Raw genomic sequence first — 144179 nt, 5'->3', positions numbered from 1 at the left:
GTTAGAGCCATGGAGGTCTACATGGTACCCACTAATTAAGCTGTGGAGTTCCTGATCTGAAACTTTTGTTTAAGCAATTTTGCTCAGGATGTCTTCCAGTGCCTAAAAGTACACTGATCTGAAGGCACAGGCTGATATGTACCAGTGGGGGGCAGGCAGAGCTCCAACGGAAGAGCAGTGAGTCAGAGGATCAACTGTCACACTGCACCTGCACTGACAGTTACTAATTTCCCCCAAGCACAATTTCATATGCAGTGCTCTCCAATATTGGTCTGCTGCAGATGTACTTCAAGGTCCATTCTTCAACCTGGGCAACATCGGGTATCCCAGCTACTGTAGTTTACATTCATACATAGCACATAATACTGATGCTCAAGTAAAAAGATTGGGTCCTGCGCTTTAGGCTTCAATGCATATAAGGAATACTAAATAACTTAATAACAAAGGTACCAAATTTACTATTTATTCAGACAATTATATATACACATTTGCATGCACCTTGCAGCAGTATTATTGTGCAATTGTGTTTTTTTTAGTGAATGTATTTTACATCTACAATGCAATGGCTTCTTATATTTACAGAGACTAAAAACATAAAAAATCAAAAGCAAAAGTAGGGTAACAATAAAATTATAAATGATGTTAAATTTGCTAATAGCACCTTAATTCTTGGTCCAAAGCTGCTAGGTGCTCCATCAAGCACATCTTATTTATATGATTGATCTTGGAAGGCTAGAAAACTCCTTCAGCTAATAATTTGTAGACACACTGGAATTTAACGAATACCATCCTCAACCATAGAGATACATTGAATTGATATGCACTGTAGGGATCAAACAAATCCAATCAGGACCCTACAGTTTCACGCATGGCCTAGTAGACATAATTATTTTGTTTTGTTCATAGATATGCCTTGGTCTAGAAAAGAATCTGGTGATCTAGGATAATTTGACAAAGAGTACTATTTCAAGTTGTAAATCTCTGATCTCAGATCATTGTCAAGCTGCTTGACATCAATGTTTAATAATTAATATAATTGGTATTATATAAATAGGCCTACTTCCCCTCAACAAAGCACATCATCAAATTAATAGTATTCACATCTGATAGATATTAATTTAAAATGGAGTCTACGTATTAATTGTCACTTTCAAAAATACAGTATGTTCATCGGTGCCCCAGTGCTTCTTTAAGGTCAAGGTCATCTATTTTGAGTAGTTGGCCAGACACTATGGGTCTTGAGGCTGCTTTACACAGACGCTACTTTATGCTAATGGTGCAGCCAATGGTCTTCTTGATGAGACACCCACCATCTGCAGCGCTAATCCGCCGCCATATTAAAATGCACCATCGGACCTTGCACCAGACCTATGGAGGTGCAGAATCTCCAAGGATTCACAGTTGTGTGTGTGTGTATATACAGTCAGGTCCATAAATATTGGGACATTGACAGAATTTTCATATTTTGGCCTCTATTCACCACCACAATGGCTTTGAAATGAAACAAACAATATGTGCTTTAACTGCAGACTTTCAGATTTAATTTGAGGGTAATTACATCCAAATCAGGTGAACGGTGTAGAAATTACAACAGTTTCTATATGTGCCTCCCACTTTTTAAGGGGCCAAAAGTAATGGGACAAACTAAACAATCCTAAATCTAACTTTCACTTTTTAATACTTTGTTGCAAAACCTTTGCAGGCAATTACAGCCTGAAGTCTGGAACGAATAGACATCACCAGACGCTGGGTTTCATCCCTGGAGATGCTCTGCCAGGCCTCTACTGCAAATGTCTTCAGTTCCTGCTTGTTCTTGGGGCATTTTCCCATCAGTTTTGTCTTCATCAAGTGAAATGCATGCTCAATCAGATTCAGGTCAGGGGATTGACTTGGCCATTGCATAACATTCCACTTTTTAGCCTTAAAAAACTCTTTGGTTGCTTTTGCAGTATGCTTCGGGTCATAGTCCATCTGCACTGTGAAGCGCCGTCCAATGAGTTCTGAAGCATTTGACTGAATATGAGCATATAATATTGCCTGAAACTCTTCAGAATTCATTCTGCTGCTTTTGTCAGTAGTCACATCATCAATAAATACAAGGGAACCAGTTCCATTGGCAGCCATACATGCCCAAGCCATGACACTACCACCACCATGCTTCACTGATGAGGTGGTATGTTTTGGATCATGAGCAGTTCCTTTCCTTCTCCATACTCTTCTCTTCCCATCACTCTGGTACAAGTTGATCTTTGTCTCATCTGTCCATAGGATGTTGTTCCAAAACTGTAATGGCTTTTTTAGGTGTTGTTTGGCAAACTCTAATCTGGTCTTCCTGTTTTTGTGGCTCACCAATGGTTTACATCTTGTGGTGAACCCTCTATATTCACTCTTGTGAAGTCTTCTCTTGATTGTTGACTTTGACACATATACACCTACCTCCTGGAGAGTGTTCTTGATTTGGCCAACTGTTGTGAAGGGGTTTTTCTTCACCAGGGAAATTATTTTTATGTCATCCACCACAGTTGTTTTCCGTGGTCTTCCGGGTCTTTTGGTGTTGCTGAACTCTCTGGTGCATTCTTTCTTTTAAGAATGTTCCAAACAGTTGATTTGGCCACACCTAATGTTTTTGCTATCTCTCTGATGGGTTTGTTTTGATTTTTCAACCTCATGATGGCTTGCTTCACTGATAGTGGCAGCTCTTTGGATCTCAAATTGAGAGTCGACAGCAACTGATTCCAAATGCAAATGTCACACCTAGAATCAACCCCAGACCTTTTACCTGCTTAATTGATTTAATTGATAATGAAATAATGAGGGAATAGCCCACACCTGTCCATGAAATAGATTTTGAGTTGATAGTCCCATTACTTTTGGCCCCTTAAAAAGTGGGAGGCACATATAGAAACCGTTGTAATTCCTACACCGTTCACCTGATTTGGATGTAATTACCCTCAAATTAAATCTGAAAGTCTGCAGTTAAAGCACATCTTGTTTGTTTCATTTCAAAGCCATTATGGTGGTGAATAGAGGCCAAAATATGAAAATTCTGTCAATGTCCCAATATTTATGGACCTGACTGTATATATATATATATATATATATATATATATATAAAACACCCTGCTAAGGGTGTACTGTTCTAAGTGTGGTGTTGGAGTAACGACTTCTTACCAAGGTTACCAGCTTTCTTACCCCTTCAACTGCTCTGGATTAAATGCAGTAAGATTCAGACACTTAGGTTACCGACTCACAGTTGAATAATAGTGTGAATTTATTCACAAATTCATGAAAGAGCAATTTTGCACAACAAGTAACATATTAACAAGATACATTACAGCAAGCTGCATACATTGGAATATGAGAAATACACTCTGTCCCTTGCAAGCTTTTATTAATCTGCAATGCTTCTTTCTTTAGGCTGAAAAGAAGACCATTAGGACAGACAAGCAACAATTCAAATAGTACTCACAAAGCATCAGTTGTACATGAAACCCCCAATGTCAACATTAACCTAGTCAATTACCTTCATACTAGTAATTTCCTTAGGGACTTTCAATTCCCTCAAAGTCTGGCCAGTACCCCCTTTACGTTGTGCACATTAGAAGTAAAGTCGATTCTCCTCTCTTATTTTGAAACAGTGAGGAGCTGTCTGACTTTGTCTAGGTTTATACTGTAATCCTATGCAACTTATTAAAGTTGTGCTGGCACTTGGACGGTGCAAGCCCGGGCCAGGAAATTCTCTTCCTTTTCTTATTTCTGAAACTGCTCCTCAATGCGTTTTTTAGTTAGTTTAACATCGGTTAGTTTTCTAATGTCACTTTACATCTACCACAGGTTAAGAAGAGTTTCACAGACCTACTGTATATTGAGTTCCAATGCAGTTTATTGGATGCGATCCCTCAATAGCGTTATAATGTCTCTCAAATTAGCTAAAATAAACTGGCTCTTTTCTGTAGCTGCAGGGTATGTGACTATACTAGCTGGATTTCCCCTCGGTGCAGTTCCTTACTCACAGCAATTATTTACTTTCTTTTAACTTCTGTCTCTCCTGAGGGAGTAGTTTCTAGTGTGAGTAGTGGTCCTTTCAGCTGTACACTAAGCTGATGGATTTATTGAATAAAACTGTCTGAACAATAGCTGAATAGCTATTTGCCTGTTCTTCTATTGGGAGAGCTAGCTATTCACTCCCACAAGTTCTGATTAAGGGTACAATCTGCCGTGCCCGTAATGTGTTGTGCTGGGTGTAACGTCTATAAGGCTGACAGACCTGATCTCTGTAGTCCGGCGTAGCAATATCAGTACCTCAGGGTGTATGGACAGCGATCTCTTCTGCAGGCGGTCACCAGCTGTCAGTCACCAGACAGGGGTGGAATCTGGGTGTTCCCGATGATGCTGCTTCCTTCTCTCTGCCCCCGGCAGCTTCCTGTCAGGGTAGAGCTCGTTTCCCCTTCTTGCAAGGGACCTGGAAGTGATGTGAGTGAGGGCGGAAGTGCAGTTCCTGCCCACGACAGCCAGCTAAACAAATACTTTGTCCCCACTTAAACAAGTTTGTGCTGCGCTTGCCACGCTTCAGGCACGGTGGCTCGCTGTGCTCGCCACAAGGTTATATTCCCCCTCTATGCCCACTTGGATGGTAGGGAATGACACTGGACACTGGCTGATAACATCAGGGTCCTCTCCATGAAGGGGATTTAGACATTACCTTCCTGTCAGCTCTGGTTCCTGCACTCCCCTCAGGCAGCTCCTCTCAGTTCCTGATCCTCTCACACAGCCTTCGGTAAGTGCGGAGCTCCTCACCCAGTCCTCTGGCCAGAACAGCTCTCCTGTCCCCCTCAGGCAGCTCTCTCCCTCCCAGCAGCCTCTTACCAGCAGGGGTGTGCCACAACTCCACCACGCTCACAGCCTCTGGTCACCGCCGGGACCACCCAGCAGCTCCACTGAACAGCGCTATCCATCCCCTGCACTGACTCCGGTCAGTGCAGTCCTGGCCTGCTCCCGTGACTGCTACCTCAGGAAGGTCGGCGGCAGCTCTTTACAGTGCCCCACTCTCCCTTCACCTCAGGGACCGTGCCTGCTCCTGGCAGCCTCTGCGAACATCTCTTGAAAGCGGCGGTAACGTGTGGTCCTTCCCGCTCACAGCTTGCACTGCTCTCCCCAGCGCTCCCCTTATCCTCTATGGGGACAGTTTTCCCCTATACAGCGGCCGTACTCAAACGTCCCTGCCACGTGCCCGTTATTAGTTATAGTCCAGTAGCGGTAGTCCATTCCAAGTTCCCCTTGATAAAAGGTCAAAACAGACCTATATAATGTGGGCAGCTCTCTGCCCTACCAAATGTGTAAATACATAAATTAGCATTTTGCTTTACCATAAGAACAGTGTAAATATATTAACTAGAAGTACATATATGAACTATTATTTTCTGTAACTGTATATATTAATTGAACTGTACCCTCTAGGGGTATCACCAATATATATATATATATATATATATATATATATACATATATATACACATACATACATATAGATAGTCCGGCACTCTCAATTTATAATGTTCAAAATACTGGGGTGTTTTTAGGGAAATTCATATAGAGGTTCCCATAGATAATAGTCTTGCCTCTTCAAGAAAGAAGAAAAAACACTCTCCAGATTTTCAGCAAGATTATTCAGTATTTAATGATTGAACCAACATAATTTGCCAACGTTTCAGTCCAATATGGACCTTTGTCAAGGCACAATAGCTTCTAAACATCAATGGTTCACTAAAAGGGAGCACATATAAACAACATAAGCATTCATAGTCTGACAGGTCCTTTAAAACACATAAGTTCAAAAATGTTATAATCCATGATCAATATGTATGTGATATAGGGAGGGGTGTGCCTCATATAACAGTAACATGATATCCAATAGAAGCCCACACTGCAAGAGACTATTCACAGCGGTAGAAAAAAACTAAATCTTTATGCAGCAACTAGTATTGAGAATACAGGGGTCGAATGTGCGCCCCAATGTAGATTATAATAATAGCAACCAGGTGGAGGGACAATTTCAGAAACTCCTAGAAATGACAGCTCGACTGAAAGAAAGAGGATACTCACATTCTCTACTTAAGAGCTGTTTAAATAAGGCCAGAAATAAATATGCGAACCCTCGACCTAAATCTACTGAAGGTGACCGTGTCATTTATGTCAGCCAATACAGCAACAGATCCAGACTAACAGAAAGATCAATCCGACAACATTGGTCGATCATCCAATCTGACCCCATTCTACCATTTACCAACACCAAAGCACCTATGATGTCATATAAAAGAGGGCCTAACCTGAAACAACTGCTACTTAGGCCATCAATGAACCCGGAAATGACTAACTCTATCATCAAAGTCATGCAGAACCGACCCGGTAGCTATCGATGTGGAGGCTGCGTGACCTGCAGTTCTATGGTTCCAGGCAACACTCTTGCTCACCCCCACACGGGTGTACCCATAAAGATTAGATGGAAGCTCCATTGTAAAATGGACCATATCATTTACATATATACATATATATATACACACACACACAGTCAGGTGCATAAATGTTGGGACATTGACAGAATTTTCATATTTTGGCCTCTATTCACCACCACAATGGCTTTGAAATGAAATAATCAGGTGAACAGTGTAGGAATTACAACAGTTTCAATATGTGCCTCCCACTTTTTAAGGGGCCAAAAGTAATGGGACTATCAACTCAAAAGCTTTTTCATGGACAGGTGTGGGCTATTCCCTCATTATTTCATTATCAATTAAGCAGGTAAAAGGTCTGGAGTTGATTCTAGGTGTGACATTTGCATTTGGAATCAGTTGCTGCCGACTCTCCAAAGAGCTGTCACTATCAGTGATGCAAGCCATCATTAGGCTGAAAAATCAAAACAAACCCATCAGAGAGATAGCAAAAACATTAGGTGTGGACAGATCAACTGTTTGGAACATTCTTAAAAAGAAAAGAAAGCACCGGAGAGCTCAACAACACCAAAAGACCCGGAAGACCACGGAAAACAACTGTGGTGGATGACAGAAGAATTATTTCCCTGGTGAAGAAAAACCCCTTCACAACAGTTGGCCAAATCAAGAACACTCTCCAGGAGGTAGATGTATATGTGTCAAAGTCAACAATCAAGAGAAGACTTCACAAGAGTGAATATAGAGTGTTCACCACAAGATGTAAACCATTGGTGAGCCTCAAAAACAGGAAGAACAGATTAGAGTTTGCCAAACAACATCTAAAAAAGCCATTACAGTTCTGGAACAACATCCTATGGACAGATGAGACAAAGATCAACTTGCACCAGAGTGATGGGAAGAGAAGAGTATGGAGAAGGAAAAGAACTGCTCATGATCCAAAACATACCACCTCATCAGTGAAGCATGGTGGCGGTAGTGTCATGGCGTGGGCATGTATGGCTGCCACTGGAACTGGTTCCCTTGTATTTATTGATGATGTGATTGCTGACAAAAGCAGCAGAATGAATTCTGAAGTGTTTCGGGCAATATTATATGCTCATATTCAGTCAAATGCTTCAGAACTCATTGGACGGCGCTTCACAGTGCAGGTGGACAATGACCCGAAGCATACTGCAAAAGCAACCAAAGAGTTTTTTAAGGCTAAAAAGTGGAATGTTATGCAATGGCCAAGTCAATCCCCTGACCTGAATCCGATTGAGCATTGAGCATTTCACTTGAAGAAGACAAAACTGAAGGGAAAATGCCCCAAGAACAAGCAAGAACTGAAGACATTTGCAGTAGAGGCCTGGCAGAGCATCACCATTGATGAAACCCAGCGTCTGGTGATGTCTATGCGTTCCAGACTTCAGGCTGTAATTGCCTGCAAAGGATTTGCAACAAAGTATTAAAAAGTGAAAGTTAGATTTAGGATTGTTTAGTTTGTCCCATTACTTTTGGCCCCTTAAAAAGTGGGAGGCACATATAGAAACCATTGTAATTCCTACACTGTTCACCTGATATGGATGTAATTATCCTCAAATTAAATCTGAAAGTCTGCAGTTAAAGCACATCTTGTTTGTTTCATTTCAAAGCCATTGTGGTGGTGAATAGAGGCCAAAATATGAAAATTCTGTCAATGTCCCAATATTTATGCACCTGACATTGATTGATATATATATATATATATATATATATCAGACACACACACACAATTATACATTACAGCACGCACTTATTTTCTTTTATTGTGGTGGCTTCTGTGTGTGCGCACCCCATACTTAAGCCCCACCTAATATTGCCATCTGAGTTAAGCCTTGCCTTCGGACCTAAGCCCCGCCTCCCGATTGACATCTGCCGTCAGTCTCCAGAGTGCAGGACTGCAGGTAGAGGGCTGGATAGGTGAAGAGGCAGTGACACCCGAACCGCCCTCCCTACTCCCCTGTACGAGAGCATGGTGTTACTGCTGCTCGGTGAACAGACATTTGTTGTTGCTGGTTCTCTGAGATGCATGAGGCTCTCTCAGAGCCAGCCCTAGGCATAGACAAACTAAGCAAATGCCTAGGGGCACCCAAGCACATCTAGGGCCAGCAGAGGATTAAGGCAGGCACAGCTGGGGCACCTGCTGCTGGCTGGGCAGAGACTATGGGAGCTGGTACTGTCACTGTGCAGCGTCCATGATTGGAGCTCAGCTGACAGCTCCGATCGAGCATGGCAGCAGCAAACAGTGAGTGGGCATCAGCAGTTTGCGTGGATGGGGCATCTGGATGATGGCTAGTGGTTAGCACTGGTGCTGTGCTGGGAGGAGGAAGGGTGCTGTGCTGGGAGAGAGGTGCTGTGCTGGGACAGGGGTGCTGGGTGAGGGGTACTGTGCTGTGATCTGTGCTGGGTGAGGGGTGCAGCACAATGGTGAAAGGGGCCACATACATTGAGGCCACACACTTTTTCAGGATCCCATGGGGGGGGGGGGGGCACCACCCAAAACCTTGCCTAGGGCTCTAATTTGGCTAGGGCCAGCTCTGGATTCTCTCTTACCTCGAGCCCTGAGCATGTTGTGCTGTGTGGATGTTTGCAGGACACTCTGCTGTTGGGGTGTAATCTGGATTCCACCTTACCCTCGGGTCCCCTAGTGCTGTCCAGGGTCGTAGTGATATTCTCCGGGATGACCCATGCAGATTAGGAACAGGGGTGCCAGGTCAGGCTTTATCACTCTGAAAAAATGTGGTTTTATTTATTGTCTGGCTTAAATGGCAGAATCCTGTAAACTTGAACGTGAGATCTAAAATGCTGACAAAGTTGCATGTGCAACACATAGGGCTCATGCAGAGACAATTACTGTACCACTGACTTATTGTGTTCTGCATGTCTGGCTGATTTCATCCTCCGCTGCTCCTCCTCCTTACATTGTTTTTTTTTTTTTTAATGCAATTTTTTTTAATTTAGCATACTTGTAGATACAGGGGCGTTTTAAGAGAGAAGGGAGCCGGTGTGCAACCTCCGGTTGGGCCCCCTCCTCTCTGACAGCGCACTGATTGCGGTAGATTCTGGCTTAATGCCAGAATCTACTGCACATGCACGGGTCTCTGGGACATTGGCGCCAGCGCCTTATTCCTAGATATCTCTTGTCTGCGCATGCGCGAGTCACAAGGAAAATGGCCACCGCCATTTTCCCTGTGATTTCTGCTGCTCTGCAATGCCGGTACGGCGCTGCAGAGCAGCATTCTGAAGACAGCAGAAAGTTAAGTATAAACAAATATGGGTGCAGGGTGTGCGGTGTGGGCCCCCCCCAAACCCAGGGGCCCGTGTGCACCGCCCACTCTGCTTCCATTATAAAGACACCCCTGTGTAGATATTTGATTCTAAATTAATTACAAAAACATAGGTTTACTGTCCAAGTTAGAACAATATTTAAACATCTATCTAGAATTCTTCTTTCTTGTGTTTTATATATCAGGATATACATAATATCATTATTATAGATCAGTACATTATCATATCGTTCATAGGTTACATACGCCGCATCGCCGGAAGGTGTGCCTTGGCAATTTTAATATCTTATGTAGTGTGCCTAGAGTTGGAAAGGTTGAAAATCACTGCTCTATATGGTTAAAGTGTATCTTTGCTAATGAATTTCAACCTGTAAACCTATCAAGGTAAGTCTACCATAACTCTAAATTTTCTTCTTCAGGGTCCATAGGGATCCACAGGGATACCATGGGGATGTCCTAAAGCAGTTCCCCTAGGGTGGGGGTGCTCCTGAGCAGAAAGGAGAACTCATCACCCAAAGGAAGCATCCTGAAAGGCAAAAGTATGAAAGGCATTAAACCTAAGAAAAGTGTGCACTGAAGACCACGTGGCTGCCTTGCACAATTGTTCAGTAGAGGCACCATGACTATATGCCCATGATGGCCCTACAGACTGAGTAGAATGTGCTGTCACGTGCTTGGGATAGGGAGATCAGCCTGTGTGTACACCTGAGAGATAGTCATCGGTAGCCATCTTGCCAGAGTCTGCTTATTAGCTGGCCAACCTCGTTTGTGAAAAACATATAATACAAAAAGTGTATCTGATTTCCTAACAGGGTTTGTGCGCTCCACATAGATACAGAGTGTATGAACTAAATCCAGGGAGGCTTCACCTACAGAAAGATCTGGAGCCTAAAAAGCTGGAAATACAATTTCTTCATTTATATGAAAATGTGACACTACCTTAGGAAGGTAACACTCCATTGTACGAAGAAAAGCTTTATCCTAGTGAAAAATTAAAATGGAGAGCAACAAAGCGCTACCCTGTCAGAGACTCTGCGATCAGAAGAGATAGCGAGAAGAAAAAGTGTCAACCACTTCAAATCTACAGAGGCTAGAGGTTCAATTGGAGGAGTATGTAGCCCCTTAAAAACAAAGACAAGTCCCACGGTGCTACCGGTGGAACAAAAGGAGGTTGAACTCGCAGAACTCCCTGGAAAAAAAATTCTAACATCTGCTAAAGAGGCAATCTTCCTCTGGATCAGACTGACAGTGCAGAAACCTGCACTCTCAAAGTAGCCAGGTGGAGACCACGGTCTAAACCTGCCTGGAGAAAAGCCAGTATCCTGGAAATTCTAAACACCTTAGGATCATACTTTATGTGGGAACACCATTTACCAAAGGAATACCAAGCTCTGTAATATATGCTGGCAGAGGCAGGCTTCCGTTCCCTAAACATCGTTTGAATTACAGAATTGCAAAAACCTTTTGCTCTTAGGATGGAAGATTCAAGAGCCATGCCATCAAAGCCATACGAGGTAAGTCTGGATGCCCGCAGGGAGTCTGCGTTAGCAGATCCTGCCATAGAGGAAGAGGATACGGACTGTCTATTGACAGATTCTGTGCGTTGGTGAACCAGTGACGTCTGGGCCAAGCAGGAGCCGCCATTATTACTGTTCACCCTTCCTGCTTGAATTTCCCGGGCACTCTTGGGAAGAGGGAGATCGGAGGAATAAGATATGCCAGCTTGAAGTCCCATCTTACTGCCAGTGCATCCATGAAGGTTGCTGATGGGTCTCTGGACCTGGTCCCGTACCTGGGGACCTTGTGGTTGTGACGTGATGCCATGACATTTATCTCTGGTAGACACCATTTGTTTACCAAGAGCTGAAGCACTTCTGGATGGAGAGACCACTCTCCGGCGTGTATGTCCTGGTGACTTAGGAAGTCTGCTTCCCAATTGAGTACTCCTGTTATGAATATTGTCGAGATGGCCGGAATATGACAATCTGCCTAAATCAGAACCCTTGCCATTTCTTTTATGGCTGCGTAACTTCTTGTGCCTCCCTGATGATTGAGGTAGGCCACTTTTGTCGCAATGTCAGACAATCTGGACTGGCTTGCCCTGGGGCAGGTCCTGTGCCATGATAAGTGCTTTGCTTACTGCTCGCATTTCCAGAATGTTTATTGGCAGATGACTTACCTGGTTTGTCCATCTTTGCTGCAAGGTGTGACGACCTGTCACTGTTCCCCATCCGCGAAGACTGGCGTCTGAACAAAGGGCACCCATTCTGCATTCCAAATTGGGTGTGAGCAGCACCCAATTTGGAATGCAGAATGGGTGCCCTTTGTTCAGATTATCCTTTCTCAGCCACCACAGGAGGAAGTGGTGAACCTCTGGAGTAAGAAGGATTCTCTAGGACTTTATTCAATGATACTGTCCATTCCATCTGGAGAGAATCAATATTTGCAGAGGCCTGGAATGGAACTGAGCATACCCCACCATGTCAAAGGTGGATACCATTGATCCCAGGACCTGCATTGCTAACAGAATGGATACCCTTCACTTTTGAAGCAGCTTGCGTATTCGCAATGATATGGTCACAATCTTGTCCTCTGGCAGAAACGCAGTCTGTGCCCGAGAATCCTGAAGAGCTCCCTGATGTACCATCTGCTGTGTTGGAAAGTGATGATTTCTTCCAATTGATGATCCAGCTGTGCTTTTGTAAGCAGGCTATGGTCAGATGAAGATGGTTTTGTAAAACAACCAGAGTCTGTGCCATTATCAGGAAGTCATCCAGATATGGTAGAATTCTGACTCCCTGGTGCCTGAGATAGGATGTCATGACTGCCATTATTTTGGTAAATACCCCGGGAGCAATAGATAGGCCAAAGGGTAGAGCCTGAAATTGGTAATGTTGCTGAAGGACAGCAAACAGTAAAAATTGCTGGTGGGATGGTGTAATGGGAACATGCAGATATGCATCCTGAATGTCCAGGGAAACCATGTAATCCCCCAGCTCCATTGCCAAAATAATTGATCAGAGAGTTTCCATATGAAACTTGGGTACATGGATAAACCTGTTGAGGGTTTTTAGATTCAGTATAGGACGATAAGCCCCATTCGGTTTCTGAACCAGAAATAGATTGGAATAACCCCTTCCCTGTTGAGACACAGGAACCAGGACTATTACTGCCTGCTCAAGGAGTGAATGGCTTCATGAAGGGCCAAAACATTTACTGTATCTGCTGGGGGATCTGTGCAAAAAAACTTCTGGGGAGGATGCCTCCTGAAAAAGAGGGCTTACCCCTGAGAGACCACTTTTCGGACCCAGGCATCTGTTGTTTGACGCCAACAATCCGCAAACTCAGAGAAGTCGGCCTTCCACCCTGGGATCCCCAGGAGGAGGCCCGTCACCATCAGGCAGAGGGTTTGTTGTCCAGTTTAGAAGCTGGAGTTTTTGCCAGGCCATATCTCTTAGTTTGTCGCCTTGATACCTAGATGTCTTAGAGGAAGGCTGTTGCCTTGCTCATCCCTGAGAACGGAAGGCCGAAAATAAACTTGCCTAGACTTTATAGTCGCCGTAGATGGCAGACCTGCTGACTTTGAAGCTGCCAGAGTAGCTATTATTTTATCCAACTCTGCTCCAAAGAGTACTTTTCCATAGAAAGGTAAAACATCCAGTACCTTCTTTGATCCTGTATCAGCTTTCCAGATCTTAACCAAAGGGCCCTGTTTGCCACTATTGAAGCTGCTGATGCTTTAGAAGCTAAAATTCCAGCATTTACAGCCGCTCCTTCCACATAGGAAGCCGCTTCCCGTATATGGCAGGTATACATCATCTGCTCTCTGGTAGCATTTGGTAGAGAATTTTCCAATGCTCCCATCCATTCGAGTAATAGCTCCAGATGATGAAAAAAATCATTTTAAGACATGCTTCAATCATTTTATCAATGGAATCCTTCAGGGAAGATGCAGCTGTCCATCATGCTGTGTGTACGGGCGGTCAGCCAACCAACCGTACACTTGCAGCAGAGGCAGCGGAGAAGGGAGTGCGACGCAACCCCCGAGCAATGAGAGCCATGCCCAGATGATGGTTGTTCAGTGTGTATGAACAACCATCATCTGCAGACCATGCAATCTGCAGATATATCTTTTAGCTGTGTACCCAGCTTTAGGCTATGGCACTTGACATGCCTTGATCCCACCCTGCAGCCTGAAACGATTCAATGTATTAAAGAGGAGCTCTCCAAGGATATACCACTGAGTGTGTGGTGGTAATGCTGGGACACTATGACCTGATCTAAAGGATTATACTCCGATTGGAATATCTGTAGGTTCCTGCACCCAGGGATCAGAACTAATGCGGGCCATACATCTGGCATGCAATTCCCCGATGCTGATCCGATCAGCGATCTGATTTGCCAATTGGTGAAATACTCAGCTTGAAAAAGTCCACAGCAGTGGCCGAAATGCGTTGCTGCCTTTGACGTTCACTGAATCTAGACCATAACTATTAAATATATGGTTTTAAACCAGCCACCTACTTCATACCTGCAAAAAAGCATTGCACTGCAAAGACACTAATGCGCCCCGTGCCTGACCACAGCATCCGGTCACAGTATCTGACAGTTAACCAGCGCTAGAGTTATTGGCTCTAAAACATAGCACCCCAGAGAGTGTATCCTGACTGCCCAGATGGACAAGCCACAATACACAGTGACCCTGGTAAGAGTGACCACATACCTCTCCATACGACTGTGAAGGTCGCAACAATGATAGCAGCAGCCACTGGCCAGTGGTAATCAGCTGGAGCTGACATCTATTAAGATCTCCAGCAACTACTTGGTACAACTTTTTGGCTACACCACACTGTACAATGTGATTGGCTGTAAACAAGGATACTGGTCAGTACTGACAATATAGTTATAACTGCACGGGATTATTAATATACGTTACCGTATACTACCCATTACAAACTGGAATCAATGGTAGACATCTAATAGATATAACCTTCATGTATTGAGTATTCTTCCATGAGAACATTTTAATATAAGATATAAACAGGGGCGTATCTACCCCTTGGCCAGGATAGCACTTGCCAGGGGCACCGGCCAAGGAAGAGGCGCCACTCGGCAGTGCCACCCGCGTCAAAGGGATAGAATCACATTGTAGTTCAAACAGAACTACTTTCAGATTTCGTATCTCCTATCAACGTACTGGGGCATCATGGGAGCTGTAGTCTGAACCAGGCGCTCAGCTTGGTACTGGAGGCCACAGCCTGCTCATCAAAGAACTACATTTCCCAGAGGCCTTTGTGCATTGCAGCTCGCTGCTATCTGATGCCCGGCTCACAGGGTGCTGGCTAAGAGGGTCTCCGGCTCCACTCATCGTACAGGCAGACTGGAGGCTGCAGGATACAGCTGGGGCCGCTGAGAAAGAAGTCATCTTCCAGGTACGGGCCCTGGGCCATGATGTGATATCGGGGCTGGGATTGGGGGCAGTCCCCCATGTCTGCGGCAGTGCATCTATCTCATTGCCAGGCTGTATTGCTCCCTCTATATGTATTATACCCCTCTCACTAACTGCTACTTTATCCCCACCCCCCAACAGACCACTGCACCCCTTTCCTCCCCATGAAGGTACTATATACTCTATCTCCCCCCTTCTCATTGACTACTGCTTCCTCCGGGGTGGGGTGGGGGGGGGGGGGGGGGGGAGTTCATCCCTATGTATGTGCTATACCCCCTCCCCTCCTCCATCGACTGCTGCTCCCTCCTGAGGGGCTTTATATCTCACAATGTAGTTATACACCCTCACCTCCTACCTCCTCACTGATTGCTGTTTCTGCCTGGAGGCTTTTTTCCTCCCCAGGTATATATTATACCCCTGATCAATGAGTACAGTTTACTCCTGGGTGGATTTATTCCCCTTTCTAGGTGGTATGTACTACTCTGTGATGCCATATAAACTGCCTATTATCGGGTACATACACTGTGTGTAGAGTAACGTGTATAAGGGGTACTACTGTGTGTTGTAATGTGAATAAGAGACATTACTATGTGGTGTAATATGAATAAGGGACACTAGTAAGGTAAGTAAGAGACACTAAAGTGTAGTGTAATTTGAACTTGGGAAACTATTGAATGGCAACGTCCCTTCCCCACAAGACCACACCCATTTTTCAGACCGCGCTGTCCATATTTACAATATGAAGGGAAGCCAGTTCCTTCCTTTGCCAGGGGCGCTCGGATCCCTAGATACACCCCTGGATATAAATGCTGACAAATTAACTAATTCAGCACACAAGCCTATATTGCAACATTGTATCATTAATGTAATTCTTTTATTTACAGATGTACTCTTTGAAATCACTTTATATGGATTTTTTTTTTAATTATACAACACTGACTGATTTTTTTTTTTGTAGGTTGTACCAGCGCAGTTACATGTATGGTTTTATATGAATCTGGAAAATACAAAATGTTCAAAATCCTCAAGTCCAATAATTTTCGGGTCAGAATCTGCAAATCGAAATTGTCCAACATTTTGGATTTTCACAATCCCTGACCCAGTTATCTGCAAAATGGGGAATTGCCCCAGTTATTTGCAGATGTATGGGCCCCATCTACCATGGGGTGTGGAGCTTTACCCTGCCACCTCCCGGACTGAATACCTGGTACCTTCAAATTGTGTTTGTTTGATACCTTACGCCTGTGCACTCATCTTGTACCCATTGTACTGAAATAAAGGCATAAATGTAATAGGGTGAGAGTATAAAGTTGCATCATCTCGCAGAGAGTATGAGAGTTTGTACTACAACTCGCACCATGTAATAGAGTGCGAGTTGAGTGTATAATAAATGCAAGTGAGTTTTTCTGGGTGAAAACTCAACTTGTAATGCAAGTTTTATTATAAAGGTGCAAGTTTTGCAGAAACCTTCACAGATCAGCTTTACAAGCACCTGTGGTATATCATTAAGCTGATTGAGCAACTACCATATTTTTTGCTTGCAGTTTGGAGGCATAAAGGGAGTCAGCATTAGGAGGAGGTGCTGATCCTTATAGTGCCATGTGGGGTTTTTTGTCCCTACCTGTAGTATATCATTAAGCTGATTGAGCAACTACCATATTTTTTGCTCTTTTTAATATCTTTCAAAGGAAATTTGGAGAAAAAATTACTTCACCGAAAGGGCAATGGAAAATGTAATAGCCTCCTATCAGAGGTGGTAGAGGCTAAGGCTGTAGAGCAATTTAAGCATGCATGGGATAGGCACAAGAATACGGTTACCAAAAGGTTAAAAAAAAAAAAGGGAAGACTAGATTAGCCAAGTGGTTCTTATCTGCCATCAAATTCTATGTTTCTATGTAACAGTAAATATTATTGAACTCACATCTGTTTCATTTTATGTTACATAGGAACGACCAAAACCATTATATATCAAATACTTTATTATAAATCAATGATAAATGTTTAACAAACAAATGTAGTTTAGTTGCACAATAAAATATACAAATAATAATACATATATTTGAAATCAACCTTCAATCTTAATTATGCCTTAACACTGGACACAGAACACAGGTCCCATCTAGAAGACATACTCATTAAACGTGACCCTTTTAGACAGAATTACATACATAATAAACAAAACATAGTAGTGAAATGATGAACTGAACTACATGTGTTGTATAAATGCCATCACTGTTTATTCTGTTGTAAGTAACCAGAACATGAGATTGGGTGACATTTCCAGAACTGTGTGGTTAGGGTAATTAGATCCATGAACAGACCGGACACCCAGTAAGTGTCTATTTAAAATTGCTCAGCTATGTAAAATGTAGAAAGCTTGCATTAAAGTCTGCCCAGTAACATTTTCACATGGCTTAAATGCACACTGATAAAATCCCTATTTGATCTTACAGTCCGTATACTCATCAGAAATGCATTTAAAAATAATGTTGTCATGTAATTTACTTAGATTTGTAAGTATCCAACTTATGCAAGGTAACCAATAGAGGGGTCGCATGCAGTACCTACCAGATTTAGTGAGATTGTTAAATAAAATCTCCACCTGACCAAACTAATCCGTATTACATAATACTGCAGTATTACCCTGCACTCTATGATGAAGGTAACAGTTTACAGTGTGATATACTGTACAAAACCCAGCTTGATTTCGTAGTTGTAATAGCAAAAGCAACCATTTAACAATAATTGTTATATCAGTATACTCAGAAGAGCCAGTAATATAGTGATGCTGACAGCTATAATTACAGATATAAACTTCTTTACAATGTAAAGGAAACGTATTAGTAATATAAATATAATACACTTGATGTATTAAACTGGATTTTCTGCTTCAACTACAAATTTAAATTTCAATGTATTTCTCTAGGTAAGGACGGAGTGGCAGGACCTCTCCACCCATTATGGGTCTATTGATTCTTATATGAATTGGAGCTTTATATTAAGTAATTGTGCTCAAAACAACCGAGGATAATCGGTTATATGCCTTTCCTGCCAGGGAGTTTTGAAAAACCACCAGAGTAAAAGCATAATGGCATTGTACAGCTAACACACATACCATTATTGAGAAAATTCAGATGGAAAACTTCTTCCTGCTAAACGGCCTTAGGCATTATTTAGATTAGCATTAGCTGTTGCAGGAGAATTACTGTGCTGTGAAGAGTCTCGGCACTAACCTGTAATCATACAGATAAAAGCAGGAGCTTGTGGGAAAAGTTGGTATACTCTGTCAAAAGATGTAGTTTTTTTAAAAATATATTTTTTACATGCTTAGTTATGCATTGTCTGTTAAATGTATTTTGAGTGTAGGTTACAGATACTGTATAAATTGCTAATATTAAAAAGGCATTTAATATAAAATTGAATTTGGCAAAGTGATTATTTTTTTTATTGTTACAACATGAAAATATCAAACTCTAAAAAAAAAAAAAAATACAACACATTTTTATAAATAGGACCATTTTTTGATTTAAGTGTGTGCATACACAAAGGTTCCCAATCTCTCTTCTATCATGACAAATCTAATTTCATTTTCAGTACAGTGTTAAGCATTGCAGTAAATAAAACGGAAATTAAGACCACAATGTGAGAAACCAAGCCAAATCTTACATATTCCTTTTAATATTTCATTACAATATATTTCACATATAAATCATCTATTTGCATATTTTGAAAACTGTATTAGTTCAATACTTTTCTTGTGAGACACAAATTTGTGCCAATCCATTTATTGGAAAATACAGGCATACAACATGTTCACAACAGTTATTAAAGATGATAGGATTCAAATTGGAGGCAAAAACATTATACCATAGCTTGGTCTTCTGCTCCAACAGATTCATTCTCCACATGAATAAAGTTGATTCCACTGTAATCAAGAATTTAGTAGAATGTGGGGTCCTTCACATGGCATACTTAGATTTGCTGTATTTAGCAGGTCCCTGGAATTTCCATACATCTTAAGTACAGGGCCATAGAGAACCTGACCGGGCATGGATACTGACAAGGGGGGTGGCCCAATGTACGGAGATCTGTTCACGTCTCCCTTACAAAAAAATATAAAAAAACAGTATGTGCTCCACAGGGAGTGCCGCTGTGCCTCTCAGCCAGGGGCAGATCCAGGAGAGGTGGGCGTGATCAGGGCGATCGATCCTACCTACCACTACCCTACAACACAGCCAGGAGGAGAGACTGCTGCTTATCATGGCAGCAGCCTCCCTGCACCCACCACAGCCCAGCACACAGATTTGGGGAGAGACTGCCACTGACAGGCAAGGGGGAGGGGGCAGACATTGAGGGGCCTGGGCCCCTGGTGAGCCCCTCTATCAATCCTGGGCAATTAGTACCCTCCTCTTCCCTCCCTCTCGGCGCCACTGCTCAAGTATGTAGTAAGGGAAAATCTAAGTTGTTCCTTATGCTGGGCATACACACTACAATTATCGGGGAAATCCGCCAGATATCCGTGGATCGCCCTGATTATTGCAGTGTGTGTGTGTGTGTGTGTGTGTGTGTGTGTGTGTGGCCGACCGAGGGTTAAATATCGATCGGTTGGTCATGCCAAATCGTCCAACTTGCCCATCCAATGCGATATCTGCAAGGTAAAGTGTCGGCCCGCATCAGCCACGACTGACAAACATTTTCACTGTTCCTTCCCATGGCAGGAACGGGCAAATGTATCCTCCCCCGAAGGGTGAAGCGCAGATATCGGGGCCAATACACTGTGACACATCTCAGTGTATGCCCGCGATATCTGCAGGCTGACAGATAAAATGTCTGTCGGTCTGACAGGCATTAAATCTGGCAATGTGTGTCCAGCATTAGTCCTGAAAATGGTTGGCAGAGGTCCTGACAATATGTGATGACCCCCTCTATATGTGGTGAGGCTACCAGGGGTGGAGCCCTAACTATGTACTTTCACTAGGGAGGGAGGATATAATAGTAGTAAACTCCATTAAGATAAAATAATAATGGATAAAGTCCATCATGAAAGAAATGTCCACTCTAAGATATGTTGTTGTTACTTATCTACATACATAGGTACTGATTCAGACTTGGGAGCAAAAAAAAAAAAAAATGGAGTAACTTTGCACCTGGGTAAAGCAAGCTGCAGTGCAAATTTTTACACTGTAATAAAGAGTCAACTCTCTCTTCACATTTTAAATATACTCCACCTACAGTACAACATGGTTTTTCCAAACTGCAAATTTGCTTGTTTTATTTGTTTTTCTCCCAGCCCTGAATCTGCCCAGTAACAACATTTAGACTAAGGGTAATGATTTTTATGACCTTCTGTCTCTCAAGTTCATTTGTGAAAAAACATATTGGTGTAAAGATGAATGTGGGCACATGGCTTTACATGAAAAGAAAAAAACTGTTGGGGAAAAAATATGAGGAATCGAATATAAAGTACTTGTATATAACAGTTAGAATAAATAGCGAAAGGAAGGCAGCAATATCACACATTAACTAAAGTGCTGTTTGACCAGGAATAAGTGTAATTTCTTAAGCAACGGGCTGTGTAATAGTCCTTCGTTTTCCTTTCATTTATCTGTAGGAACAATAAATAAGTTGACATCTGTCATTTAATTATGTTTTTGCAACATAAGCTGCAATCTGTATCATCACAGAGGAACTGATACCAACAATATACAGATGTGTCCTCATACACCTAGCATCATTACGCCATGTGGCACAAGTGAACCGCACCAAGCAGAGTAGCGTACCAACCTTTTCATTACATTTGCATTTTATTTGCCCCACAGACACAACAAACCTCCCCTCAATCTGTACCAGACACACAGGGCTGTGACTTTAACCGCACAGGAATTCGTTTTAAATATGTACAAAGTTGCAGATGAACGGAACATGACATGAAAAAAGCCGCTGCATTATAGCACTTTGTATATAGATTCAGACTCATTCGTACACAGGTGTACAAGTGTTGCATATCAAATTAATCAGTACAGTATAGTTAAGCGGTTTTGGTGCACATATAGCGACTACAGCACATATTCAAGAAAAAAAAATGCAAAAAAGACGCTCAGAGCAAGCAGAGTCATATGGGTCCTTGTGCGCTGAGAAGGACTGTTTGGCGTGATTGCGGCAATAGTGTATGAGGACACATATGTACACTATACTACCATAACACTCTATTTGACTCTGGGGTAAAACAAAATGGTTGCCATTTGAATATAAGCCTATATCAGAGGATGCAACCAGGGGTTAAAGGGCCCCATTTATCAAAGTTAATTTGAGGTAAATTCCCCAAAAACACCTGTTTTCGGGGGTTTACCTCAAATATTAAGTATCCCCCGGATGTATGAAAGAGGGACCGCAGCAGGTATCTCCGATACCTGCTGCGATCCCTCCATTGCCGCCCCGCAGCCACCTCCCCCATAGGTTTCTATGGGGGATGCGATGCTGCCAAATGTATCAATACATTTGGCAGCATCGCATATGAAGATAGCGTTAGCCGCTGTAGTCTATGGGGACTTACCGCATTTCAGCCGGCGGAGGGATCTCCCAGATCCCTCCGCCGGCAATGGGCGCCGCTCAAATGCAGTCCGCGGGACTGCGCATGCGCAGCAGCCTCGCATGCACTCCGGCCACATCGCAGGGACGGGCTCCTTTCGGAGCCCGTCTCCCTGCATGTGCCGGATAGTACATTCAGCTGGTATGATCGCATTTTGCAATGTGATCATGGGCGGTACTGGATGCCCTGATCGCATTGCAAAATGTGATCATTAATAAATGGGCCCCAAAGTGGGGCGGAACTGCATTCCGTCACTTCTATTTGGAGACGGAACCAGTTCCGCCTCCTCCGACCCACCACAGCCTGACGCCGCAGGGAGGCTCCATCTGCCGGGCACCCGCTGAGATTTTGTTACCAGCGAGCGCCCGGCACCCTCCCCGCTGGGCTTGCCAGAGGCTGGAGCTCACACCTGAGCTCCGGCTTCCGCAGCGTGCAGTGCACTATGGGAGAGGTGTCATGACTTCTCTCCCACAGTTCAGAGAGGAGCAGCCAGACGGACCAGACGGCCGTGGATGCGGGGCTTAAGGCAAGTATTAGTTTGTTTTTGTTTCTGTGTAAGTGGCCTCACTGTAGGGGGCATTCATTCTGGGGAAACTACTACTGGGGGCATTACTCAAGGGGGCACTACTACTGGGGGCATTACTCAGGAGGCACTACTATAAGGGGCATTACTCAGGAGGCACTACTACAAGGGGCATTACTCAGGAGGCACTACTACAAGGGGCATTACTCAGGAGGCACTACTCAGGCGGCACTGTTGGGGGCACTATTACAGGGATATTACTAATGGGGACATTGCATAGGGAGCACTGCAAAAGGGTCACCATTCCTGGGGGCTCTGCATAAGTGGCTCCACTACTATGGGTATTGCAAAAGGGGCACCACTACAGTGGGCATTGCATAAGGGGCACTACCACTACTGAGGGCACTGCATAAAGGCACCACTACAGCGGGCATTGCATAAGGGGCACCACTACAGTGGGCACTATGTGTAAGGGGCACTACTGCTGTGGGCATTGTATAAGTGACACTACTACTGTGGCCACCACTTCTCTAGGACCACTTTAAGCACTGGATGCAACTATACAGAAATAATGAACAATCATCATTAAGAGGAAAGTATTCCAGTTCAAGTAGTAGATACAGTAGGTCATTTTAGTGCAAATATAATAGCTATTCAGCATTACAAATAAACAGCAACAAAAGAATGTCAATATTCACATAACAGCCTCATTATCCTATGATGGGTTTCTGTAAAGAACGGTAAATCCAATCCAGCTAAAATGACATGCTTGCAATTCACCTTAAAGGTGAAATGTGCTAATATACTTGGTCAATAAAAAATACTTAACTATTCATTATTATGTATAATTAGTCGTATCAACTGTTTAGAGGTCTTATTAATGAGATTATCCAAAATAAAGGTCATTATTGAATGCAGTAGAATGTACCCCACAATCTATGTATGAATACTGCAGAATCTGAGCTAATGATTGGGCATTCCTAGCTGCTAGCAGTCAGATTGTGATCACAGGCAAAGGTGACATTTATGAATGCTAATATAATGAAATGAGAGTCAAAAAATTGGATAAGGCTGATTTATTGTGCAAAACAACTTTAAAAAAAATAAATAAATGATATGGGCTCAGCAGGTGCCAGTAATTGGGATTTGTATTATATGTTTAATGGTATAGTGGCTTTACCAACTAGACACATTTAATGCGAGTAAGCACATTTATATATGTATAAGTACCAATAAAATATAAATATTTAAACACACGACACACAATAAAGAGCAGTATTTTAGGTGACAAATTAAAGAGCTCAATATAATTAAGAGGTTATGCTGAAGTAACATTTATATTCTGTCTTTAGCTGCATACACACACAACGATTGAGTTAATGAACGATTTTAGTAAACGATTTTCTACCTTGAAAAAATGAACTAAAATCGTTTACTAAAGTTGTACATTTACTATGTTCATTTAAATGTAATGAACGATTTTTATGAACTACAAACGATTTTTGCATATTATAACTTAATGAAAATCGTTGAGTTGACAAGTCTGACTGAACTACAAACTACAAACGTGAACGCGCATGAACAATAATTGTTCATCGTTTGACTCAGAAAGTGAACTATAATCGTTCAAAAAATCGTTGTGTGTGTATGCACCTTAATGTGTCAATTTTTAGCTGGATCTGCAAAAAGCTCATTGGCTCAAATAGGAATGCATTAGAGGTGCACTTTTTTTGCACATTAGAAACTTACTTTTATTTTTGTATTGTGTATAAGTTTTGAATTGCTATAATTTATATATAGTATATTTTTCTAAATAGAAAGTATTTTCAAACAATATGCTCATAAACTGCAGATAACACTTTTGTAACTGTATTATCACTGAGCTTTCACATTAATTGCTCTTACAAAGTAAACAAACAAAATCTATACATGTAGCAAAAGAGCAAAATATCACAGAAATAGTGATACTCTTGCTTTGCTCTAAAGATTTACAAAAACAAAGATACAATGATGCAAAATTGTCAACACACAGTGGAAGCGGTTGTAACGTCAGATTCATTTTCACTTTATTATTATTATTATTATTATCCTTTATTTATATGGCGCCACAAGTGTCCCGCAGCGCCTTACATAGTACATAGAACTAATAAGTGAACAAGAAACAAGTAACTTACAGTACATTACAGTGCAGGACAAGGACACAACTTATATACATTGCTGAAATAGTGATTAAAGCACTCACAATAAGCTGCCGGGAGTTGGCGGTCCCGTGTTAGGTGCCCTAATGGGGAGTAGAGAGTAGAAGAAAATGTAAAGAGAAGCACATGAGGGAAGAGGTCCCTGCTCATGAGAGCTTACATTCTAAGGGGAGGGGCAGACAGACAGGCGTGACACAGAAGGGGAAGATAGGAAGGAAATGTGAATATATTTATAGCAAGTGCTCCTTTTCTCACAATGGCCCAGATTTATTAACGAGTGATATTTCTTGTTATCACTCGTTACTAATCTTAAATAGTGCTCTAAACAAGCAGCTTCTAAATGTCATTTTTCAAACACATGACAGTTAGGAACTGATTGGTCAGAGGACCATTTAAGCTTAGTAACAAGTGATAACCAGAATATCACTCGTTGATATAACTTGGCCAATGTTCCTTTACAGGAGTCATGCCTCTGATCAATCCCTCCCCCATTTTATTTTCCTAAACCTACATTTCCCCCCTCATCCCCTGCATGCCCATATGGTTACTTGTCCACACCTTTGGTTCACTGTCTGAGTCAACAAGTGTATTTATAGACAACATTTTACATTAGAAATATATAACTATACAATAGCAAGGAGGATGAATTGAGCAATATTAGTGTTGGGGGGGGGGGGGAAGCTGCATACTTTGATGCGAATGTATGGTGTGGTCCGAAGGCTGCAATAGGTTGGACTTTGAAGCCGCGCCCACTATACACTTTTCCTGCTGAACCTGCAATCCCACAGAAGTGGCACTTCCATAGAGAAGGCAGATACATTTGTGCAAAATTAAAATGTGTAAATGGTGCATTTTAAAGGTTTATTAAAGAGCCCCACAATGTTTATGAAATTTATTATATCTTTTATAAGTTAGGTCTTTAGAATTGAGATTTATAAAAGAGTACATGTAAAAAAAAATGTGTTTTTTTTAATTCAACTTGTTAAATAGCTATGAAAGTTTATATAGATGGGATGTAGTTATGAGACCGGCGGTCTCAATCCCGACACTGTAATCCCGGCAAGGGATTAACATAGGCGTCGAAATACCGACGCCTATGTTAGTCCAGACGCCGGACCGATCGTCCTATGCCGGGGGTGAGTATACACCTAGTCGGGGATGGGAGGGTTAATGACCCCCGGGGGATTTAGGCACCCCTCCCCTCCCGGGAAAGGTTAGGGTTAGGTTAAGGCACTAGGGGGCGATGTTAGGGATAGGTACTAAGGGGGGAGGTTAGGGTGGGGGAAAGGGGTAGGGATTGTATACTTACCTGAGCCCATAGGGCTGCCAGCGGTGGGATGTGAAACGCCGGGCTGACGTCCGATGGTCATTCATACTGATTCCATATAGTTAATACATTTACATTTCTGCTGTATAAAAGTCTACTGAAAAGAATTATTAAATGTAGCATAAAAAAGAAGGTACAATTAAATATTATAATCATAGCAAAAGGAGCTTTGATTGTGATAGCTATTTAAAATAACTACAGGTTAGATATGTTTAAAACTGCTTATGGACTATATTATAAAAAAAAGGATATCAAAAAGTGAACAGATCATTCATGCAAAATACCAGAGTTTCATTAACACAAGCAAATAATTGCAACAACTGTTTTCACTGGGTTCAATGTCACCAAGACTTTGTGCACATAATTCTCCTCTTAAATATATAATGCATTTTTGTTTTGCTTATTTATAGAGGTCAAACCTGAAAACTTCTTGTAATTAATGAACAGAATCCTAACACAGAACTTATGTTTACATGAAAGACCTGCTAATAAAAGAATATTAAATAGATCAAGACATTTTTCAGAAATAGGTTGGAACTAAATATAGTTTATATAAATTTGTATTTATGGAGACTTTTATGCACCACAGACTTCCAGACTTGTAAATCTACTGATAGATGCCGGACGTAGACACACAGGGCCTAAAATTGCTTTATGTTTAGGAATACTAAAATATGATTTTCTCATTTTAAATTTGTTCTCATTTTAGTTGGAGACAGCTTCTAAATAATTGTAAATATAATACACAAAGCTACAATATAAATGAAAGAATTGAAATGTTAAATGGCCAAAGAGTCAGTTTTTGTATTTCTTGGTACACATGAAGACTGAGTAAGTGTAATCAAAATCAACATGTGCGCATGGTAAGATCAGCTCAAGCCAGGTCATCAGAACAAGTATCGTTCATGTACCATCAAGCTGGATGATTATCAATGCGTACTAACACTATTATCAATGGTCTCTATCTGCATAGGTGTTGCAGCCGCGGTGAACGTATGAGCCCTTAGACTACAATTTCAAGATACCATTAGAACCATGTATTTTTCAAATCAGATTTGTTCGTTAAGGGAATCTTGAAGATAAACAATTCATTGATCACGTGTAAATATGCTTAAAACACAACTTACCACAGTGTTAATGTTCATAATTGCATTCACATCTGTCATATTTGGCACAGCTAAGAAATGTGTAAACTAGTTGAAGAGGTACAGAGTCATGCCACAGATCCAGCTGGGACATTGAATAAGTGGCACAGAAAATTGGAGCATTTCTTGATAAAGGCTTGTAAGGTAATATTCTTAGCTACAAAGTACTTTTCCTTTTCAAATTATAATTATCTTCCCTTTTCATTGCAAATAGTCCACTGCTTAAGGCACCATGGTCATTCAGGTATCCTTATTATGTTACACAAATATAAATTCATAGCTCAGAGCAGTCGAGATCAAAATTTTTTTGTGACGTGCACTATTATGCCTATATCAGACGGATGTCGCTTACAGGTAGTGGCAGTGTTCAGTGAGGTTTTTGGGAGCACACAAGTGGCCTGGAAAGTCCCAAATGCTCTGGTGGCCACTAGGGAACCATTCCTGAACCTCAATATAGTGGCATTTCCATACAAACATCAGAATATGAAATATTAGCCTTCTGTACATACAGAAAGAGGCAACAGAAATGATCACATACTATGGTACACTGGCTATTGTTATAGCACCTGTAAAATAATGCAATACAAGTATAAAATATATAAGTTTTTTTTTGCATGTGTGAAAACAAATTTTTAAATGAAAAAATACATTGTAAAGAAAGATTTTGAGAAGTATATAGTGCATAGGCATGTTCCTCTCAGATAACATTCTAGCACTTGTATTGTGTAAGGTCTTAAACAAATGATTGTAATCTGTAATGTACTTGGCTTGACCCATAAAGGTCTAGTCGGATTTGTTTACAATCAGGTTATCCACGCCTTTCAGGATTCGATCAGCCAAGTTTCCCATTTGTTTTTTGGCAAGTTTCAGATGACTCTCATGTAAAAGCTTCTGAATGAGGTACTTCTCTCTCTTGATTTTGTCTTTGGTTTCATAAGAAACATCTGGGATCAGGTATGATATAATGAACTTGACAAAGTAGACAATATGCTGTGGAAGGCATGTGAGACAAGCAGATGAAAATGTAAATGATACAGAAACTGCAGAAAACATTTACATTTTAACTACAATTGTACCTAGTGGAATCATAAGCTAATACTCCCAAGCTTGGAACTTGATTTGCCTCAAGTTATCTTTCTGCACACAAAAAACAAACGCACGCATACTAAATACAAGCCTAAGGTATTATTGTTATTCATGTTGTAGTCATATTAGGATAATGCAACTAGAGTTATTTAAGCTTTAAATATTTTAATACTTTTTAAAAACAAAACAAAAAAGAGCAATGTATAGAGATATCTACAAGCCAGGAGAAATATCTAAATCATTAGGAAAAACTAATACCCCTTTTACACTAATGTCCCAGCTATGACCCAGGATTTGGAACTGTTCCAAATCAGGTCAGACCGGGGACATACTGATTTTACACCGCGGCGCCGATCCGGGTTATTCCCGGATTGTAGCCGTTCACACTGCACTTGGGCGCAGTGCCGATGCTGGAGATATCATCTCCTTGTGCCAGAATGCGGCTCTCCCCTTATTGAAAATGGGTCACAGGTCAGATGACCCGGCTTACCCGTTTATACGTAGCCTTACTGGGGTCCTTCCCGGAAAAAACCCTGCTCGCCAGGAGCGTTGGCTTCCCGGCTGACTATACACAGGTGGAGCCATTTCCACTGATGAAAATTCCAGGTTGATCCACATTCACGTGCAATAGCCCAGGATTTTCAGGTCAGAGAAAAAGGGGTATCAGAAAGTGAGAGTGTTTCTGTATGTGTGAAAAAAAGCTTGCTTGAAAGCTTATAATGAACATACACATGTACAGATTTGTCACTTAATCAGTGTTTTTAGTTTCATGTAATCACATTTATCAGGTTATTGAAACAGATTCTGAAACAAGCCTGCTCATTTACTAAACTTCTCCCAAGCTCAGAGAGAATGCTTATACAGGCTGTGTAAGAAGGATTTGTGTAAACATATTGTATATTCCAATCCTGACTAAGGCCCGAATTAAACATGTTTCGCAACCGCGATACTTTTTCGCCTGCCCGACTTTTCGCCTTCATTGTGTTTTGCAGGCGAAAAAGTATTGCACGCATCCCCCCTTATCCCAGTATTCAATTTGAAAGGACGCGAAAACGGGACCCGGCAAAACTTAAACAGGCGAAAAGTGCTGTCAGATTTGGGAAAATCAGCCTAACACCCCCCAAAAGATGCACTGACATGGGGGGGGGGGGAATCACTTTGGGTACCCCAGAATAGGCTTGCTGAAGGTATTTGGGGAACTTAAATGTTCTGCAAAGATGCTAATTAGCACCAATTGAGAAGTGGTGAAGAATAGCATTTAGTAGTGTTTTTTGTAGAAAATAACTAGTCCCTGAAAATGGGGGGGTAGCATATTTAGAAGTTGCTAAAGTTAAAAAAAAAAAAAATCGGGAAAAATCCACCTGCCACAAGCACCTGCAATCCAAAATACACTTGGGGCATACTTGGGGACCCCCATGGAGTCTATTTTGTTATCTTTGTCCCCCAACTTTGGATTTTTTCGCCCTCAAATGGAAAGTAATTTTTTGGGGTATCCGTAAGTATTTATGTAAACATTTTTGACGCAGTTTACCTTTGGGGGACTGTCTTAAGGCTGCACGGCGGTTCCCGCAATGTTGCACCCCAAAACCTCAATTCTGCACTTTTTTCTGCCTGCTATTCATAGGCGAAACTTTTTCGCCTATTACACTGCACTGACTTTCCACCTAGGCGGAAAGTCTTTCAAATTGAATATGGTGACACATTTCCGCCTGGCAAAATGACGGCATCGGCGATACTATTTCGCCGTTCTCTGCTTTTCGCTCCAAACTGAATACGGGCCTAAGTCTAACTTGATAGAATGGACACTATTTTGTTGTAAAATGCATATTAACGACTGGTATGTTAACTGGTAATTGTATTCTAACCACCAAAGAAATAAATGTGTAAATTATATTATACTGTAGCACTTACCTCCATAACAATAAGAAAAGAGAGCTTGGCAGCAATAACATGCCAGTAAAATATACTGTGCTCATACTGGTGATCATGGCTAGGGGGATATCGGAAATCACGGTATCTGGAAAATATTTCATTAAAGAAAATTGAGTATCTTATGTAATATCACATAATCACCACAAGATGGAGCAAATAGAGAACTGACAACACTTACACTGTCATTGCATCTGGAATAATTTAAAGCATTGATAAAAGGACAGTAACATGTGCAAGTCATTTTGTATAGGCCTTAAGCGAACTATTACAGCATTTGCTTTGTAAAGCTTGGCACACATAATGCCAATTTTTCTTTAATATCTTTGCAGCAAATATAGGTATGTTTATTTGTTCATAGCAGGATCTAATAGAACAGTGCCTATCATGGTAATTCATAAAGAGTTAAAATGTTAAGAAACATTGTATCAGAATGTTCAAAATATTAGTAATAAATAGAAAACTTAAAAAAATGGTGATTCTTTTAGCAATAAGCTATAAAGTTATGATTATTGTAATTATTATTGTTGTTGATTAGCAAGACTCCACATCGCTGCTCAGTAGCAGACAATGAGGAAAACTCTGTATACATAAAATACAACATAGAAAAAATAAATGCAGATGTGAAAACAAAGGGCAGGCAGGGCCATGCTCATGAGAGATTCTACCTTCTAATGAATCATACTGTTCAATATGCCTTTTCAGACTTTTATTTAAAGTTTTGTGGCTAGCAATAAAATGTTCATCAAAAGATTCAGATGTGTCCTCACTCGTCTTTGCTGCAGACAGCAAGGACGAGTGCCTCTTGACGCGCCTCTCACGGGACCAGCTCCTCTTGGCGCGCCTGGTACCGTGAGAGACTCTGCTAGCGCCGGGTGTATTTTTTGCATCTTTGTTGCTGACAATGCATCTAAGTTGCAATGCTAGAACGCACCAGGAGACTGTGATGATTAATTTCATATGCAACACTTATATATCTGTGTGCGACTTAGTTTCTGTATCAGCATACGAAGTGCTATAACGCAATGGCCTTCGCTCTTTTCCACGCCAAGTTCTGTTTACAGTCTGATATACAAGTAACACACATCAAATGAATCAGCACAGTCTCCTGATGCATCTGTAGTATTACAATACACCAGTAATAAATAGCTCTGTACTCAAATAGGTTCAATTATGGCTGACTTGTGACACTGGTTCAACAATATTCTGCAGATTTGTATTTTACTCCATTTTGTTTGTAATTGAATTAGTGAATATAAGTGTTATATAAAATGACCAAAGTGACCAGTGAAATATAGTGTATTATAGGGATTACCTTGACATTTTCTTTTATTCATTGTATTTTTATCTTGTAAACAATTAAGACATAAAATAACAACAAAAAACACACAGAAGAATCGTGCTACTTGTTACATGGCCCCTGTTTTCAACTACATTACTGACTGTTCATACCATGTCAAAAACGATGAGGAATAGAGCATAATAAAGTACACATAAACCCCTATATAAACAAGTCCAAAAAGCCGTAACTAACATCACACTCAACAGTAAATAAGGTAGGAAAGTAGAACGCAAGTTAAAGTGGGAATGGTTAGCAGCAGGGCCACCCAAGCCCTTATCTGGAATTACACCATGACAACCACTTTTTAGGAAATATAATAAGTGCTCCTCAGCTATTATAGACAAAGAGCTCATAAATAATAGTTTCATTTACTAATCGCTTCCATTTAATTAACACTGGAGGTTCTGCTGCCATCCGTCCTCTGGCTATTATGACCTTGGCTAGGGACAACAGGATGAACTGATATTTATAGATTAAAGTTGAGATGATTTCCTCCATAGCCACCCCAAATAAGAAAACCTTAGGATCCCAAACAGGTAACGTAGGTACAGTATCTTTAATGTAGTCCCACACCTAGTCCCAAAAATTTGCTACCATAGCACTATCTCATAACAGGTGCTAAGAAGTGCAATCCTCAGCCTCACACATCTAGGAGATTAATGGCCGGATTCAATTAGTAGCGAAATCGTCCGTTTTCGCCCCAAAAAAGTGAAAACTGACGTTTTTCCCACAAAAAAGGTGAAAACGGGAGGCGAAAGTCAAGAAATTGCATCTGCATATGGCTGATGTACATCGGAAAATAATTTAGAAGTGTATTATTGGCTGTAATAAAAGTATTTACGGTAATTAAATGGCAGTAATTTGCGTATTACGAAAAAACGTAATTAAAAAAATTATAGAAAGCTAGGTTTTTTTTCCAGGAAATTACTGTTCCACGTAAATTGGGGGTACGCTAAAATGGGTGCAAGTATATTTTCGTGTCGTAAAAGCACAAGTTTAAAAACCGTTAATAAACTGCCTGCTGCGGCCATGTGCGATGTTTAACACTTGACTCACCCATACCGACCCCTGAAAAACCAGACCCAATAAATTTTCAACAATTTATTCATTTTTTCTCCAAAATTTTGACCACTTTTTTTTCGCCAAGTTCCGCAACTATAAAAATTTGTGTGTGTACTTTATCATTAGGGTGGGGGGGAGATGTCTAAAGGGTGCTGAAAGAATCCACACTTTTAGTCAAAAATAGGGATTTTGCATTCTTTTTCTCCTGGTCTTAGGTGGAGAAGACTGTTTGCCTGTTTTTTGGCAAAAATCGGCCCTAAGAGTTATTTCGAACATCCATTTTCCACAGACCCAAAGGAGTACAATAAACTCTATGAAGTATATACAAATGAATTAGCCAAAATGTAGCCATTCCTCATCTAAGAAAAACCCCAAATGTTCCTCCCATTTATGTCTGGCTTTCTATTTACAGCATAATTACCAACCTTCTTTCATTTCCAGGGACAGCGTTTAAGTCCCTGGTTTAGCATACTGACATTTGCACAGTACAAAACCTGTTACTGTGTATGCAGAACACAATTCTCACCATCCATTCTTACACTGTTACTGTGTATGCAGAACACAATTCTCACTATCCATTCTTACACTGTTACTGTGTATGCAGAACACAATTCTCACTATCCATTCTTACACTGTTACTGTGTATGCAGAACACAATTCTCACTATCCATTCTTACACTAACAGTGTAAGAATGGATAGTGAGAATTGTGTTCTGCATACACAGTAACAGTGTAAGAATGGATGGTGAGAATTGTGTTCTGCATACACAGTAACAGTGTAAGAATGGATAGTGAGAATTGTTCTGCATACACAGTAACAGTGTAAGAATGGATAGTGAGAATTGTGTTCTGCATACACAGTAACAGTGTAAGAATGGATGGTGAGAATTGTGTTCTGCATACACAGTAACAGTGTAAGAATGGATAGTGAGAATTGTGTTCTGCATACACAGTAACAGTGTAAGAATGGATAGTGAGAATTGTGTTCTGCATACACAGTAACAGTGTAAGAATGGATAGTGAGAATTGTGTTCTGCATACACAGTAACAGTGTAAGAATGGATAGTGAGAATTGTGTTCTGCATACACAGTAACAGTGTAAGAATGGATGGTGAGAATTGTGTTCTGCATACACAGTAACAGTGTAAGAATGGATGGTGAGAATTGTGTTCTGCATACACAGTAACAGTGTAAGAATGGATGGTGAGAATTGTGTTCTGCATACACAGTAACAGTGTAAGAATGGATAGTGAGAATTGTTCTGCATACACAGTAACAGTGTAAGAATGGATAGTGAGAATTGTGTTCTGCATACACAGTAACAGTGTAAGAATGGATGGTGAGAATTGTGTTCTGCATACACAGTAACAGTGTAAGAATGGATAGTGAGAATTGTGTTCTGCATACACAGTAACAGTGTAAGAATGGATAGTGAGAATTGTGTTCTGCATACACAGTAACAGTGTAAGAATGGATAGTGAGAATTGTGTTCTGCATACACAGTAACAGTGTAAGAATGGATAGTGAGAATTGTGTTCTGCATACACAGTAACAGTGTAAGAATGGATGGTGAGAATTGTGTTCTGCATACACAGTAACAGTGTAAGAATGGATGGTGAGAATTGTGTTCTGCATACACAGTAACAGTGTAAGAATGGATGGTGAGAATTGTGTTCTGCATACACAGTAACAGTGTAAGAATGGATAGTGAGAATTGTGTTCTGCATACACAGTAACAGTGTAAGAATGGATAGTGAGAATTGTGTTCTGCATACACAGTAACAGTGTAAGAATGGATAGTGAGAATTGTGTTCTGCATACACAGTAACAGTGTAAGAATGGATAGTGAGAATTGTGTTCTGCATACACAGTAACAGTGTAAGAATGGATAGTGAGAACACAATTCTCACCATCCATTCTTACACTCTGTATGCTTGGTTTGCTACTAGTCATCTTCATCAGTGGGCATGTGCACCTATCCTATACTAGATGCACAAAATGTACCTGGAAACAGGCTTATTTACACTTAGGTCCAGGTCTGCATATTCTGCATTCTGTCAGCACTGTCTCACTAAAGTCATCCTACATGAAAATGCCCCGTTACACCTCTCTAGTTGTAAGTCTAGATGTGACCCAAATGCGTCTGACTTTTGGCACATGCGATATGTGAAAACACTAAAGATCTATTCACCTCTATATCAGCCCCTTAATCTGAAAGATCTTAGTTTGCCTTAATATTTACAATGTAGCATTTTTATTGCTTTGTAAAGCTACATATTGGTATATGTATTGTATGTTAAACAGAGCAACATTTATTTCTTACTTCTAATATATAAAGCAGATTTCTAGGTCACATACAGCAGCAGTGACTGGATAGAGCTACAAGCAAGGATCTGACTGACCATAGAATACTAATGTACTACAACAGATTAGATAGATCATACTCTAACAAATATGAGCATTTTTCCTCCTTTCTATGTCTACTCTTTCAAAAGGTCAATGATAGTCTTGTGTATAATGCTAAACACTTTATGCATTACTAGAGAACATAGCAATGTGCTGGTATGGCCAGAAATTGTAATCTCTATGGAATATTGAGAGACTTGTATGCATTACTTTATTAAAAATAAAACCGCAAAAACTACATTTCTATATAATGTTTAACTACCAATAAATCTTGCAATCTGCTTCTGCTACAGCTGTTTTCTTATTTATGACAAGCTGCACAAAAATGCAGTCTCAGTGAAGCATTCAATTGCAATGTTAGCTTAGGATAGTGCAGTCAGTACTTGCCTGCATGTAGTCTGAGTGCCAAACCAAGGTGGTGGAACCGGTCTGCTTTCAGTTTTGAAATCTGATATGTTGAAGACTGAAAGTGTATTATTAATGTATCCATCCATGGTATATGAAGTATGTGTGCCATAGGGTGGTCCAGAAAAAGACCAGTAATAAACCAACCGCGGTATCATATCAGATGTGAAGGCAATAATCATAGCCTACAATATAAGAAGACAGAAGAGAAAAAAATGTGTTCAAATTAGGGTGCAGCGTCATGAATAAAACACATGTATACATAAGCATATGTTTTGAGTTGCATTAAAACCTTCCATTCAATTGGGATTAGTTATGTTTTTGTGTAAGGAAAGGGGAAAAATTCAATAAATATGGAGGGCTCTAGAACCAGTCTGAATATTTCTGAATGAGGAGACTGGTCATTACACGGTGAATCCTGTTGAGTGTCATGGAATTAGTGTGACACTGATACATTTCAGACTCATATCATGCATTTACACTGCAAGATGAACAATCTGTACTAAATGCATGTTTAAGTTACTATATAAGTAAAAGACAGGACTGTCAGTGATTCATAGTGATTTTGTATCCCTTGTATCGCAGCATGGTTTGTCCAAGTGGAAACGGACTTGCTTTTTATATTTGAAATGATAAAACACATAATTGAACCAGAAATGTTATTCCTATGTTGTTGAGCCCAGAGACATGTCTTCTCTGTTCTGGTGGAGTCTGGCCATGATAAAAGCATAGGGGTACAATTTGGCAGTCTGGTACTGCTTATTTTTGAGTTGCCATTGCTACTATACTGAATACTATGTATATACTATATTATATACACATTTTACAAAAGCTGCACACTGCAATTACAGAAAGAGAAAATCTGGTAGACCAAACAAATGTCCAATTTGCTGAAAAAGTAAATAAAATGAAATAAGTAATAATGACAAGAATAAATCACATTAATACTTCCTCCATCTAAGTTCATCTCCCAGCAACAGGAGACACTGGAACAGCTTCCCATTGAATGAATGAACTGAATCAGCCAGGCCTAAGCCTGACAAAACCTAATCAATTTAGGTCTCTGTGCATAAATTTCATTCTCTTTATTATTTAATAAAGCAAAACTTAACTAATACTAACTTACATTTGTCACCACAGCAAGTATTGCTACTCCTTGCATGATCGGCTGCCAGGCTCCAATGTGTTGCGCCTTTTCGGGTACCGTACGGCGGAACTGAGTTGTGAGTTTCCAGGCATCCACACGAATTTCCAATAAATTATTCACAAGGGCCAAAAGAGGGGCGAGAGGAAATGATGCCACAAACAGGGTAACAAATCCAAACTGAATAACTGTCAGATGCGGGGGATAAATACAGATGACTAAGCAAGAGCACTCTATAGTAGTACATTGTACAAGTATAAACGGTCAGTTATCATCCCCAATGTAAATTCAATTCTAGCTTTCATACAGTAATGGCTGAACTGTCTTAGCTTCTTACAGTGTCACACCAACTGTCTTTACTACTGATTTACAGCTAATGTTTTCAGAGCAAGCTATAAACCATTATGAAGTGACTTATTTTGCCCTCAGTCTATACAGCATAGTATAGAGATGTGCGTTCTATAATCTCAGCCTATAAATATGTGCTTTGTAGCACCTAAGATAGTATAGGGGGAATTCAATTTGCCACAAGGTACCAGTGTTCTGTCCATTCCTCCAGCACCTAAAAAGCACAATCACAGACTACCACCTGAGATCACATTATCCATCCTTGCACCAATTATTGAGATTTTGTGGCATCTTCTTGTACCAGTAGGATGACACGTCTACCATTGATTTTTTAAAAATGTTTTACTGAAGGGTGAAAATACATATTATTGTTACGGTACTCCAGTAAACAGCTGGACATTGGCAGCAACGGTACAGACTACCTAACAGTCTACTAACAAATAAACTGGAGCCAATCGATACATTTCCAAATGCCCCACAAACTTCTGATCTCCTCCTTTATGATTCAAACTACACCGGAGATGAATATAAGAAATATATCCTGTATTGTAGATTATAAGGATATTAGCGGTCAGCAGAGATTTGTGTGACATGGAAATATGCATAATATCACAGGATGGGGATGGGACTTGCAACACCTTTATACGGAATAGCATATCTTAATTCACTTCTGAACAGAAACCTAAATAAACCGCAGCAATTGGCAGAATCAATGCCACAGAGTTTCTTACAAGAGCATAATGGCGACAATATACGTATAATATTATCTACAAGTATTATTTAATAATTTTAGTAGTATGCCCAGCCATTGCTCAAATAGACAACTGTCTGTAAATGGTAAATGACACAGTATATACGAGTACAGATTTAGCTTGTACTAACCCAGAATTCTTAATGCATAACACTAGCACAAGCTGACAAAAAACATAAATGAACAAAAAAAACCTGGAAAAAAAAAATGTGTAAAGAAGTATATACAAACATACCCATCTCAAGATATTCATAGAATAATCCCAATCTTCCAAAGGGTTGCAGAAGGTAATCCTGTTCCCACCTTGGCTTAATTGTTTCTATTCCTGAAGAACGACATCGTCCAATAATGTTTTTTATCCATCTATTAAGCCACAAAAAAAACCTTTATTACTTTAAAGTATGGACAGTGAACAAAATTAAAATTCCACTTTTATACTTTTCTTGAATAAACTAGTAATTGAAAGCTTGTCTTCATTTGATTTGGAAAAGAGACTGAGAACCACCTGATACTTGTTGCATGATTCTGCTGGTGAGGAGCAGGTTTGATATGAATATAAAACCATGTGGAGTCTGTAAATCTGTTTAAAGCATGCTTTTCAGTATACAATATACAGTCAGGTGCATAAATATTGGGACATTGACAGAATTTTCATATTTTGGCCTCTATTCACCACCACAATGGCTTTGAAATGAAACAAACAAGATGTGCTTTAACTGCAGACTTTCAGATTTAATTTGAGGGTAATTGCATCCAAATCAGGTGAACGGTGCAGGAATTACAACAGTTTCTATATGTGCCTCCCACTTTTTACGGGGCCAAAAGTAATGGGACTATCAACTCAAAAGCTATTTCTTGGACAGGTGTGGGCTATTCCCTCGTTATTTCATTATCAATTAAGCAGGTAAAAGGTCTGGAGTTGATTCTAGGTGTGACATTTGTATTTGGAATCCTTTGCTGTCGACTCTCAAGATGAGATCCAAAGAGCTGTCACTATCAGTGAAGCAAGCCATCATTACACTGAAAAATCAAAACAAACCCATCAGAGAGATAGCAAAAACATTAGGTGTGGCCAAATCAACTGTTTGGAACATTCTTAAAAAGACAGAACGCACCGGAGAGCTCAGCAACACCAAAAGACCCGGAAGACCACGGAAAACAACTGTGGTGGATGACAGAAGAATTATTTCCCTGGTGAAGAAAAACCCCTTCACAACCCCTTCATCAGTGAAGCATGGTGGAGGTAGTGTCATGGCGTGGGCATGTAGGGCTGCCAATGGAACTGGTTCCCTTGTATTTATTGATGATGTGACTGCTGATAAAAGCAGCAGAATGAATTCTGAAGTGTTTCGGGCAATATTATATGCTCATATTCAGTCAAATGCTTTAGAACTCATTGGACGGCGCTTCACAGTGCAGATGGACAATGACCGGACGCATACTGCAAAAGCAACCAAAGAGTTTTTTAAGGCTAAAAAGTGGAATGTTATGCAATGGCCAAGTCAATCCCCTGACCTGAATCTGATTGAGCATGCATTTCACATGATGAAGACAAAACTGAAGGGAAAATGCCCCAAGAACAAGCAGGAACTGAAGACATTTGCAGTAGAGGCCTGGCAGACCATCACCAGGGATATTAAACCCAGCGTCTGGTGATGTCTATGCGTTCCAGACTTTAGGCTGTAATTGCCTGCAAAGGATTTGCAACAAAGTATTAAAAAGTGAAAGTTAGATTTAGGATTGTTTAGTTTGTCCCATTACTTTTGGCCCCTTAAAAAGTGGGAGGCACATATAGAAACTGTTGTAATTCCTACACCATTCACCTGATTTGGATGTAATTACCCTCAAATTAAATCTGAAAGTCTGCAGTTAAAGCACATCTTGTTTGTTTAATTTCAAAGCCATTGTGGTGGTGAATAGAGGCCAAAATATGAAAATTCTGTCAATGTCCCAATATTTATGCACCTGACTGTATGTTTGCCCTACCTGTTACCACAAATGAGAACCTAATTAAAATTCATCAGTCTCTTGGAAAACATCAACATTTCCCAAACTCTTGGTTCTAAAATCACAACTACTAGTATGGCCAAATGAACGCAATCGTAAATATCAAATTCAAAATGTACTCCCCTTTATGGCTCATAAGCCAGCAGAGGCCATAGTGCCTGATACAGAGATGTACACAATGCCGATATTTTCGCAGTTGAATGATTGGTGAATTGCTCATGCGTCTATGTGGTACTGCACACGCATCAAGGTACATTACCGTAGTCACTTGCAGCAACTTTTTACTCACAGTGTGATTGACAGTCAGGGAGCATTTGTGGGAGATAACTGGGATGTGTCACGACCCTTTTTGGGGCATGTCATGCCCTCTACTTGTGATTCAGTACACGGTGAAAATCATTTAGTTGTCTCAGTTCCGGCAGCCATTCTTAGTAGCCATAGGATTAATCAGAACTGAGATAATCAAATGATCTGTGATAGATGCTGCATCACTGTAAGCAGATTCTTGTATTTGCAAAGCCACTGGTGGGCATCTCAACACAAATCCCAGCAGCTGCAACATTTGCAGATTTTCGCAGGTCAGCTACGTATACAGATGTGGTTGCTTTAGCGTACAGCTCTGAGTCAGGCTCAGTAACTGGAAGACATGGGTTTGCCAACAGTAGAATGTAGACACCACTCTGGAATGTAGAGCTCTAACCCCAGCTCCTCACCATGTGGTGCAAGTGGTTCTTCAAAGGGTTTTCAGACAGTTAGAAACTCCAGAGTGATCCTGCAATTGTATTATACTTGTTAAAGCTTGTTCATTGTACTTGTTGAAAAGTATGACCATCTCCTAGTGTTATTTTGCTATTAAGTTCTAATATATGATTATGTGCCTTTTCTGGCTTTGGTACATGAAGCCCATCTTATTATGCATCTTCTGAGGAAGTCTAAACATTTCAGTACCTCACTCTGGTGTGGGCTAAGGGACACCTAGCATTCTTTACAATGTGAGATGGTGCATTAAGTGATAAATAAAACAGAAGCAGCATGATTAATGTAGTTAAATGGTGGGACACTATTATTAGTTAGCAATGCATGATGATCACCGCCCTCTGCTAGCTATGGAGATCATGAAAATGCATAGAATGTCCATGCTCCATCTGTATATAAAAGCCACGGGCTGGCCACAACTGTAAGCCTGAGTACTGTCTTGGCCAAGACCAGAATAAACAGACTGAAGAATTAGGAGTTAGGTAGAGGATTTAGGAAGGTATTTTAATGTACTGTGCAATTGGTAATATCCATAATACTCCATTTGTACAAATATAACATACAGTCAAAAGGTAAATTTACATTAAGGTGTATAATTTTTACATATTTAAATAATATGAGATATGGTAAGAACTTACCCTTGTTATCTCTATTTCTACGAAGTCCATAGGGTTCCACAGGATACCTTGGGTATAGGTGTGACGTCAGTCGCAGGGCACCAAAGAGTTAAGCTTTCAGCCTCCCAGGATGCACTAGGTCCCCCTCCTATACCCCGCCCCCGAGCCAAGGCACCTCAGTTAGTTACCAAGCCATAGGCCGGAGGAGGAGAAGGAAGAGAGAGAACAAAGATCTGGACACATACAAGAATCACATTCTCACCAGAGGGAGACGGAAAACCGGTGACCAGAGCAAAGCCCATCTGCAGCACAGGTGCGACAGGGCGGGAGTCCTGTGGAACCCTATGGACTTCGTAGAAATAGAGATAACAAGGGTAAGTTCTTACCATATCTCATATTTTCTACTTCAGGGTCCATAGGGTATCCACAGGATACCTTGGGGATGTCCCAAAGCAGTATCCTTTAAGGGTGGGGACGCTCCTGTGCAGAAAGGAGAATCCGCCGCCCGAAGGAAGCATCCTGAGAGGCGAAGGTGTCAAACCTGTAATACCTCACGAAGGTATGGACAGAAGACCACGTAGCAGCCTTGCAGATCTGAACTGCCGAGGCACCACGTCGAGCTGCCCACGAAGGACCCACAGACCTAGTGGAATGAGCCTTCAGAGAAGGAGGGACCGGTAGGCCTTCATGAAGATAAGCTTCAGAAATAGCCATACGGATCCAGGCTGCCAAAGTTTGCTTTGAAGCAGGCCAACCCTTTTTACGGAAGCCAAAGAGGACAAACAAAGCGTCCGACTTCCTAAACGAAGAAGTGCGGTCAACATAAGTCCTTAAGGCCCGCACAACATCCAAAGAGGCCTCACCCACGGAAAGACCCGGTGAGTTAAAGGCCGGAACAACTATTTCCTCGTTAATATGAAACTGGGAAACAACTTTGGGAAGAAACTCGGGCCGAGTGCGGAGCACTGCCCTGTTCCCATAAAAAACCAAGAAAGGGGGTCTACAAGAAAGAGCCCCTAACTCAGAAACACGTCTGGCCGAAGCAATGGCCAGAAGGAAAACAGTCTTAGCTGTTAGCCATTTAAGATCCACTGAGCCCAGTGGTTCAAACGGCGGTCCTTGGAGAGCCCTCAGGACCACAGCCAAATCCCAAGGCGCCACAGGTGGAACAAAGGGCGGCTGAATGCGGAGAACACCCTGCATAAAGGTGCGCACATCCGGGATTGTAGCAATCCTACGGTGAAACCAGACAGATAGGGCCGAAACCTGTACCTTCAAAGAAGCAAGGCGAAGCCCATGATCTAGTCCCGCTTGCAGGAAGGCGAGAATCCGAGACAGACGAAACTCCAGCGGTGCATAACCTCTCGGTCGACACCACTGGAAGAACGTATGCCACACGCGATGGTATATCCTCGCGGAAGACGGTTTCCGAGCTCGTAACATGGTCCGCACCACCGAGCTGGAAAACCCCCGGGACCTCAGCATGGCCGTCTCAACAGCCACGCCGTCAAAGACAGCCGAGTCAGGTCCGGGTGAAGGCAAGGACCCTGAGACAGAAGGTCCGGTCGTAGCGGCAACCGCAGAGGAATGTCCACGGACAGACCCTGAAGGTCTGAGAACCAGTGCCGTCTGGGCCACGCGGGAGCTATCAACAGGAGCGTCCCTCCTTCCTGTTTGAATTTCCGGATTACCCGTGGAAGAAGGGAGACCGGAGGGAACAGGTATGCGAACCGGAACGTCCACCGGACGGACAGAGCATCCACCAGAGACGCCCCTTCGTCTCTTGTGCGAGACCCGTACACCGGCAACTTGTTGTTGTGCCGGGACGCCATGAGGTCGATTTCTGGAAGACCCCACCTGTCCACCAGTAGTTGAAAAACGTCCGGGTGCAGGGACCATTCCCCCGGATGAACGTCCTGGCGACTTAGAAAGTCCGCCTCCCAATTGAGCACTCCCGGGATGAAGACCGCTGATATGGCCGGAAGATTGCGCTCCGCCCAAACCAGGATCCGAAAGACCTCTACGAGAGCCGCCCGACTGCGAGTTCCTCCTTGCCTGTTTATGTAGGCCACGGTGGTAGCGTTGTCCGACTGGACCTGCACCGGGCGACCCTGGAGAAACCGCTGTGCCTGCTGGAGAGCATTGAAGACCGCACGGAGTTCCAAGACATTTATTGGAAGCTCCGCTTCTGTCGGCGTCCACCTGCCCTGGAACAAGTGTGGACCCGAAACTGCTCCCCAGCCCCGAAGACTGGTGTCCGTTGTCAACAGGACCCAATTTGGAACCCAGAACGGACGTCCCTTGTTGAGGTGGGTCGTCTGTAACCACCACGTAAGGGACAGGCGAACCTCCTGGGTGAGCACAATCGTCTGGAACTTCAGAGACTGAGTCAGCCCGTTCCACTTGGACAGGATCAGGTGCTGCAGAGGTCTGGAGTGAAACTGGGCGTATTCCACCATGTCGAACACCGACACCATGGAGCCCAGTAACCTCATCGCCAAGTGTAAGGACACCCGGCGGCTGTGCAGACAACTGCGCACCCTTGACTGTAAAGCAGAGATCTTGTCCTCCGTCACGAAGATCCTTTGCTGTCCCGAGTCCAATAAGGCTCCAAGATGCAGAATCCTCCGAGACGGGATTAGAGTGGACTTCTGCCAGTTGATTAGCCAGCCGTGCCGTTGCAGCAGTGCAATGGTCAGGTCCAAGTGGCGTAACAGGAGCTCTGGAGATCCTGCCACCAATAACAGGTCGTCCAAATACGGCAACATGCGGACTCCCTGCAGCCGCAGAGAAGCCGCCATGACCGCCATCACCTTGGTGAAAACACGTGGTGCTGTTGCCAGGCCAAAAGGTAACGCCCGAAACTGGAAGTGGTCGCTGCTGATTGCAAACCTGAGGAACTGTTGATGGCGCCAAAGAATAGGGACATGTAGGTAAGCGTCCTGTATGTCCAATGACACCAAGTAGTCCCCAGGTTCCAGCGCCAGAATGATGGACCGTAGGGTCTCCATCCGAAACTTCGGGACCCGCAAAGACTTGTTGAGTGCTTTGAGGTTGAGAATCGGACGATATGACCCATTGGGTTTCTGTACCAAAAATAGATTTGAATAGAAATCCTGGCCCCTCTGGGAGAATGGAACCGCCACTATAACTCCAGCCTGGAGCATAGTGTGCAATACCTTCCGCAGCTCCGTAGCCTTGTTCCGGTCTGATGGGAGACCCGTGGTGAAGAAGCGAGCCGGGGGTCTGTGCCGGAAGGAGAGGGCGTATCCGTGGGAAACCACCTCCAGAACCCAAGTGTCTGTCGTAGTGGTCGACCAACACTGGGCGAACTGTAGCAGGCGGCCTCCCACCCTGGGATCCCCCAAAGGGAGGCCCGGACCGTCAGGCCGCAGGCTTGTCATCTGGCTTGGGGGCCGGACGTCTGGTACTCCATGCCTGCTTCCGGGGCTTGACCGATTTCTTAGGGCCAGCCTGTCGAGGAAACGACTGTGGTTTGGGCCTGCCCTGGGCCCTAGATGACCGAAAGGACGATGGTCCCGAACCAGAAGGAGCAGCGGCCGACGGGAGACAGGCAGATTTGGCTGCCGCCAGCGTGGCCACAATCTTATCCAGATCCGGACCGAAGAGAACTTCTCCGGTAAACGGCAACGCTTCCAGACCTTTCTTGGAATCTGCGTCCGCCTTCCAGGATCGCAGCCACAAGGTGCGACGAGCAGCTACCGCTGCTGAAGAAATTCTAGACACCAGAGTACTAATGTCTAGAGCCGCCTCGTTGATGTAGGTGGCCGAATCACGGAGATTGCCAATCAACTCCGCCTGATCGGCCGGACAGTCGGATTCAAAAGAAGCCTCTAATGAATCCGCCCAGCGCTCCATCGCTCTGGCAACCCAGCAAATGGCCATAGCCGGCCGTGCAAGGGAATAAGCGGACTTCAGGCAGATTTCTACCTTGCGGTCCGTAGCATCCTTAAGGGAGGACATGGATGGCATCGGCAATGTGGCACTACGGACAAGACGGGTCACGTGAGAATCCACCTGTGGAGGGGATTCCCACTTCGCAAAATAATTATCCGCGAACGGATAAGCCACCGCCAGGCGTCTCTGCGGCTGGTATCTTTTGCCAGGTTGTTTCCACGCCTCCTCTAAATGGTCCACCAACTGACCCGAAAGAGGAAAGACTGTGGCATCGCCCTTCACATCTTTGAAAAAGGCATACTTAGATTTAGCCGCTGGGGGAACTTCGTCCTCAATCACCAAGGCTGTGCGGACCGCCCGAATAAGTCCAGGAATATATACTTTGGACTTAGCATCAGCGTCCTTAGTATGGAGAGGTTCCTGATCGTAAGGATCTAGAATCTCCCCATCATCAGACGTCCCTTCGTCATCCTCATAAGGAGCGGACAGAGACGCCACCGGCCTTTTATGAGACCGCATCACAGACTCCCCTTGCAACACATCCGACAAGTGCTGTACAGAACTCGTCAGGGAGTTAACCCACGCTGGCTCCTGAGAACCCGGGAGCGGGGAAATAGGGAGACTGTGGGGTACCACCAATTGTCGTGGGAACCCCTGCATGGGTGACGACACCACAGACTGCTGGGACAAACCCATCGGAGTAAACGCGGGCTGCGGAGCTAACTGGCCCACTAAAGCTGTTAACGCCTGAGCGAAACAAGCCCAGGGCGGCTCCTGTACCGGTGCTGTAACCGTAATAGGCCGCGCCATGGACAAACACTGCTGGCAAAGGCCCTCCGCGCTACCCTCCCCCTCCGCTAACGGTACTTTGCACGTGGTACACTGTAGCCGGAGGGGAAAATCACTTTCAGACATGATGGCACCACGTATGTGACCTCTCTCACCAATTAAGTATTAAATAGGCGAGAGACCACCCTGCAGCACCGCACCGCAAGGGCTTTAGCAGAAAGAACAGGGACAGTAATAAAGCTGACAGTTTAGAGAAGAAAAGATTACAGGCAGCAGCGCTAGCACAGTCACATACAATGCAGAAAAATAACAATTCCTGCACTAACAGCGCTGATCACTCAACTACACAGACACAGGGCCTGGTAGGACACAGCGCTGCATACACAGACCTGACCACAGCGGAGGAGAGGTATGCGGGGGGACCCAGACCACGATGCTTCCTTCCAGCGCTTCCAGCAGCGTTCACCATGCGTTCTGGAGAAGATGGCCGCCGAGGAGCAGAGAGGAGGCTGGCCTGGGGGAGGAGCGCTGCCACAGGACCAGTCGGCAGCATGCAGAGAGGGCTGTGTGCAGCGGGGGAGGCGCCGGCTGTGAGACAGGGAAGGCGCGCTCCCCTGGCATGCATTTAACCCCTGGGACGCCGCAGCGCTACCGCTCTGCTGCGGTCCGCTGTCCCAGGGGGTAGTGGAAGCGCAGGTTGGTCGCCTGGCTCCACGCTGCAGCCAGTCCCCAGGGAGCCCCCTGCCTGGGGACTTAGGACCATGTGATCAGCGGGGACCCACCGCGGGACCCCGCTGCTTACCTCTGTCCCCCTTGAATCCGGCCATGGTCCGGAGCATCTGGGGTCACCGCTAGCTGTGACCCCAGATGCCCACCAGCATCCCCGGATCAGTACCGGCGTTCTGGTACTGGCGGGGTGTAGGGAAGACAGCATGGACGTCAGGACTGACTGTCCATGCTGTTCATCCAGTTGTGCAGCCACAGCTGCATGAAGAATAAGCTTCAGGGGCTCTTCTAGCCCCCACTCCAACAGGTGCACCCGACTCCGGCCGGGCACCAAACTAAACTGAGGTGCCTTGGCTCGGGGGCGGGGTATAGGAGGGGGACCTAGTGCATCCTGGGAGGCTGAAAGCTTAACTCTTTGGTGCCCTGCGACTGACGTCACAACTATACCCAAGGTATCCTGTGGATACCCTATGGACCCTGAAGTAGAAAAAGTAATCTAATACTTACATAAAGTACTGTTTATCTTTTGCATAGAGTACAAAAATAATGTTCATTTTGTAACAGAAAGAACTTACGGTACAAGAATTTCCTGGATATTGTTCCATATAGCTTTGCCTCCCATTATAATTGTCAGTTGTGTTGTAAGTTCAAGAAGACACCCACCAGGATCACACTGGAAAATTTTAAAAAGTCACTTTAATGTTTAAAAAGATTACAATGTAATATAGGTTTTGTGATTGTTACCAAGATCATGCAACAAACCGAAATGGAAAAATGATCTTCACCTAATCACCACCACCATCATCATAATTTTATTTTTATATTGAACTGTTCTCCAAGGCACTTATCAATTTGCATACTTCCTTCTATGTACAACACCACCAATGGCTTCATACTCAGTACAGAATAAAGTACATATACAAAGCTATACTCTTAATGACCACCACCCTTTCAGGTATTGTCAGGTGATAATATCACTCATGTTCATGTGTAAGTTGCAAACTAGCAATCAATTGACTGATATTTATTGAGATTTCCCCTTTATCATCTATGGATTATGTTATGAATAACAGATTTTGGCTGGCAGAATGAACTTAAATGTGCATACACACGTAAAGATTTTCTGTCCAACTAGTTGATTGGTTGGAATGAAAATCTGGTAAGGTATGAAAGCAAATGACAATCAGCAATTTGCTCCCAAATGCCGGAAGATGGCCAAAAACTGTTTAAATAAATTGTTTAGATCAAACATTTAACAAACTTGTCTGACGACCATTTTCATCTGTTTTCTGGCGTTTAGGAGCAAATTGCTGATCATCAGTTACTCTCATACGTTACCAGATTTTCATTCCAACCAATCATCTAGTTGGATGGTTGGACAGAAAATCTTTACGCGTGTACCCAGCTTGAGCCAGTAGCTTCAGATTTGTATGAATCAGGGAAAATGGAAAAGTGCGGGCGCCTCAGTGTATGAAATATCAGTGTAAGGGCTTCTTTCATTCAGGTTTGTACATATCCATGCTCATACTGGCACCTTTTGCTTAGGATTTAACAGAACCTACTTTGAAAAAAAGACTTCTAGACTAGAGCTAGACAAGAAATTCCCTTTCTGGGGCACTCTTTGCATATGTATGATATGAAATGATAAATTTGTTTAAAACATAACCTTTATTGCTATATTATTCTAAAAAAAGAGGGATAATGATAGACACTGAAATAATTCACAATTGTGAGTCTACCCTAATAATATATAATTATATGATTAATAGGACTCCATGATCGATAAACAATTATCTATCTAGTCAGAAAATGGCGAAAAATATTACTTAGCACTCAACATGGGATATAAATAACAGAAAATGGTCATTTGTATTTTTGCTACGCTATTATATTTTATGTCAGTGAGAGCCTTTAACATACATATAAAACAGCATTGTGCAACTTCTGGATCTGCTTTTCCATCATGTTGAACTGTGACTTAAAAGAGAACATCATGGTGTACTGTAGGATTTAGAATTTCTTTTCAAGTGGTATAAACAATTCATACTGCCTTTGTAATGCCAATGGGAAATTAGGATAGAATAAAAATCTTAGCATTTTCAAATAACACTTCCCCCTACTTCCTGGCAGCAAGTAGAATTGGGTCTTGATCTCTGAAGTTCTCTCACCCGGATAGGTTGAGCCATTGAACCAGGCAACAGAGGGGGAGTAGAAACCCCATGGGCTCTTTCTTGTGCTACTAATATTCCTTTGTTTCAGGCAGCCCAACAAGACACGGTTTCTTTTGCTCTGGCATCACTAAACACGATTGGGAAAGAGACCACCGGCTTCAGTGGCTGTAACAAATGGCCCAATTTGGATATCGCTGTCTGCCTCTGAGATTCTGACCTCTGACAATTTCTGGTGTATTTAAGTAATTTGGTCCTTCCATATCAGACCTTGGTGGCCTCCGTATCTATCAAGGAGCATTCCATTGGAATTGGTTGCCAGGATCCCTGTATATGTAAGTTCTGTAGCACTTTCTGACATGGAGGTCCCCTTGTCTGCTATGTCTAATCCCTGAGTCTATATTATTATTATTATCCTTTATTTATATGGCGCCACAAGGGTTCCGCATCGCCTTACAAAGTACAGTAACAAATGAGCACAGAAGACAACAGTTATTAACAGTACAGACAATGCAGGACAAGTACATGATTTATAAACAATGCTGCATAACACCTAAATAAGCAGCTGGGTGTCAGTAAGCAGTTTTAGGTGCCATTGTAAATGAAAGTAAAAGTAAGGCAAGAAGAAGCACGTGAGGAAAGAGGGCCCTGCTCGCGAGAGCTTACATTCTGAGGGGAGGGTCAGACAAACAGGGGTGACACAGATTGGCTAGATAGTGAGGAAGGAGCATAGAGTAGTGGGTTAGGATGAGCGCTGGAAAGCATTGAGGAAGAAATGGGTCTTGAGGGCTATATACTAAACTCACACAGTACACACTGTTTTATAGGCCTCAACCCCTGTAAATTCTAGGCCAAATTTAGGCAACCTGTAGCTTATGTTCAACAGCATGTCCCAGCATGGTAGGGCCTGCTGGGCCTTGCAGTCTAAAGTTAAGCAACTTCTCTCCATGTTTATGGATCAGAAGCAGAGATAACTAATCAGTGACGTTACAGCTGGCAGGGAATAATAAATCCCAGCACTGTAGGGCCTGCTGAGACAAGCAGTTCCACAATGCTTATTATGCAATCCTTGGTCCTGATGCGGAGTTGAATGCACACCTGTTTGCGGTTTCTATTTTGCGTGTACCCCTGAGACAAGTATACGCATTTCAAACACATTGCCACTTGTGACTGAAGGGGAATTGGTGTAACAGTGTTTTCTCACGTAGACAAATTACAGAAAAGGCTGCTGACTCATTTGTGAGCTATGCAGAGCTGGACGGAAGCATAAATACACCTGTGTCCTTTGCACCAAGTACAGGCTGGTGCAAGAGCAACCAGAGTATTGAGCAAATAACCAGGAGTCCAAGCTTTGGCTACCATTCATCTATGCCCTTGCTGTTGCAGAAGGTGCCTGAGACTGGTAAATAGCAATTTTTATAGATTTCAAAATATTTTAATCAGCAGCCTGTATGTATTCAATAATGGAGTTCAATGACGAGTATTCCAAGGGCTCCATCATCTAACCACATGTGACTGCTATCTAACATTCTTCACTTCAAGGCCATTATACTAACTTGCTTTATTTTAACCAAACCTACATTTTACACTGAATTTTATAAAATCATTAACCTTAAATAACTTACTTCCTCATTGCGATATCTTCCAAACCAATACACTGGATCTCCAGGGTACCCTACAAATTTCCCCTTGAAGAAGGCGATGTAGAAACAAGAAGAGTAGTAATTGACAAACTGGAAAAGAAACATCTTTGTGGTAAGACTGTTTTCATACTCTGTCTTTGTTCTTGGTAGCTCTGTAATAAGATAGTAAGTAAATTCATAATATAACTTTATTTGCCATTAACATGAATAAAAATTGAAATAAATCACCACAAGAACAAAGCATAAAAACATTTACTTAAAACAAATAAATAAGGAATAAGAGTTATGGTATAACATACCTCAGTTAACTCTTTCTTTGAGGTCCATAGGGTCCACAGGATCTACCTTGGGGGTATGTAGTTGGAGAGATCCATTGCACCAAACAGCTTCAGCTTTAAAGCTCCCAGCATGCACTGGTCCTTCACCCTATATACCCCACCCCCAGCCACAGGCATTGTTTGTAAACAAGCTTAATAGCAAGAGACAGAAAGTGGAGAAGGAAGTACAATGTACACAAGAAACACTCTCAAAATACGAAGAGGGAATCAGTGATACAAAAAAGCAAAGAACCGATCCCAACTGAGGCCAGGTGTATCAGGGTGGGTGCCCTGTGGAGTGGACCCTATGGACCTCGAAGAAAGAGTTAACTGAGGTAGGTTATACCATAACTCTTATTTTCTTCTTCAGGGTCCATAGGGTCCACAGGATCTACCTTGGGGACGTCTTAAAGCAATTCCCTTAAGGGTGGAGACGCTCCTGCTCAGAGAGGAGAATCTGCCACCCAAAGGATGCATCCTGGGGAGGCAAAAGTATCAAATGCATAGAATTTGACAAAAGGTATGGACGGAAGACCAAGTGGCTGCCTTGCACAGCTGTTCAGCTGAGACGCCTTGTCTAACCGCCCACGATGGCCCCACAGACCGAGTAGAATGTGCTGTCACATTGTTTGGGACAGGGAGATCAGCCAGTGTGAAAGACGTCCGGATGAAGAGCCCATTCTCCGGCATGTATGTCCTGACAACTCAAAGGTCACTTCCCAGTTGATGACTCCTGGGATGAATATTGCAGAGCTTGCTGAAAGATGGCATTCTGCCTACAGCAGAATCTTTGCCACTTCCCTCATGGCTGCCGGACTTCGTGTGCCTCCCTGATGATTGATGTAGGCCACTGCGGTCGAGTTGTCGGACTTATCCTGGACTGGCCTGCCCTGAAGGAGGCCCTGCGACAAAATGAGCGCTCTGTACACTGCACAAAGCTCCAAAATATTTATCGGTAGGTGACATTCCTGAACAGACTACCTTCCCTGAAAGGTGTGATGACCTGTCACCTCTCCCCATCCTTGCATCTGTGGTGATAAGTACCCAATCCGGGATCCATAATGGATGACCCTTGTCCAAATTAATCGTCTCCAGCCACCACGCAAGGGAGAGCCGAACCTCTGGCGAGATGCGGATCATGCGAGACTTTATCCGATGATACTAACCATCCCAATTAGACAGAATCCATTGCTGCAAGGACCTGGAGTGGAACTGGGCATAAGCCACCATGTCGAATGTGGATACTATGGAACCCAGCACCTGCATTGCCAGGTGAACTGACACTCTTTGCTTGCAGAGTAGACTGTGCACACAAGACTGTAGTGCCGCAATCTTGTCCTCTGGTAGAAGAATCCTCTGGCCCAGAAAGTCCAGCAGCCCCCCAAGTGCACCATCCGCAGAGTTGGAGAGAGAAGACTTTTTCTAATTGATTATCCAGCCATGCTTTTGTAAGCAGACAATGGTCATCTGAAGATTACATTGTAATATCTCCTGAGAATGTGCTAATATCAGGTCGTCGTCCAAATATGGCAGTATCCTGACTCTGTCATCTGAGTTATGCATCATGACTGCATTATCTTGGTAAATACCCGAGGGGCTGTGGACAGACCGAAGGGTAGAGCCTGAAATTGATAATGTTGCTGAAATCCTTGGTGGGATCGTGCAATCGGAACATGCAGATATGCATCCTGTATGTCCAGGGAGACCATAAGATCTACAGGCTCCATCGCCAGCATAATTGGGTGCAGGGTTCCATACGGAATTTGGGCACATGGATGAATCTGTTTAGACCCTTCAGATTCAGGATAGGGCGATGCGACCCATTTCATTTCTAAATCAAAAATACAATTGAATAACCCCTTTCCAGTCACCTCACAGGAACGGGGATTATGACTCCTGACTTTAGGAGGGCCCCAATAGACTCCCGGAAGGCCAAGACCTGACTAGGTCTGAAGCCAGACAGTAGGCCTACCGTCTGGCTTGGAAGCAGGACGTTTGGTTGACCAAGATTTCTTGGGGTTTCTTGTGGGAATTAATCTGTCTAGAGGAGGACTGCCCTTTTGCCCTAGTGTGTTGGCGAAAGGACCGAGATGACAACTGCCTGTAGTCGTGGATGGCAATCCAGGAGACTTTGCTTCTCTAGCAACTTTTGTTGCAAGAGAAGTCAATATGTCATCCAGCTCTGGAGCCTTCTTGGATCCTGCATCCGCCTTCCAGGTCTTTAGCCAAAGGGTTCTTCGAGCTGCAAGCGAAGTGTCTGACAGCCTAGAAGCCAAGATACCTGCATCAATGACTGCTTCCCCCTATATACACAGCTGCTTCTCGCATCTGACAGAGATGAGGCAGCTGTTCTCTGGTAGCATCAGGCATACTACCTTCCAGAGCCATCATCCAGTCTTCCATAGCTTTGGCTACCCAGGCTACAGCCATAACCGGTCTGGTAATAGCTCCAGATAATGAAAACACTGATTTCAAATAGTTATCTATCTGTAACCTCTTTTAACAAGGAAGCTGCAGGAATAGGTAATGTAGCACTCCTAATCAATCTTGTAACATGAGCATCTACTGTTGGAGGAACTTCTCATTTGTTACATGCACCAAGTGCAAATGGGTATCGAGAGGTTAAATTCCTTGTAGCATGAAAGTGTTTACTTGGTGTACACCATGCTTCAGACATAAGATTCGTCAGTTGCTCAGACTGAGGGAAATAATCCTTAGCCACCTTCTGACGCCTAAAGACCGGAGTCTTAGACTTCGGCGGCATCTCCTCTTCCTCTATACTGAGGACTGATCTAACTGCTCATCAGAGAAGGAACATCCACAGAAGACTGATGGTCTTCTTCCACTGAGTAAGACCCAGAACTCTGAGTATCACAGTGTGATGAGAAGGCTAAGTCAGAATCCTGATGCGACGTCTGAAGGGAAAATCTCTTATGCCCTGCTTCACCACCACCGGTTTACTTACCTGTATAACCTGCTGAGGGTCAATAGACGGCAGCATACTCTGACTAGAGTGACCAGAAAAATGAAACCCACAGGGATTCATGGAGGGCATACACATAGAAGAATGCAAATGCTGTGAGCACCCCATAGCATGAGGTAGTACTGTAACAGGAGCTCGCAATGCTGCGGCCCTGTCCACTATGTGCGACATAACCTGAGACCAAGAGGTCACCTAGGATGGTTCTTGTGTAGCTACAGGTGTATAAGATAGAAACGGTGGCTGTTTAAAACAGACCCTACACAATCCATCCTGCATAAAATCTTGCTCAGATAGGCCTGCCAAACAGAACCTACATGATCTTAACTCCGGAGGCCTATCCTTCTCTCCTCTACCTTCAGACATGGCAAATGTGTAGAAGGTATAAAGAGTACAGTATAAATGCAATGTGACCCTTTCAAATGAAAAACCACACACCCTTTTTCAGAGAGATGAGGGGAAACACAGTGATAGATATAACTGACAATGTGAAAAACAAAAGGCAGTAAATATACAGTGAGAGGTATACAGGGAGACAGACCAAACCTCTGAGACCAACAGCTTACAGCAGAACATGCCAACTGTGAGCGTCTCACACACGAGGTGGTCAGAAATAGCAAACTAGAGGAGAGTCCATAACCGGAAGTTGCGTCTGGGATGCGGATGGAGCGGCCGGGGGAGCGCCTATCTCCCCTAAACTGCAATTTTGACAGCCGGGTACGCTGTCCTCACAGTAGTAGACGCTTACTAGTACGCTCTAATGCATCTCTACTACGCATCCCCAGCGTCAGACGATATGGCGCAGCCGCCTTAGTTAGGACATGTACACGAGGCCTTCACCCGCAGCTGCCTCCGATGCATCTCCTACACCGGAGGCCAGGACTGCATTGCGCAATATTCCCCTCACGAGGAATCGTTTACGTGCCATCTCCATCAATCCGATCACAGTCCGGGCCCCAGCGATGCCGCTAGCCAAGCCTCGCTGAGACCCGCCGAAATCCCCAGGGCATATAGCGGTACTGGCATTTCGGCACCGGTGAAGGTAGGAGTCGCAGTACATGCGTCCAATTCGGCGTCTAGTACCGCTAAACTCTGAAGTTCAAAAACTAAGTTAAATCATAAAAGAAAAAAGCCTGGGACTGCCTAGGCAGTCACGCTGTTAAAACAGGTCCATCTGGAAACTTGCCGCGCACCAAACAAAAAAACTGAATGCCTGTGGCTGGGGGCGGGGTATATAGGGAGGAGGGCCAGTGCATGCTGGGAGCTTTAAAGCTGAAGCTGTTTGGTGCAGTAGATCTCTCCAACTACATACCCTGAAGAAGAAATTATAATATACTGTATAGTTATAATGAATATGTGCGTTTCATTGAAACAATGTGGATGAGATTTAACAAAACATAATGGTAACTTATTACACATTTTATGCAGAGTAATAGGATAAATCTGTTGCATGTTTGGTTTTACTGATTCACAGTCAGTCATTCTAGTGTATGCATTTGCTTCTGATTAGCATTTTAAATTAATCTAAGGCTCACATTGAAGTTTGTAAATGCAATAAACAGCAGCAATTAAGTCAGTAAGTGTTGAGGTTGGCAAATATGCATAACTATTATTTTGATGGCTTGTACTTGTTTACAAAACACAAATGTGTGTTTAATGCACAATGTTGGCTTTTATGTAACGAACAACAAGACTTGAACAAAAGACTAAAGACATGCATGCGCCCTTGTAAGAACTAGATTTTAACTCATCACATAAATGAACTGAACAGGGGGGCTGGTACATTATGGATCGCTATTGTGATCGCAGCTGTCATTACACACGCAGTTCTGCTGTGAAAATATGCTAATGTTTGCAACCGCTCAACCAGCACAGAGATGCCCACTTTCTCACATCTGTAATACCTCGCAGTCCTGCGAAATACCTCGGTAACATCGAGTAACATTGGCCCCTCACGCAGAATTACAACAAGTCTGACCTGTTTCAGAAATTGCAAGTGTCGTCGCAAACAGTAAGTACACAAGCTGCATATGCCGTCACAGTGGCTAAGTTATGCCCGCCCAAGAAACGGCACTCAAACTGACAGGCACGCCTGTGTTTCTCTGACCACTCCCCCATCACCACCCCCAAATGCTGACCTCCCATCACTCTATCTGCGTGTGTGATAGCAGTGATATATCCTGACCTGCGCACACATGTGCATCGGCCAATCTGCACACACTGTTGAAATTGTGATCCGTAATGAAACAAGCCCAGATAGTATCTGAACTCCCAACAATTGGAGGGAAGGGCTAACCTGAAAGTCACCCGCCTAATAGTTTCTTTACTGGTTACTGTGCTAAGAACAGGGATGTCCCAGAATTTGGATTTCTACCAGTTTTTCTTTTCTGACAGTCATACTGTATGACACTTTTGTTCATTTTTCTGATTTTAAAGGAAGTTTAATTTTTCTTTCATCATCATGATTTAGAATCTGTTCAGTATTAGCAATACAATTAAGAGAGATGGATAAATGTAGACCACCAAGGGGACATACGATTTCTCTGACACGGAAGACTGATCATATGCTTGGGGCAAATGCTGTATACATGGACATGCGGTAGTCTAAGCTATTTTATGTAGAGGCGGTGATTAGTTAAGTATCCAGGTAAGATTGGCAAACAAATTTTGTGATCACAATAATATACCAGTGTAACATTATATACATTATGAAAGTACAATATGCAAAGTTAAGAGTATGTATATATTACTGCAACTAATACTTGTACAAACAGTGAGAGGTCATCATTTCAGCGTACATTAGATGTATTATGAAGCAGTAATACATCCACTACAGTAACATTAACGTACATATCAGACATCACCTCAGGCATTCATAACTAATATAAAAGCACTCAGCTTTGTGTTTTTATGTGGTCACAGAACAATTAAGTGAATTCAAATAAATTTATTATTACAGTAGGGGATAAAGTATCATACAAGAAGGTGAAATAGAACAATGGCATCAGGGGGTGTGGTATAGAAGATCAACAGTGTTTAGACAGACAACCAACCGATTTACAAACGATGGTAGATAGACAATGGGTGGACCTGTACAAATGGTGAACACATATGGTCAACAGTGCAAATGGGCGACAGGTACAAAAGGTCAACAGGGACAAATTGTCGACACATATATGGTCAACACACATATGGTTACCCCCCTTTTTTTTTTTAAGCCTAATCTTCACCCTAACCATCCCAAGTGTCGAGACTTAACCTTTTGTCTAACCCTCATTTTAAAAATATTTCAATAAAAAATGTGTCAACCATTTGTCAGTTTACCTTTCGTCCCTGTCAACCATCTGGTGTTGATCTATTGAGTGTCTATGTAGACACTGTTTATCTTTAAACCGGATGCTGGCATCAGGTACTGTATATATTGTTAAAGGCTCCTCCCCTTCATCATTATTTAGCAGCTCGGCTACAATGTACTATTTCCGAATAGCACATTGTGACCAACAACATCGCTAGTTTTTCCTTATACCCCATAGAAGTGTGCAGGAAGATTAGCGTTGTTGAGCCTACCATAATAGCCAGATATGTGCGCAAGTGAACATCACAGGATGTTTGGCTGCACACTGCCGCTAACTGAATCAGCCCCTAAGTGTCTCAATTTATCTGTAGGAGGATTAGAAACCAAAATAGAGAAAGAGGCCTTTATTCTTACCAAAGTCTGTGATCATTATGGCTACTCTTTCATACAGCATATTCAGTAGCATGATAATGATGAAGCTTATTATTGATGCAGTGACTGTGGTGGCGGTCTGCGGAGTCAGGTACTTCTGAATTGCTTGTGTTCCATTAATATGCCTTGGTAAGGTCGCAGAAAATACCAGGAAAACAGAAAGTCGATATACAATGATCCCAACTACTGATGCAACTATTAACATTATCTGTGAAAATATAGAGACAAAATGTTACACTAAACCATACAGTGTACATGAAAATAGCATTAAAGTGGAAACAATGATTAGGTTTATAAGTCTAGAAAAATAGTGATGTTATGAGGACACAATCTTTACAAAAAGTACAAGGCATGGGGACCGTAAATGAGGAGGCAGGGCAATAATTATTCTAATATTTTTCTTACATGTAACACATGGTATATATATATATATATATATATATATATATATATATATATATATATCTCCAATGTTCTTAAAATACTCATTTATCTATTAAGAATAGTTCTTCAATTATGCACTCATTCCTTTTACAAAGCCATATCTTTCCAATTACCAGTCTCTTTATAGAAGCCTTTTTAACTCTAAATATATTTTAACTATTGCCATTAGCAAGCAAGTAAATAGAATGATTTTCTTTTGGCTCACTTTTCTGATAAGAAGCACCTTTTGCTCTTAGTTTTTGCTGTTGTCCTCTGAACTTGTTATACTGACCCCAATGTTGTGGCATCATTTGTCAGGACTGAGGGCCTGATTCAGCACACAAGCAGCTTTGCAATTGCGATCCTTGCAGATATGGTAACGCAGCAGGAGGTATCACGCCTCCTGTGCATTACTTATCCCAGCTACGTTGTCTAACGGAGCATCGGATAATCTGCTTAACATCGGACGGCTAAGGTGACCCATGGGGTCACGCAGCCGGCCACCGCAGTTATGAGGAAGAGGACAGGAAGTCTCCGCCAGCCGACGGAGATCCTGGCCTCTCTCCCACCCCCCCCCCCCCCAACTGCGGCAATACGCCTCTGTTTCAGGAAATGGAGGCCATCCCCGCCCGCAAACGGTAGCAGACTGTCAATCACTGTGCAGAACGGACCACGTGCCTGCGCGGATCACCGCTGAATCAGGACCTGAGTGCATAACAGCTAGAGTGGGCCCAATATACAAATTTCAGGAAAGTGGAATTAATACATACTGAATAATATTGTAATTCCACTATCATTTTTAACACAAAAACCATTATTGTGAAAATTAGCTATACCGTCCCAGCATCATAGGTGCTGTAGCATTACAATTGCATATTTATGAAGGAGTACTGAAAATATAAATGTTGTAGTTCACTTAACATATAAGCAAAAAAACTATTTTAGAAGAATAGTAAAAATAGATTAAATGGTAATACCCAGAAGAGCACTGCACTTGTACAGAAAGCCATCCTCAGGCACTTTCCCCAGGCGGTGTAAGGCACATGTTCTTCTTGCTGCAAACAGAAGTAGGAAAAAATGAGGCACATTGACAGAGCACATTTATTTAGCATGCAGATCATAACACGTTGTCTAATATACCTGAGTAATGGGATTCACAACTACATGGGTACATTTTGCTTCATATTCTGGAAGAGGCTGTTCTTCTTGCTCTAAAAACTCAACCGTGTCCCATTCGTATTCAAGTTCAGCTTGTCTGCGCTTCCAGAACTCAAGGAACAAAGTAACTGTCAACACACGAAACATACTGGTGTTAGAAAAGGCGCTTAGCGGGGGCTCCCATAGATCCTAGTAAGTCCTATTTTTCCTAGGTTCTTTCTTAGTAAATTAAATATAAATGTACACTTTTTATCATCTCATTTTGCTTTTCAGCACACACTAACTGAATGAATGAGTATTCACACACAAGAACAAATGGGAAAATGGGGAAGGATGTTTAGAAAGAGAGGGCTATGAAAGGCACAGTTTGGGGTTATAAAACCTGCCTGTCCTCCCAGCATCATTAGTGCCATGGTGCGTGTGATAATGTTTATTCCCAAAATTTATAAGGGCAATGCTTTTACAAGCATGTTTTGGAACCCGGTCGGAACACAAATCGGAAGCACTGGGTTTTAGAACCCGATGCTTAGTAAATTAACCCCGTGGACACACTGTGATCAGGTTATCACACCTGGAAATCTGTCTCCGTCTGTTTATGGAGTGAGATACAATATTGACAAAATAATTTGTCCTACACAAATTAATATGAAAGTCTTTTCTGTAGAACCCGCTAACCAAATATGTATAGCCTCTAATAGTAGAATCATTGATTTATTAACTAGTTGGGGCGTTGCCTGGATTGAAGACTGGACCCTAAAGTACACCTGCCGCCTTCAATTTTTTTTTACATTGTCCTCGCCTATAACCTGGATAAATATGTAAATTAGGAGTAAATGACAGTGCAGGCAGGCATATTCTCATACCGTTTGGAATGGGGTATATCAGGAGCAGATGGATTTACAGAACAGAAATCAGTATAGCTTCCAACATCACTTGAGTGTCAGAAATCACTGCAGAACAGAGGGGATGATTCAGCTGTGCCATCACTGCTGCGATACCTGTAATATGGTAATGCCACAGGAGGAGTCACGCCTCCCGCATACATTACTGATCCAAGTTACGTCCAAGGAAGCAGTATAGGATTGTCTGCAATCACCTCAGCCGGCTGAGTGACCATTACATCACGCAAACCGGCTGCCACAGTTGAGTGAAAGGGAACTCTTCGTCAGCCGACGGACATCCTGGCCTCTTCACTCCCCCCTCCAACGGCGACGACACACATCCATTTTGGGAAATGGAGGCTGCCGCCGCCCACTCCCTGCCCAGAAATGGCAGCAAACTGTCAATCACTTACAGTCAGCGGCCCTGCATGCGGGAAACGCAGACCTGTACTGCGCAGTGCAAGTAAGGCGTATGCGCAGATTCCCAATAATCTGGAATCTGCGTGATCCCTGTCACTGCGTCCGCAGCTGAATCACCCCCTGAAATCACTCTGCAGACCAACATTTGACACTATGTCTAACAGGGCTGCCATCAGGGAGTGGGCCTGTCTGCAGTGGCATTGTGTGGCTGCGATCAACCTCCCCTGCGGTTTGTAATCTCAATATGCTAAACTTTGCCCGGATCAAATATTGTGGATTGATTTTGCTGTCTGCCACAGTCTGAATGTATTGAGTGCTGAGCTGCTCATGAGCCTGCCAGAGTGTGACAGTGTGTGTATGAAGCCAGCCCCTCAGCCACAGAACCTATGTAATTAAGAGTATCTCAGTTTTACGGGATTGTATGACAGTGTGTGGCCCTGACAAAGTTCAAACCTAGGCAAAAACCTAATCCTGGTTAAACTACACCACCATGCCAATATTGGTGGAGCTAGATCCAAAACTCTGCCCGTACATAAAAAGACAGACAGACAAGCTTTCTTGGTTATTATATAGAATAACGATTTTCTATTTTAAATTATTTTTAGTGAAAAGGCATTAGCCCCTTTTACCACACCAGTGTTGAGGTTATTTGTCTACGTTTGCACTCGTCACATTTCAACATCAATAGCACTCTCTAGTGCAGGACCTACACAAATTTTCGGCATCTCTAAAGATGTGTAGAAATAATTTGGTAGCCCAACAAGGCCTATAATTTTGTAAACTAGAAAACCTACTGCATCAAGTGTGGGGACCCATTTATTTATATGACACAAGCTGAGGGAAATGTATGTATTAGATCTCTCCCTCTTTCAAACAACTGTGCCATTATGCACATATGTCTTTATGGGGGAACAGCGGGCACATTTGGATTTGGTACCAGACAATGGCTACTATGAGCCAATCATTTGAAAGAAGGGATGTAGTATACTGATTTTTACCTGGTGATCACACCGATCACCAGGCAATTCGTTTTATTGGGGTACCTGGTTTCAAAAAGGGAACATCCCCTTTTTCAAGCAAGGCTCTTCCCAAATACTTTGCATTTATTTTATTTTTATCTACTTTGCAAAACTGACGCTCCAATGTCTGCCTCCCACTCCCCCCTGGGGATCACTACTACGAAGGAGGTGGTTATTTTTTTTTATTTTATTTTATTTTACTTTAACAGAGCCCTTCACTGCCAACAATCTCCACTTGTCTGCAGTGAAGTGTGAATTACTGTTTTAGCGGATAGGTATGATAATTGAAAAAAAAAACTAAAAAACACAACATTAATGCAGTTTTTACATTAAAATTACTGATGCAACTGTTCTACTGCATATGTATCATTGTGTGAAGTGTTTGGGAATGATGTATCATTATGTCAGCAATTAAATTCTGGCCTTTGGTCACATATTGTAAACACCTGGAGGAAGCCGCCAAAATATTGTTTTGCTTTTGTGCATACATCAACACACATTCCCCTTGTGGGAATGAATCACTAACGAATATCAGTGGGCACCCTTTGAAGAAAAGTCATGCAAGATGTTTGAAAATGATAGCCCAGACTGTTGAGAGGAGTGCACCACGTTTTTACAGGGTAGGTAGCACATCTTTATTATGACAAGCAGTATATTTCACTAAATATGTGAGCTTCTGCAACCTATGCTAGACTGCAAGCTGTCACCAGCAGGGCCCTCCACCCCTTGGTTCTCACACTGCCCTATCCTTGTCACCAGTGTGGCTCCACTCACAGTCAGCAGCTCTGATCCTTTCTGACTACACTTCCAAGGACACTGCGTGAGTCATAGAGATCTACTGTAAATAACTTTTACTTAGTTATTTAAATATCTCACAGACTGATTTATCCCCTTACACTCTATGTTTTATTGTAATTATCCCTGCACGGACACGATGTGGTACCATATACATAAAAGATTAATTAAATTATTAAATAACCTTACCCCATATCCCCATGAAGGCCGCAAATACAAGTGTTCCAAAGCTGTCAAAAATACAAAGTTTCTGTAAAGAAAAAATTATTATTATGAAAACAATGTAATCATGATCAAATAGTTAAAACAAATCACTTAACTGGAAGAAATATTTTTATGTAGTAAATTTCATATTAAGAAACAAGTTGTTAATTCCTTATAAAAAGTGCCATTTCCACCTGCTCTTATTTCTCTTTTGTATATATAATGGTGTTGCCCTTCTATTATTGAGAATGAAGGAAGGAAGCTGTTTTAGTAAAAATTATTTAATAATAACGAATTATATTACTATTAATAGTTTAAAAACAAAGATGGCATTTGTATCTCTGATCAAAATAAACATAAGCATCAATAGAGCTTTCTGTTTTGAAACAAACAAAAAATCATGTTTTAAAAATGTGATTTTATATGGGGTAAAACATTACAACACAAAATACTGTATAGACCTAAAAGCTGCCATAAACAGTGTCATTTTTATAAGCTTGAATGTACCCACATCCCCGAGAATTACAGTGGCCCATCATTTAAATTTCTGTAGATCTCTGTGGGGTGGGAGGGTAAATTGGAGAGGTTAGTGCATATACGGAGCTGGCGGTCTGACCGTTCTTAGAGTGTTCCATCTGTAGTTTGCGGACATCACTGAGTTGAATTTTTCTATTAAGCTGCGTACATACTTCTCCAATCTGCGGTCAATCCGACCCCAGACCGACCAGTTGGTCTGACACTAGACAAGTGTGTACCCTCAACCGACCAATGCGTTCCAGCCAATCCTGGTCACCTGCTCAGGTCAAATGATTTGTACACCTCAGATGACCAGACCGTCAATATGCAATTTGTATGCTTCGGAGAACAGGCCTAGTGACCAATCTAAGGAGCAAACTGACCCGCCGGCCAATTAATACCAGGTTCTGGGCATTGCGGTGGGCCAGGATAAGGGCCGTGGACATGGATCCTGGAGAATCCAGTCCCCATCAGTCATTACTACTAAGTTCGGCAGCGGCTGTGCATTCAGCGATGATAGGGGTTCTGTCGCTGCCCCACATAAACAGCAGCAGCGTGTCCAATTTCCAAAATAGCACATTGAGTCGTGATTGGCTTGTTCGTGGTGGCATTTTTGAAATGGACCACAAATTCAAGATGGCAGTGGTGTGCCCTGATTGTCTCATCCCCTGGAGCTGGCTGATATTAGCCTATGTGAGGAAGCGGCAATCAGTCCATCGGTGGTGAAGGAGCAGAGAAGAATAGCTCCTGAAGAAAGAAGACACCAGAGGTCCTGGGGGGCCGCAGCCATGCAAAAGAGCTTAAACAGGCGGTCACCCACCAGGTGAAAATGTGTTCAATAAAATATTAAAACATTCGGTGTCCTTTCTTTATTTTAATATTTTTCGTTACAGGTGAACTACAGGTGCCAGTGGGCATGCTAGCACTTTTGGTTCCACATTTGCCATCATGCTGCACAAACTTGCTGGTACCATTAGTCTGCCTGTAAAGAATAATATTAACGCTTTCAAAACCATTAACCCCGCATCCACCGCCACCAGGGGTGGTGCCGTGAATAGCCCAGGGCTGGTTGTTACACGGTAGCAAGGACCGCATTTCATTTTTTGGTGTCTCTACTTTATCAGGAATTCCAGCCCTGGGCTGACCAGGTTGGGACTGGTTAATGTGATGGCAGCGGGACCCCATGCTGTGAGTCCCACTGCTATGGCATCGCCACCCTGGCTGGTTCAGCCTAGTGTTTTGTTTTTGTAAAATAGGGGAAACCCCACAATTTTTTTTTTCTCCCCCAATTTCCAATACCAGACCAGGGTCAGGGATCCGGGGCTGCTTAATGATTAGAGTGAGGGGGAGGCAGTGGCAGATCCAGGGGGGGGGGGGGGGGGGCGATTACCACCCCTAGCACACTGCTGCCTCCAGTGCAAATGTGATGGGACGCACATACGCGGACTGCCCCGGCAGTCTGACTCCTGCTCCATACTCACTACAGGGGCCTGCTGACATGGCTGTATGGAGGCCAGGCTTGTTATAGCCCCTCTGTGCGCCCCCGGCAGACTGTCAGCAGCAGCTCATGATTGATTGGACAGCTGCTGCCGGGTGCCGCTCTGTCCCACTGACTCACCTCTCCTCTCCACTACTGATGCGTACGACCTGTTACGTCACACGCTCATACAGAGAGAGAGGAGCCAAAAAAAAGCTCAGCTGAGGTGCCGCGCTGCCGTCCGAGGGTACAATAAAAAAATCGGTGTCAACGATGTTGTTTGGTGGATCATCGCACTGTAGTTAAGCTGCAGCACATTCACCAGCTCTATAGTTGGCGGGGGAGGGGGGCAGGTGTCAGCCGCGGGGGGTGCCGGTGAGTGGTGGATGGCAGTATGGTTCATTTGTACTCACCAGCTCTAGTATACGAGGGTGTCGGCCCCTATCACACTGGGCCAGGCCATGTTATACATTATATTAAATATGCTCAATATTATTTATTATATTATATAATTCTCCAGACCATTGATAAAAATATAGAATGCAACAAACAGAACCTTATTTGATAAATGAGTGCCCTTCTAATAAAGTAAAGTTTGTAACACATAAGGCTATACTGTAATTGTTATGCTCAGTTATATAATGCTGGACACAATGCAGAAGTCTCAGGGGGTCAATCCAATTAGGTTGCGAAGGGTGCGATGTGCCATTGCTAAAGCCCAGCACATCGCACCTTTGCATCCAGACTCAACCCGGAATTCACCAGATTTTGCTTGCTGAATTCAGGCGGCAGTCAAGCACAGCCGCTGTCGCGATGACTCGCACACGCATCTAATAGTATTTTACATAAGTGCCTTTTATATAGAAGTCTATTTATCAACAAATATTCGGGGATACTAGCAAATATTAAGTACCACCCAGACGTATGTGGGAGTACCACAGCAAATATTGGATATGGCCGTCTACTTTGTAAAGATAGTGGTATGCAGTCGCTTCCCTCATTATTATGCCCATTAGTGATGGTCATGCCTGTGCGGCCACTTCAATCTTCTTAGCGAAAAAACATGCTTTCTATCAAGGCGTCTTAATTGAGTCAGGACTGGACAGAGGTGGTGTCGGGGCTAAATAGTAAACCGCCCCCCTAAAAGAAAAAAGTCTAGATCCGCCACTGGGGGGAGGGGGAGGGGCGGACATACTTTAATTTTTAAACAATTAACCAATTAATCTGCATAAAAAAACCATCACAATGCAGGGGACATAACTACCATGGGTGCAGGGGCTGTCCAGTGACAATTCATTCAGCAAATTGTTTCAGCAGATGCACATTGGTGGTCTACTGAAAAACTGGACAATAGTGTACACATAGATTGGTGTAGAATCTGTGAACTGTAGGATTGTATAAACAGTCTGATCTGCAGTTGGATCTCCTGAGGAATGGACAAGTGTGTATCCAGCACAAAAGTCTGACAAAATAGCAACCCTATATACATGTAATAAAGATGAAACTCCCAAATAAATCAGATTAATAAGTAAATAAAATGCATCCCCAGTACATTTCGGAAACATTACCTTTGATGATTCACAGGTGATATTGAGGTACCAATATGTGCACTCCTTGTCACACTGTGGACACATAATGATGTTTCCTCCAATACTAGAGTCACAAACTTCTTTGCTGAAACAAAAATATATTATAGTTGTTATCTATATTTATGCATTTATTTATTAGCAATTGGTTTGGGCTATATGTTCTCAAGAAGCAATGATGGTATATGTGCTACTGGATATACTACAGTTTGCAGTGTTCGTATACATGAAACAAAAAGGATCTACCCGTATTGCCTTACTGTGAGCAGTGTGCTATGTCACAAGAGCTCCCGAATATGGAACAAGTCCATGAATAAATGAAGGTTATACACAGGGCTATTTTTCTGGCAAAATAGGTTCAAGAACTGTGGGTGGAGCTATATAAAAACCAATTATATATACACACACACACACACACACATATATATATACACACACACACACACACACACACACACACATTTACAGAAGAAGGTACTCAAAGGGGACTTTAGAACAAAACTTATCTAACGGAAAATACATTTTGGCCTAGGACATTACATCATAATTAATGAAAGGATCAGAAACTGAGGGCCTGATTCAGCTTTGGGAATATAGTACAAATTTGCAAGTAATACCCCTTTTACACCTAAATTCCGGGTCTGACCCGGAGTTGGAACAGGGTTCCAATCCGGATCAGACCTGGAATTTAGCCGGCGCCGACCCAGGATATTCCCGAGCCGGCGCCGTTCACACCGGAATCAGGTCTGCATAGACCCAGCTTTTCCGGTGTTGAAGTGGACGCTTGGAGATGACGTCATCTCCAAGCGCCACTGAAGCCGGACCAATCGGCCTTCATGCGGCGCGCTCCAGGTCATCGTGACCCGGAGCGCGACATTCACACTGCAGGGTTTCACGGGTTACTCCAGTGTTAAACCCTGCTAGTTAACATGGGTTGGATTGCCGGGTCACTCGACACGGCTATCCAACCCTCTCCCCTTTTACTCCAAAGAGCTACCCGGGTTAACCCTGCAATAACCCGGGTTTTAGCTCCGGTGTAAAAGGGATATAACTGCACCTTGGTAAAAGATTTAAAATGTGCAGAGAGATTTAGATTTGGGAGGGGTCAAAACTGACATCTAAATTGCAGTGTAATGATAAAGCTGTCCAGCATTTCTGGGTTACATGCAGAAGCAGCCAGTATTTACCCTGCATGCAAATAAATGTATGTATTTGCGCCCCTTGCATTGCAACATAGTTTGTTCAGGTTCACAGTTACTTGCAATATCTTACTCTATTCCCAAAGCTGAATCAGACCCTGAGTTCCTACTGAAAAATAGCACTGGTTATACATAAAGTTATATCGGCAAAGTCCAATAGTAATTGCAGCTAAGTGGCATAATAATAATAAAAAAAAAAAAATCCATAAATAGACATGACAGTTATTTCAGGTGATGTCTCCAAAAACATACTGGTAGATTAATTGGAAGATCCAAATGTGGATGAGAAAATATGCTCTTGTACAGCAATGCGTAAAAACATTTTGCTCTGATGATTGATAATGAAGATCATATTGGTCACTGAATAAAGCATTCTGTAATTATGGTTTATTTTTTTATTTTCTGCAATGCATATAGATTGTTGAATATGCCTCATCACTCTCTTTCACACTGATGACAGTTCTCCTTTAAGAAGATATTAAAGTTCTGTTTGCCTTTCATTGGAAAATATTAAAATATAATCAGAGATTATGATCATTTATTTATAAGGCAGCACAAAGGGTCCGCATCTCTGTGCCAAGGGATATCTTGTTAATGTTTGAAATTGGCTTTGGTCCTTGGAGTTGTACTCTTTGAGAAAGCTAATGAGCAAGAATGTGTTTGTTATGATATAGATGGGGGGGGAATCAAACAATATGAGCCAAATGGATCTCCTTCTGCAGAGAATATCACATTTCCAGCTTTGTTTTATCCACATGGATATAATGTGCTTACCTCCAGGTGCAGGATTCCTGAGATTTATAGCCGTACAAGAAACATCCAAGTCCCACCACAGCTGCCAGCAGCAACATGCGAGTGTAGAAGCCAAGCCAAGCAAAATAGATTCCAATTTTCTCACCATAGTATTTTCTGTGGAGGAAATACAATAAGCACATTGTCGCTTCAACTGCTCAGTTCAGATTCCTTATATTGCAATTCAAAGATTTACAAGACATGTCCCCATACACCTAGCCTCAAATATGCCATGCGGAGCGAGCCATATCCCGTGAGATGCGGCTTGAGCTGATAGTCTTTTTTGTGCCCGTTTCACCGAAAATGTGCCTCTCGTAGCACTTTGTATACAGATTCAGACTCAGTCACACAAAGATATACAAGTGTCACATATCATACTAATCAGCACAGTCTCGTCAGGCGGATTGTCACATCTGTTTGCGACTAAGATGCATTTTCGGACAAAAGAAGCTGAAACTGAAAATGATTGGGAAAAGAAGCAATGCTAAGGATAGTAGAGATTTCACTGCATTGGAAGACAGGAAAATTACTGGTTGCTGGTTTCCAAATAGACACAGGTTGCCATCAGTTTTCAGCCTCAAACTGCAGGATAGTAAATCAAACCACTGGCAATGTGTAGCAAAGTGTGGTGGTATGAAAACCCCTAAATCACATCACATGCGGTATAAATCAATTATTTAAGAAACAAAAGGAAAACCTCCATTCATTTCTGTAGCAGTTGGTACAAACATTTGGCGACACACAAAAAAAAAAAAAATTTGTATCCACATCTACAAATGCCCAGCCAATGGCTACATAGCACTGGGCCCTTCCTGGCATTCCCGGCGGTGGGTACAAAGGTTAAAATGTTCGATAATAGTACCTGCTCTTGTAGCACTACAAGTTTCACTGACTGTCCATGACTGTTATTGCATGCTGGTGCTTTTAGTGCCACAAATGTGCACTACGAGGGGTAAATTTACTAAAGTGAGAGTTTTTAGAAGTGAGTTTTAGAAGTGATGTTGCCCATAGCAACCAATCAGATTCTAGCTATGATCTTCTAGAAGGTGCTAGTTAAATGTTAAGTAGAATCTGATTGGTTGCTATGGGCAACATCACTTATAAAACTCACTTCTAAAAACTCTCACTTTAGTAAATTTACCCACTAGTGTTAACGGTCTTTGTAGAATAATAAAATTAGTTAACTAAATGAGTTAATATACTAAGGAACACAGATATTTATTTCTAATACATTAAAGGAGGCACAATTATTTTGTTATTATACAAAGCGGTCACTTCGTATAATAATGAAAACAATAATGCATACTATGGAGACACATTTACTTTATATTCATACCGGCAAGAGGCCCAACACCTATCGTGCACAATTGTAGAACTACAAGTGACAGAATGCAGTGCTACCCATGTGCATAAGTGGCACCTATAGATCTGTAAGTGCCAGCATGTAATAACAGTCATGGACTGTCAGAGCATACTGGCACTTAGTGGGCACTATTTTTGATAATTTTAATCCTGTTATCCAATGACCAGAAGTACCTTGAGAGGCCTGGTGACCTGGCTTGTGCATCTCGAAGTGTGGGGACAGAATTTCCAGGATGCACACACACACTTTTTAAGCTCCACAGTATAATTCTTTTTTGGAGGGTTTGAGGATTCAGTGAAAAGATTCATATATTCACTAGTGAAGTTTTACACCACTAATAAGGGAAATTGAAGGAAGCCCCTATTCTCAATGAGGGGATGGACTACCCAATCCTACATGTAAGTAGGAGTAAGAAATTTGATTATATATAAAAAAAATCACTTTTCCAATTACATATTCTTTTCCTTTATTTGAGGAAGTTTTGGAACAAGCACATAAAAAAAAAATCCCTGTCTAAGACTGACTTTAAACTATATCCATATATACATATCCCAAAAAAAAGAGCGCTTGGTATACTGTAATTTCTATTGTTGTATGTCATGTGGTGGGGATCACATTAAATATCAGGCAGCACTTTTGATGTTGTGAGCGCAGGATTCATATATATATATATATATATATATATATTCGATTCACAGAATTGTTTGTTGGAGCCTCCAGTGAGAGCCAATAGGCCTGTGTGCGCAGTGCGCACGGGCCCTCAAGTCAGCCAGCCAGCCTTCACCCACCATTTGCGTAAAGTGACTGCAACTATCAATACAGTTATCTCCTCCTATGCTGAGATTTGATCAACAGACAGCAGGTGAAGGATTTAAACGTCTTGTCAGGCTCTGGTGAGCACCCGCCCTCGCTGTCAGTGTGTGTGATGGGGTGCTAGTGGGCATTACACATGGACATGCTCATTTTTTGAAAATGCCCATGAGAGTAAGGGATGCTTTTTATTTTTATATTTCTTTATTGATTTATTATTTAATAAAGTAAGTGGACTCAAACAGCATGAGGCTTGAGCAACCTTGTCCTTTAGACCAAGGTGTGAAAAACCTGCCATTTTTCTGGTAGTTGTGGTTTTGCAAACTGGACATTCATAAATCACATGGTTTGTACAGTCAGGTGCATAAATATTGGGACATTGACAGAATTTTCATATTTTGGCCTCTATTCACCACCACAATGGCTTTGAAATGAAACAAACAAGATGTGCTTTAACTGCAGACTTTCAGATTTAATTTGAGGGTAATTACATCCAAATCAGGTGAACGGTGTAGGAATTACAACGGTTTCTATGTGTCTCCCACTTTTTAAGGGGCCAAAAGTAATGGGGCAAACTAAACAATCCTAAATCTAACTTTCACTTTAATACTTTGTTGCAAATCCTTTGCAGGCAATTACAGCCTGAAGTCTGGAAGGCATAGACATCACCAGACGCTGGGTTTCATATCCCTGGTGATGCTCTGCCAGGCCTCTACTGCAAATGACTTCAGTTCCTGCTTGTTCTTGGGGCATTTTCCCTTCAGTTTTGTCTTCATCAAGTGAAATGCATGCTCAATCGGATTCAGGTCAGGGGATTGACTTGGCCATTGCATAACATTCCACTTTTTAGCCTTAAAAAAACTCTTTGGTTGCTTTTGCAGTATGCTTCGGGTTATTGTCCATCTGCACCGTGAAGCGCCGTCCAATGAGATCTGAAGCATTTGACTGAATATGAGCATATAATATTGTCCAAAAGACTTCAGAATTTATTCTGCTGCTTTTGTCAGCAGTCACATCATCAATAAATACAAGGGAACCAGTTCCATTGGCAGCCATACATGCCCACGCCATGACACTACCACCACCCTGCTTCACTGATTAGGTGGTATGTTTTGGATCATGAGCAGTTCCTTTCCTTCTCCATACTCTTCCCATCACTCTCGTACAAGTTGATCTTTGTCTCATCTGTCCATAGGATGTTGTTCCAGAACTGTAATGGCTTTTTTAGATGTTGTTTGGCAAACTCTAATCTGGTCTTCCTGTTTTTGTGGCTCACAAATGGTTTACATCTTGTGGTGAACACTCTATATTCACTCTTGTGAAGTCTTCTCTTGATTGTTGACACACATATACACCTACTTCCTGGAGAGTGTTCTTGATTTGGCCAACTGTTGTGAAGGGGTTTTTCTTCACCAGGGAAATAATTCTTCTGTCATCCACCACAGTTGTTTTCCGTGGTCTTCCGGGTCTTTTGGTGTTGCTGAGCTCTCCGATGCGTTCTTTCTTTTTAAGAATGTTCCAAACAGTTGATTTGGCCACACCTAATGTTTATGCTATCTCTCTGATGAGTTTGTTTTGATTTTTCAGCCTAATGATGGCTTGCTTCACTGATAGTGACAGCTCTTTGGATCTCATATTGAGAGTCGACAGCAACTGATTCCAAATGCAAATGTCACACCTAGAATCAACTCCAGACCTTTTACCTGCTTAATTGATAATGAAATAACGAGGGAATAGCCCACACCTGTCCATGAAATAGCTTTTGAGTTGATAGTCCCATTACTATTGGCCCCTTAAAAAGTGGGAGGCACATATAGAAACCGTTGTAATTCCTACACCGTTCACCTGATTTGGATGTAATTACCCTCAAATAAAATCTGAAAGTCTGCAGTTAAATCACATCTTGTTTGTTTCATTTCAAAGCCATTGTGGTGGTGAATAGAGGCCAAAATATGAAAATTCTGTCAATGTCCCAATATTTATGCACCTGACTGTATGTCTGCCAATCAAAAGAAAAATAAATCTGGATGTAGGTAATCTGTGATAATTTAAAAATATTGCTGCAAACTGCACTTTAAAATATATTCTCCCAGCATTCTTTTTGTCCCTTGAGAGCAGCAACAAACATTTGCAATTACCAGACCAAAGGGGCTTTTCTGTATTATCCTTTATTTATATGGCGCCACAATGGTTCTGGAGCGCCTCGCAAAGTACATAAACAAATGAGCAAACAAGACAGCGACTTACAGTACAGACCAAAATAGGACAAGGACATACTTTATAAACATTGCTGCAATTGCGATCATACCACTCAAAAGCAGCAGGGCGTCAGCAACCATGTGTTAGGTGCTACTGTGTGGAGTTTTGAGTAGATGATCTTATGAGTAAGAGAAGGAGAAGCAAATGAAGGAAGAGGGCCCTGCTCATGAGATCTTACATTCTAAAGTATGATACTGAACTAACACTAAAAGGGCATATTTAACAAAACGGGTAGATTCAATTACTTTTGCCCAGCTTTACGTGATGTGCATAACAGCAATTACGGTAGCTCATTTCTGCTTGTACCTCTGTGGGCTGCAAACAGAACACAGACACAGACACATAATGTGAAGCCATTCCAATGTCTGTTTGCGTGGAATTCGACAGTGTAGCTATGACAAATATGCTGTAACCTATATCAAACAGACAATGCAATTATTTTTAGAACATTCACTAGCCTGATCAAAGCAAATGTAGTACAGCACACTTAAGCTGGGTACACACCTTTACGATGTTTAAATCAATTTCATTCCCAATCGGTAGTCCAGACTACAGTGCCGGTACACACATATACACTTATACAATCATACGTGCCGACCTTCAATCTCCAACTGCCAAAATATTGTAAGAAAATGATTGTACCACCCACATAGGCAACGCTGCTGCTGGCGTACAATCGCAAGAACGGTGGAAGGCGTGTGCACACTGCACTTTTGGCCCAATCTCACCCAGTCAAGTTGGATGATATTAAACTGCACATTAGATGTGATCCTTCTATTCAACCAGTTTTCATCTAATAAGACATGATTGAAGGTGTGTACACACTCTTTCGATAGAACAGCCTTACGATTGTACAGGTGTGTACCCAGCTTTAATGAATCATAAAAAGATATGTGAGATAGGGACGTGAGGGGGCCAATTGCCATGCCACGGTCGCAGTTTCTATGCCATTCATCCCCTCTGCACCTAATTGTATTGACCCCATAGAATTATATATTACTACTTGCAATGAAATGAATGTGTTAGGTGTACAATGGCAGACATAACCCAAAGTGAGGGACTAATCGACAGTTACCTCGACAGTGACAAAATATTTTGGTTTTAACTGCAATGATAACAAAATGTTCCAATATACATGTCAACATGGTGAATAAATGATTGAAATTACTCGTGTATACTTTCAAATTTTCCTACCTTACAAGGTCCAAAGGCTGCAATTTGTAAAAACTACAAGGGTGGACCCACTCTCTGTACAACAGATTCCTCTCATTGGGACATCTGGGGTCCTCCGATGGAACATTAAACCTACACTACAAAACAAAATCAATCAGACATTGAGGAAAAATATGCATATATTACAATACAATAACTTATCTAAACACCCAAAAAAGTCCCAAGAAGTCTGGATAAATAATACTATACTGCATTTCTGTACTATTGTGCATGATATTCAGAGACATGCTAAATTATTAACTTCCTTACATCATGAAGAGGAAATGCTGCCTTGTAGATGCCAGAGTCCAGGAGTTTGTTAATGCCAAATTTTTTCACATTATCTTTTACTGCATACTCAACCCGGGACAGGATGAACTGCACCTGCAAAGTCAGAGATCTAGAATGGTGAATATATCCAGAATAGGCAGCCTTACACAGCAAAGTGTCGGAATTCACATTTTTCATTTTCATCAGATAAAAACACAACAATTTATTATGTCACTAATCAACACAAAATGCCACAGGCCTTAACTTGCGTATCCACTATCCGATAAAATGAACAATTTAGTTATCGTTCATTATATCGGCCAGTGGATATGCCGTCAACGAAAAGCGATGCGCGACCCGGCTGGTCGTTTAAGACGTCGCTCATCGCCCGAACCTGCTGTCCAACCTGACAATATCGTCAGGTTGTGCATTTTCGGGGATGAGGGAGGGTGCTGGCACTGAACGACATATGGGCTCAATGTCCACTGCACAATATATTGAACGATTAACAAGAACGTTATCATTCATTTTATCGCCTAGTGAATATGCGGCTTTAGAGACAAATTGTACTATCATATCAGAAAATAACATTTCCCTGTGACTAGTCCACTTTAGTAAGTTTAGTGGTCTTTAGGAATACTCTTTTTGGCATAAATGATAAATCTAATCCTTCACCATATGTCAGGGAAGAAATGTCAGAGGTTGGAAGGAAGTTTAAAGCTTCTGGTTACTTACAATGCGGCTTCTTGTTGCCGGGGTGAAAAAGGTTTCTCTGTCCTGGATATAAAAGTCTACCATCCGATCCTTTTCAAATGGTGCGGTGAAGAATTCTTGTTCCGGTTTTATTACATCTTCACTTACACTAAAGATTTTTCTGAACCAATTAAAAGCAGATTGCTGCTGCCTCAGATCATTAGGTTGTATGGGCAGCTTAATGTGCATTACTTCTGCATATGTACACAGCACTTCCCATGGAGCATGCACCTTCACAAACACCAGTCCTTCATCAGCCACCTACAGCAGGATATATAGGGTCAGTAAGGAACAATGCAACGTCCTTAATAAGATTAATAATGCAAATGATAAAAGATAGATACACAAATAACACATTAAAACTTTGTTTTAAAAGGCTAGAAAAACCCTATAATTCAACTTGTATACATATATGGAGCCAGTATATAAAATATTAAACACATATCCTCATAATGATATTCTCTGAAGACAATTCTATTTATGTGTAAAAGCATGTACAGTGCTTTAGGAAGGTGAAGAAATATTGTGGAGACTTACAGATCGTGTTGCCTCTAGCTGTAATCCATTCCTCATAAGATTGGACTCATAGGCTTGTCGCTTCTTCTGCAAAGTGACACCAGAAAGGGAATATTTCAGTACATGTGGACTATAGCCTTTTATACTAGGCTCTCTTTTATACTCTGTTATGGAACTGTAAAGCGGTGGTAAAATAAATCCTAATTTCTATAAAAAAACTAAAATTAAAAAGAACAACAAGCTTACAAATACATAATATATCTACAAGTCTCCAAAGTGGTTACAGTAGAAATAGTGTTAGGCATTCTATTTATTGTGTGCAGTATAAACATTTTTTTTTGTTCATGCCTAATGTTGGGTACACTATGCAATTTGTCACTCGTACAGCCGACGTACGACATATGACAGAGTGCATCAGTAGGGGTGTACAGACGATATGTCTGAGTGACGTCGTTCACATCTGCAAGTGTATACAGGCGACCTGCCGACATGGATTTCACAAATGGCCAGGCAAATTTAAATGCACGCCTAGTTGTGATGTCTAGCCAGACATATCGAGCGGCCGATTGGCAAGTGTGTATAGCTTACCAAATCAGCCACTATTTTTTTATACAATATTTAATACTAAGCTTCTTACTAATACTGGGCCTGATTCAGCAAGGATCACAACTGCAAATGCAATAGCGATTACAAACGCAATCTTACTGCTATAGTATGCTAATCCATTGCGATTGCTATGCCGTCGCAGCACAACATAAAGACGCCCACTTTACATTACACACATCCGTAATCCTTAGCGTGACTGCAAAACCATCAGTACCATCGAGTACAATCTCAGCCTCACACTTGCATAAGCTTTGACCTTACTCAGAAATTGCTAACTTCATTACACGCTATGAGTACTCAGGCTGCGCAAGACATCGCAGTAGCAAATTTATGCACACCCATGCAGCGGCGTTCAAACACACTTGCGCGCCTGCGTTTCGCCGACCACCCCGTCACCACCCACAAACGACATTTCCTGTCAATCACTCCGCGATGGGTCTGCGTAGTCACTGTAGAACGCAACAATCGGGCCAATTGCGTGCATATTAGCAGTTGCAATCCAATTGCTGAAGCAGGCCAACTATTAGTTATTTCACATCAAATAAATACTCCAAAGTGCTCCAAGTTTTGTTTGATTTTTAACCTTTCATATATGATCTAACAAAAGAGACACCAGCTGACAACTTTTTCTAAACTTTTGGTATTTAGCTCAACAACAACCAAAACTACATATTTTACATATGACATACAAGGCGACTCAAATTAAAAATTCAAAAATGCTTACTTTTAATAAAACAGTTTTCTTTTACGGACCACCTGCTAATGCCATCCTGAAATGAAAAGTATTGTGGAGGTGTATCGGTGGCTTCTTACATATAGAGAAAACCTAACTCCCTTTTTCACAGGATTTATGGTTTTTCTCCTAATAAGTAGACCCCAAGGAGCCATCTCAAAAGGAGGTCTAACTTTAGTGTGTATTTATAACATATGTTAGGGCTGTGGGTTGCTGCCTTTGCACACACATACATATATACAGGGCTATTTTTGTCAGAAGGAACAGTCCAGAAAACAGTTCATGAAGCTCTTCTGAAAAATGGTCTCATCAGGAACGGCGTTCCAGAACCCGCCTGTCAGCAGCACTGGCAGTGGTGTGCTGTGAAGGATTGGCGCCTGGTTGCAGTCGTGGACCAGCAGCCTAGTAATAGTGAGGAGACAGCCCAGCCGCTGTAGGCACAGCATTTAGAATATGGCGCCATCCGCGAACCAATCATAGCTCGCGGACCGGCAGCCAATCAGGAGAGCTGCCTATTGGCTCACAGACGGCGCCATAATTGAAATGCCGCAGCCACTCTTGTGGCAGTGCATCAAGGCGATGGTGTCGTTGCCAGGCCCTGTACAGCTGGCATGTGACAAAGTGCAGATACAGTATATACGCTTGTGCGGACTAAGCGAGTCGGCAACTGCAGAGAGGCAATGCAAGGGGGGCTCTAAGCTGGCACATAAGGGGGTGGGGGTTGGACTGGCACATAAGGGTTGGGTAAGATGCCGCTGGTCAGAATACTGACAGTGGCATCCCGACAGTCAGAATCTCGGCATCCATAAGGGAACTAAGTTAAGACTAAGCCTTACCCCATACCCTCCCTGGTGCCTAAACCTGACCCCCTCTCCCCGCACCCTAAACCTAATACTCCCTCCCCAGTGCTGAAACCTAACCTACCCCCCTAGTGCCTAAACCTAACCTAACCCTCCCTGCACCCTAAATCTAACCCTCCCCCCTAGTGCCTAACCATAACCCTCCCCCTAACGCCCGATATTTACCTTCAGGACGCCAGAGGTTGAGATTCTGCTGTAGGGATTTCGGCACCGGTATTCCCCGCACAGCGGGATGCTGACTACATCCCATTTGGGATGGCACATATGGAGGGAGGACTCTGGGCTCACATGTAAGGGGGTGATTCTGGACTGGCATATAAAAACCCTTACCTAATTGCTGGGAGGCAAACTATGTGAAAGAAAACTGTGGCCCTCTGTTTAAAGTAATTTTCTTAATAGGGCACGCCACACTCCAAGAAAAAAATTTGGACGCCCCTGCTTAAGTGTGATATAGTGCAGATATTATACTGTATGATGTGTAGTGTACATGGAGTTTGACATAATACATGTATTATACTGTATGATAATGGTAGTTTAAATGTATTTATGGCTCCTGGGTGGGAGGGAAATTAATGGGTACTGTCACCCACCACACCTTATATGATAGATTGACATGTTATAATAACACCCACCCCCACAGCTCAAACTTTGACAATTTTCTTAAAGAATTGGTTACACACCAATTGATGCTCCACTGTAACTTCTCCTACATTGCCCACAGCTCTGCCCACCTGCCCCCACAAAGGATTCCTGAAACTATTCATCTGCAAAAATAAAAAATAGCACTGCACATATATATATATATATATATATATATATATATATATATATATATATATATATACACACACATACACACACACACACACACAGTATACATGAAGGACAGCTGCTCTTAGTGTACTACAGGACCTCCTGTTGTGTCAATATATTAACATTTTCATCTGTACAGCGTCCACTACAGAGGACAATGGGGTGAAGTTTATAGCTTCTATAGTGAGTGCCAGATATCTCCACTGTACATTTTCTCTGTAACCCCTCCTTCCTTTCCATGTCTGTTCCCCTTGGCTCTCCCATTTTTCTCTCTCTACCCATTCTCCCCCATGTATCTCTCCCATAGTATCTCTTTCCCATCTCCCCACTCCACAACCCTCTGCAGCTGTTTTCTCTCTTCCCTGTGGTTTTCTGGTGTAGTCCAATGTATCAAACCTAACCAATACAATGGCAAATTATTACAGATATATCGGAAAGCAACTGTGCAACGGGGAAGCGGGCGTTCTATCAGGAGTAAAATTGAAATGCCTATACAAAGATCTTTATAAAGCTGTTCAGCCAGTAGGGCGGGCGGCAATGTGTCTGGCAATCTGCCAGCCAGTGAGAGTGTGGGAGGGATCTTTCCTGTTATCTGCCCGCAACTATTCCTGAGTAGGTCACATGAGCAGTGTCAGGGGGTGAGGCCAGTGACAGTTGGAAGTGACTGGCAGTTGGTCATGGCAGAGTCTCTGAGTTTACGAGAGGGAGCTGCTGCTGCTGATGGCTCCTGTGAGGAGGAGATAATTCCTCAATCACATTACAGAGAGAGTTTTTTTTTTTTTACCTCAGAGACAGTTCCAATAAGGAGCCAGTCGTTTGCTCCTATAACCCATCTCTGTAATGAATTTCCTTGATTTATCAACAGCTGTTAAAAGACGAGGAACGCCCATACGTTTCCTACAATAAAAAGGGGTTCTACATGAGCATAGAAATTGCTCCTCAGGTCATGAGATGGCATTGGGATTAACAGGGAGATAAAAATGGAGATGTTTTAAACGAGGATGCAGAGAAGACATAGCTTTACGCTCTAATACTTGGTTCACAGTTTCTAAATAAGACATTCTGATACTGTATAAATTTGTTTTTCACTTATTTCTTACACAGTTTGTAAAATTATGCTGCTCAGGAATAGATGAGTGGGATGTAAAGATATAGAGGTAGATGTACTAAGCCATGGGGGTAAATGTAATAGGCTGCGGCTATGAGACATCGGCGAGTCCCGTGCGAGACTGCCCAATGTTTTAGAGTAGCAATCTTTCAATAAGCAAAATCAACTGGTTTTGCCTACTAAAAGACTGCTACTTTAAAACATTGGGCTGTCTCGCACGGGAATCGCCGAGGTCTCAAACCCGCAGTCTATATACATTTACCTCTTGGAGAGAGATAAAGTGGAGAGAGAAAGTATCAACCAATTAGATCATAATTGTTATTTTTCAAACACAGCCTGAACAATCACAGTTAGGAACTGATTGGTTGGTACTTTAATTCCATCAACTATATCTCTCTCCAAGGCTTAGTACATATACCACATAAGCAGATATAGATATATATGGTGGCCATAATTGAAAACTTTCCCTATTCAGAGACGTCTGTAGCTCGTTCGAACACCAGAATGTCACTATACTTGGTAGGGAGACTAAATAGAAGCAGGATTCCACACAAAAAAATGTAGTGCAAAAGTTGCCGATAGGGTGAATGTAGTGCTGTACACTGCACGATTCAGATTTGGGAATACATAATGTCACTCACAGACATTTCCCATTGGCTGTGCAGAACAGATACATAGGCGCATCTGGCTGTGTGTATGTACAGGTGGTCCACCGATTGCTTGTACACTTGCTGCAGGGACGGATGTCACAGCTAGGCTGGCAAATTCAAATTCCCGCTCAGCTGTGATGCCAGGAAGACATGTCGAGCAGCCAAACGGTAAGTGTGTATACTTACCAAAATTGGCCGTATATCAGTTGTATATAATAAGGCACAATGAAATGTACTTGGGTCTGCTAATAACATTTACAATCAATCTAGGTTAAAGCTACCATCCTTATTACAGCTGAGATGTTAGGCACTCTATTTGCACTTTAAGTTGCCATCTATTGCTTACTCAAAGAAAATAAGCCCTTATTCTCGCTTTGCCCTACATACTAGTAAGGTTACCACTGGTAATTTTGGGTTGGGTACGGGATGCCGGCGGTCCTATTCTGACTGTTGTCGGGATTCCGGCTACGGCATTCTGACAGCCGGCATTTAAGCTACATCCAATAATTTTTTGCAGTCTATGGGGCATATCCAACTAGGCGCAAGGTTTAGCCAGGTAATAAACCTTGCGCCCAATTTTGGATTATCGCAGGTATGCATGCTCCCGATACCTGCGGTATCCAATTAAAAAAAAAAAAAAAAAGTGGTCACTGAGTTTTCAGAGCTGAAAACCCCGCGATGCGTAAAAATTAAATAAAAAAATAAAAAGAAATGTTACTCACCTAGCCGGGGTTTATATAATTTTTTTTAAAGCCCGCCCACAATTGGATTCCCCCCTAAATCTCTGTGAAATTAATATAGCTGCATACCCCACCACCAAAAATATTTATTTCTGAGGGGAGGAAGGGTAGATAGGAAAGAAATCCTTAATATAGCACATGCTATATTAATTTATATCATAACAGCAATGAAACTGAACTCAAATCTGGGCTTTCAATTGCACGTATGTGCCAGAACTCCAGGCACACTCAAAACATCACATGGCATTCTTAGAAAAGTCTCATTGCGATAAAACATTGTTAAATAGGTTAACAGTGAAAAAAATATGCCCCAAAATCTGGTTTGCCTAGGAAAAATATCGGTCGGTTCATATACTCCCCTACAATGCAGATTTGTGAGCGCTATTACAGGTGAATCAGCCAGTCATTTAACAGTGAATGAACATTTTCAGGTTTAATGTATTAAAACAAGCTTCGAACTTCTCATCCAATATGGCTGTGTGTGTACAATATCTGGTCATTTTTGCACCTCTCCTGTTTTTGGTTGTAGAATTCTAACCAGGTGAGTATTAAGAGAGGAGGGGGCCCATGTTCACTCATCGTCCGGGGGCCTCTCCTCTCTCCCCGGCTGCTATCAGCGAACTGACAGCAGCAGTAGACTCCGGGCACTAGAGTGTGCCGGGAGTCTACTGCGCATGCACAGTTCACTGGGAAAATGGTGCTACAGCCATTTTCCGGGTGATTTTTAAGTATGAGGCAAGTATGGAAAAAAAAAAAAAGGTATGGGTTCAGGGTGTGCACCCATTATAAATACACCCCTGATTCTATTACTTCAATCTTTAAAACAAAGATTTATTTTAGACCATGTAATGATGATGGTATGAGTCATTAAATAGTTATGTATTATATTATACACCATTCTCACATAGGACAGCAGAAATACGAAAAGTGAAGTTGCTTTGCTTATGTGTTTGCTAGTCCTATTTTCACAATAATATGAAAGGTGTGCTTTGTAATGCTGCTCAGCTCCTACTCATGTCTGACATTTACAGAAGAATGAAAATCTTAAAATTAGTACAGCTATATATTTGTGTATAAACAATAGATTCAGCATCATTGTAAATGCTGATCACAGTGATTCACTAATCTGCAATGCAGGTGTGTTTGTATATTTGTCAAAATAAATGGCTAACAGAACAGCTTTGCAGTCTAAGGTATGTGTAGCTACAAGTTATAAGCAACTATGGGATTCTGCACTTTATTTAGTATAAAATAAAAATATATTTGAATCTAATGTTTAGTAAATTGAGTCTGCATTGATTAGGTTGAAAATGCTAGTACAGGAACAGTAGTTGTATTCAGTATACATATAACTCAAGAAAACTAAGTTGCTAACATGCAAGAATACCATCCCCACAGAACATTGCAGTTTTCTGACATAATGCACCTTTTTTTGTGCATATGCTCCCATGTTTATAGAGGATGGATCTGATTAGAAGGGTGGTCTGCGGGAGGCCAGCACTTTGCATCTTTTGACAAGGATGGCTCCATCTTTCCAGCTATATATTCAGCACCTACAGTGTGACACACAGTACTTGAAGTAGGTAGCAATGAATAATGATTTCTCCAGTCAGTCATCTACAGTGAAGCACACAATAGTCTAATACAGAGGTTCCCAAACTTTTTTGAATCACGGCACCCTAGAGTGTCAGCACTGTTTCCATGGCACCCCTAAGCCAAAAGTTTGTTCTTGAGAAATTCAGAAATGTAGTATAGAGAAGTAAATTGTGCTGACCTGTCATCCTCGGGCTCAGTTATGTAGTGGGTGACAGGTTTGTGCTTCTTTTTGTCCACATATTTACATCACATTGACCATAAATAATTTGATTTCGTGGTGGACCACCAACCTGAGGCACCCCTGCAAGTGTCCCGAGGCACCCCAGGGTACCATGGCGCACAGTTTGGGAACCACTGATCTAATAGCTTCTTACTAATACTTTGGCAAGCAAGTGGGTGAATTTGTTGCAGTATTTTACTTTGCTCTTATAGGTTTCTTTTATGTTCCACCACATTTGATTATGGACTATATTGCTCCTGTACAAGTGACCAAATATAACAATTTTGTTTTTCGTTATTTTTAAACAAAAATGGTCTAGAACCATAGGTCAAAACACAAAGCCACAGAAAAGCATACAGAACACTTCAGTGATTAAACTATAAAGCAACACATTTAAAGACTTTCTTGAATGCAAATTAACACAACCTTATACCTTTAAGGCATAAAGAAAAACAGATTAACACAACGGTCTACAGAGCAGACTCAATACATGCACGGAAACATTACGAAGGTAGACAAACCAGTTTTCCCTGATTTTCATACATGTGCTTTGTGTTGCAAATAGCAGAAGTGAACTACGACTTTGCTTCAAGTAATTTGACTGCACATTTCGGCAGAAGTATATGGGTATGCTAGATTTTATTTGAATTGACAAGGTTTCTTCGTTTGTTTGACGTTTTCTCTTGACCTTTGCTGGTGGATTTTATATTCTAGCTAAATTACTCTATTTTCATACTTTATGACATTACATTATGACATTACAACTGACTACTTTAAACCCAACCTCAATGCTAACACCCACTTTGGGTCTATTAGTTATTTTTAAATTTTCTAACCAAGTATTTGCATATACTTTTTTTCCCCAGTGGTATGTAGTTGTAAAGTTTCCTTAACAGTCTTCATTGTACAAATTAAAATAATAATATATTAGCAGTGTAAAAAGAAAGTTTGGGGAGCATGATTGGGATAATCCTCTTACTAAATTGGTTCATGGCTAAATCCCAAGTCGCACAGCTATTTAGCTTGGGTTGAGTACGGGATGCCAGCGCTCAATCAAGGCTGTCAAAAACCTGACAGGATTAGGATACTGACACCTGTCGGTAGGTATCCTAACCCCCCCCTAACCCTCAATTGTGCCTAAACCTAACCTCCCCCCTAGCATCTAAACCTAACCTCTCCCTCCCCGTACCCTAAACCTCCCCTCTTTTTGTCTAACCCTCCCACTAAACCACGCTACTTACTTTCGGAATGCCGGTGCTGGGATTCTGGCGTGCCGGTATTGCATCCCCTTTGCCGGGATACCATATCCCTTTCAATTCACTATAACTTTTATGATATCGCTTTGATCATGTAAAATTGAACATGGGCATAATGTACTGGATGGAACATTTCCCAGCACTGTTAATTGAAATGCTACTGCTACATGGTGGAATTAGACTCCTACCAACGATGATTTTTTGCAGAGGTTTATGGACATCTATCATAAAGATTATACGGGATTGTTTGCTGATCAAAAGATTCTGGGCCTAGGTCTGGAGATTATCTAACAATTATCTTGTTAATTGCTCCCCCTATTACCATGGGGGCAATCTTTTGGATCTTACCAAAAGACTTTAGAATCCAAAAGGATAAAAAAGAAAAAAACAATAGATCATGCTGCTAGTCTCACTGCCTTGTCATATCACAGCATTCTTCAGGTACAGGCTCAGAATACATTCCTTCTATCATCATTGTGCACAGAGAAGCCCTTCTACGTATTCCATATGGACTGGATAGAATCTTCCCAGCAAAAATAGTCACAAACTCAGAAGTTGTCAGTGATTGGAAGCGTCTTACAGATATTCTCTCTGACGCAGGGTTGTAAAACAGGTTCACCATACAATGTGTTATAAACATATGAGATAGTCCAGGATCCACCAATATCTTTAGAATGTAAGCTCTCACAAGCAGGGACCTCTTCCCTCATGTGTTTCTCTTTACATTTTCTTCTACTCTTTACTCCCCATAAGGGCACCTAACACGGGACCGCCAACTCCCGGCTGCTTATTGTGAGTGCTTTAATCGCTATTGCAGCAATGTATATAAGTCGTGTCCTTGTCCTGCACTGCAATATACTGTAAGTTACTTGTTTCTTGTTCACTTATTAGTTCTATGTACGGCGCTGCGGGACACTTGTGGCGCCATATAAATAAAGGATAATAATAATATCATCTCGGTCTAAACCAACATCAATTCCCTGCAGTTTGATCCCACTCACCTCAATACTATAATGTCTGTTGTATTGACTGCTATTGGCTTTCTTTTGTAATTGCTTACCTTTAACCATAGTTCAGCAGTTATGGAAAACATACCTGTTTAACATTACATTTCACCCTAATGTACAGAATGTGATGCACTTCTATTACTGCTTGATTTGTGATGTATTTAATATGAATTGTAATTACTTTATGTATATATTGTTCTATGCAAAACAAAATAATAATTATTAAGATACACACCCAGATTTCTGCTGAGTACAAATAAAATGAGGCATATATTTGCACTCAGCAGGAGTCTGGGTGTGTATCTTAGTAAAGGGAGGCTTACAGTTGGAGCGGTGGTGGGTAATTGCTACAGCCATACAGTCTGCAACCCCCGTCCGACACCACTCTGACCACAAGCCACCCTTTACTAAGATACACACTAACAGGGGTATTCAGTATGGGAGCGATAACATCGTTTTTGCGTTAATAGCGCACTTATGACGTCATTATCGCAGGTTTTAGTTTTACACCCTATTCAATTTCAAAGACTTATCGCAGTTTTGACAAGTCTTTGATAAAAAACGGTGATAACTTTTCACCATTGAATAGGTGTCGAAAAAAAGTGCAGAATTGGGGTTTAGGGGTGCAGCCTTAAAAAAAATAGCCTGCACCCCTGATATTGACATTTAAAAAAGAACTGTCAAAAAAAGTTGAAAAAAAAATAGGGACACCCCAAAAAATAAATTAAAAAATTTGGGTGCAAAAAAAAAAAAAAATGGGAAAAAAAAAATAATTGTTAAACAATAGGGAAATAGGTTCAGGACTATTCTGCATGTATGCGGCAGGTGTTTTGAAGAATAGAATTATAGCGGCAGGTGCACATATGCAGAATTTTTAAAAACTTACTTTAGGGACATCAAAATATGCTAGTACCCATTTTCATGTACCCCAAATTTGATGGGACCACTTAAAAAAAATGAAAAAAATAACCTAAGTGCTCTTCTGCATCACTTCTTCAATGTCGGGAAAAAAACAACTGCTGCAGCTATTTAAATCCCCGACTTTCAATTAAAGGCTAAAACGGGGGTACCCATAGTGTCCCCCCATGTTTTTACAACTTTAGGGGGTCTTACAATTATTTTAAGGAAAAATTCGTAACTTTACGCAAATCCAACTTCGGAGTTTCCCGTTTTTGTTAATTTTATATTGAATATGGGGATAACTCCGATATGAAACGTTAACTTCGACGGTGAAGTTAACGTTTCATATTGAATACCCCTCTAAGACTCCTGCTAAGTGCTGAATATAATTACGGACACACAACCATTATGTACTTTTGGACTATTGAAAACCAGGTGCCTTGACAAATACAATGGGTTGCTCCTCTATGCCTCTGTAAACACAATGTACCTCTTCCAATACCTTGTATGAACCATATGACAACTTCACAATCAAGTTTCGGAAAGAAGTCACATATTGTGACCACCGGCGGGTAACGGTGCAAGATTACCCAAGATGTACTTAAATACTTCAAATGGTGAGCATACAATATATCTAGTGTTCTCAACAAACAACTTTCACACAAACCATACTTCCATTAATCAGGCTGCCAACAGAAACTCATAATTGGTCACCCTCTTATATACTTAGCAAGTGAGGAGACAGCCATCGTGGGTTAAAACAATTTTGTGCCACTGAAATTAAACAATTTTAGACACCACATAACACAATTGTCAGAACTATGGATACAATTATGATTTTACTCAAATCTAGACGTCTAGGTTTGGATTGAATATGATATTGTACTTTGTGTTATGAGCAAACTGTTGGTTCAGCATATAAAAGCAGAACTCTGAATGTGCATGCACACTGCATTTACTATTAAACAAAATGTTACTTTGTCTAGTAAACTTCCACATGAGCTGGTTTGTATCAAAGTCCAGAAAAACAATAAGAATATATTATATACATTTGTTTTTAAATCAAGCATGTTGAAAAGGTATATTGAAAAATGCACAAATTACAAAACAACAATAGATATATTCAAGCAATACTCTTGAGATGGTAACAGGTGGTAAGAGGATACATTTTGCTTTACTTGGTGGTAAAGACACAGCCCTTCGTCTAATTATACTACGGAGACAAAAAAACAACTTAACAAAACTCCCAGAGGTATTCCACTGTACACCACAATACAAGACAATGATATAATTAGAGCTATATATACACACAGTATATTCATGTTTAGCAACCACATCTTTCAATGAGAACTTTTTCTCAAGTTGTGAGAAAGCATACTTTAACAGGACAGGTCTGAGTCTGGACAACATGCATCATTTACATTTAAACATAAAAAAACATACATAAATTTGCCAGTGCTGAGTTTTATATGACACTGGCTAGAACAAACTTCAGCCAATAAATGTCAAAACTTAAACTGAATGAAAAAGCAAATCGATATTAAAAACACAAGAATTACTTAGTAGTAGTTGCATATCAAATCAGAAAAACAAAAAACTAAGGCAGACACAGGGTGCAATCCCAAGCACCCAGAAATCATGTAACAGACCTATATACAGTCCACAGCTAGTAAAGCTGATAGATATATTACCAACTCTCAATTAAAGAAATGTTAAAGAATATTTAAGAACAAAACTGCTTTTACTCATGTTGCTGATTATAGCAGTTAATTAGATCTGTTGATCAGGGTGCTGGCCACACAGTTCATATTATAAACAGAACAGAACGAAAAAGCAGATTTAATGGTTAGCTGTATAACACTGGCTTCATAAATACATCTGTTCTGAAGGTAGCAAAATGTATGGAATGGGTATGAAGTCCCGATGCCGGCAGCCCGAAGGGAGTAGATCCCGACAGGGCAGGTAAATACCCTATCCCTTCCCCTCTCCTCCCCCTAACCCTCCCTTAGTGGTGCCTAACCCTAACCTCCCCCTTACCGTACTCTAAACCTACCCCTCCCGGGTGGGGTGCCTACCACTAACCCTCCCCCGGGGGTGCCTAACCCTAACCCTCCCCCCCTAGGAATACCTAACCCCCCCCCCAAAAAAAACCTAACCTCGCTACCCTCCCTAACCTAACCCCCCCCCCCCGCCACGGCTAATGCTAAGGGCACCCCGGACTTACCACGGCATTCCGGCACTGGGATTAAGATAAGATAGGTGTTGAAATACCGATGCCTAAATCCCTTGTTGAAATTCAGATGTCGGTATTGAGACCGGCGGCCACAACATCCCAAATGTATAATGATCTACCAGTAGAATGCAGGTCGACTACAATGTTGCATCTAAGGATCAATTGTAATGTTTCACCATCTTTTTTCATAAGAGCAAATGGAGTTTGGTTTGATTGTAGCACTGATTGACAATACATGTTAAAAATTAAATATACTTAAGTTAATATTCGTTTTATCTTTGTGTCCTTAATCTGCTAACGCATTTCTCAGCTTTGAAATTATGGCTTCAACAGAGAAAAAGTTAAACAGGTTCTCCAGTCTCCGTATTTCAAATATTTTCAGCATACAATAGTGAAGCTGATCAAACTGTACACAAATGTACGTAAATAAGTCTAAAGTATACAGACATTTTGTAATCAATAAAATGACCGAAGCTTGTACAGTGGTATCAGCCAAGAAATCTAAAAATGTCCAATAATAATCAAACACTTCAGAGAAAACTGCAGTGCTTGTGTACAGAAACTTATGATTTCAATCAAGCCTCAAAAAATAATGTTACTAGTATGTATAAATGTAATAGTAGTATAAATAAAATGGCAACACTGGAAATTATACATTTGTTCATCATTTAACTTTTAGGTCTAGGTATTATGCAGGAAAAAAATACTTTGCTAACAAATAATTAAAAAAGGGAAGTTAGACTTTACGGCCTATCTTATTAGATTTTTCAAAACAAATGGGTTTAGAAAATAGGCCAAGTATTTCTGACGAAAGTAGTCACAGATATTTTATATTAATAACGCTGCTAATGGGGCCCATGCATCTAGCACCTATCAGGGAAATTACCCTTTCTGCCGATGCTTGGGTCGAGCAATTATGAAAATACACCCCCCACATCACTGTTCATCAGAGTCTGTCGAATCATCACTGGCAGAATGGGGAATCGGTCCGCACTTGTATGGGCCCGCACAAGAGTTCTGTCAGGGTAGAGTTTTTCCACTACATATATATGACGAGAGCATTTAATAAAGTAACACTTGAAGATTTTAGAAGACCGCCCGTACACACAGCACGATGTGCAGATATATCTGCAGTTATATCTGCCATTGGCTGTGCTGCACAGCCAACGCGATATGTCTGAACGACATTGTTCAGACATATAGTCTATACACACTGGCCGACTCATTCACAATATATCGTCCGTTCAATTGAACAGCCAATGTGTACCCAACATTACCCAAGGAAGAAAACACCATCTACAATATTCACTTCACTTAGTTGTTTCCACATTTTACCATCTTTACATGTTACACACGTTACAAGTGACAACGAATGTCGACAAAATATATCACATAAATATATCACACCCGGTTGGAGTGGCTGAACACAAATGTTCCATACCAAATGGACAATGTTTTCTATAGGGGCGTTTTAAGAGAGGAGGCGGCCCATGTGCAGTCTTCCCTCCAGGGCCCCCTCCTCTCTCTGTTGGCCAGCGGCTCACCAAGCACAGAGTTGCAGAAGACAACTCTGGGCACTAGTCTGTGCGCAAAGTCTACTGCACATGCACAGGGCATCAGGAAAATGGCGCAGCAGCCTTTTTCCCAGCAATTGACTAACTACGCATGCGCCGAATGCCGGGAAAATGGCCATGGAGGCATTTTTCAGGCGATTTTTACAGCGCTGATAGTGCCGATGTGGGACTCTGGAAAGGTAAGTATTAAAAATATGGGTGCAGGGTGTGCGGTGTGGGCCCTCCTGGACCCAGGGGCCCCACACACCCTGCAACCATTATAGATATGCCCCTGGTTTTGATCCCAGATGCACAGTGTGTTTAGTAAGAGGAATTTTTTTAAGTCTATTATTTATTTATGATTCTAGGCAGTGACATGGGCACCAGATTTTCTCCAAGTTTTGTAATCTATAAATGGGACACTTCCAGAGCCAAGATAGCTGAGAATCTGGTAGAAGATAAATTGAGGATTTTATTGTTTGAGATGTGGATTTATCTTCAATTGGTTGCTTTCTTAATCATACTTAATTATTTTAATATTAATGCTGTTATTATCAGATTCACTTCTGTCACCATTTCCACACCAACTTTACCTATACTCCTCTCTCAAACAGATTTTTTTATACGCTCTGAAATTTAACAAAAACAGATCGGTACAAAAATGGCTTACAGTGATCAGGATTGCCATCTCAGCCATGGAAAAATAACATTCCCTAAAAACAATTTCTACATATCCCTAGAATATGTACTATTAATGAAGCATTTCATAAATACAGATATGTCCCCACCAGTGGCGGATTTTACCTAGGGGCTGCGAGGCTGCAGCTCCCCCAGTAAAATCAGCCACTTCCGTGAGCCGTGACTGGAGGTGGCTTCCCATTTGAAGCGGCACCTGCCAGTCACGCACAGGACAGGGCACCCCAGGGGGAGGAGTCTCCCCCCCCCCCCCTGGGGCTGCAATTAACAGAGAGTGGCTTCAATTGGAAACCGCTGCTCTGCCTTTCGGACAGCCCTACAGGGTTATCGGGGCTGCAACCAATGCAGTCCCCAGAGGCCGGTATTATGCATATGCGCGGTGCCACTGCCGCTCATGCACTGGTCCCAGCGCCTGCCAGATTCAGAGTCGCATGGGACCAGGTTTTTTTTGGCGCAACTGCAGCAATGGTGTGTGAGGGCATATCTGTAAACCAAGAGTGTCATGGTTTCATCTCACAGATTAGTTTTATGGCATCAGCTCCAGCAGAGGTCAGCGATAAGGAGGAGATTCTCCTTAAATATCTAAATGGAACTAAGGCATGTATTCAATTAGCAGCAAAAAGTCGGAATCCGCGAAAAAGTATCGCGGATTACATAATTTCGCCAGGGGGAAACTTATCTTCGCATTCAATTCCAAACACTTTTCTCGTCCGCAGATAGTTAATGCAATGTAATAGGCGAAAAAAAGTGCAAAATTGTTATTTTGGGGTGCAAAGGTGGGGAAACATCTCAGAACACTTAAGACAGCCCCCCAAAGGATAACTGTTTAAAAAAAAAAAAAAAAAACAGAAAAAAAAAAAGTTAACACCCCACAAAGTACTTTCGTTTTGGGGGCCAAAAAGTCCAAAGTCGGGAAACAAACATGAAAAACTAGCGAAATAGACTTTTGGGGAACTGCAAGAATGGGGCAGGTATTTTTTTGGATTGCAGGTCCTTGCAGCTGGGGTTTTTTTTTTCCACGTTTTTTTAAACTTCATTTTAGCGACTTTAAAAATTGCTAGCACCCATTTTCAAGTACCCCAGATTTGACAGGACTACTTATTTTCTTGAAAAAATACTGCTTAATGCTATTCTTCACCACTAGTGCAAATACACTATTTAGAACTAATTGATAGCACCTAAGTACCCCTAATAGCTTCAGTAGGGCTATTCGGGGACATCTACATTGATCCCCAATGTTAGTGCATGTTTTGGGGGGTGTCAGGCTGATTTCCCCATTTTTGACAGCACGATTCGCCTGTTTGTTTCACACCAGGACGCGTTTAAGTCCTTTGGAATGGAATTCAGTGAATAGCGGGGGTGCGAATGAGAAGTTTCTGTGGCCAAAACACATGATGTAGACGAAAAGTCTGGCAGGCGAAAAAGTATTGCGGGTGCGAAACTAATTGAATATGGGCCTAAGAGGGGGAAAAAACCCAAATCTCTTATTACTAGATTGAAACAATATTCTAGTAAAATCAGGAATTGTTGCAAAACATTTTTCTGCCTTAAAACATGAAGACATATTCAAACAAGTCATAAATAAAAAAAAGTCTTTTGTGATCCTTTAAATGGCAGAAACATTAAAAAAAATGTAAAAAAAATTAGCTCCTAGCTATTTTTTCCCCATAATAAAAATAGTGCTCAGTTCCCATTTCTCATGAGACATATCAGTTTAGACCAAACAGACTGAATTTAAGAACGTCAGTCTTTGCATGGAGCAGCTGTGTTACTTGCAGAAACTTTTCATAAATGTACTAAATTTATTTCAAATATCACTAGTAAATTTATGACATAAAGGCCATATCAAATTAGCTACGATAAGCAGCGGTTGTGCGAACTTTTCATCAAAAATGCGTATTGTGCTAATCCTATTAGCCGCGGATTTTCGCACGTGCAAATTCTCCAATCTTTAGTCAAAAACTGCAAAATGTTTTTACCACCTGAGCAGGTGAAAATTTGAGCAAAACCCCTATTTTTTCCTAAGAATGTTGGCACTTGGTTTAAAACCCCTTGGACACCCTCCCTAATGACTAATTAGGCAAAAAAAAATAATTGAATTCGCTTAATTAGGCCAATACTGACATGTCTTTTATGGTGAAAGTAAAAATTGTTGTGAAATGGGTTTAAAGTAACATTGATTGGTATTTGGGAGGGGGAGGGACTGTATGGAAAGGACAGGTGGTTTTTAGGATTTCAGGTTCATGTAACAAATGTATTTTAGAAGTTTTCAAAAATGTACATTTATGACAAAAACAAACTTACACCCATTTTAATATGCCCCCAAATTTAACTAAATAATTTTTTTTCTCCCCAAAAACATTGTTTTCTATCATTTTTGCACGGTTAGTGAAAAATGCAGCCATTTGACACAATTTAAAAACTCCAAACCCTTCAATTATGATCACTAAAACACTTCTACACTATTACCAGATCTTAGTTGACCTTTTTTGGTGGTACAGGCAGATTTCCCCATTTTCACCTGCACCTTTCGCCGCTAATGCCAAGGAAATTTTTCGAGTGAATGCCGCATTGCATCTATTGCAAAAGGATTGCGAGAAAAACGCCAGACGTGATCGAAACAAAAAGACACATTCGGGCAAACAGAGCGCAAAGTTTTCTTATGTGAAAATTTTACATTTTCGCGTCTGATTGGATACGTCCTAAACATTTCATGAGCTGTCAAACTGACTGTTAAATTTATATTATATACTGCAGTTGTAAACTCCAAAATGTTGGCTAAATGTCCCACCCACTGTGTGCAGAACGCAGAAAACACACACACACAAAAAAAAAAGTTACAACTCCCCAAGCTTCACAGTGGAGATCCAAGTGACCTACATCATACTGGGCCGCAACATATTCGGACTGATTGAGATTTGCAGTCAGCTCCAAGTGCGGTATGCATAAAAAGAAATGCAGAGGCTTGGCCGTATGCAGAGTTGCACACATCTAAGTGACCTTACTGCTCCCATATTTCTGCTTGTTGAAATATCAGTCATCACTAACAACATACATCTGCACCAACACTGTACCTTGTGCAAGAGATCTGTCCAAAATCAGACAGATCTTTGAGTACGCTCCACTCAGCATAGCCCGCAATTACACTTAGCCTGCGTATGAAGGCTCTGTTGACATTCAGTTACCTCCATTCAGCCGCATGTAAAGAGAATTAAATGCATGATTCTGAATCTCCCATAGTTGCTCATAGACACATAGATGCAAGCCCAGCCATAGAGCATAGGCAGTACTGATACTCAAAAGATCCAGCCGCAAAAATAGTTTGGAATAGTACGGAATCAAATGTATAACTGCACATTTACTTGCTGCCACTGTCTGAAGTAGTGGTTTTTCTACAGTTGGTAGAATAAATTCAAGAATATATTTCTCGAGGCGACCCTATTTTTCTGCTTGCTGGGGCTACTCATGCGTTGACCGCAGGACTCTAATTGAATAGCTCTGGGCACTTTACCTGGGCGAACACACTACACAAAACCAAACAGTGTTTATAGCTTAAAATGAAGATACATAAAATCTTGACCACAAAAAGCCTCATCTCTTTACCATTCCTCAATTCCTCTACTACACCTGGTTCAGTTTGGCTGATCAATCTACAGTAAGTTTTAGTACATAATATAAAAGCAACAGCGTTAAACTCTTTATACTGCCAAGGAATATTGTAAATCTGTAGCAGTGGCAGATTGTAATTATCTACAATCAACTTAGAATAGTGCAATTCAAGCAGGGCATTTATGTTATAGGTCTTTGAGCTAGATCACTGAAACATGAGAACATAGAGGGGAGGTAGAGTGAGAAGCTTTTACACATGTGGTTATATAGCACAAAATAATATATTTTGCATCTAGCATTATTAATGCTTTTGATAATACTCTTCTATTAGTTACCTATAATTACATACATTAGAGTAGCTGGTTTTCCCTGTCATATGTGCCATATTACATTAGGCCAGACTTATAAAACGTTACAATGTCATCGGGGTTGGATGATTGTTAATTATGTCCCCATATGCAAAACCAGAAATCTGGATTTATTTTTTCACATGACTGTTAACGTCACCACTCCTTGTGCAAATATACTTGCTTCATTACAACTATAAGAACAGGCCTTTTGTATACTCCGAGAAGAAACAAATCTAGACACATAATATATGAGTCCTCCATAACACAGTACAGGCCGATCAGGAAACCTGTGTAAATAAAACGTAATTCAGTAATATATAAAATTGCAGTATCCCTCAAAACGGAATTGGTATGTATGACCGCCAGACATCAGGCCGGCGGGTGAAATCCCGACGCCGGCAGCCCGATGGGTGAAGATCCTGACAGCGGAGGTAAGTAGGCTATCCCTACCCCTTTCCCTAACCCTCCCTTAGGGGTGCCTAACCTCCCCCCAGGGGTCCCTAAACCTAACCCTCCCAGGAGGGGTGCCTAGCCCTATCCTCCCCCCCCCGTGGGTGCCTAACCCTAAATCCCCCAGGGATCCCCTGCCCCTAAACCTATCCACTCCTAGGGCCTTACAACAAGGGGAGCATGCACAGCACACTATCCCGGCAGATACCTTCGCATTGAGACAGAGGTGGAGATAACCGGCTATCTCACCATCTTGACGGTAATATTTAAGCTCAACTACCACACGTTAAATGGTTCGGTACCGATAACCAGACACCGCTTTCCAACAACATTATTGGCAAGTACATTAAAAGGCTTTCTTTATTAACAAGTGCTGGAACATTGGAACTATTTCAGCAACAAACTTGCTTTTACGGCTAAATTGCAACATTTATTTGGAACATTGACTATTGTTCTCATTCTCTAGATGGAGGTATCTATATTGTCAAAACACCAGGCTCATAACAATGTTTTCATCCACATTACACTGTGGGCTTGATCATTTCGATTGACATTGGCTGCTGGAGCCAGAATTTAGCTTGTTGTGCATATATATTAAAAAAATCCTTCTGAACACTGCTGCTGTGGATTTTTATATATATTTGTTACCATATATTGGCATATCATATGTAGATTTGTATGAAGATTATGTTTATTCACAAATGTGATGTTTACTTACATACATTTTAGAACCACAAGTGTCAGAATACAATTAAATGTTTAATAAATGTAATTTATTTTTATTATACATATGGGCATATTTTTATATTATTTATGATTATGGTTAACCTCATCAGCACTATGTATTTAGTTTATTAGTTTTTTTCTTTGGCTTGCTACCATATTGGACAGCTGCATGAGGATAATATGAGATATGGTAAGAACTTACCCTTGTTATCTCTATTTCTACGAAGTCCATAGGGTTCCACAGGATACCTTGGGGTATAGGTGTGACGTCAGTCGCAGGGCACCAAAGAGTTAAGCTTTCAGCCTCCCAGGATGCACTAGGTCCCCCTCCTATACCCCGCCCCCAGGCCAAGGCACCTCAGTTAGTTACCAAGCCATAGGCCGGAGGAGGAGAAGGAAGAGAGAGAACAAAGATCTGGACACATACAAGAATCACATTCTCACCAGAGGGAGACGGAAAACCGGTGACCAGAGCAAAGCCCATCTGCAGCACAGGTGCGACAGGGCGGGAGTCCTGTGGAACCCTATGGACTTCGTAGAAATAGAGATAACAAGGGTAAGTTCTTACCATATCTCATATTTTCTACTTCAGGGTCCATAGGGTATCCACAGGATACCTTGGGGATGTCCCAAAGCAGTATCCTTTAAGGGTGGGGACGCTCCTGTGCAGAAAGGAGAATCCGCCGCCCGAAGGAAGCATCCTGAGAGGCGAAGGTGTCAAACCTGTAATACCTCACGAAGGTATGGACAGAAGACCACGTAGCAGCCTTGCAGATCTGAACTGCCGAGGCACCACGTCAAGCTGCCCACGAAGGACCCACAGACCTAGTGGAATGAGCCTTCAGAGAAGGAGGGACCGGTAGGCCTTCATGAAGATAAGCTTCAGAAATAGCCATACGGATCCAGGCTGCCAAAGTTTGCTTTGAAGCAGGCCAACCCTTTTTACAGAAGCCATAGAGGACAACAAAGCGTCCGACTTCCTAAACAAAGAAGTGCGGTCCACATAAGTCCTTAAGGCCCGCACAACATCCAAAGAGGCCTCACCCACGGAAAGACCCGGTGAGTTAAAGGCCGGAACAACTATTTCCTCGTTAACCTGAAACTGGGAAACAACTTTGGGGAGAAACTCGGGCCGAGTGCGGAGCACTGCCCTGTTCCCATGAAAAAAACCAAGAAAGGGGGTCTACAAGAAAGAGCCCCTAACTCAGAAACACGTCTGGCTGAAGCAACGGCCAGAAGGAAAACAGTCTTAGCTGTTAGCCATTTAATATCCACTGAGCCCAGTGGTTCAAACGGCGGTCCTTGGAGAGTCCTCAGGACCACAGCCAAATCCCAAGGCGCCACAGGTGGAACAAAGGGCGGCTGAATACGGAGAACACCTTGCATAAAGGTGCGCACATCCGGGATTGTAGCAATCCTACGGTGAAACCAGACAGATAGGGCCGAAACCTGTACCTTCAAAGAAGCAAGGCGAAGCCCATGATCTAGTCCCGCTTGCAGGAAGGCGAGAATCCGAGACAGACGAAACTCCCGCGGTGCATAACCTCTCGGTCGACACCACTGGAAGAACGTATGCCACACGCGATGGTATATCCTCGCGGAAGACGGTTTCCGAGCTCGTAACATGGTACACAGCATAGAGCTGGCAAACCCCCAGGACCTCAGCATGGCCGTCTCAACAGCCACGCCGCCAAAGACAGCCGAGTCAGGTCCGGGTGAAGACAAGGACCCTGAGACAGAAGGTCCGGTCGTAGCGGCAACCGCAGAGGACTGTCCACGGACAGACCCTGAAGGTCTGAGAACCAGTGCCGTCTGGGCCACGCGGGAGCTATCAACAGGAGCGTCCCTCCTTCCTGTTTGAATTTCCGGATTACCCGTGGAAGAAGGGAGACCGGAGGGAACAGGTATGCGAACCTGAACGTCCACCGGACGGACAGAGCATCCACCAGAGACGCCCCTTCGTCTCTTGTGCGAGACCCGTACACCGGCAACTTGTTGTTGTGCCGGGACGCCATGAGGTCGATTTCTGGAAGACCCCACCTGTCCACCAGTAGTTGAAAAACGTCCGGGTGCAGGGACCATTCCCCTGGATGAACGTCCTGGCGACTTAGAAAGTCCGCCTCCCAATTTAGCACTCCCGGGATGAAGACCGCTGATATGGCCGGAAGATTGCGCTCCGCCCAAACCAGGATCCGAGAGACCTCTACGAGAGCCGCCCGACTGCGAGTTCCTCCTTGCCTGTTTATGTAGGCCACGGTGGTAGCATTGTCCGACTGGACCTGCACCGGGTGACCCTGGAGAAACAGCTGTGCCTGCAGGAGAGCATTGAAGACCGCACGGAGTTCCAAGATATTTATTGGAAGCTCCGCTTCTGTCGGTGTCCACCTGCCCTGGAACAAGTGTGGACCCGAAACTGCTCCCCAGCCTCGAAGACTGGCGTCCGTTGTCAACAGGACCCAATTTGGAACCCAGAACGGACGTCCCTTGTTGAGGTGGGTCATCTTTAACCACCACGCAAGGGACAGGCGAACCTCCGGGGTGAGCACAATCGTCTGGAACTTCAGAGACTGAGGCAGCCCGTTCCACTTGGACAGGATCAGGTGCTGCAGAGGTCTAGAGTGAAACTGGGCGTATTCCACCATGTCGAACACCGACACCATGGAGCCCAGTAACCTCATCGCCGAGTGTAAGGACACCCGGCGGCTGTGCAGACAACTGCGCACCCTTGACTGTAAAGCAGAGATCTTGTCCTCCGTCACGAAGATCCTTTGCTGTCCCGAGTCCAATAAGGCTCCAAGATGCAGAATCCTCCGAGACGGGATTAGAGTGGACTTCTGCCAGTTAATTAGCCAGCCGTGCCGTTGCAGCAGTGCAATGGTCAGGTCCAAGTGGTGTAACAGGAGCTCTGGAGATCCTGCCACCAATAACAGGTCGTCCAAGTACGGCAACATGCGGACTCCTTGCAGCCGCAGAGAAGCCGCCATGACCGCCATAGCGTCCTGTATGTCCAATGACACCATGTAGTCCCCAGGTTCCAGCGCCAGAATGATGGACCGTAGGGTCTCCATCCGAAACTTCGGGACCCGCAAAGACTTGTTGAGTGCTTTGAGGTTGAGAATCGGACGATATGACCCATTGGGTTTCTGTACCAAAAATAGATTTGAATAGAAACCCTGGCCCCTCTGGGAGAATGGAACAGGCACTATAACTCCAGCCTGGAGCATAGTGTGCAATACCTTCCACAGCTCCGTAGCCTTGTTCCGGTCTGATGGTAGACCCGTGGTGAAGAATCGAGCCGGGGGTCTGTGCCGGAAGGAGAGGGCGTACCCGTGAGAGACCACCTCCAGAACCCAAGTGTCTGTCGTAGTGAACGACCAACACCGGGAGAACTGCAGCAGGCGGCCTCCCACCCTGGGATCCCCCAAGGGGAGACCCGGACCGTCAGGCCGCAGGCTTGTCATCTGGCTTGGGGGCCGGACGTCTGGTACTCCATGCCTGTTTCCGGGGCTTGGCCGATTTCTTAGGGCCAGCCTGTCGAGGAAACGACTGTGGTTTGGGCCTGCCCTGGGCCCTAGATGACCGAAAGGACGATGGTCCAGAACCAGAAGGAGCAGCGGCCGACGGGAGACAAGCAGATTTGGCTGCCGCCAGCGTGGCCACAATCTTATCCAGATCCGGACCGAAGAGAACTTCTCCGGTAAACGGCAACGCTTCCAGACCTTTCTTGGATCTGCGTCCGCCTTCCAGGATCGCAGCCACAAGGTGCGACGAGCAGCTACCGCTGCTGAAGAAATTCTAGACACCAGAGTACTAATGTCTAGAGCCGCCTCGTTGATGTAGGTGGCCGAATCACGGAGATTGCCAATCAACTCCGCTTGTTCGGCCGGACAGTCGGATTCAAAAGAAGCCTCTAATGAATCCGCCCAGCGCTCCATCGCTCTGGCAACCCAGCAAATGGCCATAGCCGGCCGTGCTGCCCCCCCTGCAAGGGAATAAGCGGACTTCAGGCAGATTTCTACCTTGCGGTCCGTAGCATCCTTAAGGGAGGACATGGATGGCATCGGCAATGTGGCACTACGGACAAGACGGGTCACGTGAGAATCCACCTGTGGAGGGGATTCACACTTAGCAAAATAATTATCCGCGAACGGATAAGCCACCGCCAGGCGTCTCTGCGGCTGGTATCTTTTGCCAGGTTGTTTCCACGCCTCCTCTAAATGGTCAACCAACTGACACGAAAGAGGAAAGACTGTGGCATCGCCCTTCACATCTTTGAAAAAGGCATACTTAGATTTAGCCGCTGGGGGAACTTCGTCCTCAATCACCAAGGCTGTGCGGACCGCCCGAATAAGTCCAGGAATATATACTTTGGACTTAGCATCAGCGTCCTTAGTATGGAAAGGTTCCTGATCGTAAGGATCCAGAATCTCCCCATCATCAGACGTCCCTTCGTCATCCTCATAAGGAGCGGACAGAGACGCCACCGGCCTTTTATGAGGCCGCATCACAGACTCCCCTTGCAATACATCCGACAAGTGCTGTAAAGAACTCGTCAGGGAGTTAACCCACGCTGGCTCCTGAGAACCCGGGAGCGGTGAAATAGGGAGACTGTGGGGTACCACCAATTGTCGTGGGAACCCCTGCATGGGTGACGACACCACAGACTGCTGGGACAAACCCATCGGAGTAAACGCGGGCTGCGGAGCTAACTGGCCCACTAAAGCTGTTAACGCCTGAGCGAAACAAGCCCAGGGCGGCTCCTGTACCGGTGCTGTAACCGTAATAGGCCGCGCCATGGACAACACTGCCGGCAAAGGCCCTCCGCGCTACCCTCCCCCTCCGCTAACGGTACTTTGCACGTGGTACACTGTAGCCGGAGGGGAAAATCACTTTCAGACATGATGGCACCACGTATGTGACCTCTCTCACCAATTAAGTATTAAATAGGCGAGAGACCACCCTGCAGCACCGCACCGCAAGGGCTTTAGCAGAAAGAACAGGGACAGTAATAAAGCTGACAGTTTAGTGAAGAATAGTTACAGGCAGCGCTAGCACAGTCACATACAATGCAGAGAAATAACAATTCCTGCACTAACAGCGCTGATCACTCAACTACACAGACACAGGGCCTGGTAGGACACAGCGCTGCATACACAGACCTGAGCCACAGCGGAGGAGAGGTATGCGGGGGGACCCAGACCACGATGCTTCCTTCCAGACTTCCAGCAGCGTTCACCATGCGTTGCAGAGAAGATGGCCGCCGAGGAGCAGAGAGAAGCTGGCCTGGGGGAGGAGCGCTGACACAGGACCAGTCAGCACAGTGCAGAGAGGGCTGTGTGCAGCGGGGGAGGCGCCGGCTGTGAGACAGGGAAGGCGCGCTCCCCTGGCATGCATTTAACCCCTGGGACGCCGCAGCGCTACCGCTCTGCTGCGGTCCGCTGTCCCAGGGGGTAGTGGAAGCGCAGGTTGGTCGCCTGGCTCCACGCTGCAGCCAGTCCCCAGGGAGCCCCCTGCCTGGGGACTTAGGACCATGTGATCAGCGGGGACCCACCGCGGGACCCCGCTGCTTACCTCTGTCCCCCTTGAATCCGGCCATGGTCCGGAGCATCTGGGGTCACCGCTAGCTGTGACCCCAGACGCCCACCAGCATCCCCGGATCAGTACCGGCGTTCTGGTACCGGCGGGGTGTAGGGAAGACAGCATGGACGTCAGGACTGACTGTCCATGCTGTTCATCCAGTTGTGCAGCCACAGCTGCATGAAGAATAAGCTTCAGGGGCTCTTCTAGCCCCCACTCCAACAGGTGCACCCGACTCCGGCCGGGCACCAAACTAAACTGAGGTGCCTTGGCCTGGGGGCGGGGTATAGGAGGGGGACCTAGTGCATCCTGGGAGGCTGAAAGCTTAACTCTTTGGTGCCCTGCGACTGACGTCACACCTATACCCCAAGGTATCCTGTGGATACCCTATGGACCCTGAAGTAGAAAATTATCCTATTGTGACTTTGTTCAGGGCCAGTGGCTATTTGCTTTAAAAACTTATCCCATGGTGTTGATTTATTGAATAGTAGGTACAGCCGTATTCACTGTAACATGCACACTGGTGATGAAGCGGAGCTGGGTTCTATACAGCTCACCAAACAGCGAGTGTATGCTGCAAACAGGTTACGGTGCAGGATGCCGGAACAGCATTAATCACAGGTATTCACTGGGTCACTCATATAGGAGCTAAGTAGGAGACTTCAGTCTCCCACCATGTAACTCTTACCAGCATAAGACAAGATGACCCCTGCACACGCTCAGCAGTGATCACGACGGCCTTCTTGGAACAGGGCATGAAGTCTCCCTGGAGAGCGTGAAGACTGGAGTCTGTGCAGTAGCTCATTCCTTTCAACAGGACCCACCCAGTCTGGCCTCAGGGAGATCACCACTATTTCAGGGAGTCTCAATAACATTTAGGCAGGATTAAAAAATGTATTGGTTGCCTGAGGCAACTGTAATACTAGGGGGAGGGGTTATCTTTTGGTTCTGCAGTAACTGCAAAGAGCACATTTTAAAAAACTACATAATAGTTACTAAATCTTCATATTTTCTGTAATTTCCACAGGTATGTTTTGTCTTTTCTTTGCATTATTTTACTGTATTCCATAAATCCCCTAATAAGCTTGTAAAAAAAAAATATTTTTTTTTGCTGCAAAGACCACAAAATAAATATTGTTTTCTATACAGCGTTCTGGGAAAGTATGTAAAAAGGTTCCCATAAAACAATGACTCACAATACACAAATGTTAATACAGGTTGAGTCTCCCATATCCAAAATGCTTGGGACCAGGGGTATTTTGGATATCGGAATATTCCGTCTTTTGTAATATTTGCATACCATAATGAAATATCTTGGGAATGGGACCCAAATCTAAACACAGAATACATTTATGTTTTAAGGTAATTTTGTACAATAGTTTTAATAATTTTGTACCTTTGAACAAAGTTTGTGTACATTGAACAAAAAGCAAAGGTTTCACTATCTCAGTCATGCTAAAAGGATTCCGTATTTCGGAATATTTGAATATGGGAGACTCAACCTGTATTTGCAAAACGTAGCAGCAAATAGTGTCATCAACTTGTGCTGTATTTATTCCACATAAAATGACAATTTAAGATTTTAATTTAAAAAAATTAACAAAATCATTTTATGTCCATGTCTTAGGTGTAAAATGGATGTGGGCCATTTAAATGGTTCAGGACCTGACAAAACAAAACCACATGGAATATCTAGTGACTTTAAAAGAACTTTACAGTTGCAGGAATTTCCCTATATGTAAGATTTCTAGAGGGGGGGGGGTCAATTGTTTGATTTTGGATCAAGTGTTAGTAGTCCATGAAGAGGGCACAATCAGCACTTAACAAGCTATAGCCTGCACCATACAAAACGCAGTTAATGTGATACTTACTTCAGATAAATATAGGGCCAGTGTTCACAATAACCTTTTAGATGCGGCAGTAGGGCCACTCCCCCCATTTTAAAAGATCCACAGGTGGTGTCTAAAACAAACTTTGTATCATACATGTTTATCTCATATAAATAACAAAAGTGATCAGGAAAAGGTTAAACATCCCATATTAAATATACATAATGTAACCAGTAGAAGACAGAATTAAATGTTCTACTGTACAGCCATGACCCCTATGCTGCATTGCCCCCAGTAGCAGTCCCCCCTATACAGTGCTCCCAGTAGTAGTCCCACAGTGCCCCCAGTAGTAGTCCCCCCCATACAGTGCCCCCAGTAGTGGCCCCCCTATACAGTGCCCCCAGTAGCGACCACCCCCTATTCAGTCCCCCCCCTGCTGTGCCAGGCTTACACACACACACACGAAAAAAAAATACAACTTTGCTGATCCCCGCTCCTGATGCGACCACCACTAACCGCTCAGAGTCCCGGCTCTTCTCTTACACAATGAGAGCGACATCATGATGTCTTTCCCGTCACATGCTGCGGGGGGAGATGGAAGACGGAGTTCATGAGTGAGCTCCAGCCAGCTCCCTCCGTGGACGACACAGCAGCAAATGAGAATCTGTCTGACTCTCATTGGCTGGCTGCTTTAACAAAGACACAGCCGCCGCTGGCGGCTGTGTGTTTGTAAACTGTGTAGGGCATACCGCTCTCACTGCGGTGTGCCCTGCACTTGTGGGGCTGGGGGACTAGCGGGGGTAGTCCACCCCTTGGCTGCAGGTGGCACTGCCGGATGGCGCCCCCCCTTTGGTCGGCACCCCTGGTGAGTGCCATCCTGGCCAATGGGTAGATACGCCCCTGATGTTTTGGTACCATCTTTATTCATGGCTGTGTTCTTAGGCAAAATTGTAAGTGAGCCCACTCCCTTGGCTGAGAAGCAACCCCACACATGAATGCTGTCAAGATACTTTACTGTTGGCATGACACAGGACTGATGATAGTGCTCAATCTCCTTCTCCGGACAAGCGTTTTTCCAGATGCCTCAAACAATCTGAAAGGGGATTCATCAGAGAAAATAACTTTAGCCCAGTCCTCAGCAGTCCAATCCCTGTACCTTTTGCAGAATATCAGTCTGTCCCTGACGTTTTTCCTGGACAGAAGTAACTCATTTGCTGCCCTTCTTGACACCAGGCCATTCTCCAAAAGTCTCTGCCTCACTGTGTGTAAAAATGCACTCACACCTGTCTGCTGCCATTCCTGAGAAAACTCTGCACTGGTGGTGCCCCAATCTCCCGCAGCTGATTCAACTTTAGGAGACGGTCCTGACGCTTGCTGGACATTCTTGGGCGCCCTGAAGCCTTCTTCACAACCATTGAACATATCTCCTTGAAGTTCTTGATGATCCAATAAATGATTGATTTAGGTGCAATCTTACTAGCAGCGATATCCTTGCCTGTGAAGCCCTTTTTGTGCAACGCAATGATGACTGCACGTGTTTTCTTGCAGGTAACCATGGTTAACAGAGGAAGAAAATTGATTTCAAGCTCCACCCTCCTATTAAAGCTTCTAGTCTGTTATTATAACTCAATCAGCATGACAGAGTGATCTCCAACCTTGTCCTGGTCACTCTCATCTGTGTTAACAAGAGAATCACTGACATGTCGTCAGCTAGTCCTTTTGTGGCCTGGCTAAAGTGCAGTGGAATTGTTGCTTTTGGGATTAAGTTCATTGTCATGGCAAAGAGGTACTTTGCAATTAATTGCAATTCATCTGATCACTCTTCATGACATTCTGGAGTATACGCAAATTGCCATCATATAAACTGAAGCAACAGACTTTGTGAAAACCAATACTTGTGTCATTCTCAAAACTTTTGGCCATTGCATGTTGCTCTCTGGTCCAGTGACTTGTGAGGATATTTATTAAAGCTTGAAGAGAGAAAGTGGCTAAAGTACCAACCAATCCGATCCTAATGGTCCTTTTTCAAACACAGCCAATAAAATGACAGTTAAGCTGGGTACACATTATGCAATTGTACGACCCAGCGACAGTGCGATGCTATGCAATGATGCATCGTATGTACCGTATACACTGCACAATCCAATATACAATGGCGCAATGTATCGTTACTTGCTGCCTGTAACAGCACCTCATAGTGTATTTCTGCAGAACAGCAGATGGGACAATGCAATACACTACAGTCATGAACAACGGATCGGACATACACACTATGCAAGGTGTATGATATATCATTCAGATCCACGCCGAAATGATATATTGTACGATCCATCATCTAGTGTGTACCCAGATTTAGATCCTGATTGGTTGGTACATTATCTCTCTCAAAGGCTTAACACATCTCACCCTTGGAATAGTGTTCACTCTAGGTCCGGCAGCAGGCAGGGCGTGGGACCAAGAGATAGGGCACATCTGCAAGCGTAGCGCGGCCGAAAAGGGGCGGGGCCAATGAAAAGGGGCGTGTCTTTATGACATCCCCTTTTCGTAACTTTTGGGGGCGTGCCCAGTACTTACGGACATACTGGGCAGCCCCCAAGCGCCGCGGTCACTGAATGGATGCGCTTGGCATCCACTCACCGGCGGTGACCGCTGCTCTGCCGTTTTCCCCACCCATGGGAAACACTACAGCCTGCAAGTGGAGGACAGAACCCACAGGCTGTCTCAGCGGGGCGCTGCAGGGCAGGGTGCTTTCTGCCCTTCAGAAATAGGTCAGGGCGTGGCGCCCCGCTTAAACAGCCTAGCGGGAACGCTATGGTAGGAAAGGTTGCTGCCACTGGACATGCACAGCAGCTCTGTTTCATCACCTATACTGCATATTGTGGCCACAGCTCTAATAAAATCGTATTATATACTACTGCTATTGTGGCCATGATTTGAGCTGCTGCATATGAAGGGTGCTGGAGGGCCGGGCAGCTGAAAACCCCCCTGCCTTTGCCTATGTGAGGGTCACACAATGAAGAAAAACTTTGGAAACAGCAATGAGGGATCTGCTAGAAACTGGCATAATAAATATCAAATATAATAAATAAATCTCATGTGGTATGAAGATCTTTCATGATCATGAAAAGTGATTAGCATATAGTATTTGCAGACCACTGCTAAACGTCCAAGTTCAGTGTACACAGCATGTGAAACAAGCCAGAAACAACCAATTTAATCAGTATCATTCTTCTACACTTTGTGACGTTTCTGTAAATGTTGATACACCAATACACGCACACTAACAACGTCGTGTGATCTGCAGAGTTTTAAAGTGGTTCAAGAACTCTGGATGAGGCTACTTTGGGCCTACATGTGTTAGAAAGGATGTTAACACTCTTTTTTTTTAAAAGTTAGCATTGTCAATCAATTTATTTGGGTTCATTAATGTTGTGAATCAAAATTTCAAGTAAAATAGAAGCATACTCAACATACCTGCTGCTTAAGATAGAAGAATTTCTTTGTATTCTTGGTTTGCTCCTTCAGGGTCTCATCTTCATATACCAATATGTAATCAATTCGCCTTTGATCATCATTAAAGTATAAGGATTCTGAGTTTTGATTAAATTCTACCTGAGGTTGTTAAAAAGAAAGGAAAATAAGCTCTAATTGTGATAGACAAAAACAACTTACACAAGAAACATGTATTTAACTTCTAATTTTTGCTTATTCAACTTGCAGCCAATAGGAAACAATGTCGTGCTATAAATCCACCCTACGTATTTTCCAGAAGAGTGTATGAAACAGCGATAAAAGTGACCAAAAACAGGAAACCTACAAAGGGCTGGCAAGGCAATCCTTTCCTGACATTTGCAAAGTAAAAACAAAACAAAAAACTATTTTCAGTACTACAGGTTGAGTATCCCATATCCAAAATGCTTGAGACCAGGGGTATTTTGGATATCGGAATATTACGTATTTTGGAATATTTGCATACCATAATGAAATGTCTTGGGAATGGGACACAAATCTATACACAGAAAGTATTTATGTTTTATATATACACCTTAAACACACAGCCTGTAGAGATGCTACCAACTATATTAACTTTGGTAAAGCAATATATATAACATTGTAATTCTGCATAACGTTTAATAGTCTGTCATATTCAATTATATATATGCAAGTCATTTGTTTAACCAAAACATTACATAAATATAAATGGCTGTTTTGCACAACCTAAGATCCTAATGGTGATAGGCTATTAATTTACATCTGGCACTAGGCGATTTTAATACAAATACAATCAAACGTCTCAGCATTCTACAAACAGCTGACCTGCTGTAAAATATTGTATTTATGCCTATGTTTGGAGGTGGAGAAGGGTCTCTTTCCCTGCATGCCATACTAGTCAAACTGTTAAAAACTAATCATTGCAATAAGAAAAATCAATTTAAGGGTAGTTCAAATTAGAGTCTGGGCACTATAGTCTACTTGGCAGTAAAAAAATAATATTAATTTTAAAGATGTAGCCACTGAATGAGATGGGCTTAGGATGTCAGACTGTACATGCCTATAGACAGAGGATGGAATTTCATCCCTATAGATATGACAAAAAATAAATAAAAATACATGTGAAAATATGAAATGCATATAACCCACAAGTATCATAACTTGCAAATCGTTTTAATTTATAATACTATTTAGAAGTTCTTTTTTTCCTCCCACTAGATGAGGTAACATGCAATTTAATTAATGTGCAACCAGAGCTGGTTAATTGAATTTGAGGTCTAGGCATTAAGTTTATTTTTCCATCAATGCTAGGCAGAAATTGATTTTACACTATGCTTTGTAGAGAAGAGGTTTTAGTCAGGGATATACAGATGGAAGGAGTAGATTGTGGTAATGAAGGGAGTGAAAGCCTGGGGATGCAGTGTACAAATGACAATATTTCTTTATACAAAAAGATTGTATGGTACCATAAAAAAAACAACATAACATTTTGTTATACAATGTTGGGAACCAGTATCTCTGCAAAGCTCTAGAAATTGTGACAATACAAAACATATGAAATAAAAGACTGCACTTCCTTTATGCTCACATCATGGATTTTAAAACAGAATACGGATCATGAATGCCGGTTCCTCTAATTTTTTCCCCATTATCTATTTGAAATAGTGACGAAAGTGATTATTAGCCAAAAACTCCAAATAATTTTACATGAGTTCAAGCTGAACCCTAAACATGAGCACCTCTACCAATAAAGTTGAACAAAGGAGGCAAAAGACAGATTTGATTTAAGCCCCAAGGCAGTGGGCCCGGCTCACTAAGTAAAAAGTAAAGCAGCACTGAGAGTGGAATCAGTATGTAATACTGCCGGCCACTGTTCAAATCCAGACAGCGGAAGCCTGGCAGGGGTGAAGATCTCGACAGCTGATTCTAAGTACTCCTAACCCAATCCCCTCCCCTAACCCTCCCTTAGGGATGCTTAACTCTAACCTCCCCCCTAGTGCCTAACTCCCCTCTAAGTGCCTAAAACTAACCCCCCATTCCCCCCAGCCAAAACCCAAGTCTCCCGGGTGGTGCCTAAATCTAACCTCCCCCCAGGGGGGGCCTAACCCTAACACCCCCTTTCCCCTAGCCTAAACCAAACCTTCCTGTGGGATGCCTAACCCTAAATCTCCCCGGGAGCCCTAAAACCTAACCCTACCCCCCTGCGAGCGCCCGGCTTACCTTCATTCTGTATGCCGGGCTCCCGGCGTAGGTGTAACGACAGGCGTCGGGATTTCGTTGCCTGTCATTAGTACCTTGCTGGGATTTGACAGTCGGGAAGCCTGTGGTCGGCATGTCGACCGCCGGCTTCCTGACTGCATCCCCTGAGTGTATGTGGTTTTCAAATAACCAAGTACACCTCTCCAGTTACACTCACTGTTATAACTGATCTTCTCTATGGCAATCTGATTTACTATTATTTTAGCATCTTCTGATATTTCTGCATATTAGGTCTCAATAAAAGTAGAGATGTACTTACACATTCTGCAGTATGGATTCTGGATGCATGTTCTTGGACAGTTCCATATGTCGGCAATATGGTTTGCTCCATTTCATCAGAAACTAAAATGTAAAAAAATAACTGAATGACTCTTTAATTTCCAAGACAGATTGGGTTTGTATTCTCTCTCAGAGAAGCCTATTATGTGCATAGCTACACTACAGGTATACCATAGTCACAGAACTTGGAAACCTTTTCATTAGGAATTGCTAATTTATTGCCCTACTGCCCTGTGAATGCTCCATTTTGCATTTTCTTAAAAGACTAAGTTACTACCCATACATGACTCCCCTGATAATTCCCCCAGTTTCATTATATGTTTGCCACTTGTGTCCTTAAAATTCTATGGTAATGTGGTTTGTACGCAAGGCTTAGTCTGAAGCTGGGTACACACTATAAGATCCATCATCCACAATATTGTTCCGATGTGAATCAAAATTATATATCGTACTATCGTATAGTGTGTATGTCCGTTTCACCATTCATCGCATCGTTCCATCTTCTGTGCTGATCAGCTGGCACGATGCAATGAATGATGTGGTGCATTGTGTACTCCAGAATGTCATGAAGAGTGATCAGATGAATTGCAAATTATTGCAAAGTCCCTCTTTGCCATGGCAATGAATTTAATCCCCAAAACAACCTTTCCACTGCATTTCAGCCCTGCAACAAAAGGACCAGCTGACATGTCAGTGATCCTCGTTAACACAGGTGAGAATGTTGACGAGGACAATGCTGGAGATCACTCTGTCATGCTGATTGAGTTAGAACAACTGATTGGTAGCTTTAAAAGGAGGGTGGAGCTTGAAATCATTGTTCTTCCTCTGTTAACCATGGTTACCTGCAAGGAAACATGTGCAGTCATCATTGCTTTGCACAAAAAGGGCTTCACAGGCAAGAAGCCACTTCTCTCCATGAAAAGCATAAGGGACAGACTGATATTCTGCAAAAGGTACAGGGAGGACTGCTGAGGACTGGGGTAAAGTTATTTTCTCTGATGAATCCCCTTTCAGATTGTTTGGGGCTTCTGGAAAACCGCTTGCCCGGAGAAGGAAAGGTTAGCGCTACCATCAGTCCTGTGTCATGCCAACATCCTGAGACCATTCATGTGTGGGGTTGCTTCTCAACCAAGGCAATGGGCTCACTCACAATTTTACCTAAGAACACAGCCATGAATAAATAATGGTACCTAAACAATCCTCCAAGAGCAACTTCATACAACCATCCAAAAACAGTTTAATGACGAACAACGCCTTTTCCAGCATGATGGAGCACCCTGCCATAAGGCAAAAGTGATAACTAAGTGGCTTGGGAACAAAACATCGAAATTTTGGGTCCATGGCCAAGAAACTCCCCAGACCATAATCCCATTGAGAGCTTGTGGTCAACCCTCAAAAAAAAAAAGAAACCCTCAAATTCTGACAAACTCCAAGTGTTGATCAGGCAAAAATGGGCGGCCATCAGTCACTATGTGGCCCAGAAGCTGATTGACAGCATGCCAGGGTGAATTGCAGGTCTTGAAAAAGGAGTGTCAACACAGCAAATATTGACTCTTTGCATAAACAATGTAATTGTCAATAAAAGCCTTTGACACTTATGAAATGTTTGTAATTTTACTTCAGTATACCATAGTAACATCTGACAAAAAGGTCTAAAAACACTGAAGCAGCAAACTTTGTAAAAACCAATACTGTAGTGTGTACAATCACACAACCAAATATATTGGTCCAATCTTTCTTCATTACCTAAACTACCAGTCATTAACATGATTGCATAGTGTGTACAGAATAAACGATTAATTGGATACAATTCTCTGACATGATATATTGTACCGTCGTTCTGAAGATTGCATAGTGTGTACAGTCTATATCATGTGTTCTGAGATTTAATGAAATTGGAACAACAAAATTGTATACTACATTGCATAGTGTGTATCCAACTTAAATTAGGATTTCCACTGTAAGGCCTTCTGGGCCAATCAAGTTCACATATTGTTCAGACAGAATTCACCCCATACTTTCTATTGCAGTTTTAAGATGAAGTTTCTGATCATTTTCATACATCACAAGTCTGTATATGTGGAAAACAATCAAAATTAGAATTTTCTAGTAACAAAAACATAGCACTGTGCTGTGAAAACCAAGACACATAGGTAGGGGCGTAACTAGGCGTTTGAAGGCCCCATAGCAAAAGTTTGAAAGGGTCCCTATGTACACCCAGTGGTGAAAAATATATATAACACATGTAACTATGCCAAGGAATATGGGCCCCTCCCTGCTCTGGACCGCATAGCAGCCGCATTCCTTGCACCTATGGTAGTTATGCCCATGCACATAGAAGCACCAATCCTGACACAAATGTATTTACCGTTAAAGATAGATTGAATCTTTAATTATTTCTTTATCTTTATTTGCTTGTTTGATATTTGATTGGATAAAAAAGGATTCCAAATGGTGTAACATTGGGCAGGGCCAGTGCACGAGTCCTGGGCACCGCGATGACTAACCCCTTTCATGCTTCTTACCTAGTGTATAGCAGGGGGGGCTGGCAGTATCTTTTACTCTTGGGAGAGTGGCACTGCACTGAGACATCGTAGTTCAGCACTACACTGCCACGCAATTACACACATGGAACAGCAGCAGCCGACAACTTGACGATTAAGAAGCTGCCAGCTGTTCCCCAGTGTTGGGACACTTATTATTATTTAGGGGTAGCGTAGGCCATGACCTTGTATAATCATCACAAGATGCTGCCATTACAAAAAAAAACAAAAACACACGACTACTTATTGTTCCTTATAGTCAGTTCTGCTGAATATGCCAGAATGGTAATCAAAATACAGAAAAAAAAAAAAAAAATCACAAATCCATTTCAACATAAGGATCTGTTTACTTGCTCAAAAAGAAAAGTCTCGGCAGAAGAAAGCAATACCAGATTGCAAAAATCCATTATGCTCCAGTTATCTAAGTGCACCAATAAGCTGATTCTGATTTCCTATGCCGCAAAATATCACATGGCTCGCCATTGGAAGAAACCTGATCCCCCTTCCCATTGGGAATTGTTAGGGCAGCACAGACGGTGTAATGGTTAGCGTTACTGCCTCACAGCACTGAGGTCATGGGTTCAATTCCCACCACGGCCCTACCTGTGTGGAGTTTGTATATTCTCCCTGTGCTTGCGTGGGTTTCCTCCGGGTACTCCGGGTTCCTCCCACACTCCAAAAATATACTGGTAGGTTAATTGGCACCCAACACAAATTAACCCTAGTGTGTATGGGTGTGCGCATGTGATAGGGAATATAGATTGTAAGCTCCACTGGGGCAGGGACTGATGTGAATGGCCAAATATTCTCTGTAAAGCGCTGCGGAATGTGTGTGCGCTATATAAATAACTGGTGATAAATAAATAATTGAACAGAATATGGTTTGTAGCAATGACGGAATACATCAGTTTACATAACAATGTCATGCACAAGTTTCACTCAGTTTGATCCCCCTGGTATTTAGCAGAATAAAACTTTTCCCTGTCCCGCTTGATTGGTTAGTAGTCTTCCCATAACCTTGACCATTTTCGTGTCTCCCCTTGGCTAGCTTCAAGCCCCCTTCCCCCTCACAACCTGCCACTCTCCTCCTCCTAGAGCTAGATTACTGATATAACGGTAGAGGCGGGCACCTAGGGCCTGGTGGTCCTAGCAGGCCCCGCGGCTGCCTGCCAATGTCTGTAGGACACCTACTGGGAGCCGGAGCCCAGCAGCTACTGCCACGTACATGTTGCTAAGAGGCCCATCTGCCAACCGCCAAGGGCTAATTGGAGCCGGCAACTACATGCAGATTTCGGGGCATTGCATTGCTGAGTAAATCCCGTGAGATGCTGCAGAAAGATCAGAAAAGCATGTGCTGATCTCTGATAGGGAGGAGCCCATCACATGCTCCTCTGACCTGTGGAGATCAGCAGCAGCTTCATAGTGGGAGATTCACAGTGAGGACAGAACAGCAAAGGTAAGTGGACATGGGGATGGGATGGGAAAGGGAGGGATGTGTAATTGGTATTTTTGGGAAATGTTTATAGTATAAGGGGTAAGATGTGAATGGGTTTTATTATGAGGGAGAGTTAAGATGAAAGTGTTAATGCTTTTTGGAGGGTTAATTAACATGATGATTTTTTTTATTAGACAGAGGGAGGTGCAGTAATTACTGTGAATGGAATTACTGATGTGGATAAGGGAATGTTTATATGAGTGGTAATCAATTATGAATAGAGCTGCTATAATCCTTCTGAAGCAGTTAATGATTTTTAGAAGAGATTTTTTTTTTTAGGATGAGGGTATAATATTGTTGGTCTTAAAACTACTATGTGTAGTATAGTGGTCATTCACATGCTTTTTGTAATATATGGTGGTCACTCACATGCATTCTGTATTATATGGCAGTCATTCACATGCTCTATGTATTAAATGGTGGTCAGTGCTCTCTGTATCATATGATAGTCCTTGCTCTCTGTATGATATGGCAGTCTCAAAAATGGTCTCTGCAGTGCAGTGCATGGAGGTCACTAAAATGCTCTCAGAAGTGGTCATCACAAAAATGTTCTCAGGATCACAAAAATGTTAAAGGGGCAGTGCGTACTCTATCGGAATCGTATGTATCTCAGTCCTGTCTCCACTTGCGACTGGGTGGGAGTAACTTGGCTGCAATAGGCATGCTTTGATATGACATGCTGATGGAATTGCAGGTACTGCTGATTTAAAAGGTTACCTATAAATCGCTCATTGTTAAGTAGACCGATATGTGGTTTATTTCCTTATAGATTAGTTTGCTTTGTAAATTATTTTTTTTTGTTTCTGTAGTTGGAGGGGGTTCTTTGAAAGATTTTCCTTCAGCTTGTCTAGAAAAAGTACTCATTGTTTCAACGGATCGGGATGGGGGCCCCAAAACAGTATCTTGCCTAGGGCCCCGTGAGGTCTTAATCCAGCATTGCTTCCTCCCTTCTTTATTCGTCTTCTCCTCTCCCACCACCTTTCCCTAGGTCTTCTCTCTATAACCTACCCACTCTTCTAAATCACTCACACTCCTGTGCCCCTCTGTACACCTAGCTTCTTACTGCTCCCTGCTCCTTTCTCGCCCCTACTGTTAGGGGTTCATTTTTTGTTTACGCTGGCATATGAGCAACTTTTTTATTGTTGCATAACCTGACATTTTACTCTGTGTAACCATCTTCTAATTGTAATACTAATTTATTGATTCTTGTAAAATTTCCATTGAGTACTTTTTCTTCTTCTTGTATCTTGTAAATGTAATAGGATTATACGATTTATATGCCCAGTTGCATCACATTGCAATATCACGTATGCGTACTACATGACAGTATGATACCCTACAAACAAAATATAAAATTGGCCTATTTACGTATTCATCTTTCTTTTATCAAAACAAACAAAAACAACTTTCATTTGGATTCTGAATAGAATACAAACAAGAACAGGCGTCTGGTACGTGTACAAAAGCGACAGTTAAACAGAGTAGAGTCATTAAAACTACAACAAAGAACTCAATGGCAGAAAGCTGGTAAAGAATTAAAAAATACTTACATTCTATAAGGATGGTGTTAACAGTTGGATGAAGAACTGGTAAGAACACAAGAGGTGATTCAGTTTAGCACAATGCTGAATAGCTATTCAATGGACCACGCTGTTAAGTCCGACTACAGGATTTCTGACTGTCCAATCATGTCTTTTTCATTATATCTTATTTCTTTTTAACATAATAAAAATTCATAATTTCAGGGGTCCCAATAAGGCTCATTAGCCACAGGGTGGCATGTCAAAGCTCCAGGACCTTTTAAAGTTGGTCTGGTACCTTTTGGCAGGGAAGCCACACTATTTTTGCCCAATACCCCCACTCCCAACTGAGTCTCCATATCCACATTGACCAGCCTGCACATGCTTTGCCATGACAATGCCTGCAAGCATGTCCACCACACAACAACAACAGGTATACCGCACAATGTTTATAAGAGTGTACACCATACTTGCCAACTCCCCCTGATTGTCAAGGAGACTCCCTGAAATAATAGCAATATCCCTGAACAGTCTAACAATCTCCCTGATTTCACCTTACCCCCATTAAGAAGCTGACAGATAGATATCCATCTATCCACACACACAATATATACATTCAAATGGGATCATTAGTGTAATTTCCCTGCATTGGTTATAAGGCACAATGATCCCTATGGCTACATGCATTTTCTGAAAAGTATCAGTGTGTTTTCATCAACAAATAGATCTTATAAACGAGCCCCAAAGCACTTCGTATATGGATGTAAGCCAATTTAAAACGCCTCTCAGATGTAGCAGTACACGTCCACTTTAATACCACATACATAGGTGTTGCTTTCAAAATCTCCCTGAAAATCTTTTTCCAAAAGTAGGCAAGCATGGTTTACACGGAATGGTATTGAAATACCGACAACTCTTTAGTACCATATACTACCTCTGGAAGCCCGACAGCAGGAGATCCCGATGCTACTGGGTAAGTAAACTAACCCTCCCCAGGAGTAACAATCAGCTTCCAAAATGTCTTAAAGGGATGGGGACACATCCATATATCTTTAGGTTCCTTTAATATTTTTATCCAATGTTGTTAAACATAAACACTATACAAGTACTACTAAATATTATTTCCTGAAATACATGTTCTACAGTACAGTCTCTCAGCAGACTCAAAGTTAAATTGGCCACCCAATGTTCAGGGATGATCTAGGTATAGTAAAACCCATGCCCATTAATCACCACATTCTTTCTACTGAACGGACAGACAACGCAGTTTGGGATACCCATTGCTAAGGATAGTATTCTGTATTATAGAAAAATAATATGTGATAAAAGTCAAAAAGGTAAAAAAATGTTAACCTCAATTTTTTTTTAGAATTGACTCTTGAAACTTGCATATTAGATGGTGCCAATGGTTATATTGTTTGTATCATTGTTTAATTAAAGGGCAGCACAAAATTCTACAACGCCGTCCTATAGGGAAGTACAGGATAGCACATAAAACGTAGTTATCTAATAGGGCCCATACACCTAGACAACCAGCATAAGATCCGATTCATATACGAATTCCCTACGACTCCCCGGAGCTCCCTGGCAGTCCCAGCAGCATGTTTGTTTTTCTTTAACACACGATCTGTGGTAAGATCAATCCTGTGTCTCACAGGCTCATAAAAAAAGAGTCATTGAAATGACTTGAAATGCCACATGATGGATCGCATGAACAAAATAAACGGCACGATCTGCACACGATAAGATGGACCATATGTGCTGCACATCTGATCAGAAGATCCGATTATAGGAGCTGCGGGAGCGCACATCGGATCTGATCTTACTAAAAAAAAAAAAAAAAAGACACGATTTTCACAAGATCCATCTTATGACTCGTCGAAAATCGTACAATCGGCCCGAAATCGTGTATGTGTATGGGGGCCTTAAGAAGCAAAATACACAAAAAACAACAAAGTAATTCAAGAAGCATAAATGAATGCAAGAAAATGAAGCAGACATACAAGAACAATAACAGAAGGATGCCTAGATGGGAGCAGACAACACAAGGTAAGAGGGCATGAAAGCTTACCATGTAGCAGATATAAAATACCTTCTAGTTTTGGATTCCATAAGGATTAGAGACTTCTCACAAGCTCACTATATGCAATGTGGTCAGTGTCATGTGATTTTGTTTGAGTAAGGTAGAGCTAAAACGTATAGTTAAATCCTTAAGGAGAAATGCAAATATTTGTATTTCCATTTCAAAAGGCAAATATACAGCAATAATTAAGTTAGAAACATGTGTTATGTGTATTATCCATTGCTCCGCAGTCGCCTTCTGACATTTATATGCAGTAATTAACCCAAACATTGCCCTGGACATCCCTCATCTGATACAATTAAATCAGAATCTAGAATGTTTCCAGTACTCAGTCTAAAAAGGGAGGAGGGTATGAGTGAAGAACATTTATTCCCATGCTTATGTGGGTGTAGAGGTCGCTAATATAGCAAAGTTTATTATCCTTGTCCGTGTATTGTATTGTCAGTCGCTGGTTACTTATTTGTTTATGTACTTTGTAAGGCGCTGCGGAACACTTGTGGCGGCATATAAATAAATGATAATAATAATAAAATACTCAAAACACTGGAAAGATATTTAGTACTGAGAGTTTTGATACCAACACTAATACCAGATTTTCACAGGTTAAAGATAAGCCATTTTAATTTTGGAAATGGTCCCTATGATCTGGGTTTTCACTCTCGGTCCCAGTCAAGATTTATCTTATGGTGCGTACACATGGGACAATCAGTCAGCGATAACGATATCACTGACTGATCTCCCTGCACCTTCCCGGTGTGCTGGATTAATATCGTTCATCCAGCTCACCACCAGCCCACCAACAACGGGCCAGCGATCAACGATCGCGGATCCCAATATAACCTTGACTATATCGTCCAGGTTGGCCCGCATGCACGGCCGATGGTCAATATCGTTATCGTCCATACGTGCCCGTGCCTCACAGGGCGTTGGTTGATCATTAGCAGCATAAAAATTAACGATATGAACGATTTAATGATGAACAATATCGTTATCACTAATATCGTTCATTTAAATCGTACAGTGTGTACGCACCATTAGTGAACCTGATTTAATGTGTAGTGTCTCCTACCACAACAAATTGCCATCAAAAGAAGTGAATACTTAATCTACTTAACAATATACCCCAAAAATAGTTTGCTAGTTGATATTTAACCATCTTGCAAGGGTTAATTTAGTCAGCAGCAATTAACCCCTCAGTATGTCTTTGAAGTGTGCCAAAAACTTGGCACACCTAGAGGAAACCCACACAGGAAAACATACAATTATTATTATTTTTTAAATATTAACCACTTGCCTGGCGGTGTCACATCGTTTCTGACCACGCCAGGCTGTGCATTACTTGACATGTTTGCAATCGGTGTGACATGTCAGAAACACACAGTGGGCGGCTGCTGGAAGATCATCTTAAACTATAGCAGAGGGTCCTCTCTGCACCCTCCTCCAGCGACTGCCGTGTCACGATCACTGCTGATCAGTCAGCCACTGTGGAAATGTAAATTAACCACCCCGCAGCCCCCAGCGTGTACCTGGCATCTGCTCAGAGAAGCAGCAGCTGGGAAAAACAAGGTTGTGATGTCCCAAACATCGCTACTAAGATACATCGATGACCATTATAATAAAAATCGATGTTAATGTTATGCGGCTCTCTCTACATACACACACTAATATATATATATATATATATTACACACACGTACATATATATATATATATATATATATATACACACACACATATATACAATATATATATATATATATTTATTACACACACGTCCATATATATATATATCTATACATACACACATATATACAATATATATATATATATTTATTACACACACGTACATATATATATATCTATACATACACACATATATACAATATATATATATATATATATATATATTTATTACACACGTACATATATATATATCTATACATACACACATATATACTATATATATATATTACACACACGTACATATATATATCTATATTTATTACACACACGTACATATATATATATCTATACATACACACATATATACAAATATACATACATACATACATACACACACACACTATATGGACAGAAGTATTTGGCCACACCTGTTAATTATTGAATTGAGGTGCTTCAATCAGACCCGTAACCACAGGTGTATAAAATCAAGCACCTAGAAATTTTTAGGTTCTGCATGAAAGTAGGTGTCCTGGCACAGAATACAAAGTTTAGAGATTCAAGACACCTAATGGTCCAATCAAGAGATCCCCCCCCACCCTCCCCTCCAACAGGTTTCTGGATGCCCTTGATAACCCAAACTAGGACAGCCCAAGCATAAGAGCATGCGGCATTGCAAGATATCCAGACCACCAATAGGTAAAACATTGTATTTTTATTTCCAGTCTCCCAATTCCACTCAAAACTAAAGCTGAGCATCCACTATACAATTATCCGTCAGATCTCTGTCCAATCTGGCTGGTTGGAATGAAAACCTGGCAATGTATGGGAGCAAATGACAATCGTTCATATGGTTTTAAACACTGAACAAGGACAAAAAAAAAAAATTGTTCAAATTGGTTAAATTTGTGTGTTTTAACCAATTTGTCTGAACGACCATTTTTGGCTATTTTCCAGGGTTTGTGAGCAAATGGATGATTGTCGTTTGTGAGCAAATGGATGATTGCCATTTGCTCCTATACATTACCAGGTTTTCATTCCAACCAGCCAGATTGGACAGATAATTGTATAGTGGAGGCTCAGCTTTAGTTGTTAGCCTTTAAAATCAGCTTTATTTAATATGGAGCTAATAATGGCTCCAAGAGAGAACTACACATTCTGTAGAGCCCTGAAGCAAGTTGTCATGTTGACTATTGGCTAATAATAGCTGCATTTCTTTGACAGGCATTCCTCTCCATATACTTGCATGACCAAGTACCTCTCAAGAGTGTTTTCCAGTGAAATACAAAAAGATATACATACAGAATGGGTTATGCCAGCTTCCAGCTCTTCACTCTGAGTTGTAGCAGGGACATATATAAAATACTCTAGTTACATGCACATTTACTACATATTAAACTGTTTTGTTTTTTTCCCAGATGTATAAACATGTTAAACAGAGAGGCACGACTGGTTGGTCTGTAGTCCTCCCAGGGGAGATACAAAGAGCTAACTAGACATGCAACTTTGTTATTGCAATAAAGTTGTCTCTAAACTAGGGATGTGCAGGCTCGGATAGGTTCGAGTTTGCACGTGGAGTTCGGATTTTTCCCTCCAAAAAAACGGAACTCAGAACGAGGCAAAACGTCATCTTACATGGACGAACATCATCATTCCTGGACAAAAGACCAGGAATGATGATGTTCGTCCATGTAAGATGACGTTTTGCCTCGTTCTGAGTTCCGTTTTTTTGGAGGGAAAAATCCGAACTCCACGTGCAAACTCGAACCTATCCGAGCCTGCACATCCCTACTCTAAACAGCACAAGTAATATATATGGTTGTATTCCCTGGAGTGAGCCACATGTCACAAGTCAATTACATTGTTTATATAAAACTATATTATTAGGAAAATACATGGGAAAGTCGCACAGTAAAAAATTTTGGCAGCATTTAAAAAATTATATTATTTTCTACCTAGAATGGGATTGAAATGCTGGCGGCAGTTTATCCCTACAGCGGCAAGTAAGTAAACTAACCTGTCCCCCCCCCTCCCCCTTACCCTACCTTAGGGGTGCCTAACCTCCCCCCCTAGTGTCTAACCCTAACCTCCCCCCAGGGGTGCCTAAACCTAACCCCCGTCCCCGCAGCCTAAACCTAACCCTTCTGGGGGGTACCTAACCCTAACCTCCCCCCGGTGGTGCCTAACCCTAACCTCCCCTTCCCCTAGCTTAACCCTAACCCTCCCGGGGGGGGGGTTTCTTAACCCTAAGTTCCCCCGGGGTGCCCTAAACCTAACCCTCCCCCCACGGCTAAGAGGACGGGCGACCCGGACTTACCTCATTCGGGCCCACATCGTCCTGGATTCCGTTGTCGGGATTATGATAGAATTCTCCCGTCGGGATTGTGACCGGCGGCAACTACATACCTTTCTACTTATACTATTAATTGTATTTGGTTACTAGCAAGCTGCATTACATTTGTAAGAAGTTCATTTAATAAATAGTCAAAATAAATAAACATGCAAATGTTTACATTAATGAGAGACAATGTATCCTTATGCTGGGTACACACTGGACAATATGATCATTCGTACAGCTGACGAATGATATAAATTCCTGGACGTCAGCCAGTGTGTACACACAATATATCTGTGATCCATGTCGTTCACAGATATATTGCATCAGCCCTGCAGCATGGCAGATGCGATATATCTGAAAGATATATCGTACACATCTGCATGTGTGTTCAGGCGACCGACCCACCAATATGCTGGCCGCAGGAACCTGCAACAATGACGACATCACAACTGGTTCCTGCAGCCAGACATATCGGTCAGCCGCATACTAACCAAATCAATCCATCGGCCAGGTGAGTAATAGAGATTAGAGATGCGCGGGTTCGGTTTTACTCAGATGTGTTTGGATCTCAAAAACGGCATTTTATTATCACATGTTTTGGACAGCCAATAAAATAAATCAGAACTAGCGATAATTTTGGCAAAAAGAACAGAGTAAAACCGAACCCGCACATCTCTACATTAGAGGCACTTCAACAACTCTGGACAAGTTAAATTAAAATGTATAAAAATTATTGGGATTGAACATGTACGACATGTTTGTTACTACAAAATTTTCAAACTCAGGAGAAGTAAATATTAAGCAGAGAATCAATAGTAATTGATAAAGAAAGCACTTACAAGTAATCATGCTTTCTAAATTCTGGCATGAACACGATTTACTGTAGTAGTTAAAAAGCCCACCTCACCTTAAAGTGAATGCACTTTCTACAAAGTGCCCTAACATGTGAAAATAAATCGAAAAAATATGAGATATGGTAAGAACTTACCCTTGTTATCTCTATTTCTACGAAGTCCATAGGGTTCCACAGGATACCTTGGGGAATAGGTGTGACGTCAGTCGCAGGGCACCATAGAGTTAAGCTTTCAGCCTCCCAGGATGGACTGGGTCCCCCTCCTATACCCCGCCCCCGAGCCAAGGCACCTCAGTTTAGTTACCAAGCCATAGGCCGGAGGAGAAGGAAGAGAGAGAACAAAGATCTGGACACATACAAGAATCCGGAAAACCGGTGACCAGAGCAAAGCCCATCTGCAGCACAGGTGCGACAGGGCGGGAGTCCTGTGGAACCCTATGGACTTCGTAGAAATAGAGATAACAAGGGTAAGTTCTTACCATATCTCATATTTTCTACTTCAGGGTCCATAGGGTATCCACAGGATACCTTGGGGATGTCCCAAAGCAGTATCCTTTAAGGGTGGGGACGCTCCTGTGCTGAAAGGAGAATCCGCCGCCCGAAGGAAGCATCCTGAGAGGCGAAGGTGTCAAACCTGTAATACCTCACGAAGGTATGGACAGAGGACCACGTAGCAGCCTTGCAGATCTGGACTGCAGAGGCACCACGTCCAGCTGCCCACGAAGGACCCACAGACCTAGTGGAATGAGCCTTCACAGAAGGAGGAACCGGCAGGCCTTCATGAAGATAAGCTTCAGAAATAGCCATACGGATCCAGGCTGCCAAAGTTTGCTTTGAAGCAGGCCAACCCTTTTTACGGAAGCCATAGAGGACAAACAAAGCGTCCGACTTCCTAAACGAAGAAGTGCGGTCAACATAAGTCCTTAAGGCCCGCACAACATCCAAAGAGGCCTCACCCACGGAAAGACCCGGTGAGTTAAAGGCCGGAACAACGATTTCCTCGTTAACATGAAACTGGGAAACAACTTTGGGAAGAAACTCGGGCCGAGTGCGGAGCACTGCCCTGTTCCCATGAAAAACCAAGAAAGGGGGTCTACAAGAAAGAGCCCCTAACTCAGAAACACGTCTGGCCGAAGCAATAGCCAGAAGGAAAACACAGTCTTAGCTGTTAGCCATTTAAGATCCACTGAGCCCAGTGGTTCAAACGGCGGTCCCTGGAGAGCCCTCAGGACCACAGCCAAATCCCAAGGCGCCACAGGTGGAACAAAGGGCGGCTGAAAGCGGACAACACCTTGCATAAAGGTGCGCACATCCGGGATTGTAGCAATCCTACGGTGAAACCAGTCAGACAGGGCCGAAACCTGTACCTTCAAAGAAGCAAGGCGAAGCCCATGATCTAGTCCCGCTTGCAGGAAGGCGAGAATCCGAGACAGACGAAACTCCCGCGGTGCATAACCTCTCGGTCGACACCATTGGAAGAACGTATGCCACACGCGATGGTATATCCTCGCGGAAGACTGTTTCCGAGCTCGCAACATGGTACGCACCACAGAGCTGGAAAACCCACGAGACCTCGGCATGGCTGTCTCAACAGCCACGCCGTCAAAGACAGCCGAGTCAGGTCCGGGTGACGACAAGGACCCTGAGACAAGAGGTCCGGTCGTAGCGGCAACCGCAGAGGACTGTCCACGGACAGACCCTGAAGGTCTGAGAACCAGTGCCGTCTGGGCCACACGGGAGCTATCAACAGGAGCGTCCCTCCTTCCTGTTTGAATTTCCGGATTACCCGTGGAAGAAGGGAGACCGGAGGGAACAGATATGCGAAGCGGAACGTCCACCGGACGGACAGAGCATCCACCAGAGACGCCCCTTCGTCTCTTGTGCGAGACCCGTACACCGGCAACTTGTTGTTGTGCCGGGACGCCATGAGGTCGATCTCTGGAAGACCCCATCTGTCCACCAGTAGTTGAAAAACGTCCGGGTGCAGGGACCATTCCCCCGGATGAACGTCCTGGCGACTTAGAAAGTCCGCCTCCCAATTGAGCACTCCCGGGATGAAGACCGCTGATATGGCCGGAAGATTGCGCTCCGCCCAAACCAGGATTCGAGACACCTCTACGAGAGCCGCCCAGCTTTGGGTTCCTCCTTGCCTGTTTATGTAGGCCACGGTGGTAGCGTTGTCCGACTGGACCTGTACCGGGTGACCCTGGAGAAACCGATGTGCCTGCTGGAGAGCATTGAAGACCGCACGGAGTTCCAAGATATTGATTGGAAGCTCCGCTTCTGTCGGAGTCCACCTGCCCTGGAACAGATGTGGACCCGAAACTGCTCCAAAGCCCCGAAGACTGGCGTCCGTTGTCAACAGGACCCAATTTGGAATCCAGAACGGACGTCCCTCGCTGAGGTGGGTCGTCTGTAACCACCAAGCAAGGGACAGGCGAACCTCCGGGGTGAACACAATCGTCTGGGACTTCAGAGACTGAGGCAGCCCGTTCCACTTTGACAGGATCAGGTGCTGCAGAGGTCTGGAGTGAAACTGGGCATATTCCACCATGTCGAACACCGACACCATGGAGCCCAGTAACCTCATCGCCGAGTGTAGAGACACCTGGCGGCTGTGCAGACAACTGCGCACCCTTGACTGTAAAGCAGAGATCTTGTCCTCCGTCACTAAGATCTTTTGCTGTCCCGAGTCCAATAAGGCTCCAAGATGCAGAATCCTCCAAGACGGGATTAGAGTGGACTTCTGCCAGTTGATTAACCAGCCGTGCCGTTGCAGCAGGGCAATGGTCAGGTCTAAGTGGCGTAACAGGAGCTCTGGAGATCCCGCCACCAATAACAGGTCGTCCAAGTATGGCAACATGCGGACTCCCTGCAGCCGCAGAGAAGCCGCCATGACCGCCATCACCTTGGTGAAAACACGTGGTGCTGTCGCCAGGCCAAAAGGTAACGCCCGAAACTGGAAGTGGTCGCTGCGGATTGCAAACCTGAGGAACTGTTGATGGCACAAAAGAATAGGGACATGCAGGTAAGCGTCCTGTATGTCCAATGACACCATGTAGTCCCCCGGTTCCAGCGCCAGAATGATGGACCGTAGGGTCTCCATCCGAAACTTCGGTACCCGCAAAGACTTGTTGAGTGCTTTGAGGTTGAGAATCGGACGATACGACCCATTGGGTTTCTGTACCAAAAAAAGATTTGAATAGAAACCCTGGCCCCTCTGGGAGAATGGAACAGGCACTATAACTCCAGCCTGGAGCATAGTGTGCAATACCTTCCACAGCTCCGTAGCCTTGTTCCGGTCTGATGGTAGACCCGTGGTGAAGAATCAAGCCGGGGGTCTGTGCCGGAAGGAGAGGGCGTACCGGTGGGAGACCACCTCCAGGAACCCAAGTGTCTGTCGTAGTGACCGACCAACACTGGGCGAACTGCAGCAGGCGGCCTCCCACCCTGGGATCCCCCAAAGGGAGGCCCGGACCGTCAGGCCGCAGGCTTGTCATCTGGCTTGGGGGCCGGATGTCTGGTACTCCATGCCTGCTTCCGGGGCTTGACCGATTTCCTAGGGCCAGCCTGACGAGGAAACGACTGTGGTTTGGGCCTGCCCTGGGCCCTAGATGACCGAAAGGACGATGGTCCAGAACCAGAAGGAGCAGCGGCCGACGGGAGACAAGCCGATTTGGCTGCCGCCAGCGTGGCCACAATCTTATCCAGATCCGGACCGAAGAGAACTTCTCCGGTAAACGGCAAGGATTCCAGACCCTTCTTGGAATCTGCGTCCGCCTTCCAGGATCGCAGCCACAAAGTGCGACGAGCAGCTACCGCTGCTGAAGAAATTCTAGACACCAGAGTACTAATGTCTAGAACCGCCTCGTTGATGTAAGTGGCCGAATCACGGAGATTGCCAATCAACTCCGCCTGTTCGTCCGGACAGTCGGAATCAAAAGAAGCCTCTAATGAATCCGACCAGCGCTCCATCGCTCTGGCAACCCAGCAAATGGCCATAGCCGGCCGTGCTGCCCCCCCCCGCTAGGGAATAAGCGGACTTCAGGCAGATTTCCACCTTGCGGTCCGTAGCATCCTTAAGGGAGGACATGGATGGCATCGGCAATGTGGCACTACGGACAAGACGGGTCACGTGAGAATCCACCTGTGGAGGGGATTCCCACTTAGCAAAATAATTATCCGCGAACGGATAAGCCACCGCCAGGCGTCTCTGCGGCTGGTATCTTTTGCCAGGCTGTTTCCACGCCTCCTCTAAATGGTCCACCAACTGACCCGAAAGAGGAAAGACTGTGGCATCGCCCTTCACATCTTTGAAAAAGGCATATTTAGACTTAGCCGCTGGGGGAACTTCGTCCTCAATCACCAAGGCTGTGCGGACCGCCCGAATAAGTCCAGGAATATATACTTTGGACTTAGCATCAGCGTCCTTAGTATGGAGAGGTTCCTGATCGTAAGGATCCAGAATCTCCCCATCATCAGACGTCCCTTCGTCATCCTCATAAGGAGCGGACAGAGACGCCACCGGCCGTTTATGAGGCCGCATCACAGACTCCCCTTGCAATACATCCGACAAGTGCTGTACAGAACTCGTCAGGGAGTTAACCCACGCTGGCTCCTGAGAAACCGGGAGCGGGGAAATAGGGAGACTGTGGGGTACCACCAATTGTCGTGGGAAACCCTGCATGGGTGACGACACCACAGACAGCTGGGACAAACCCATCGGAGTAAACGCGGGCTGCGGAGCTAACTGGCCCACTAAAGCGGTTAGCGCCTGAGCGAAACAAGCCCAGGGCGGCTCCTGTACCGGTGCTGTAACCGTAAGAGGCCGCGCCATGGACAAACACTGCCGGCAAAGGCCCTCCGCGCTACCCTCCCCATCCGCTAACGGTACTTTACACGTGGTACACTGTAGCCGGAGGGGAAAATCACTTTCAGACATGATGGCACCACGTATGTGACCCCTCTCACCCAATTATATATTAAATAGGCGAGAGTCCACCCTGCAGCACCGCACCGCAAGGGCTTAGCAGAAAGGACAGGGACAGTAATAAAGCTGACAGTTTAGAGAAGAAAAGTTACAGGCAGCGCTAGCACAGTCACATACAATGCAAAGAAAATCAATTCCTGCACTAACAGCGCTGATCACTCAACTACACAGACACAGGGCCTGGTAGGACACAGCGCTGCATACAAAGACCTGACCACAGCGGAGGAGAGGTATGCGGGGGGACCCAGACCACGATGCTTCCGTCCAGTGCTTCCAGCAGCGTTCACCATGCGTTGGAGAAGATGGCCGCCGAGGAGCAGAGAGGAGGCTGGCCTGGGGGAGGAGCGCTGACACAGGGCCAGTCAGCACAGTGCAGAGAGGGCTGTGTGCAGCGGGGGAGGCGCCGGCTGTGAGACAGGGAAGGCGCGCTCCCCTGGCATGCATTTAACCCCCGAGACGCCGCAGCGCTACCGCTCTGCTGCGGTCCGCTGTCCCAGGGTGTAGTGGAAGCGCAGGTTGGTCGCCTGGCTCCACGCTGCAGCCAGTCCCCAGGGAGCCCCCTGCCTGGGGACTTAGGACCATGTGATCAGCGGGGACCCACCGCGGGACCCCGCTGCTTACCTCTGTCCCCCTTGAATCCGGCCATGGTCCGGAACATCTGGGGTCACTGCTAGCTGTGACCCCAGATGCCCACCAGCATCCCCGGATCAGTACCGGTGTTCTGGTACCGGCGGGGTGTAGGGAAGACAGCATGGACGTCAGGACTGACTGCCCATGCTGTTCATCCAGATGTGCAGCTACAGCTGCATGAAGAAAAAGCTTCAGGGGCTCTTCTAGCCCCCACTCCAACAGGTGCACCCGACTCCGGCCGGGCACCAAACTAAACTGAGGTGCTTTGGCTCGGGGGCGGGGTATAGGAGGGGGACCCAGTGCATCCTGGGAGGCTGAAAGCTTAACTCTTTGGTGCCCTGCGACTGACGTCACACCTATACCCCAAGGTATCCTGTGGATACCCTATGGACCCTGAAGTAGAAAAATAAAAGCAGTCCCCTAGCAAAACATATTTGCGTGTGCTGTGAGCGAGTGACCTGACCAATTCCCTAGGTTACAGCTCCCCTGCCTCATGTGCACGTGTGTGAAGGGAGACACCTGGGAGCAAGCATAACACAGTATGTGGCCTGACGGGAAGCTGAGCATTTATATACAGAGTGTACTAAAGTATTTTGCCCATTTTGTGGCATAGAGGACTGCAGGTTTATCTATCTGCATGCATATTGCACTATGCAAGTAGGTTTTCACAAAAGGAACACGTTTTCTGTACAAGAATATAGTCAAAAAATAAAAACAATGTAATACATGTATTATAAAAAATAACAGGTGAACACTGTAAAGTCTTAATGAAGACTTGTTAGAAAAAGACAGGTTGGGAGATATTAGGCTAGAAAGGGGTAAAGGTAGGCATACACTACCAGATTTTGACCAAAGATGCCAACAACTACACCGATTCAGACCGGCAAAAACAATCCCAAAAAGTCCAATATACATCATACACACTACCCAGTAATTGTTTTGTTCAAAGGATCCTTTTGATTCCAAATAGACTTGCCACTATAGTGTCTCAGTACACAGACAGACATCGGCCGAGGCCCGTACACACTGCACTTTCTGAATGATACCAAAACGACGGGAACGACATAGCGTGTGCAGCATATGCTATATTGTGAGCCGATCCGATGGGTTTCTCGGGCCCTGGTGCTGTGTACATACTACACAATTATCCAGAGCCGTAAGTAGACTTTTTGGTGCCCTGTGCCAGAGAGCACTGGTCCTGCTCCCTATATACTGTGCCCCCAGCCACAGGCATGGTTTGTAAACAAGCCTAACGGCAAGAGACGGAGAAGTGGAAAAGGAAGTACAGTGTACACAAGAGACACTCAACATACAAAGAGGGAATCAGTGAAACAAAAAGGCTAAAGAACAGATACCAACTGAGGCCAGGTACGTCAGGGTGGGTGCCCTGTGGACCTCGAAGAAAGAGTTAACTGAGGTATGTTATACCATAACTCTAAATTTTCTTCTTCAGGGTCCACAGGATCTACCTTGGGGACGTCCTAAAGCAGTTCCCTTAAGGGTGGGAATGCTCCTGCGCAGAGAGGAGAATCTGCCGCCCAAAGGAAGCATCCTGGGAGGCAAAAGTATCAAAAATACATAGAATTTTATAAAAGTATAGACGAAAGACCAAGTGGCTGCCTTGCACAGCTGTTCAGCCGAGTCGCCATGTCAAACCGCCCATGATGGTCCCACAGTCAGAGTGGAATGTGCAGTCACCTTGTTAGGGGCAGGGAGACTAGCCTATGTATAGACCTGAGCAATAGTCGTACGCAGACAGCAAGCCAAAGCTTGTTTGTTTGCTGGCCAGCCTCGTTTGCTAAAACCATATAACACAAAGAGAGAATCTGATTTCTTGATAGAGTTGGTACGATCCACGTAAATACGAAGGGCTCAAACCACATCCAGGGAAGCTTCACCTGTAGACAGGTCTGAAGACTGAAAGGCCGGGACTACAATTTCCTCTTTTATATGGAAACGGAAACGACCTTTGGGAGGTAGACCGCCTTAGTAGCACTATTTTGATGGAAAAAAAAATCAAATATGGAGGAGAGCGACATTACAGTGCTGCCAAGTCTGAAACTCTGCGAGCTGAAGAAATAGCGAGTAGAAAAAGCGTCTTTGCTGTTAGCCATCACAAGTCCAACCTATCCAAGGGTTCAAAGGGAGGCGATTGCAATGCCCTGAGAACCAAAGATAAATCCCACGTTGCCACCGGTGGGAGAAATGGAGGTTGCAGCCGAAGAACCCCCTGTAAGAATGTTCTGATATCCGGCAAAGGGGCAATCTTGTGCTGGAACCAAACTGTCAAAGCAGAAACTTGGACTCTCAAGGTAGCCAGGCGAAGACCTAAGTCTAATCCAGCCTGAAGAAAAGAAAGTACTCTTAATACCTTGAAAATCTTAGGGTCATATTTTGTGAGAACACCAAAGAAAAAACGAATGCCAAATTCTGTGACAGATGCGGGCGGAAGCAGGCTTCCTTACCCCCGGCATTGTCTGAATCACAGAAGCAGAGAAACCCCTGGCCCTTAAGACAGAAGACTCAAGAGCCATGCTGTCAAAGCCAGCCGAGGTAAATCCTGGTATAGGCAGGGACCCTGCACTAGCATATTCAACCACAGAGGCAGTGAAAGTGGACTGTCTATGGATAGACATGTCAGATCGGAGAACCAATGTCTCCTGGGCCATTCAGGAGCTATTAGTATCATCCTGCCGCCCTCCTGCTTGAACTTTCTGAGAACTCTTGGAAGGAGAGAAATTGGAGGTTACAGGTATGGCAATCTGAAGTTTCATCTCACCACCAGAGCGTCCACGAAGGCGGCTGAGGGGTACCTTGCTCTGGACCCGTACCTGGTGGACCTTGTGGTTGTGACGCCATTAGGTCTACATCCGGTAATCCCCGCTTGTCCACCAGGAGTTGAAAGACGTCCGGATGAAGAGCCCATTCTCCAGCGTGTAGGTTTTGGCGACTTAGAAAGTCTGCTTCCCAGTTGAGCACACCTGGGATGAATATTGCAAAGATTGCTGGAAGATGGTCTTCTGCCCACAGCAAAATTTCTGCCACTTCCTTCATGGTTGTCGGACTTGGTGTGCCTCCGTGATGGTTGATATAGGTCACTGCTGTAGTGTTGTCAGACTGAACCTGGACAGGCCAGCCCTGTAGGAGGTCCTGCGACAGTATGAGTGCTTTGTGCCATGAAAGGTGACATGTCACCGCTCCCCATCCTCGCAGACTTGCATCCGTGGTGAGAAGTATCCAATCTGGTACCCATAACGGACGACCATTGTTCAAATGAGTCGTCTCCAACCACCAGGCAAGGGAGGTCCGGACCTCTGGTGAGATGCGAATCATCTGCGACTTTATCCGATGATCTGACCATCCCAATGATCCAGGATCCAATGCTGCAGGGACCTGGAGTGGAACTGGGCATAAGCCACCATGTCAAATGTAGCTACCATGAAACCCAGCACCTGCAGTGCCAAGTGAACTGACACTGTTAACTTGCAGAGTAGACTCCGCACACGAGATTGTAATGCCACAATCTTGTCCTCTGAGAAAATAATTTTCGGTCCCAAGGAGTCCAGCAGTGCCCCCAAGTGCACCATCTGCGGAGTTGAAGAGAGCGAAGACTTTACCAATTGATTACCCAGCCGTGCTCTTGTAAGCAGACAATGGTCATCTGTAGATGACACTGTAACATCTCCTGAGATTTTGCCAATATCAGGAGGTCATCTAGATATGGCAGTATCCTGACTCCTTGTCGTCTGAGATGACCCGTCATGACTGCCATTATCTTGGTAAATACCCAAAGGGCTGTAGCTAGACTGAAGGAGAGAGCCTGAAATTGGTAATTTGGCTGATCTGCCACCAATCTGAGAAAGCCTTGGTGGCATCTTGCAAATCGGGGCATGCAGATATGCATCTTGTATGTCCAAGGAGACCATGAAGTCTCCAGGCTCCATCGCCAGCATAATTGACCGCAGGGTTTCCATACGGAACTTGGGCACCTTGATGAATCCATTGAGAGACTTCAGAATAGGGTGGTGTGACCCATTGGGCTTTTGAATCAAAAGTAATTTGAATAACCCCTTCCCAGTTGAGTCACAGGAACGGAACTTAACTCCCAAACTCAGGAGGGCCCAAATAGACTCCCTGTAGGCCAAAGCCCTGACCGGGTCTGCAGGAAGGGTTGTACCCACAAAACTATGAGGAGGATACCTCAGGAACGTGATGGCATAACTATGAGACCAGCTCTCGCACTCAGGCATCTGTAGTAGTCTGATGCCAGGCCTGGGTGAACTGTAGAAGTCGGCCTCCAACCCTGAGAACCCCCAGGGGGAGGTCCGCCCCATCAGACAGTAGGCTTACCATCTGGCTTGGAAGCAGGGAGCTTGGTTGAACAAGATTTCTTGGGCTGCGGTTTCCTGTAGGAATGACTGTCTGGAGGAGCACTGTTTTTGTCTTTTGTGGATGAAAGGACCAAGATGACGACTGTCTCCTAGGAGTAGTCGTAGATGGCAACTCAGCCTACTTCGGTGTTGACAATTATGTCATCCAGCTCTGGTCCAAACAGTACCTTCCCCTTAAAAGGCAAAGATTCTAGAGCCTTTTTGGACCCTGCATCCGCCTTCCAGGTCTTTAGCCAAAGGGATCTTCGAGCTGCAACAGAGTTTGCCGAGACCCTAGGAGCCAGGATACCAGCATCAATAACCGCTTCCCCAATATACACAGCTGCTTCTCACATTTGACTGAGAAGAGACTGCTGCTCTCTGGTTGCATCCTCCAGAGATTTTGTCCAATCTTCCATAGCCTTGGCTACCCAGGCTACAGCCGTAGCTGGTCTGGTAATAACTCCAGATAATGAAGACACTGATTTCAAATAAATGTCAAGTTTTCTATCTGTAACCTCTTTCAAAGTGGATGCTGCAGGAATGGGTAACTTAGCACTCCTGATCAATCTTGTCACATGGGCATCTATCGTTGGAGCAACTTCCCATTTGTTACACTCTCCTGGTGCAAATGGGTATCGAGAGGTTATATTCCTTGTAACATGGAAATGCTTACTAGGCGTACTCCATGCTTCAGACAGGAGATTCGTCAGTTGCCCAGACTGAGGGAAATAATCCTGTCATTCTCTGATGTCTAAAGATTGGCTCCTTAGATGTCAGTGAAACCTCCTCTTCCTCCATACTGAGGACAGATCTACCCGCTCTTACTAGAGAGGGAACATCCGCAAGGGAGTGATGGTCTTCCTCCTCTGAGACAGACCCAGAGCTCTGCGTATCAGAGTCTGATGAGGAGGCAGAGTCAGACTCCTGAGGCAACAAGTGACGAGCATCTCTTTTATGCCGTTGCTTCACTCCCACTGGTCTGCCTGCAGGGAGGCTGTAGACGGTGGCATACTGTGACTAGAGTGAACAGTTGAATTACCCCAATAGGGATTCATGGGAGGCATAGAAGGACACCAATGCTGTGAACACCCCATAGCATGTGGCACTGCGGCTTTGTCCACTAGGTGCGACAAAATCCGAGACCAAGCGGCCATCCATCCAGGTGGCTATAGTGCTGGTGCAGGTGTACCGGATACACTAGGTAGCCGTTTACAACAGAGACTACACAATTCATCCTGGTTCACATCCTGCTCATACAAGCCTGCAGCAGAGGACTTACAGGATCTTAGCACTGAACATGACAAATGTATAAATGGTATAAGGTATACAGTATAAATGCAATGTGACCTTTTTAATGAAAAATCTCACACACCTTTCCAGAGGGATGAGGAGAAACACAGTGATACATATAAAACTGAAAGATTGGAAACTAAAAGGCAGAATACAGCAGCTAGCATTACAGTCACATACAATGCATAAATACGCACAATTGCTAAAGCAGTATGGACTCAATCAACTAAACAGCTCCGGAGGTGTAAGGGAGAGGTATTTAGAGAGACAGACCAAACGTCTGAGACGAAACACTTTCAGCAGTACACACACACAAACGCTAACTGCAAGCGTCTCCTTACACAAGGTGGTCAGATATAGTAAATCAGACGCGGGAATCCATCCCGGAAGTTTGCATCTGGCGGGGAGGAGCGACCTGGGGAACGCCAATCTCCCCTAGGCTGCGGTTTTGACGGCTGGGTACGCTGCCCGCCCTCACAGCAGTAAGACGTTGACTAGTGCGCCCATAGTGCGTCTTACCACCCGTCCCCGGTGACAGACGATATGGCCCCGGCCACCTTAATGAAGACATGTTACACGAGACCTTCACCCGCAACCGCCTCCGTTGCGTCACTACACCGGAGGCCCGGACTGCCGCGCACGATTCCCCAAGAGGACTAGCTTACCTGACATCTCCGTGATCCAACTGCAGTCTAGACCACAGCGAAAGCCGCTAGCTAAGCCATGCTGGGCCTGCCGAGAACCTCAGGGCGTATAGTGGAATTGGTGTTTTGGCGTCGGCGGAGGCAGACGGAGTCGCAGTACAGCGTCATTACCGGCAGCTGGTACCGCTAAACTCTAAAGTTGAAAAACTAAGGTAAATCATAACAGTAAAAATCTTAGGACTGCCTAGGCAGTCCCGCTGCATAACAGGTGCGACTGGCTTGCCGTGCACCAAACAAAAAAACTGAATGCCTGTGGCTGAGGTCGGGGTATATAGGGAGAAGGACCAGTGCAAGGCTGGGAGCCTCAAAGCTTGAGCTGTTTGTTGCATTGGATCGCTCCAACTTCATACCCCAAGGTAGATCCTGTGGACCCTATGGACCCTGAACAAATTAGGTACTAACCAGTCAGCTTCATTTTCCAGGCTGTGTTTTAAAAATGATAGGAGCTGATTGGTTGGCGATTTACTTGTTACAATTATATCACTCTCACAGCTTTGATTCATAGGCCCCTTAGCATGCAGCAATATCAAACACAAGTGCCTTGATTACATGTGAAGGAATTCATGAAAATGCACAATGTTTACAACTGAAGTAAGGTATGCAATTAGGACCCATGCTTGTAATACACATACCAACTCTTTAATGTAGTAATGTAATCTATTACTGTATATCACATCATTATGATTACATAATGTTCTAGCAGTACCTTGTCCTATAACGAACTGAAATGTAAAATGATGGCCAGATTAAGCTGCCCCAGCTGAGCACAAGGACTGAGACATAAAGTAACAGGTCTCCTAAGGCCTAGATCAAACAGGTGAGCTGGTCGCACTGTCTCCCTCATTTTACCATTATATTTTCCAGCCTGCGACACAAGCTTTTTTTTTTTTTTTTTTGAATTGCTTTTTAGTGTTGGGATATTCAGTTCCACAATGCACTATTTAATCACCCTCAGATGATTAATCTCATCTACAGAGTTCAGTAGGATAAGCGACTAATTGCTCAATCAGTAGATTTTAGGCAATACAGGGCAGAAAATACTCACTAAAATAGAGTATACAGGGATATGAGATTAATACACTATCACATAATATCGCATTGTGTTTTCTCAAGTATTAATCTCAAAAATTTTAATCAGAGACCAAAAATCACGCATTTTCTAATTTTTCATAACCATTAAAAACAAGAGACGCCTGTATACATAGTAATGCAAGCCAGATGTTAAATGGAAGGAGAACTGAAAACATCCAGCCTTCATCTCTCTGGGAAGCACATTCTGACCTTTATGATGATATTTTGCAAGCTCCGCCGTCACTGATTTTATCATGTTACAGGAAGTGTATGAGGCTTCATGACCTGAACAATTCAATGCTGCTGTACACCACTACTCACAGACATGACTGAACAACAACTGGCTTACTGAATCACACACATTGTTCTTTAGATCTTAGCAAAAAAACTTCTAGAGCACAATCCTAGGTTTCAGTGTAACGGAATCTTGATAAAGATTCTAGCTCTTCTCTTATTATTACCAAGGTGGAGTCAAGCCCACTGGAATTCCACACCGTTGAATAATATTCAGTTAAATATAGCTATATATATATTTAAATCAAATTACTCTGCCATGGGCTATTCATTTATTACTGAATCTATAAACAAACACAATCTTTTGCAACAAAAAACTATTGGGGTCAATTTATGCGGTACATACTGACACCAAAAGCACAGTCTTAAAATGTGTCCATAAAAAAGTTGCGTATATCTTGCAGTGTTCTTCCCATGATTTATTTATTGGGTGATCCGCCCGGAAAAATTATCTTGCCCCCTGGCACTTTTACGTTGTGACTGGTCCAGACTTGAGTTACTCACCGAACCCAGTCACTCGGCACCCGCACGGCACGGCTGCGGGAGTAACCAGGCTCATTGTGGGAAGACAGGAGCAGGGATTAGAGGAGAGGGAAGGTGTGGCTGACAGGTCTGACCAGCTAATATCGGTGCAAGGAGTCTGTAGGCTCCATTCTAGGGATTGATGAGGGCGGGACATAGCGCTGGTGCCAGAGAGCAGGCAACGTGCGGGGAGCGTATACTGAGGCCTCACAGAGATTCCGACCCAGTTGGCCAGGGAGCTGGCCGGCCTGAGGTGGGATCTGGGGGCTGGCTGTCCATCTGTGCACCAGACCTGGGGGCTGTCTGTCTCACCTGTATGCCCACAGCCAGACACTGCCAAACATGGGACCATACTGTGTGGGCATAGTGTACAATAAGGGGCCATACTGTGTGGGCATAGTGTGCAATAAGGGGGCATACTGTCTACATAATGGGCAATAAAGGGGCCATACTGTGTGGGCATAATGTGAATTGGTACTATTGTGTGGCCACAGCCCCTCCATGTGAAGCTACGCCTCTTTTTGCACTAAGGCCCCCACCCGGCTGCTAGTTGATGCCACCAGTCTGGTAATATTTTCTGGGGAGAACACTTGCAATATGCGGATTCCAAATTAAACACATACAGCAAAGTTCCCAAACGCGGACCTCAAGGCTCCCCAACAGTTCAGGTACTAATTACGCCACCTGTGCTTAACCTTGGATATCTCTAAAATCTGAACTGTTGGGGATCCTTGAGGACCGCGTTTGGGAACCTCTGGCATACAGTATCATCCAAGCGAAGAGAAGTTAAAAGCATTAGAACATATGCTTTAAGTGTCTTCATGCTGTGGAATGCTTAGGACAAAAGGCCTGATTTAGACCCGCTCGCTAGTTGCCGCCGCTCGCTCCCAGCATCTGGAAATTCAGCTAAGTGACGTCAAGGCAGGTGATCGCACGGCAAGCCATAAGCACGCCCACTATGTCTGAGCGAGCGATCACCTTTTGTTTGTAGACGCCCACCAGCCTGTGGTATGTCATCTCCAGGAAGTAATTACAACCATCGGGATCCATTGAATCTGACTGCAGCGCTTGCGGATGTCTGTACCCTACCACAAGCACTGCGAGCAGTTCAGTGTAAAAATCGACCAGGTCACGTGACCTATGATGCTGCCTGTTAATTATGCACGCCCCAGAAATGGCGTGAAAACACTCTGGCACGCCTGCGTTCGCAACTCCACTCCCCCATTACTAATGGCCTGCCCGTTACCACCCACAAACGGCCTCTCCTGTCACTCATTCCACAGGGCTGTGTTTGCTGGGCGAGTGAGAAATGTGCTATCGCTCGTACTAGTTTGCGCATGCGTACTGCGAACTACACGGATGTGCACATTAGTGAACATAGTCTGCGAGTGGCTGCTTGTTAGCGACCACCTCTGAATGAGCACCATCATCAACCCGACGATAATAAGAGAGGTTTTAGTTTGACCACTACTATCTAATATAGAGTGGCTTTACATAGGAATATATTTAGGGGTAGATTTAGACATGTAGTGATGTTGCCTATAGCAACCAATAATTTAAAAGGTTTACAACATGGAACTATCATGCAATTGTTTGCATATTTACTGTTGATCTTTTATAAATATTAAGTTAAGTTATCCATATAATAATGTGCTATGTGGTCTGTCCTGAGACTGACATACGCAGTGGGAGCTACAACTATCGGAATAGAGGATGGAACAGACCATAGCGGATGACACAGGATTAGTAACAGCAGTCCAATGGGTCCAAAATTTACTTGGAACAAATAAGTAGAGATAGCAATAATGTAATATAAACAATATATTATGGGTCCTGTTTACCAATAATTCTGATAAAAGGCTGATCCTTCTCATTCTCGCTGTGATTTGAGACTAGAAGAAAAAGAAAATACCCAATTGTTCCAGTAAGACTTTGGGGTGAATACAATTAGCCGTAAGGTTTACCCCGCGTCTAATTAGCCACGGCGGGAGATTCAGTCAGTAGGGTTTACTCCCGCGATAAACTACAGAGGTAGACTTTTCCTTGCAGCTTCAGATAACGTGAGGAAAAGTCAGCGAGAAAGGCACACGCAGGGGGCTAACACGCGGGGAAAACACATTGATTCCGCAGTTCGCGCTGAATCGGTAGGTTAGTGCACATTGACTCCTGGTTTACAGAGTGGGAAAATGCTATTTAATTGAACAGCATTGAATTCCCCCTATGACTTTCACCGCTAATAACAATATAAAAAAAGTACAATCTTCGGGTCATTACCAGAAGTGTTATTGTGCATGCTCAACCTTACATTACGTATACGCACTGAGACCCAGAGGAATCTAAATCACATTCTGTTTGCGCTTCCAATAATTGGCGTTAGCTGAAACATGTTTTCGGTGCTTAATATATAGAACATTCACATTATCCCCACACATTATATTGGGACAGTGGTGTGCACTGATTCTGCCATTAAGGCAGGATATAGCGGCTAGTGCATACCAAAGGCTTGATAAATAGCATTTTACTTAATTATATTCTGCTTCTCCAAGATTAATTGGGCAGACGGGTTTCATAAATAGGCCCTTACATTTCTACGGGGCATTTGGTCAGAATTAAACAAGAAAACCATTATCAGGAGCTAGTTATACAAAAGTCTCAAGACAAACCTGGGACTGTCTCTGAAAGTTAGTGACAGGTTACACTTCTGAGCAGGGGAATTTACTAGGTTCATAGAAAGTCCAAAAAGCAGTTTGGTCTGTCATACTGAATACACATGAGAACCCCATGAGTTCCAAAAAGAGAAGTCATTTCTAGCTCAAACCAAGTCTACTGAAAATGAAACTACCCCAAAACAGGCGTGAGCCTGACAGCGAGTGATCTGCATCACCCCCACTAGCAGCATATGAGAACTGCAGAGAAGATAAAAAAAAGTGAGCACAACTGCAAGAAAGTAACTAATAACCAGCACAGAAATATCTACACAACTCTGAGAGGAAGTTATACATAACATATGTAGAGAACACACCTATCATCTCCCCATCCTCTGACATCTCATCCAGCTCCAGCGCTGTTTCATCGCTGACAAAGGCCATCGTGTTAGCAGTAAGTTACTCTGTGTAGGAGCTCCGGGTAGCGGCTGTGCAGGGAGGGAGAGAGCGGGACCTGAACACTCCGATGCAAAGACCGATGACAAGTTGCAGGGTGTTGTCCCTCTATTTGCCGGGTATGGGAGGCTCAGCTTCTCTCTCTGGACGTATTATGAATCTGGGGAAGTCCCAACCCAACTGAGGCAGAAAGTATGAGCCCGGTCCGTGCAGAGCCTAGCGAGGCGGGCACATTGTTGTGGGGTAAGTAGCAGAGCAGTGCAGCGCACAGGGTCTGATGTGGGATGGAGGAGGGGCTGTGTGTGTGCTATGGGAGAGGATAATGAGACACACATATTGTACTGCACACACAAACATTACTTTACATTCCACAGGCTGCAGCTCCCCTCTCCCTGAAGACTTGATTAGTATTGCAAGTGAGTCTTCAGAAGATTAAACAGGCAAAGCAAGGAACGTGGCCCTGTATATGCGCACCTTTGGGAGTGTTGCAGGGAATGGAAGGGGAATACTAGTCACTGTTGTTTCTAATTATGTTATTCTTCTTCAGTTTTGTCTCTAGAGCACTTAAGTGATGTGCAAAAATACAAATTATTAATGGTCCCTAGTATTAAACCCATTGTGATGTGGATAATTTTAAAATAAAGGTACTTATGTACTTATAGACTCATTGCAGAGAGAACCCAATGAATGTTTTAAATTGTACTTGTGTACTTTACATACACATGTACCGAAAGTTGTCCCACCTAAAGAAATTGTCCCCTCGCAGGCTTGCTGTGCTCACCACGCTTCGGGCTCGGTGGCTCGCTACAAGGTTCTATTCTCCCACTCTATGCCCATTTGGATGGTATGGAATGACACTGGACACTGGCTGATGACGTCAGGGTCCTCTCCGTGAAGGGGATTTAGACATTACCATGATTGATAATAATAATGAGGGCAGGGCCGCCATCAGGGGGGGACTGCAGGGACTGGAGTCCTGGGCCCGGACACTCGGGGGGCGCGCCCGGCTCCAGCTACGTACTGCCCGCCCACTACTAACCCCCTGGCTGAAGGTGGCAGTGACAGGCCCGGCTGCGTCCAGCTCACACTGCTATCCCCCCGGCCCTCCCCTCCGCCATCGTCGCACATTAGACTGAGTAGTGAGTAAGTGACTTGTGTGAGTCACTTCTCAGCTACCCTCCCGCTCTGCCTCCTACCTTACTGCATGACGCGCGTGACGTCATGAAGGACAGAGGAGCTGCGGCGGGTGGTGTTAAGGAGTCTGAAGAGCTGTCCGGAGCATGAAGTGACAGAGGAAGGATGGAGCGAGGTAAGGTACTGGCTAGACTATGGGTCTCCCGCTGCCTGTCTTAACTAAAACATGCAATATATATATATATATATATACATACACATACACATACATACACATATATTTTAAGGATTCTGGATTTGAACCTCTATACACTCCTGCCTATACCTTCAAATATCCTTCCTATAAACCTCTAAGGATGACTCTATTTTGCGTACGCAGTCATACAGTAAATAAAGACTCCAGACCTTGAACCAGTTTTTCCAAAGCACAAAGTATTATTCAAGTATAAGTACAGTCAGTTACACGCTATGATCTAAGTACAATTTATCGCAAAGAAATTATACAGACCCAAGTACAGTTATACATACGCAAGCGCTCTGGACCAGATCCCGGCATCAGCAAGATAACCTCCGTCAATCAGCAAGAAGACTAGCAACCCAGGCTCAGAGCACACATATTTATACCCCGCCAGAAATAGACAACACAATAGAGGAGTTTGTTGCTGATCCCATTGGTTCCCAGTGCGGGTGCATTTGTTACAGGGCATTTAACAGGTTGATTCAAATGGACACAGAACAGCCTCTAACAGTTTGTTGCCTCCTCTATTTCCCCTGCATGCACAAAAATTAATTTTGGTTCTTTATGTCTTTACGGTCCATAAGTTGCGAACGCATGTTCCGATCTTCACACCGTTGATACCGGAAAGCTGTGGATAAAGTGCGGATCAGTATAATATCATACACGGCTTACTTATCATGTATTAAACCTTAGATACCAAAATAGTCCTTATTTCACAGCATTTGTAATAAATGAATAAAACTTGGATCTTTTACTTTATAGGTATGGAACCTTTTGTGTGCATTATGTAAGTATTAGGGATATGGGAAAAGATGCTAGTTAGGTTTATCTGATTTGGGGCAGATGTGCACGCATGCAGCTAATAAACAGCGTTCGCATACAGGATATTGTGCATTCGCTACTGAGCGTCATGTTAGCAGCGCAACTGTGCGTAATGTGCGGTGTTTATGCATGAGATTCTATCTATGATGGACTTAACATATATATATATATATATATATATATATAGCTGATTCCGTCTCAGTCACTAATCCAGCTTCGAAAAAAAAAAAAAATATATATATATATATATATATATATATATAGTGTGTATGAGTAAAGAAGCAGGGGAAAGGTGGTTGTGTAGGGGGGAGGATGCGTGGAGGGGTTTGCGCAGGATGACGGGGGGGCCCGGCCCTGCTTATTTCAACAGTCCCGGGCCCCACAATTTCTAATGGCAGCCCTGAATGAGTGTAGGACACTTGGGTTCTCTCTGCAATGAATCCGTAAAGTACACAAGTACCAAAATAAACAATTATGGTTAATAAAAATTGTGCTGTGGCCCACAACAGCCAATCACATATAAGCTTTTATAGCCGAACTTCAACTAAAGGTGCATACACACAGGACAATCTGCACCACCAACGACATGAAAGATATCATTCAGTGAGTCATCCTGCCACATCTCTGAACATGCAAAGTTGACAATATCGTCCAGATTGGCCTGCACGTACGGACGATCATAGATATCATTATCGTTCATGCGGGAACGCTCATCGTTGGTCGTTCACTGAATACAAATGAACGATATATTGTTGAACGATATCGTTATTGTTCATATCGTAAAGATATATCTGACTGTGTGTACGCACCTTAAAGCTAATTACCAATTGCTTGCTCCACTTTTGCATCTTGATAGTAAATAGTCCAGTCCAGGTTTTAAGGATAGCCATACTTGAGCACAGGTGTCTTATTTAGTACCTCAGTTATTTTGATTTAACCACCTGTGCTCAAGCATGATTATCACTAAAAGTTGGACTGTTAGTGTGCTTTGAGTACCGAGGTTGGGAAACACTGAAATAACATCATCTCTATTTTATAGTGCTTTTGTTACACTGCATAACAACCTGACTCCTAAAAAAATCTGCATACAGTAAAACCAATATGGATTGATTTATTATTGTTATTTGTATAGTGCACGAATATTCTGTAGCCAGGGCTGTGACTAGAGATGTGTGAGCAGTGCTGTTGCCCATGAAGCAGGGCGGCACCATCACTGCTCCATGGCAGCTGCATTTGGCTTGCTGGGTGCCACAGCAAGTAGAGCTGCCCTGAGCTTCCTTTCATGCACCCTGCTGCCTGTAGAGGTGTGGTTTTCAAACTCGGTCCTCAGGACACCACACAGGAGACGTTTTGCAGGTCACCCAGTAGGTGCACAGGTGTAGTCATTACTCAATGACACATTTTAAAAGATCCACAGGTGGAGCCAATTATTTCACTTGTGATTCTGTGAGACCTGGAAAACATGCACTGTTTGGGGTCCTGAGGACCGAGTTTGAGAACCTGTGCTGTAGAGGAGCCATCAAAGGTTTGTGTGCCATCAATGGTAATCACCAATGGGCCTATCTATGGTTACCATCGATGGCCACCCCACCAATTGCCATCCCTATGTAGAGCTGCCTAGGGGCCTGATTCAGAGATGGTTGGTAATGCAGCTGCGCTCTCAATAGCAGTTGCAGGAATATAAAAATGCTAATCTCAGCCTACCTTTTGCACTCAGCGATGTGATGGAGTGTCCAAGTGGTGAGACGCCCACATTTTAGGCTGCGTAGTCTGTGCATTTGCAATGGAGATTGTAAACACTTTAACATCAGTTGCACCATTGACATTTTTGGTAGACTTCAGTTTCTGTAGCTACTGATCCAACTAAACATTGCCTCTGAAGCATTGGATTTATGATTGGGAACGCAGCAGCATTCCCAGACACGCCTGTAACACTCCCATAACACACCTATGAGATGGTCCCTATTTGCAATCACTTTAGTTCATCTCCCAGTCTCCACCCTGATGCGCACAGGGATCACAAACCCCTTCTCAAGTGTTAGCGATCCTGTTAGCAAATGCGAACGGCATAAGTCACTTGGGTTCGCACATTAAGGGATTCCTGAACTTTTATTGCGCAGACGCAGTAGCAAAACATCGCTCCAATATTGGTACTGCGTCCATTTCTGAAACAGGCCCTAAGGATGCTCTTGGCAGGTCTCTTCTTCCTAGGGATGGCCATCAACCATTGATAGTTTGTAACCATCGATAGTCAGTGGCCGATGGCAAGTATTTTTGCCATCAATAGTGGTGGCTGATGACGAGAAAGCATTGGCGATGCTGGCCCAGTGGCTGAGGTCTGTGCATGTAACGGATAAGTTCTTTATGGTGATCAGGTTCAGACTTGCCCTCGGGTACAGGGGAAATTGCCAGTGGTCCCAAACCACTCCTCTAATGTCAGGCCCCAGACAGTGCACTCAAATTATACATTGGTATTCTATTAGAGGGTTAGTTACCTGGTAGAGCAGTTACATGAATGAACATGGGTACTTCAATAAAAATGACACCAAGATTTGCCTTCCTGCCAATCAAAATTAGTGGTTGGGTAAACAGATCTAAGGTTTTTTTTTTGTTTGAAAACAACATTTAAAACTAAGAATATAGTTGTGAGAAAAATAAATAAAAGGTGACCAACACTTAATTCATACCAGCGGTAATAACTTAGGGTCTTATTTACCATACACTGCTGAACGCTGATTCCCAAAGGTCGGGAAGCAGCACGTGCGCAGGACCAATTCTGTGCATGTGCAGAACAGGTCCTGTGTGATTGGACACAGAGCGGCAGCACACTGTCAGTGACTGACAGTCTGCTGCCATTTGGGGAAGGGGAGAGGGCGGCGACAAATTCAGTTTTCCAAAACGCAGGCGTATCGCCACCGTTGTGGGGGAGGGAAGAGGCCAGGATCTCCATCAACAGATGGAGATTTCCTGGCCTCTTTTGGACATCTGCGATGGCCAGCCTGCGTGACCCCATGGTCACTCAGCCGGCCAAGGATCACACAGATGATCCACTGCTGTGTCCGTCGATGCAGCTTGGATCATTAATGCCTCCTGCTGCATTAACATAATAGCAAGGATGGAATTGCACAGCTGCTTGTGTGCAGCTTTGCAATTTCGTCCCGTGCTGAATCAGCCCCACAGATAATTGAATCTTTTTTTTTTTTACAATGGTATGTATTTGGCCCTATAGCATACTTGCCTACCCTCCCGATTCGTCCGTGAGCCTCCCGAAAAACAGTTGCTGCTCCCATCCCCTCCTCGGAAAGACAAGCAAACCTCCCGCCCCAGCCCCTCCCCATGGTATCAAAAGAATCTCCCGCAGCGAGAGGGGACGGTAACACGATTCATCCAGAATCGTGTAATTTTGGCCCAATCCCCTGCTTCACAATGGCGGATGGCGAGGCCAAAATGACGCGATCGTGTGGCCATGCCCCTCAATGTCAGACAGGCCCACCTACATTGCCCATCTGGCTGCCCCCTCCTGGAAGGGGAAACCAGAAAGTACGCAACCCTGCCCTTTAGACTAGACCTAGTGCAGTTCTCATTGAGTTTTAGACACTGGTGTTAACTGGGTCCCCTATCATATGTAGATGCTTTAATGTGGTATATATAGGCAGGGTCACCATAATGTGCTCTATTATTATGTTACATTACACTGCATTACTAGGACTATGGTGTATTCAGTCCAGTGCATGCACAGTAGAGATTGGTCCAGGGGGGCCCCACACCGCACACCCTGCACCCATATAAATATACTTACCTCTCCGTTGGCCTGGTGCTGGCTGATGAGCTGCAGAAATCACCAGGAAAATGGGCACTGCGGCCATTTTCCAGTAATTCACACATGTGCCTTGTTAGTAGTTATTGACTTAAACAGCATACACAAGAACAAATCCAAGCATTGCATAAAGCGCAGATCTCCCCCATATTGTATCAAGTAGAAAAAGTATCCTCATTTAATGTCTTAGGAGTCCTAGTCTAAAGCAATATATGCCTTGTTGGGCCTAATTCAGACTTGGACGCTATTGTAGCTGCGACTGCGTCTTTTTATGCAGCTCGAAATGCAAATTTCTGCTAACACCGTCAAACGCACATCGGTCATTAGAGCTGGTGCCATTGCAACTGTGTCTTTGGACATAGCCGGAGCAGTCGCTGGCA

At 43.4% G+C, this 144179-nt stretch overlaps 1 protein-coding gene across 2 annotated transcripts; it reads right to left on the bottom strand.

The window, feature by feature from the left end:
- Nucleotides 1-23376: 23376 nt before the first annotated feature.
- ANO6 (anoctamin 6) lies at nucleotides 23377-139495 on the bottom strand. 2 transcript variants are annotated; one of them, XM_088458059.1, is made up of 20 exons: nucleotides 139451-139495; nucleotides 108282-108364; nucleotides 105746-105883; nucleotides 74781-74846; nucleotides 74226-74504; nucleotides 73491-73604; nucleotides 73203-73318; nucleotides 67559-67693; nucleotides 65568-65673; nucleotides 61992-62052; nucleotides 58670-58815; nucleotides 58507-58584; nucleotides 57089-57314; nucleotides 50065-50234; nucleotides 46847-46944; nucleotides 37694-37821; nucleotides 36342-36547; nucleotides 35198-35400; nucleotides 29983-30088; nucleotides 23377-27975 (listed from the first exon to the last, which is right to left on the bottom strand). In XM_088458059.1, exons 1-20 carry the CDS (start codon nucleotides 139476-139478, stop codon nucleotides 27769-27771), a joined length of 2694 nt encoding a protein of 897 aa, XP_088314185.1. In that variant the 5' UTR covers nucleotides 139479-139495; the 3' UTR covers nucleotides 23377-27768. The 2 variants fall into 2 exon arrangements, with proteins under 2 accessions (XP_088314185.1, XP_088314178.1); XM_088458052.1 differs by lacking the exon at nucleotides 139451-139495 and adding an exon at nucleotides 137710-138072.
- Between the last annotated feature and the right edge of the window lie 4684 nt (nucleotides 139496-144179).

The sequence above is a fragment of the Taudactylus pleione genome, unplaced genomic scaffold (genome assembly GCF_031769625.1).
Source record: "Taudactylus pleione unplaced genomic scaffold, aTauple2 ptg000041l, whole genome shotgun sequence".
Lineage (NCBI taxonomy): Eukaryota > Metazoa > Chordata > Amphibia > Anura > Myobatrachidae > Taudactylus > Taudactylus pleione.
Note: the sequence above shows the minus strand (reverse complement) of the source record. Positions and strands in the feature narration are given on the sequence as shown.

Excerpts from the sequence above, each read along its gene's own strand:
- ANO6 (XM_088458052.1), bottom strand. The coding sequence starts at position 137,776 with ATGGCCTTTGTCAGCGATGAAACAGCGCTGGAGCTGGATGAGATGTCA. Across the intron at positions 73,319-73,490 it reads CAGCATTTCCTCTTCATGAT|TGTAGGTTTAATGTTCCATC; the intron begins GTAAGGAAGTTA and ends TTTGTTTTGTAG. Across the intron at positions 67,694-73,202 it reads CAGCCTTTGGACCTTGTAAG|AAAATACTATGGTGAGAAAA; the intron begins GTAGGAAAATTT and ends TTTCCTCCACAG.